At 37.0% G+C, this 140,108-nt stretch overlaps 3 protein-coding genes, 1 long non-coding RNA gene and 2 other non-coding genes across 6 annotated transcripts in view; 1 reads left to right on the top strand and 5 right to left on the bottom strand.

The window, feature by feature from the left end:
• Nucleotides 1–15,301: 15,301 nt before the first annotated feature.
• Nucleotides 15,302–69,972, bottom strand: myo1g (myosin IG). Its single transcript, XM_048201117.1, has 22 exons — nt 69,708–69,972; nt 67,291–67,499; nt 66,466–66,559; nt 66,007–66,172; nt 63,030–63,083; nt 62,704–62,802; nt 62,391–62,507; nt 61,994–62,200; nt 61,409–61,554; nt 58,773–58,887; nt 58,517–58,687; nt 58,165–58,235; nt 50,384–50,458; nt 49,872–50,004; nt 47,836–48,002; nt 45,565–45,772; nt 44,435–44,658; nt 44,199–44,343; nt 39,855–39,959; nt 37,777–37,890; nt 31,910–32,067; nt 15,302–16,866 (listed from the first exon to the last, which is right to left on the bottom strand). Exons 1-22 carry the CDS (start codon nt 69,800–69,802, stop codon nt 16,704–16,706), a joined length of 3,036 nt encoding a protein of 1,011 aa, XP_048057074.1. The 5' UTR covers nt 69,803–69,972; the 3' UTR covers nt 15,302–16,703.
• Nucleotides 69,973–71,895: 1,923 nt separating this feature from the next.
• Nucleotides 71,896–76,664, bottom strand: si:dkey-154b15.1 (RNA-binding protein 43). Its single transcript, XM_048201118.1, has 4 exons — nt 76,549–76,664; nt 74,213–74,403; nt 74,018–74,103; nt 71,896–73,822 (listed from the first exon to the last, which is right to left on the bottom strand). Exons 2-4 carry the CDS (start codon nt 74,394–74,396, stop codon nt 72,497–72,499), a joined length of 1,596 nt encoding a protein of 531 aa, XP_048057075.1. The 5' UTR covers nt 74,397–74,403; nt 76,549–76,664; the 3' UTR covers nt 71,896–72,496.
• Nucleotides 76,665–78,598: 1,934 nt separating this feature from the next.
• On the bottom strand, nt 78,599–80,344 carry LOC125274705. The gene is made up of 4 exons (XR_007186315.1): nt 80,330–80,344; nt 80,084–80,231; nt 79,349–79,450; nt 78,599–79,053 (listed from the first exon to the last, which is right to left on the bottom strand). It is a non-coding gene; the product is annotated as an uncharacterized LOC125274705 (long non-coding RNA).
• Nucleotides 79,127–79,258, bottom strand: LOC125276330. Its single transcript, XR_007186649.1, has one exon. It is a non-coding gene; the product is annotated as a small nucleolar RNA SNORA9 (small nucleolar RNA).
• On the bottom strand, nt 79,538–79,669 carry LOC125276329. The gene has a single exon (XR_007186648.1). It is a non-coding gene; the product is annotated as a small nucleolar RNA SNORA9 (small nucleolar RNA).
• Nucleotides 80,345–137,612: 57,268 nt separating the features above from the next.
• The window catches only part of si:ch211-195b13.1 (STKc_SGK domain-containing protein), a 15,084-nt gene continuing 12,588 nt past the window's right edge, over nt 137,613–140,108 (top strand). Inside the window, exon 1 of the mRNA XM_048201119.1 lies at nt 137,613–137,938. Within this exon, the coding sequence (XP_048057076.1) occupies nt 137,905–137,938 (34 nt within the window). The 5' untranslated portion in view covers nt 137,613–137,904. The remainder of the gene's footprint in view (nt 137,939–140,108) is intronic.

Below are 140,108 nucleotides of genomic sequence, written 5' to 3' on the forward strand. Positions count from 1 at the left end.
ACCTAAACATTAGAGATATTGAATTTCGCTCACACATAAACACAAGACAACAACCCAAGGAAAGCCATGACTCAAAAAAGGATTGATTATAGAGACAGAAACTTTAATTTACTCAGGCTAGAATAATCATATCTCATGAGCCATTTTCCACTCCATCAATGCTACTGTTTGGCAGAATCATTTCTTCTGTTGCCAGTCAATCAAATGTACCTGAAAAGCGTGCAAACAACCTTTGAAGGACGTGCTTGCACAAACGTCCTCGTTACACCTCAATCTGCTGTACTTGGAGATTTCTAATGTGACAAAGCTCACAGAGACCTCAAATCTCTATGGATTTTCCAATGAAGAAACTTTTGTCATTAGACAGAAACTTATGGATGGGATGAGTGACGTGATTTTCAAGTTTAAGACTACTGAATTAAGACACTACAACTTTATTTGGACACTCAGGATTTGGATGTTAAGTAGGTTTCGCCATTACTCTATGAGTTATGGCTACTTTATCAATGTTTTCTATGCTGCTAAATGTATGTAGAATACAAAAGGAACGCCATGTAGAGTCTCTCACCGCAGAGACAGAAGCAGTGTGGTGTAAATATGTTGCTTGTATCAATGTGAAATTACTGAAAAAAACTGCATGTATATCATTCAGGAATTGCTGCTGTGGTGGTGTACATGTCAACTTGACTTTTTTTTTTAATTAATTGTCCTTTTTCAGTTTGTATTTCAATTTAAGGTTAAAAGGAAATTCCAGAAAGTTCTGTTTGTTTTTTTTTTTATTATAATGATAATTATTATTTTTACTGAAAAAGATCCTATCAGCTCATCCCAGGTTTGGGAAATCTTATGTCAACAGTATTAGAATGTTAATTTCAGTCGTTTTTTGATGTGGTTGTTTCAGTGACAGCTTGTTCTGTGCACTTTGGCAATTATACTGGGTACCTTTGAATCTGAATACTTATATTTATAAAAAAAAATCAGCTTTGATAGTGCTAAGGCATCATACACTTTACAGCCTGTGCTGTTGAAATGTGAGGCTCAGGGTGAAGAGAGTAAGACAAGTATAGCCAAACAGGAAGTAACAAACATTTTGCTGTTGTCATTTCCTCTGTGGCTATCATGATATAGAGGCTAACACACAGTCACTAACACATGTTTTACTCTGTGTAATTTCTGCACCATTCTCCACCAATGGAATTGCAAAAATATCTGCCATTGGTAAGACAAGCATTTAGTCCCACACCTAACCACTGGTTTAGTCAATGTTAAGCTCATACAAAGAGCAACAATGTTTGCACTCTTTAGCTGAATCAGCTTGCACATTAAACTGAATACACACGTCAACTTTAACTAATTCATCAGAAAGATGGTGACTCAGTCTCAATAATCATCTCTTCACCCATGTCTTCACCTCTATTTCAGCACAAATGGTATTCTGGTCTTGCTAGACATCAATTTATTTTACTATCTATCGGCTTTCTTTGACATCTTCAAACAGACAAACAATAAGCTGTGCCACAAAGGCCTCTGGTGGAGGCTTTTCAAAGAGCAAGCCAATCTGGATTATTTTGAACTGAGCTCATTAATTGGGCACAAAACATCTCTGGACTGTAGTTATGTAGCTCCTGAACTCTCCTTCTTAAAACACCATCAGCCTTGGTGTAGCTTCTGAAACCTACTGTGCTCTTTTTGGCACAGCACAGTCCAGGGAGTTTTGAGCTTTTTCCTCTGGAAGTAGTACACATGCATATATTGTAGCTCACAGAGTGATGCTGTTGTTGTTTCGAAAACTAAAAAAAAAAAAAAAAATGTAAAAAATGTGACTTCTGATGGTGGATTTTTTTTTTTTTTTTCAGTTTGATTATAATTATTTAATAAAGTATTCAAATGATATTTTGTCTCTGTCTTGATACTGCATAAATCTCATGAAACCAGTCAAGATTATATTTCATCCCAAAATCAAAAGAAATAAGAAAATGTACGGAAGAGGATTAGGGCCAAGCAATAATATAAAAAAATAAAACCATCTCGAGATTAAAGTTGTTAAATTTTGAGAAAAAACTCGTTATATTTCAAGAAAAAAGTTGAAATAAAATGTTGAGAATAAACTTGTTAAATTCCGAGAAAAAACTCTTTAAATTTCAAGAAAAAAGTCAAGATAAAATGTTGAGAATAAACTCAGTAAATTATGAGAAAAAATTCGTTAGATTACGAGAACAAATTCGTTAAATTACGAATTTGTTCTTATAATTTAATGACTTTTTTCTCATAATTTAATGACTTTATTCTCAACATTTTATCTCGACTTTTTTTCTCGAAATGTAACGACTTTTTTTCTCATAATTTAACAAATTTGTTCTCATAATCTAACGACTTTTTTCTCGTAATTTAATGACTTTATTCTCAACATTTTATCTTGACTTTTTCTAGAAATTTAATGACTTTTTTTTCTCATAATTTAATGAATTTGTTCTCATAATCTAATGACTTTTTTCTCGTAATTTAACGAGTTTATTCTCAACATTTTATTTCCACTTTTTTCTCGAAATTTAACAACTTTAATCTCAAGATGGTTATTTTTTTTATTATTGCTTGGCCCTAATCCTCTTCCGTAAAAATGTATTTTGCATAAAGAAAATTAAGTCTGTTTTTATACAACTTTTTTCATCATGACATTTTCATGACAATAAAGCTAATTTTCTCTAACCTGAAAAATAATAATATTAAATATTACAATAAAATATTTATTTTAGTGCTGATGTCAAATCGATTAATCACGATTAATCACATATAACATAAATGTTTGCAAATATAAAATATGTGTGTGTATGTGTGTGTTTGTGTGTGTGTATATATATATATATATATATTTAAAAAATCAATCAGGCACATTATGACCACCTTTTTAATATTGTGTTGGTCCGCCTTTTGCTGCCAAAACAGCCCTGATCCGTCAAGGCATGGACTCCACTAGACCAAGATGCACCAAGATGTTAGCAGCAGATCCTTTAAGTCCAGTAAGTTGCAAGGTGGGGCCTCCATGGATCAGACTTGTATGTTCAGCACATCCCACAGATGCTCAGTTGGATTGAGATCTGGGGAATTTGGAGGCCAAGTCAACACCTCAAACACATTGTTGTGTCCCTCAAACCATTCCTGAACCATTTTTGTTTTGTGGCAGGGCACATTATCCTGCTAAAAAAAGAGGCCACAGGTACCATTTCCATGAAAGGGTGTTCATGGTCTGCAACAATCTTAGGTAGGTGGTATGTGTCAAAGTAACATCCACATGGATGGTTTCTGATAGAACATTGCCCAAAGCATCACACTGCCTCCGCCGGCTTGCCTTCTTCCCATAGTGCATCCTGGTGCCATGTGTTCCCCAGATAAGTGACCCACATGCACCCAGCCATACATGTGATGTAAAAGAAAACGTGATTCATTGGACCAGGCCCCTTTTTTACATTGCTCCGTGGTCCAGTTCTGATTCTCACATGCCCACTGTTGGCGTGGTACCATAGGCACCCTGATTGGTCTGTGGCTATGCAGCCCCATACGCAACAAACTGGGATGCACTGTGTATTCTGACACCTTTCTATCAGAACCAGCATTAACTTCTTGAGCAATTTGAGCTACAGTAGCTCGTCTGTTGGATTGGACCACACAAACTTTTATGTTAGATGCGATTAATAATGATTAAACGATTTGACAGCACTAATTTATTTACACTGTAAATACATCATTGTAGCATATATTTATTAATTTATGCTTATTTAAATGAGTGTATAGGCATAAATTGAATAACAAAAATATTTTAAATCGAAATCAAGTCAAATGAGAATCCTGTAATGAGAATCTATGGGTTAAATGTGCTAAATAGTAATGAAAAAGTTAGAATAGAAAAAAAAGCCGGTTTTCTTTATGCAAGACGTAATTTCCTATTATTTTTAATTACTTTTAACTTTGAGGTTGTTTTGAAATGGGTTAAACACTATACTTGCTGATGACATTGTTAATGATAACAGTGTTTGGTCGAGCATGAGCATTTTTCTTTCTTTTTTTCTTTTTTTTTTTTTTTTAAAAGCAAATTTATTACTGGTATTCACAGACAGGCCCGTATATTCTACACAGTAACAATTCTGTGCACCTGTTGGGTTTGTTTATTGTTCATATTTGAAAGCTTTAACTTTGACTCTTCATGGCATGTGCAAGATACACAGCACTATTGTGTCCCTGCTACATGATATACACAGCCCAGCCCAGCAGTCTGTGTGGTGAGCGTGTGCTGCCGTAAATCTCATCTGAGAATGAAACCCCCTCGATTCACAGGGCCGCAGATGGCTATATGTGTAGGGAGCTGCTCTGAATCAAAGCACGTCCCTCAGCAATCAGCTACTTCTTCACATATTCACTCCTGTGACAGCTGCAGTAGCCCACTGCCTTCTGATGTGGCTGAAAGTGCACTCCGATGGGACTGGTCAGGCAAGTTGGTTGCTAAGGCAATCACAATGATTATTGCTCATACTGAATTATGGATTTGAACAAACCCTTGATCCTGAGTATTAAACTGTTTTTGATACACACATGAAGGATATCTCAAATCACGAGTTATACAACATCCTAGAAACCATCCAGAACACCAAAACAACCACCAAGAACACTCTACCAAACCAACACCCTAGCAACCACTCAGAACATCCTAGCAACCATCTTATAATGTCCTAACAACTACTGAGAACACCCTAGCAACCATTCAGAACATCCTAGCAATCACCAAGAACACTTAGCAAACAAACACCCTAGCAACCAATTAATAATACCCTAGCAACCATCCAGAATACCCAGGCAATCATTCAGCAATGCCCTAGCAACTATCCACAACACCCTAGCAACCAATTAACAATGCCCTATCAACCATCCAGAACACCCTGGCAACCAGCAAGAACACACTAGCAAACCAACACACTAGCAATTAATCAGCAATGCCTTAGCAGCCACTCAGAACACCCTTGAAACCATTCAGAAACCCATAGCAATCACTAAGAGCAATTAACAAACACCCTAGCAACCAATTAATAATGCCATAGCAACCATCCAGAACACCCAGGAAACCATTTAGCAATGCCCTAGCAACAACTCAGAACACTCTAGAAACCATTCAGAACATCCTAGCAACCACAGAGAAAACCATAGCAATCACCAAGAACACTTAGCAAACAAACACCCTAGCAACCAATGCCATAGCAACCATCCAGAACACCCAGGCAACCATTTAGCAAAGCCCTAGCAACAACTCAGAACACTCTAGAAACCATTCAGAACATCCTAGCAACCACAGAGAAAACCATAGCAATCACCAAGAACACTTAGCAAACAAACACCCTAGCAACCAATTAATAATGCCATAGCAACCATCCAGAACACCCATGCAACCATTTAGCAAAGCCCTAGCAACAACTCAGAACACTCTAGAAACCATTCAGAACATCCTAGCAACCACCAAAACACCCTAGCAACCAATTAACAATGCCCTAGCAACCATTCAGAATATCCTAGCAACCACCCACAACAGTCTAGCAACCAATTAACAATGCCCTAGCAACCATCCAGAACACCCTGGCAACCACCAAGAACACTCTAGCAAACCAACACCCTAACAACCAATTATCAATACCCTAGCAACCACCCAGAACACCCTAGCAATTATTTAGGAATGCCCTAGCAACCTCCCAGCACACACTGGAAACATGCTGCAACCATGTAGCAAAACAAGGAGCACTTGGCAAACACCTTGGCAAATGCATAGTGACATCCTAACAAACATTTTAAAAACATTAGAAACCATTCAGTACACCTAAAAACACACAGAGCACCCTAGCAACCACCTAGCAATGTCCTAGCAACATCCTAACAACCACCCAGAACATCCTAGCAACCAACTAGCAATGCCATAGCAGCCCAGCACATACTGGAAACATGCATGTAGCAAAATATGGAGCACTCACTCTTTGCAACAGCATAGCAACACCCTGACAGTGTTGCAGTTTCAGCACTTTTGGAGCAAACGTCAAACACTACTTATGTTTTCTTAAGAAAATGTAATATATGTAATAATATATGGCCTCAAGAGGCATCCTAGAGACTGCAGTCTTTAGCGTCCTTGTCAGCGCGACCACCTCCATGCCGGAAAAGCCGGTTTGAATCCCGCTCGGAGCAGGTCGAGTAGGACCAGTTACAGTCTACTTAGGATTTTGTAGGTTTTGTCACATTCATCATGTTTCTAAATTGCCCTAATTCCTCTGGTCAGTCACATGCAGGATGAGAGATTAAGAGACGAGTTTATACTGTAGCTCTCACAGAGGTCAGAAATTCTGACTGAGTTCATAAAGGAGAGAGAGGAGGAGGGCAATGATGTGAACAGGATTGAGGTGGAATTGAAACAGAGAATGAGGATTTTGTGCAGATGGTTGTTCTTTCGCTTCTACCGTCACAAATATCCCTGTCGTCCTGTGTCAGTGTCATCTTTTGTGTGATGGTGTATAGATGCTCTGACACTAGGTCTTTCTTTTTATCCACCCACAGATAAATCTCACAGATTTTTACAGCCCTTGAGGCTCCTAAACAGACGTGTAGACAATACTCTCCTGCTAGACATCTGTTAACCTGTCTTCGTTTTTCTCGTTTTTGATTTAGGTTTTGTTCTAGTGGTTGATATTGTGAAAGACAAATGATGAATCTCTGTATTTTCACAGAAAGTTGAAGGTGAGAGACTAGAGAAATATTTTTTTATTATTCAATTCAAAACCCAAAGACCTTCAAAAACACACATTATCATGCTGAAGTCAATGTGAAACCAAAATAAACTCTATTAGCTTTCTGAAAAGACATTCCTGATCTTATTGTGAATTATATATCAGTACATCTATCAGATTTTTCTGTTTTCAAAGTAATTCAAAGTAGCAAAATAAAACTTTGCCATCAAAATGGCAATTTTCAGGTAAGCAGTTGTTTTCTTGCTTAACATCCTGTTTTACACAGAAATACATCACATTTGGATGTAAGTGTGTGTACAGCTCATAATCAAAACTAAATTGTTGTACTAAAATACATACATGTCTGAAAACAATTATAAGGCCTGCCAAACATAGACAACGCAGGATGCCTCTTCTCCATTTCTCACATTAGGAGCACATGGAATGTGAATTGCTGTGCTGTCAAGCTTTAAACTATTCAGCACTGGATCATATCCAAAGGGATTTCAGGTGAAATAAGCAGTGATGTTCTATAAGTGAACAAACAACATTTAACTGGACACGTAGTTCCTCTGTCTATCCAACCCAATATCACAAGGAAATGCAACTATTTTATGAGGTGACAATTTAGTATGAATTTATGATGTGAACTGTTCAAAAACGTATGATTTTTAGAAAAAAGTAAGCATGAAGATCCTCCCCTAACCCCACCCCTAAACCTGACCACCTCTGGGGTGTAAGCAGATTGTACGAAAAATTGCGAACAAGATTCTACAAATTCATTAGCCTGACGTGGTCATACTCAATTGTAGTTCGAATATGAGTCTGATACTGCTCCATTGGGCTTTGATTATGGGGGCGTATTTCAACCGATCCAGGAAAGACCTCAATTGGATAGACCTACAACCAATCAGAGCTACAGAGTAAGTGACGTATGTTGAGCGACGCATAGTTGTCAACAGAACTCTTCTTAGCGACCATCGGGGCCAGCTGATAAATCAAACTTTTGCCGAGTCCCGTAGGAAGGACGGCAAAGACATCTTTCCCATCGACAAATGCCTTGATCGCGGTCCTCTGTTCCTTTTTTAAAATTAATGCGCTGTCGATATCTTCTATAACGGACGCGATGGCGGAATCTACACATCTCAGTTCTTCAACAGCCATCATTGTTGTAAACTAATTGACCTTTCGCAAAGACTCGCCCCCCCTTAGTTACTGTTGCTTTGTCCGACAAGTCGTGGCGCTGTCACGCCACACAGAGTGGAAAATACATCGCGGAGCAAAGAGGAAACTGACAACACATCGACAGACGAGACAGAGCATGTTACTTATGATATTAAACAAAGTCCCAGCTTTCAAACTGTGTAGTTATTTAAAAAATTCAAACAATAAAAACCGTTTTGTGGCTCTTTAATGGGTTGTGACCATGATCGTGACAGATTGCTGTAGCGCCTCAGCTCAAGAGGCTCGTGAACCGATCATCTCTTCCTACTAGTCCATGTATAGCATCAAATAAACATGAATGAACATGAGAATGAATGTTGTTTCAAACGCGGAAAGACGTCAATATGCACAATTTTTCAAGTTTAACTCCACCGAGGTTAATCTTCTAACTCCTGACTGCTTTGTCGGACAAAATGGCGGATGCGGCGTTCTGATTGGTTAGATCGCTTGTCAATCAAACTCCCCAAGCGCTCTTTGATGACGTGGCTGATTACGTTTCTGGTGATAATCTGTCAATCATCGCCCTGACAATGTGATTGGTCCGAACAGTTTCTGTTCGGGCATAATTACTCCTCTACGGATCGAGTCCAGACCGAACTCCCCGACCTCAAAATGTTGTGGGCGGGGCTAAGTTCGGCTGGCATCCAGGCTACAAATTCATACAAAATAGCTACAAATTAATGAAAACATAAAATAGTTACTGTACGTAGTTCCATTAGATTGTGTTGGTCTACCTCATATTTATTCACAACCATATCTGATAAATGTAGATGTAACGGAAGCAAGCTAGTATGCGTGTAAACCTCACTCCCCTGGCCTCAAGCGGCGCACTAGCGACTGAAGCTAGAGACTGCTAGCGGGATTTGAACCAGGTTAGTGTGCCAGCCTTCCATACCAGAGACCCTGATTCGAATCCCGCTTTGAGTAAGTTGAGGAGGACTGGTTACATTTGGTGCCGTGACCTAGAGATGGGCATCCGAGTTATGGACATGGTGTTTTAGAGGTAAAAATGATATAAATACTGTTTGGTTTCTCGCACAACCCGATCGTTTTGTGTCTTAGGACATCAATGTGTCGTCACGAGCTGCAGGGTTTAATTTGGATTTGTCTATGCAAGTTTTTTCGACTCTTATTGATCAAGTTCCCATTCACTCCCATTATTTGACTGACAGACGGCAGCGGTTGGAGTTAAAAATCATCATTTGTGTTCTACTGAAGAAACAAAGTCACCTACATCTTGGATGCGCTGGGGGTAAGCAGATAAACATCAAATTTTCATTTTTGGGTGAACTATCCCTTTAAGACTTGACTCGGACTCCAGATAAAAGACTCGTGAACATGCTTGCCTTCCTGATCGGAGTTGGTTGAGTAGGACCGGTTACATTTGGCGCCATAACCTGGATGGGAGAGAGGTTTGTGAGCTAGTAAGACTAGTAAACCTCACTCCTCTGGTCTCAAGAGGCGTATTAGAGACTGCAGTCTTTAGCGTCCTTGTCAGCCCATGCCGGATACATTGGTTTGAATCCTGCTCAAAGTGGTTGAGTAGGATCCAGTTATATGGAGAAGGATCTGATTATGGACACTTGTTGACTGCTCTGCTTCACTATCACCTCCAATTCATCAATTCAAAAGAATAATATGTTTATAATAAGTTCAGTTTAGTTAAAGACTTTCAAGATTTTACGTAATAGGTGATATAGTTTTTGAGTAACATAAATTCAGTCAAGTGTGCCCAAACTTTTGACTGATAGTATATAGTATATATAGTATATATACAAAAGTGCAATGTACACTGCTGTTCAAAAGTTTAGAGTTTTATTGTTTTCAAAAATAATCATCTATGCTCACCAAAGCTGAATTTATTTGATCTAAAAAACAGTAAAACCATACTTTTTGAAATATATTACAGTTTTAAACTGTTTTCTATTGCAATAAATTATAAAATGTAATTTATTCCTGCGAGAAAAGCTGAATATTCAGCAGTCATTACTCCAGTCTTCAGTGTCACATAATCATCCCAAAAAAAAATAAAAAATTTTTAAACGTGATTTTCTGCTCAAGAAATATTTCTTATTATTATCAATGTTGAAAACAGTTGCCCTACTTGATATTTTAGTGGAGACCATGATTTTTTTTTTTTCTAGTATTGCTTGAATGCTCAAAAGAACAGCATTTATTTGAAATAGAAATCTTTTGTAACATTATATTTTATTAACTTATTTTTTTTTTTCTTCTGACTTCAAACTTTTCAACAGTAGTACAGTACTTCCGTTCTCTGTCTCTATTGGAACCAGTAAATTACACACATTAGCTGAGGTCACATTAAAAGAAATGTTCTCAAGTGCTCTCTTCATGGTTTGAAAGTACAGTGAAGTGTTTCCCTGTTCCCATGCACCTCCTGATTAGCCGACATTTGTCCTAATGGCTTGTTCAGTCAAAGTGAACATGCATGCAACTCCCTCACATTACAGTAATCTGCAACATGTGACCTGTGCTCAGCACATGAAGCATGGGTTGAGAGCAAAGTCAAATTAAAATGAACGATTTGGAGTGGCTTGTGCCAGCTTGTTTATATTTTATTATATTATTACATTATAAAAATACTACATTACTACTTATTTTATTAAGTGTCTGAATAGATATTATTCAATTTGGGTGCAGTTTCCATTTAAAAAAGAAGACAAGGATCATGTATAACAAGACTTCTTGCCATAAGCAATGCTGAGTCCCACAGCTGGGTTTAAATCTCCATGTCAGTCCACCAGAAGAACAAGGGCTCTTTTATCGATTAGAACGGAGCCCTGTCACTCAGCGAGCCATATGATTGGACGAGCTGTCACAGATACAAATGGTAGAGTGGAGGAGGGGTCACTGTGGAAAATGGACGATTGTTGGAAGTTTTGATCAAGAGCGAGTGATCACAGAGTTCATCTCCACAGCTGCACAATGATTGGATGAGCCTTAATCCAATCGGCCGTGTGACATGGGCAAAAGAAATGAAATGGGAAGAAGAGTAGAAATCCTACCCGAGAGCCTTGCTTCATTTTTGAAGAATATCCATAAATACTAAGAATGTAAATTAAGCTGTGTCAGAAAAGGTATATTAAAGAGAATCTATTGTGCTTTTATGTATGTGTAATGTCGTTATTTGAGCGTGAAAAAGGTCTGCAAAGTTACAAAGCACAAAGTCCGCTCTAAAATTAGTTATTCTCTATATTAATAAGCACTGTTTCTGAAATGCCTCGATTGTAGTCTTGAGTTTTCTTCCAGGAATGTACACGTCACAATATTCCTCATTTAAATAATCCCTGCTCAAGTCACACATTGTAAAAAATGACCGTGATTTTAACAGTAAAAGACTGTAAAAATGCTGCGGTGAAAAACTGTCAATTGGTTTACAGAAAGTTTCCGTACTATATACGGTGAATAACTGTAATAGATCTAACGGTACATTTAATGTAATTTTACGGTAAAATACCGTTAAATTCACAGTTTTTGGAAGTGAAAAATAACAATTCATTGTAAAATTTACAGTGAAAAACCGTAAATTGACATTCCCACAATTCCCTGCGTGACACTTCACATTTGATATATTTTCGTTGAAATAACTCTGTTTCTTCTTAGTTTTTCTCATTTTTTTCTAATCAGTTATGTACATTAGGGTTTTATGTTACATCTAATGTTGTTAAATTAATGTTTATTGCATTTTTAAAATTTCATGCATGTTACCATGATGGTGTTTAGTGTGTGTGTGAATGACACTGTGTGCACCTACTATATATTAGTATTGTGCTTCTCAGCTTGTGGAAAATCTGCTTGTGATGAACTTTGATTCATCATGTGACTTTCATCACCACTGTGATTGGTGACTGTTAGTGTATTATAAAGGTACAAAACAGATATTAGTACTTCATTAGGTTGGTAAATTAACATTATATTAGTTAATGAAATACGTTATTTTACCGTAAATTTTACTGGGATTTTTTTTACAGTGTGTAACAATGATGTTAATATTACTGAAATCCAATGTTAAATATACATATTTAAAATGTAAAATTCACATGTAACTCCGTAAGTATGTTTACGGTTTGATGTCATTTTTACAGTATTGTTCTGGTAACCACAGCTGCCGGTATTTTTCCGTAGAAACAACGGGATTTTTTTTTTACAGTGCATGCAAAAAAAAAAAAAAAAAAAAAAAAAAAAAAAAAAAAAAAGGGGGGCGAGGCCTGGTTGAGTTGCGTTAGTAGCATGTTGAACCTCTCGGTTATGGTAAGGGGTATCACACTTCTGAAACACACTCAAAACGGTTGACCAATCACAACATGCTGATCCAGACGACCAATCAGAGCACAATGCGCTTTTTAGAAGGAGGGGCTTCATAGAGACAGGAACTAAACAGAGCGTTACTGACAGACTGAAAAGAGAGGTGCTGCAATAATGTGAAATATTTTTTTTAAACATTCAAGCTTGAAAACCTATTCTAGACCACCTAAACAAAATCAAGACTTTGTAAAAGGGCATAATATGATAACATTTCACCTTAAAAAAAAAAAAAAAAAAAAGTTAATTTAGGAGGGACAGGCCTACAGCATATAAAAGAAATAAACTCTATCTACAAAGGATGGGGTATTTTTCCATGAAATTCTGTTGTTTACGTTCACATTTGTGAATGAAAAGCATGCATTAGGTCATGATGACAAACTTCAAAACAAGCCCCCTCGTGCCAGATGAATACGGTGACCCAGTCAGCTTCAAACCTGATTCACAGTTATATTAGCTATCAGAGAAACTCAGTTTGCTGCCATGTGGTGGGGTTGTTGTTGTCAGGGGAATAGTTATTTTTGCCTGTGACTCGATTTGCTCTAGAAACATGACTAATGAGATTGAGGAAAACAAACTTGGTCACAGAATGGCTTTGGTGCAGAGCTTACTGACCTAAAAAGCTTCCAAGACCCTTCGCTTTACACTTTAGACTTCGTTTTAGACTTTTTCAGACTTCCTGATTGACACTAGTCTTGAGTTCTTTTCTACACTCTTAAGGTTTTTCAGTGGCTCTTTGGAGCGGCATAACCACATACTTTAATCAAGGACTTTACATTAGTGTATTGATCATTGGATTCTTTAAAGCACTACAGTTCCTTGTCGAAGTTCTTTGACATCAGGCTTTTGTTTCCAATAGGAACATTCACTTTTTTTTTTGGAGTGTATTTAAAGGTGCTAAAGAGGATCTTTTCGTCGACTGAGAAACCAAAGACTGTTACTGAGTTTTTGAATTGAGCGCATGCGTAAGAACAACCCCCCTCTTCACAGCTTCACAGCATTTCGAGGGAACGCCTCCCAAAACTCGTGCACGAGTATTGGAACACGAGTGTTTACCACCGGCATTCGCTGTGTCGTGTTAGTGTCGGACTCACCGAAGGTAACTCATAATCTGCAGTTGTTACTCCTGTCTCCTGACAAAAAAATTGCATGCGGCGCCTGTAGAGTGTGGAAAGTTACTGGAGTGCGCAGCCGCGCACGTCTCGCACGTCTTTCACAAGGAACGTAATGTTTCAAGTAATATTGCAAAAATGTATAAAACAAAACATCCTCTTTAGCACCTTTAAAGGGTTAGTTCACCCAAAAATGAAAACACGGTCATTTATTACTCACCCTCATGTCGTTCTACACCCGTAAGACCTTCGTTCATCTTCGGAACACAAATTAAGATATTGTTGATGAAATCCAATGGCTCAGTTGAGGCCTCCATGGACAGCAATGCCATTCAAACTCTTGAGGTCCATAAAGGTACTAAAAACATATTTGAAACAGTTGTGGGTTCAGTGGTTCTATCTTAATATTATAAAGCGATGAGAATACTTTTTATTTGCCAAAAAAACAAAATAATGACTTTTCAACAATATTTAGTGATGGCCGATTTCAAAACAGTGCTTCATGAAGCATCTGAGCCTTATGAATCTTTTGTTTTGAATTAGATATTCGGATCTCCTATCAAACGGCTAAACTGCTGAAATCACGTGACTTTGAAATCGGCCTATATAGATATTGTTGAAAAGTCTTTATTTTGTTTTTTTTTTGGCGCACAAAAAGTATTCTTGTCGCTTTATAATATTAAGATAGAACCACTGAACTCACATCAACTGTTTCAAATATGTTTTTAGTACCTTTATGGACCTTGAGAGTTTGAATGGCTTTGCTCTCAATAGAGGCCTCACTGAGCCATCGAATCATCAACAATATCTTAATTTGTGTTCAGAAGATGAACAAAGGTCTTACGGGTGTAAAACGACATGAGGATGAGTAATAAATTACATTATTTTCATTTTTGGGTGAACTAACCCTTTAAGAGCAGATGAGCTACTTACTGAAAACATACTAGAGCAGTATAGAAACCAGCTAAAAGTCATGCACAAATACTGTAAATAAAATGTCCATGAACTTCATAGGTTAAAATACACTCTATATTTATGTGCTGTAATTACTGTCACCATTTCTTTTCACAATTTTTACTTTAATTATTCTTACTTTAAATTATTTTTTAAAAGTACAAATATTCCAGGCAATTTCTAAATTAAAATGAAGGCAAAACTGTCATTTCAACCCATTTTAGAACAGAACGCCATTGCTTGACGTTTGATGTCAAATACCCAAAAAGTAAACTGACAACTAGAGTAAAGAGTGTGAAAAATACATTTTTAGACATTCAATAACCAATGATGCTCATGATACATTGAGAAAGAAACAGAGTTCAGTGTCAAATGACAGACAGGTGCATGGAAAGTAGCATAAAAAAATAAAAAAAAATAAAAAAATCACAGACAAAAAAAAAAGTGAAATCACAAAAACAAAACATGAAAACACAGGGTTGTCAGAATAGATGAAAGATGCGCACAGCAGGGGAGTGGAAAGCAGGAAATAGAAAACAGAGTGACAGTAAGGCAACCTGTCACTATTGAGAATCTTCAGTGCCGAGATACAAGCAAACACACACACATACACACACACACACACCCGCTGGGTTTTCATGTTTTATGCATGGGGTCTTTCCATAGACATAAGGATTTTTATAATGTACAAACTGTACATTCTATCCACTAACCCTGAACCTACTTATCATACACAACTCTGCATTTTTACATTTTCAAAAAACATTACTTAGTATGATAAGCTGTTTTCCTCATAGGTACGAAGAAATGTCCTCACAAGGACAAGGATTTTAGATATTGCCATCTTTGAGAGGACATTTCGTCCCCATAACATAGGGTTTACCAACATTTAACAAACAAAAAACAATGCCAGCAAATCCAAAAACCACACAATCATTGCATGTAGCATTTAATGTAACAATATCATAAGGCCCTCGAATTATTTGATTACAGTGTAGATTTGACAAATTTTAACAAATTTGAAAAAGCATTAAAAACACTCCTCTGTGTATACATTACTACTACAGCGCAGTAGCAATTGTATGGTTTGAACTGAGGTGTTGACCTTGGTTAAATACGTCTGTGTACCACGAAACTCAAGGCACTAACATATAACAATACTCTTGGTTACATCTCCACAGCTAAAATGTACACCCTGTCCTGGAGAAAAAAATAAAATCATAGTAAATGTAAAAATATACTCTGTTATGAAAAGTGCAAAGACCATATCAATAGAACGTTCCCTCTGAAATGTACATAAATAATAAAATAGCATTATTACATGAATCCCCACAATTCAAAAAAACATAACACTTTATGACTAATTCATGTGCAAAAATAAAAATAGAGGAGGGACGGCAGAATAACATGAGATCAGCGCAGTCATTTATGCTGCGTATTGTCTTTTCAACCACATGATATACACACTAACACTAACTAGATTAGACGTTTCTTCTGTTTAACACAGAGGACTATAGAGTGCCGCAGGGATGGGATAATGTATTTTTTGAGGCCAAAACCCGTAAACAAGTTGCATTTTAGCACTTCAGATTCTATCGTTCTGAAGTTTTTGATTAAATGCCAGAAAAAAGGTCTGTGGTGAACACAAGCTCAAGATATCACGTATTAAAATAGATCACACTAACCCCCCCTTGTGATTTTTTTAAAGCTGTTACTTGTCTTGAAACAGGCAGTTGCTCACAAGTGTCTTAATGGGACTACAGAGGTTGTCTGGAACATTAAACCTCAATACACCAAACATATATACTTATCTACTCACTAGTCCGCTTTCACTTCCTCGTTGTGTTTATAATCGTGTTCTTGCTATTTAAACTCAACCTTTCAGGGAAAATGAAAATGAAGACTAAAAGAGTTGACTGAAGCTTAATGGTGGTGATGTTGAAGTCATGCGGCCGCAATGTAGTTCGTTTATACAATACATTTAGCTGCATTCAGGCTTTGAAATTCATAAAGCTTGTTGAAGATTATCATGATGAACTAAACGAGCAAGAATGAAAAACTTTTGTTGGTCACTGAGCTTATTTTCTGCAATAATCCAAAAGCCAATGTAAAAATCCTATTGGGTGTTTGTCGAGGGAACAAGGGTGATATTTGTCACTTTATCAGTCTATTAAAACAACAAAGTGCATTGCTTATTAGAAATTAGAAATTCTCTTCCACTTATATACAGAAATATCCAATCCTGTTTGATATGATGGGAAATCTCTGGAAGTTATGGCTCCATCCCTGACTGAACGGGTAAATACTTTTTTATGTCATGTCCTGTGAAGCTTTGGCATTACTGATGGGGCAGCAGTAAGGTGAATCCTGCTCGACTCTTCTTGAAGTCTGCGATGGTCTGGCCGGGTTTGGTCTCTACGGTGATACTCTTAGGTTTGCCACTCATGTGTACCTGGACTCCCGTGGAGCACACTTTCACTGGCAGAGGAGTGTTCTTCACTCTGAAATAAACAGATGACATGACATAATTACTCTTGATTCCAGACAATGCGGCTGAATACATCCCAAAAATAGCTTGTGACAGCTCGCACAGCTCCCTGTGGCCTATAAAAAAGCAGTCAAAGCTTTGCACTCAGTTGTGTTTCTGCTTTGTTTTTAGTGGTTCATAAAGAGAATTCATTGTAGTAGCTTTATTATGGGGTCAGCGTTATGTTACAGCTTAAAATAACAGCAAAAATAACGGTTACAATTTAAAATAACAGCATTTATTTGAAATTGAAATATTTTGTAACACTTTAAATGTCTTTACAATCACTTTTGATCAGTTTAACATGTTAACGCTGAATAAAAGTATTTCAAACAACTCTCAGAGTGTTTGGCATGGTAATGCATATGACAATGTTGTATGTTTGGTCTTGGCGTAATAGATCTACTACGCTGCTACTGCTGCAGAGCAAGTACAGGACTTACTACTGCCAATACAAACAAGACACGCTGCTGTGAGCAAGTAAGAAATGCTGCTGCTGTACAATATAGCATACACGAATTACCCATAGCAGATCTATACAGGTGGAGCTGGGGAAGGTGGAGGGTTTCTGAAAGTGTGCTGCACTGCTACAGCAAATGCTGACCAAGTATTTGAAGGTTAAGCTCATTGGCTACTGATATAGCAGGAACCAATATATAGCACCCTATAGAGAATGTGATTGCAAGCAGATTGAGTTAACTTATTATGCTCTATGACAAAATTACTTGTGTATGCAATCCAAAAACAAAAAGGTTTCACTTCATTTTGATGGTCCGTTTAACACAACACCAAAAAAAAGAAAAGAAAGAAAGAAAGAAAGAAAGAAAGAAAGACAAAGAAAATAAAAAAAAGCTAAAGTATTTTTAAAGTAAACTTTGTTTTAAGTACAGCCTATTATATAAGTGGTTCAGTGGCAGTAAAGTGGGGCTCAAAAAGTCCCATTTGATGGAGTCAAAAATAATGTCCTATGTAGGACAGAAAAGATGAGAAGGGACACCTCTGCTGTCTGATCTTGTCCCTGTTCCCTAAATGCACAGTCCTCTCACTTCCTCAGAGTATTTAAACATTATCACCAACTCTCATAGTGAAAAGACAACTATGGCACACAAAGTCTCTTTTATTCAAATGTCTATGAAACACATAGTGACACAAAACACATACATTACCGTTCAGAATTTTGGGGATGGTAAGATGTTTCAATGTTTTAAAAGAAGTCTCTTATGCTTACCAAGGCTGCATTTATTTGATCAAAAATACAGTAAAACTGAAATATTGTGCAAAAGCTGAATTTTCAGCAGCCATGACTTGAGTCTTCAGTGTCACAAGATCCTTATTTTTATATTCCTGGTTGGCACCTACTATAAAATAGAGCAAAATCAGATGGTCTCTTTCCTTCTGTCAGGTTTTCTCTTTCCTTCCCACTGCAAACCATGCAGTGAACCACTCAAACTTTCCTTATTAAGCCCTCCAACAGGTGGAGGGCAGTCCGCCATGAAAAAAAGTCGGTTGTGGGTCACGCAACTTCTCACTTCTCTTGTTCCCTTTCCACTCAGCTGTTCCCATCAGGGCTCAAAGCCATGGTTTGCACCCACCCATCAACCCGCTGACCTGCTTATTCACCAACTCACCGAAAGAAGGTCAGTGAAACATGGAGGCATGGAGGGCATTAAACGCTATGATCTCTGTTAAGATTTAAGGTTAAAGGAAGAGTTTAAAGTAAAAAACTCGTCATTTTCTGAGAGCTACGACTTGTACCATGTGTCCACTGAAGATTTATGGTGTGTTCGACTTGAAGTGGTGTTGTGCAGGCCGATAGGTGTATGGCATTAAAGTACTGCGAGAGCAATTCAAAAGCATACAGAGCTTGATTTACGGTAATTACGACATGGCATGCAGCATTTTATGGGATTGCGGCATCATGCTAATTTGCCCTGTTCAGTAAATCTGGTCCTTAAAGGTATAGTTTAGATAAAAATGAAAATCCTGTCAGCATTTACTCACCTTCATGTCATTCCCAACCCACAAGACTTTGTTTAATCTTCGAACACACAAATTAAGATACTTTTAATGAAACCTGAGATGTTTAGTTCATCCAAAAATGAAAATTCTGTCATTAATTACTCACCCTCATGTCGTTCTACACCCGTAAGACCTTTGTTAATCTTCGGAACACAAATTAAGATTTTTTCATAAAATCCAATGGCTCAGTGAGGCCTGCATTGCCAGCAAGATAATGAACACTTTCAAACGCCCAGAAAGCTACTAAAGACGTATTTAAAACAGTTCATGTGACTACAGTGGTTCAACCTTAAATGTTATAAAGCGACGAGAATACTTTTTGCGCCAAAAAAACAACAACAAAATAATGACTTCATTCAACAATATCTAGTGATGGGCAATTTCAAAACACTGCTTCATGAAGCTTCGAAGCTTTATGAATCTTTTGTTTCGAATCAGTGGTTCGAAGCGTGTATCAAACTGCCAAAGTCACGTGATTTCAGTAAATGAGGCTTCATTAAGTCATAAGTGTTTCGAAATTTCAATGATTCACCACTGGGGCGCTCCGAACTACTGATTCGAAACAAAAGATTCATAAAGCATCAAAGCTTCATGAATCAGTGTTTTGAAATCGCCCATCACTAGATATTGTTAAATAAAGTCGTTATTTAGTTTTTTAGTTTTCTTGTCGCTTTATAACATTAAGGTTGAACCAATTTTTGTTTTAAATATGTCTTTAGTAGCTTTCTGGGCATTGAAAGTGTTTATTGTCTTGCTGGCAATGCAGGCCTCACTGAGCCATCGGATTTTATGAAGAATATCTTAATTTGTGTTTCGAAGATGAACAAAGTTCTTACGGGTGTGAAACGACTTGAGGGTGAGTAATTAAAGACAGAATTTTCATTTTTTGGGTGAACTAACCTTTTAAAATGTCTACTTTTATGTTCTATAAACAAAAAACAACACACTGGGTTAGAATGTGGCAGTTAATGATGACAGAATAAAATTTTTTAGGTGAACTATTCTTGAACGAGACGGTTATTATTGTCTTAGACTAGTTGCGTACATGACACAGTACTTTTTTGCAATTCCTCGAAAAACTTCGGGAGGTGTAGGTTTCCGAAATGGTGCAAGTTTGTGGTTGAGTTGACCTGTTTTTCCAGGGACATGGCGTCCCAACCAATGAGAAGATGATGCATTTGGGCTGCATTATTTATTTCCATGGAAACCATACGACAGAACTGGGACGCAGCAGCAACTCCGTATGGTTCTTGTGTGCCCCGCCTTCCTTCCCCCATGAGAACTTTCTTCTTTTATTCAGCGTTTGTGTCACATATGACCGTACATCTCCATGTCCATTATAGTGAATCATTGACAACTATGTTTTGGGCCACGCCTGAAAAACCCACTTCATTACACATTCTAGTCCCTTACAGATACGTTATTCCAACAAGCCTGTCCCTAAGAGTGGAAACCAACTCAAGAATACACACACAACCGGCAGTCTGCGTCCCCGGGGCTCGGCTGTCACTGCGCATAATTTTTGTTTACCATCACACCATGAGTTTGGGCCCCGTGGGCTCAGACTGTGTGCGTTTGTTTGCAGTCTCCTCCTAATGGCCTGTTGAGTACATCACCAGCAAACGCAATTTAGCAAAGTTCCCATGAAGATACGATGTTTATTAAAAATAATTATGTTTTTGTCCTTACACTCTTAAAAATAAAGGTTCCAAAAGGAGTTTTTTTGCAGCTACGCTATAAAAAAACCCCATCTTTGATTCCGTAAAGAACCTTTCAATGAACAGTTCTTAAAAGATCCATTTTCTTCTTAGTGTGAAGAAGATTTTTCCATTAACCATTTGTGCGATGGAAAAAGTTCCATGGATGTTAAATGTTCTTCATGGAACCACAGATGCCAAAAAAGAACCACAAAAATATTAGGCAGCACAACTGTTTTCAACATTTATCATTTTAAAAAATGTTTCTTGAGCAGCAAATCAGCATTTTAGAATGATTTCTGAAGGATCATGTGACACTGAAGACTGGAGTAATGATGCTGAAAATTCAGCTATGCAATCATAGGAATAAATTACATTTTAAAAATATTAAAATAGAAAAACATTATTTAAAACCACAATAATATTTTACAGTACTACAGTTTTTACTGCATTTATGATCAAATGAATGCAGCCATGGTAAGAATAAGAGACTTCTTTCAAAAACATTGAAAAATCTTACCAATGCCAAACTTTTGAACTGTAGTATAAATATAATAAAAACCTTCAAAAATGTTTGCTGGTGAAGGCTCACCATGACGCTGCACTTGTGTTTTAAGGTTTCTATTACTATCACTTTTATGGTTTATTAATAACACTATGGCATCTGAGGTCAGTGGAAACTCTCTTCCACCTTTCACTCTGCCACTTTCTCTCAGTTTCATCCTGAACTAAACAAACTTCTGCATCTTCGTTGCTTTTAAAATCATTCTCACCTCAGGCATTCATCCATAACACAACATCACTTCTTTCTCCCTCTCTCAAACTGTCAGCCATTTTCCCAAAGGCAAAGGCTCTCAGGACAGGAGCTGAGAATGCACATCTGTCAACAACGAGACAGAAGTGACAAACTCTCTCAGAGAGACAAAAGGTGGAAGATAGATAGATACAAAAAGACTACAGGGGCAGACAATAGACTGATAGAGAGAAAGAGAATGAAAGGACAGGAAATTATTGCAGGTTTTCAAGAACTGAAACGAAGGAAAATATCAGGCTAGTTTGAGCCCAAATCTTAGATTAGAGCAAAATAAAATAAAAAGAAATCTTAAGTGTACCCAAATATTTGAATAGTAGTCTATGCTAATAGGTAATGACAGAATATTCACTTTTTGGTAAACTATCCAAGTCAATTATAAACTTGAAATCTACAGTACAGTGAATTCAATATACAGTATGTAATTGTGAAAATACATAGCAACAAATCTACTGCATCCAATTCTACTTATTGTGCCAACATTGAGTGCAATAACCTACTCTATAATCGTAATTATTGTAGGGATAGAATAAGAAAAGATTCACAAAAAAAAAAAAAAAAAAAAAAACTTATGTGTGTTTTTTCTGTAATGCAGCTTTTTGTATGCACAAACTAAAAGCCTTCTGGGCCCTATAACAAACCACAGCAGTCATAAGACACCAGGAGGGACCATTAAGAGTCCACAGATTGAAGCCCATTTAAAACACACTCAGCCACATACACAATTACTCATGCTCACATATACACACACTCCTCCATCTCCACTACTCCCCATCATCTCTCCTGCAATCCTAATTAGCACTTCCTCAGCTGCTTGGCAACTATCGTCGGGGCAACAGCAGCATCTGCGTCCCACAGAGGTGTGGAGGAACAGGCTGTTTTACTGAGTGTGAGTGGGGGGAAATCGGGCTAAAATGCTGGGCTAAAAACGCATGCTGATCCTCTATGTGATGTGACAAAAACCATCATCAACGAAAAAGAATTCACGGTAAAAAAAACCCAAAAAACAACTCAATTAATTGATTTTATGCAAGGAACAGACTGAAATTTTGGCTCACAAATTTCATATTATGAAACATTCATTTGGTGTCATTGACGTCAAACCTGGAGGAAAACATCTTGAGATTGTGATATGCATAAATGAGAATGAAATCGAGTTCTGGAAAGAGGAAGGTTTTCAGTAGGGCTGCAGGACTAATCAAAATAAAAAGGAAATTGCAATATAGCTTAATGTGATTATCAAAATGCAAAAGCTGCAATTTTACTAAAATATATGCGCTGTGTGTTTCAGAGTGAAGTGCGGAACTGTGTTCATTTAAACACGTACAGCTCATTATCCTCTGGTGTTTACAGTGTCTCGGAGCGGTTCGGTTCACAGTAAATGCTGGTTTGGGTCGCTTTAACATGTACAAATAATCTTCCCAAACTTGTAATGAGAAGCACTTATCAACAAAAAACAAGCTCACTGCAGTTTTTACAATAGTGATATTTATTACAATAGTAATATTTATTATTTTTATATTTTTATTTATTATTAATAATTATTTCAGCCAAATTGTGCAGCCCTACAAACAAGCATATAGAATAAAGTCATTATTTTTGGTTTATTTTTGTGCATAAAAAGTATTCTCGTCACTTCATAAAATTAAGGTTGAATCACTGCAGTCACGTCGACGGTTTTAAAGGTGCCATCGAAAGTTTTTTTACAAGATGTAATATAAGTCTAAGGTGTCCCCTGAATGTGTTTGTGAAGTTTCAGCTCAAAATACCCCATAGATTTTTTTTTATTAATTTTTTTAACTGCCTATTTTGGGGCATCATTAAATATGAGCCGATTTATGCTGTGCGGCCCCTTTAAATCTCTTGCTCTCCGCCCATGGAGCTCGCGCTTGCCTTAAACAGTGCCTAAACAAAGTTTACACAGCTAATATAACCCTCAAAATGGAACTTTACAAAGTGTTCATCATGAATGCGGCATGTATGCGTCAGATTATGTGAGTATTGTATACTGTTATATTGTTTACATTTGATTCTGAATGAATTTGAGGCTGTGCTCCATGGCTAACGGCTAATGCTACACTGTTGGAGAGATTTATAAAGAATGAAGTTGTTTATGCATTATACAGACTGCAAGTGTTTAAAAAATGAAAATAGCAACGGCTCTTGTCTCCGTGAATACAGTAAGAAACGCTGGTAACTTTAACCACATTTAACTGTACATTAGAAACATGCTAACGAAAAATTTAGAAAGACAATTTACAAATATCACTACAAATATCATGATATCATGGATCATGTCAGTTATTATTGCTCCATCTGCCATTTTTCGCTATTGTTCTTGCTTGCTTACCTAGTCTGATGATTCAGCTGTGCACATCCAGACGTTAATACTGGCTGCCCTTGTCTAATGCCTTTCATAATGTTGGGAACATGGGCTGGCATATGCAAATATTGGGGGCGTACACCCCGACTGTTACGTAACAGTCGGTGTTACGTTGAGATTCGCCTGTTCTTCGGAGGTCTTTTAAACAAATGAGATTTATATAAGAAGGAGGAAACAATGGAGTTTGAGACTCACTGTATGTCATTTCCATGTACTGAACTCTTGTTATTCAACTATGCCAAGATAAACTCAATTTTTCATTCGAGGGCACCTTTAACAATGTCTTTAGTACCTTTCTGGACCTTGACAGTGGTGGTTAAATTTCTGTCTATTCAGGAGTCATAGAGCTCTCGGATTTCATCTAAAATATCTTCATTTGTGTTTCAAAGATGAAAAAAGGACTTACGCTTGAACGACATGAGGGTGAGTAATTAATTACAGATATTTCATTTTTGGGTGAACTAATCTTTTACATTTCAGTCTGTTCCTTAAATAAAATGTATCATATGGCTTAGATACAGTAGTGTCATATGCAAGTCATATGGACTTCTCTGTTTTTAGTACTTTTGACAACTCCTCACTTTAAGTTTCATTGTATGGAAAAAAGCAGCTTTAAAATTTTAAATGGAGGTCGGTCAAACGATCGGTCATTTCCGAAAAAAAAAAAAAAAAAAATACAACTGTATATGCTTTATAAACACAAATGATCGGCTTACACGTGCTTCCGCGCTTACGCTGTATGTCCTACGCCTTCCCTATTCTATTTACGGAAAAAAACAGAACTGCATTCGAAAATGACTAATCGTTTCACTAGATAAGACCCTTATTCCTCGTCTGGTATCGTTTAAAGCCCTTTGAAGCTGCACTGAAACTGTAATTTTGACCTTAAACTGTTTGGAGACCACTGAAGTCCACTATAAGGAGAATAATCCTGGAATGTTTTCATCAAAAACCTTAATTTCTTTTCGAAGAAAGACAGACATGAACATCTTGGATGACATGGGGTGAGTAAATTATCAGGAAAATTTTATTTGAAAGTGGACTAATCCTTTAATAATGACCATTTTCATTTTTAGATGAATTAATTAGTGTACTACACTGATCGATTTTAAAAATCTATTAGCTAAACCTGAAAATTAGAATTATTGAGAATTATTCAATAAATTGAAACTTGGCTGCAATAACACCTTGTGTAATATAAGATAATATAAGTTATATAATCATATAGTTAATCACGTAGATTACTTCTAGCCTGATTAAGTCTCTGTGACACTTAATGCACATCTTTGGAAGGAAGGACGAGATAAGCTGCTCATCAACTCAGCCTGAGAAGATAGTTCCCTTATTGATACACAGAATCACACCAGTGGAGAATTACACAACAGGTTCTTCCTTCCTATGGGAGGGAAACCAACCAACCAACCAACACACACACACGCACACACACACAACAGGGATGATGTCACGTATGGCAACAATAGAGCTGATTATTCTGGTCAAAATGTCTGCAGATGACACAAACACAAACAATCTCAGTTAACCCTGCAGAGTGGCACAAACACACACTTCCATACACAGTACTGCTTATCATACTCAAGCACACACAACACATAGAACAAATGGTGTTTAGAAGACAGCTCATCTACACCACCATTCAAAAGTTTGGTATCAGCAACATTTATTTTTTTAAATGAATACTTTTATTCAGCAAGGATGTAAAATTGATCAAAAGCAAAAGTAAAGACATTTACAATGTTACAAAACATTTGCATTTCAAATAAATGCTGTTCTTTTTAACTTATTTATCAAAGAATCCTAAAAATGTATCACAGATTCAAGTTCATAGTCATTTCTTTGTTATATAAATGTATCTAATGAAAGTCACATTGACCTACCAATGGAAAAGCATTATTATTTTCCTATAATTTGCAGTTAGACTGAATTGATTAAACCTGGGATAAGCTTTTAAGCCTTAGCACTGCCCACAGACAGCTCTGTTAATTGTTACGACAGGCAGAGTGAAGAATTAGTGAACAGATCAACAAAGACATTTGCAATATTATAATGCTCATATGTTCTTGGTTATACCTTATTATAGTACACTCTATATCAGTGGTTCCCAATCCAGGTCCTGGAGTACCCTCAATGGTGCACATTTATGTCTCTCTTATATAACACACACATATTTGAGGTCGGGCAGTCTACTAACAACTGATGAGTTGAATCCGGTGTGTTTGCTTAGGGAGACATCTAAACTGCAGTGCTGGGGGTTCTCCAGGACCAGGATTGGAAACCACTGCTCTATAATATTTAAAGAAATAATTAGGTCATTATTATAATGTTACTTATTACATAAATAAAATGATTCATTTGAATGTGCAGTTGATTTTAATGTGTATTCAAAGTATTTGTCAAGCTGAATAATAATAATGACCCCTGCATATAGCCTCGGAAATTATTTTCATTGCGATGTTATGTATGTCACACTTGCCTGCTTTAAATTGTATTACTGTATGAATAATATTCATACATAATGAATATATGCCATGAATTTAATGGTCGGGACAACCTGTCAATCACTGCAATAGCAAACCACAACAATCCAAAGATCCAATCAATTCCTGATGGACAAAATCAAGTCCTGCCCTACATTTTTTCTTTGATTTGATTTATGATGTTCCTCTAGATGAGACTATACCGCTGATGAAATCATCATCTAATCTAATACTTCAATTTCTGGTCTCCATTCCTGTAAACCTGCTATACTGCTTGGTAAAGTTGATCTATTTAGGTGCAAGAAAATTCACAACTGGTAATTTTTGGAGGATAATTAAGAAGACAAACAATCTCTGCTAACCCCTTTGGCTCCAGAATCTCTCACAGTCTCACACACCAGAGCTACAAAAAGCTACTTAGGCCAACACTGCCTTTGGCCAAAACGTCACCAAGACGCACACACACACACACACACACGCACACGCACACACACACACACACACACACACACACACACACACACACACACACACACACACACACACACACACACACACACACACACAGCTGTCTTAGCAGATGGCCAAAGAGGGGTTTAAACTACCCAACAACACACACACACATTCATACAGTCTTTCCACAAACAAACACACATGGCACAGTCATAATGTTGACTGCTTAATGCTTAAGTCAGGTGAGGGTTAGGTGACCCAGAGTAGAGGTCACAGGGTTTAAAGACAGGCATCATAACAGAAATGAATCCCTGTTTGAATTGAGATAAAGACAAGAGCTCTCAACATGCATGCAAAGCAGAATATGGAATCTATATGGAATATATATATATCTATATTATAATATTTACAAACTTTATCCCAGATCATGAGAGCTTTGATCAGATTTTTTTTTAAAAATGAGAAGAATGCTGTTACGTGCCTGAATAATATAGCACAAGCACACTTTGAGCAAAATTTCTTAAAAGGATTTTTTTTTTTTAAATGACACATGAAAGAAAATATTAAAATCATTGACGCTTCGTGGCTGTCAAGCTTTAGTGGATGAGGTTCATATTTAATGTGATTCTCTACACCTGTGGTTACTCTGATAGGACACTTGTGTGAACTTGACTTTATACATCCACTAAAAATCACCTTGAGAACAGCTGGGAAAAAGTTTTGGTTAAATACTTTTTGGAGCTTTTCTACAGTTCATACATATTTTATGCACCAATTTGCATATATTACTCTTCCAGGTCATATTTGTCTGTTCTCTTAAAATTGACTTGTAGATAAAAGCTCAAGGGGAGCATGTTCATCTAATCCTGTCAATCACAAAGCAAGTTTATTATCACTCTTGTGACAAATCATCTGTGATGTCTCCAACACCCCAACTCACCATTTCCCCAACACCTCCATTTTTATTCATTTCAATTCATATTTAATATATTAAATATTGTATAATCGTTATTAAGTAGTCTGAGGGAAGATGTGAAGCATACTCTCTAGTCTCTATCAATAATGTTTACCTTCATCTCACCGAATGATAATATGAATTAGGATGTTAACTGTGAGATGTCTGTTTCATTGTTACGAAAATGATATTTTATACCGTATTCTCTAATACTAATCAAAGCCTTTATGTTATTTGTCAGTTTCACAAATGTTTCAAATGTTTTTACTACTTTTCTGGACACTGAATGTGCTAATTTCGTTGCTTTCAATGGAGGATAAAAAAAACCCTCTTGGATTTCATCAAAATATCTTTATTTGTGTTCCGAAGATGAACAAAGGTCGGGTTTGGAATGACATGAGGGTGAGTAATTAATGACAGAAATTTCATTTTTGGGTGAACTAACCCTTTAAGGTGCAAATTTGGTAGTTCAGGTAGATTGGTGTATAATATTATATCACTTAAAAAAAAATATACAGTTACAAGCTATAAAATATACAGGCCAATATACCAATATGCCATTCTGTAATACTTGAAACACTGTCTCAGTATTTTTAGCAGAGAATTTCTAGCAACCAAGCTGCCAGTTTGTTTGTTTGTTTGTTTGTTTGTTTTTCCCATAAAATGAACAGGATATTTTTACAGTGAAGACACAATGTCAATGTTTTTATCTGGTAATATATTGGATTAGGACTATGCTACTTTGGAGGAATATTGTTCCAGGTCCAACAAGACATGTCAATCCAGGCACATGCCCTACTTGGCAAAATTATGGTCACCTTCTGTTTAGAGCTGGCAAAAGGTTATTTTTACATCTATTCAACTGAAACCTCACACATACTTTAAAATGGTCCATCTTGTCTTCATTTTTGTGCTTAACATTCCCCTTAAGATCTTTTTAAAATGGAAAAATCCGACATAATTTTTAAAGCAATGAAAGCCGTAGTTGGTGCATCAAATGCACGTGTGTGCATTGTCATCTGCTTTCCCGCCCACCCCCACGCGCACATGCTCACACACTATTTGCCTTCCTCCACACTTCCACAGGCCCCTCTGACGTCTCCTTTTGATGATGTCGTAAAGGGGGCATGACCCCATGGATTGACTCGCAGATGGCAGCACAATGGGTTTAAAGCAGACGTGCAGAACAGTGATTGCAGACACCCACTGAATTACACACACCGCACACCTGCCACACACACACACACACACACACACACACACACACACACACACACACTGTATACACAACCAGGCTGTTGTCTGCCCCATGCCCTAATATTGCCTCCCTTGGAGCAGGTTATGTGTCAAACCTGAAAATGCCATTGTATGAACCAGCATCTCACAACATGGATGCATACAGTACAGTCCAAAAGTTTGGAACCACTAAGATTTTTAATGTTTTTAAAAGAAGTTTCGTCTGCTCACCAAGGCTACATTTATTTAATTAAAACTACAGTAAAAAACAGTAATATTGTGAAATATTATTACAATTTAAAATAACTGTGTACTATTTAAATATATTTGACAAAGTAATTTATTCCTGTGATGCAAAGCTGAATTGTCAGCATCGTTACTCCAGTCTTCAGTGTCACATGATCCTTCAGAAATCATTCTAATATGCTGATTTGCTGCTCAAGAAACATTTATGATTATTTTTAATGTTGAAAACAGTTGTGTACTTTTTTTTTCAGGATTCCTTGATGAATAGAAAGTTCAAAAGAACAGCATTTATCTGAAATACAAAGCTTCTGTAGCATTATACACTACCGTTCAAAAGTTTGGGGTCAGTAAGAATTTTTTTTTTAATTTTTTTTTAAAGAAATTAAAGAAATGAATACTTTTATTCAGCAAGGATGCAGTAAATCAATCAAAAGTGGCAGTAAAGACATTTATAATGTTACAAAAGATTAGATTTCAGATAAACACTGTTCTTTTGAACTTTCTATTCATCAAATAATCCTGAAAAAAATATTGTACACAAATATTTTGTACAATTGTACACATTAAATGTTTCTTGAGCAGCAGATCAGCATATTAGAATGATTTCTGAAGGATCATGTGACACTGAAGACTGGAGTAATGATGCTGAAAATTCAGCTTTGCCATCACAGGAATAAATTACTTTGTGAAATATATTCAAATAGAAAACAGTTATTTTAAATTGTAATAATATTTCACAATATTATTGTTTTTTACTGTATTTTTAATTAAATAAATGTAGCCTTGGTGAGCAGACGAAACTTCTTTTAAAAACATTAAAAATCTTAGTGGTTCCAAACTTTTGGACTGTACTGTATGTGTGTATGCATTTACAAAACAATCTTCCACACTACTATATACAAAAAATGTTATGATGGAAGAAATGGGTATCTTTAAAATCAACTCATGAAGTAAATAATTGTAAATGTACACAACTGTTCAAAAGTTTGGCGTCACCAAAGCTGCATTTATTTGATCAAAAGTAAATTAAAAATCAATAATATTTTGAAATTGTATTACAACTTAGAATAACTGTTTTCTATTTCAATATATTAAAATGTAATTTATGTGTATTATTTCGTACCCTAGCCTGTGATCGCCCTGCTGAGTGATTATGAACACTTCTGTTTAGCCTCCTCCTCCCCAGCACCACCTGTAGAGATCTGCTACAAGGGTTTTAATACATTTTTGCAGCAGCGTTTCCTTTTTGTATGTTATTTTAACTAAGCTGAACAAATCTTTGTATTTGCTCAGCAGCAGCATAGCAGATCTCGTCCGCCAGAATCTATGTCAATAAACGCTGGTTAAATAATTCACTCCAAGAGTTGTCATGATTTAAATATTTTCAGGATTTGATGCATAGAACTTGTAAAATTTATGTGCAATAGAAATCAATTTATTGCATCCTTGCTGAACAAAAGTAACAATTTCTTAAAAAAATAAAATAAATAAATAAATCATAGTGACCCAAACTTTTGGATGGTATTATACCTCATCAGCATGTGCATTTACCATAAAGCAACACACACGGACAATAAACTTTTGAACTGAATCAATTTAGAAGCTATTTAATTAAAGGGATAGTTCCAAAAAGAAAATTCTGTCATCATTTACTCCCCCTCAAGTTGTTCCAAACCTGTAAAAATGTCTTTGTTCTGATGAACACGAAGGAAGATATTTGGAAGAATGTTTGTAACCAAGCAGATCTTGCCATAGTAGGGGGGAAAAAATACTATGGTAGTCAATGGGAGGGCGAGATCTGCTTGGTTACAAACATTCTTCCAAATATATTCCTTTGTGTACAGCAGAACAAAAAAAAATGTATACAGGTTTAGAACAACTTGAGGGTGAGTAAATGATGACAGAATTTTCATTTTTGGGTGAACTATCCCTTTAATCTAAATGACATTTTTTATTGTCCAGCAGGCAAAAACCATAGGTCTGATAACTTATATTTGTAATAGCAACAAACCAAACAATATGAGGTATGATTCATCCCTTTAGCACAAATGGTGAGATGAACCAAATAGAAAACATATGTGCCAATTTCTCTATGTAATCGTGTTGATTTTCTATGGTTTTGAAACACTTTTATGCCATTTTCAGCAAATTTTGAATGCAAATGTCTAAAAATGTCATGTGGTTTAACCATCAAGTAAAATATAGTTTTTACAGCTTGAATATGTGTACCGGTATGCATACCTTAATCATTTTTTATATCATTACAATTACAATAAACAACCAGAGGTAAAAACAACAACATAAATTATACTACTTTATAAGGTTTCTTTTAAAATAAAAGTCATACTTTTAATGATGCCTTTTCTTTATTATGAAAATGGAGAGTTTTAGCACCACCATTTTTGACTTTATGTCCTCCAAAATAAATAAATAAATAATAATAATTTTTAATTCAGAAATTAAAAATATGTTCATCATAGAAATCGTATATTCAATAAACTGTCTGTATGAAATGCATTGTTAATGTAGTTTTAAATACAGAAAATTTAGAGATTTGGACAAAAATTTAGCATCATGTGATTTGGCCATAATTCTAAGGGCTGTTTAAATCCCGAACACTAAGAATAAGCAATAGTAATAGTGATGATCGCATTAGTAGCAGAAAGACTTGCACATCAATTGCAAAATGTGCAAGGTGAAGATTATTGGCATGGACTCTTACCGTGTAAAGTGGTCCGTAAGGGCGCCCACCAATTCCCCTACACGGTCTTGATTTGGGTTCAGTTGACCCCTCTGCAAGTGCACTAGAACGTCATCCTGAGAAGCAGTATGTAGCGCCACCATCTGGTCACTGCCACTTGTTACGCTTAAACCAACCACCTGTGGGTTTCAAGAGAGTGTAAAACAGCAATACAAACACATGAAAACATGTTAACACGTTGCATAGCAAGTGTTGGTGCACAATGAAGTCAAAGCATTTGTGTCCAATAAATTCATCTTTCCTGAGTCCAGCAGATCCATTTGTCCACCAACAACTGGCATTCAGTCAACCTTTGCCTTTGCAATCCCAGATTAAAAAGCTCATTCAAAACACAATCACTTCCTGTGCTTCAGCACATGATTGACTCAGTAACCTTGAGAATGAGTAATATGCTGGAAATAATCGTGAATGAATGACTTGATTGTTGCAATTACTCAAATAGTGTGACCAATCGAAGTTGTGCGTCAGAAAACTGTGTGTGTGCCTGGCTGGTACGCTTGACTCTGAGAATAGAAACGGTCCTGGGGATTCTGTTCGCATGTTTGTGCACATGAATGCCCATGTGCATTTATGTTCTTTAATATGTGTGTATTTGTGTATGTATGCTTTAAAAACGATGAAATCATTCCCTAAATGTATCAGATATTTAAATTCGCAGTTTCTTATGAAAAAAAAATAAATATTGGTGACTGTACTGCACACATTTTTGTCCAATCAAATGCTCCCTACAAAAGAGGATGTCTTTCACATTATACCACCAGCAGCTCATATGATTATTGGCTAATATGTTTATGTCATTTTAGTATTATTTATATTCTATTATAGTATTTATGAATATTTTGAATGAGCTTTCATTTTTATATTTTCCGTTTTCATTTTACTTTAATTTTCATTTTCATTTTAGTATTTCAAGTTTTATAGTATAGTGCACAGTACAGGTACTATACTGCAACAATAGCAACAATAATATTCTTTTTTCTAAACACAGCCTTTATTATTATTATTTCATTGTTTGTGAGGTAATTTTGTAAATTAACTAAATTAACTTATTTAAAAAGCCCTTCAATATTTCCCACCCAAACAGATTTAAAGGGGTCTTTGAGTGCATAGGGTTCATTAAAGTCTAGTGTGTGTTTCTAAGTGTGCATGAACGTGAAGGGTTATGAACAGCAGTAGGTGCGTCACCACTGTGCCTGAAAGGAAGAGAGTGATCAGGCAGCGTTAAGCCTCTTTACTGCCACTCGGATGGACACACACTATAACACACAAACATGCGCGCGCGCACACACGTTAAATCACTTTGTGCCCTGCCGTATATGCATCTGACCTTGCTGTCTGAGATTGTGAGAAATGAGGGTGTGCAAGGAAACACTGCACTGTGCTCCAATCAATCAGACACGCACGCACGCACGCACGCACACACACACACACACACACACACACACACACACACACACACACACACACACACACAGGTTTGTTTAGCTATCAAAGTTAGGACATTCCATAATGGTTTTTTTATACTGTACAAACTGTATATCCTCCTACACTACCCCTAAACCTACCCATCACAGAAAACATTCTGCATTTTTACATTTTTAATAAAACATTGTTTGGTATGTTTTTAAAGCTATTTTAAATATGAGGACTCATGAAATGTTCTCATATTTCATGTTTACATCGTAATACCAGTGTAATTTGCCTGGCAAGGCCAGACTGACATATCTTCTACAAGATTATATCATTCAGGGGTGCGTTTCCCAAAGCGAACTATGGTCGCAAGTTCCGTCGTTACCAATAGAGTTCAATGGGACTTGCGACCATGGTTCACTAACGATGCTTTCGAGAAACTCACCCCTGGTCAGTCCCGGTCCCAGTGCCCAAGGAAGTCGACCGGAAGTTGAAGTCGGCCGCGTGCCGCCATCTTGTAGCAGAACTTCACTTGCGTTAGCATCCCATTGACTCCCATTCATTTTGGCGTCACTTTGACAGCGAATAACTTTACATCTGAGGCGTTTAAAGACTCCATTTGTCCATTATTTATTTCTAAAGATACACGACAATGTATAAAGGGCTCCATTACCTTCTATGTTACATTATGGCCCCGTAGAAACAGTTTTTGTAAAAATAGGCTAACGATTGCGTCATAACCACTCGACTCTCTGTCGCACAGTAGAGAAATTACCGTACAGACAGGAGGAGAAACTCGAAGGCAATAGTATGCATTAACTTAATATGGCGTACTGGCGTTACATTTTAAAATACTATACAAAATAATTAATCAGAATACTTAAGTTAGTCCTGATCACTCACGCCAAAGAACTCCCCGCTCAAGCTCGCCGTCTCTGCAAGATTAACGATGGCCGTACCGTGCAATCAGATTCGTTTATTTCAGTGACGCAAACAGCGTCACTCTAGTGCGGCGAAAGTCCCTTCAATATCAACAAAGATTGCGCACGCGAGACCCGAGAGTTTGTTCTATTCAGCCGTGAATTCAGTTTTAAATGACCAAAAACACATTAATTGTTTACTTTTCGCTGTTGACTCTCTTGTCGCTTTGCTAAACTTGAGTTTGTTGCACAGGCCTGTTTGTTTGAAACGCGAGAGGCGTCTAACGCTGCATTCACACGGGGCGCCGGCGTTAACGCTTCTCATTTACTTTGAACGGGTGACGTCATGCGTTGCCGAACTGAATTGTGGGTTCCGTCGCGTCGCTTCACTTGCGTTGCAAGCGGCAGAAGTTTTTTTTTTATTTTTATTAAATCTGTACGATACAAAGAATAAGAACACAACAAATAGAGTCATTAATACAGAAATATCAGATAAGACAAGAGCAGAGCCAGGGGGAATTTCAAATAAATACATTAAAGATAGAGCATAACTGAATGGTTTTAGCAGCCTTCTTATTTTTTGAATCATAAATGGAATTTATGTACTGTTCCGTCTCCTTACCAAAAGCTATAAAAGAAGGTTTAGAATTGCTAAATTTGGCTTTGTGAATGTGATATTTCCCTAAAATTATCAATAAATTAATTAGGTATATTTCTTGGTGTTTTTTATTCTTGTTATCATGGAAACCAAACAGTACATTTTTCCAAAACAAAGAAAAATCAGCAAGTTTAACAGTAATGTATCGGGATAGATCTTTCCAGAAAGTGATGGCATAGGGACATTGCCAGAACAGATGTACCATTGTTTCTGGACATATTCCACAAAAGGAACAGTTAACACATATGCAAGCGGCAGAAGTTGAAGATTTCTCAACTTTTCAAGCGCCATCGCAGGCGTCATCCAATCAGATCGCCCTATGCAAATACCCTAGAGCAGTTGCTAGCCAATTGCATTTGTGCAACACCGGAAAGTAATGTGATTGGCTGTTATCACTATAACGGTCGCGTCAACACAAGCTTCAGACACGCCCTCCGTCAAGCGTTGACGCTGACGCCCCGTGTGAATGCAGCGTAAGCTTACGCTACTCCAACATCCTGTGTCATACATCGCTTCAGAGAATTACTCATTTGGCGCAAGTCGACTTGCGCATTCTGCGTACGGTAGACCACCGGAAGCTAGTTATTTGTGTTTGTAAAGTTGTAAATATGGATAGGTTTCTTACAAAAATGCATTGCTTCGCTTCAGAAGGCCTTTTTTAACCCCCTGGAGTCGTATGGATTACCTTTTTTTTATGGATGGATGCATTATTTTTGTCTTCAAAATGCGCCCCCCCCATTCACAACCATTATAAACCTTGGAGGACTAAGGATATTTTTAAATATATCTCCGATTGTGTTCGTCTGAAAGAAGATAGTCATATATACATAGGATGGCTTGAGGGTGAGTAAATCATGGGATAATTTTCATTTTTGGGTGAACTATCCCTTTAATAAAAGGAGTCCACACTGACATAGAGAAACGATATTGCTGGAATCACTTTAAGGATGTTTTTTTCCAGCTGATGAAAAACATTGACAGCCAATCAGAATCCACCCAACTTTAAGCGCTGAAGCATTTAAAGTGACAGATAGGCTTATAAAAAACAGATAATTATTGTTCATTGGTGTAGATGCTAATACAGTTATCGATATAGTTATTACTATAAGTGTGAACAGGCCATAAGGTTGCCCTGTCCGTGTCTGCTGCTCTAGAATATCAACTACCACAATCAGCCCCTGTGCTGCACAGAGTCCTTGTGCGTCACTCTATGGCGAAATGAGATTAAAACCACAATGTACTGGGCTGTCACAAAACAATATCCTTGTCTGGGACTGCCTGAACCCATCCAGTGTGGTCTGGCCTGACCGGAGAGGGTTGGGAAAGTTCATAATATGTATTTGGATGGTTACCCATTAGGTGCAGGGCTGCCAGCAAGGCTGTGAGATTATAATAGAGTAAATCTCACAAAGCCTGTCATGTCCATCATATTGCAGTCCAAAATCAAAAGAAAGAAATATATTTTGTTTAACAAAACTGAAGCCTATTTTAGGACCGCAAAGATTTCTTTTGAATTATTTTTTTTAATGAAAATTAAAGGGTTAGTTTACCCAAAAATGAAAACTCTGTCATTTATTACTTACCCTCATGCCGTTCCACCTTCATTAATCTTCGGAACACAAATTAAGATATTTTAGTTGAAATCCGATGGCTCCGTGAGGCCTCCATAGGGAGCAATGACACCTCCTCTCTCAAGATCCATAAAGGTACTAAAAACATATTTAAATATGTTTTTAGTACCTTTATGGATCTTGAGAGAGTGTCATTGCTCCCTATCGAGGTCTCACGGAGCCATCGGATTTCAACTAACATATCTTAATTTATGTTCCGAAGATTAAGGTCTTACGGGTGTGGAACGGCATGAGGGTAAGTAATAAATTACATTATTTTCATTTTTGGGTGAACTAACCCTTTAAGCACACTCTCCTCCACAGTCTCATTATTTAAATTTAATTTAAATTATTTAAATGTAATTACTTATTAAAGCATTTATACATCATGGTAGTTATTATTGTTAACTGAAAATACTCATATGCCTAAAACTTTTGCACAGTACCGTATATATTTTTTTCTGGTGTTATTCTGGTATCTGTGATATTCAAATCTGTAAATATCCCAATAACAGCTGTGACATGAAAATTATGTGTTAAAGAGTATGTGAGCATAATCGGCATGATTCAGTATTATACTGCAGTTTGTTCTGCAGCTCTTGCTGAACCACCCAATCGCTTCTCTCTATCTCTCCCTCTCCCTGAGACGTCTGGCCCTGCTTCCGCTAGAGACGTGTAAAACATACAGATATGGATAAAATTGCAGGTTTAATGTGTGTGTGTCTGAATCTATGCAATTGTGAAGGGGAGCTCAGACTGCAGTGCTGCAGTGTGTGACCAAATCCCTCTCTCACTGTATCGCATCTGAGAACATAGACAGAATGTAGGTCAGACACCACACACACAGACTGTTCTGGTCACTGAATTCACTCAGACACAGCCAGAAGTTTGCGAATGACCCTGTTAAGCCATCTGACATCATGGCCAGTCATATGAAGTATTAGTGTTGTCAAAAGCATAAAAGATACCAGTTGGTAGTTGTAAACAAAAATCCGTAATCTACAGACGGCAAGTCAAAAAAACAAAACAAAGAGAAAGCATGACTGCAGCAGACAGATGCATTGACCCACATTGCACGGTTGCATAAAAATCAAGCGAACCCAGACAATTACAGATACCAAGACGTGTCTGCTTTCTTTTGGTTGGCTTCACTTCAGTCGGTGCTGTTATATTTTACATGTTTCAGCATGCATGTACAAGTGTGGGTGACCATGTGCGTGAGATACTTACTGAATCAAGACATATTCGTTTTTGCACTTTAAAGTGTTTTTTGGGCTCCAGTCTGTAAATATGCTTGTCAGTGATGAGTAGAGCTCTGTCCTTTGTGTTGTTGAACCAGTTGAGCTGAAGAAAAGAGAGATAAGGAGAGAGAAAAAGCAGAAATGAGGTAAACTAGCTGCCTCTGTCTGAGCTAGACCACAATAATACATAACAACAATATTCAGAGCTTACTGAAATTCATGTGCAACCTTTGCATCAGCATTGTTGGTAGGTTTATGTACTGCTCTACTATTGAACTGCATGTTCCTGCCTTTAAAAATAGTCTGTGAAACTGGGTTGGTGGTGTGGTTGAGTCTCGCTGGGAAGGAAAGATAAACTGGACCAATGGCAGCAAGATCCATGGCTGCAGTGCTATTATAGAGTGTATTTTACAGTCTTTGCTCAAGGCAGTCAAACATTGAGAACTCTGCTGTGCTTGTGATCTCTACATTGGCTGTGGTCAAAGAAGCTCATGTGTGAGAAAATGAGACTTGGTGACTTTGGAGTTTGGTGAAAGAGAGATAGAGAGAGAAAGAATATAGTTTTGCCATGTTTACCCTATATAATAACTTGTTTAATAACTTACTTCTCATTTGTATTATTGTTTTTCTTTTTAATAGTACTTATTTACTCCATTCATACTCTTATTTTACTTTTTTAGTTTAGTTTTTTACTCCTTTTGCACAATTCTTATTGTATTGCTTGTATTCTGTTGTTATTTTACTTGATTTTCTAATATATCTTGTATACCCCATTCACACTTTATTTTATTTGATAATGTCCAGTTGGAATTTTACTTTCTTTTTTTTTTTTAAATATATGTTTACTCCATTCACGCTATTTTTATTTTATTTTATTTGCTTGTTTAATCTATTCACACTATTATTTTATTTGCTAATATTGTTTATTTTATTTTATTTGCTTGTTTAATCTATTTCACACTATTATTTTATTTGCTAATATTGATTATTTTATTTTATTTGCTTGTTTAATCTATTCACACTATTATTTTATTTGCTAATATTGTTTGTTTACTCCTGTTCTATTATTTTATGTTATATTACTTTAAAAATTATATTATGTTATATTACTCATCTTTGATCACTTTGAAATATATAAAAATTTTATCCTGTGAAAAAAAAAAAAATCATGTCTTAAAATAGCTTAAATGTAATACGCACATCTATGAATATGCTAATTAGCCCCGCCTCCACTCACTCACACGAGCTTAGAGATCCACTCGGTCAACTTACTGATGTAAACACTGCACAACTGTCTCGCTTTTTACAACGTAGGACACATAATGGTAAATAATATAATTAGCCCTTTGTTTCACTACATTATCAAACAGATGCTAATAATGTGTCGCTAATGTTACACAAACTCAGAACGTCAGTGTAGAAAGGCATATAGTTCATCATAACATCGTAATATGCATCATACACCCGCCATATTCCTAAATCTACATGATTTTTCTTATCAACAGAAAAATATACCAGGATAACCTGGCTTCTCTTGAAACTCCCCTGCTAGTTCGCTGTTAATGATATGCTAAAGCCCGCCGGCACGTTGTCATGATTGGTTACAAGGTAACATCAGAACCACAAGTGATTTCAAACTGTGTTTTTGAAACTGCCTTTAGATCACTGCAGTTTTAAAAGAGAAAATACTCAGCAATGGTGTTGACTTAAAGCATATTAAAAACACCACATAGACATATAAACATTAAAAATTGATTTCCACTACAGTACTTCTTAATATCATTGTTTAAACCTTTTGCTCTATTGTTATTTAGCATTCTTTCTTAATTTAGCCATTTTTTTCATTTGCACTTAAGTTATTTTATTGTATTTTTTAATATTGTTTTTTCACTCTATTATTTTATTAGTTAATATTGCTTGTTTAGGCCTACTTCTTTTGCACTGTTGTTATTTTACGTGATCAAAACACATATTATTTTACGCACAATTTTCTACAAATGCTTTGGCAATACAAATGCACAGTTTTTGTCATTTGATAACATTGAAATTGAAATTTAAAAAGCCTACCATTCTGACAGAGCTTGAAAAGACGACCTGGGTGTACTGGTCTTTGTTCTTCAGCTCTTTAGTGATACGCACAAAGTTGGTGCTTGTCAAAGGAGAGTCCTTTGCCTGCAGTGGAGAGACACATCACTGGATTTATGACACAAAATTCTGAGAAGCTTAGTCACACAAGCAACACAAACAACATCCACACTTATGCTTCCATGATTTCCTTGATGGCAATTCAAATCAGTCCATGACGGATTTAAAAACACTGTCATCGTCACCAGCCCACTCGACTAATGCGTCAAACAGACGTGACACCTTATCTGCAACAACAGATTCTCAACTGTGCTTCATGATTAAGCTTTTGACTCATTTAGATGATCTGAAAACTTCAAACGTCTTTGAAAGCTAATCTGTCATAGCCGATATACACTGTGACGACAGGAGCGCACATTCAGCATGCATCTTCTGAGCTTTAAAAACATGTTATGAAATACAGAAATCACAATGAATCTCATGCTGCGGAGAAAAAATTCTAAGAATTCTTATAAAGAAAAGAATACACTCCTTAAAATATTGTATATGACACATGCTCAAGGACTCACTCTTCATTTCACACCACTGGAGTGAGAATTAGTTGAACCCCCAGGGCTCTTGACTTTCATTCAAGAGAGATTTTTTGCTTGTCCTTGAGCAAAGAAAAAAAACCATCAACGGATTTGGAAAAAAAAAAAAAAAAAAAAAATGGTAACGCTTTAAAATAAGGTCTCATTTGTTAACATTAGTTAATGCATTAACTAAGAACTAACAATGAACAATATATTTTTACAGCATTTATTAACCTTTGTCAATGTTAGTTAATCAAAATGTTCAAGTTCATTTTAGTTCAGTTCATTCCAGGTGAAAAAAGTACATTTCTATAACGTACTTAAAGTGCTCTATTTTCGTGCACTAATTTTGCACTTAATATACTAAAAATTCTTCTTTAGTACTTCTTAAGATAATTTTAAGAACATCTATGTGTGCTCAACTGTGCTATTTTGAGACACCATGAAATATGAACTAAAATGTGCTTTTAATACACCATCTCTGTATTTAAAAAATGTATTTAGATGCCACTTATAGTACACCTGAACCCATAGTGTACTACAAGTGTTAACTAAATATATTTTTTAAATATAGAGATAGTATATTAAAAGCACATTTTAGTTCATATTTCATGGTGTCTCAAAATAGCACAGTTGAGTACACTTAGATGTTCTTAAAATTATCTTAAGAAGTATTAAAGAAGATTTTTTAGTATATTAAGTATGAAATTAGTGTGCAAAAATAGAGCACTTAAAGTACATTATAGAAGTGTACTTTTTTTCACCTGAAGTTGTTAACATTATCTTAAATATGTATCAATAAATACTGATATTAACAATAAATGTTGTAGAAGTATTATTCATTGTTAGTTCATAATGTAAAGTGCAGAATTCAGTGAGCTTGTGCTTTAGACATTGACAGCCTTAGTGATTATAAAGGGAGGGCTCTTCTCTTCTCGCTTTTTGTTACCCATTTACAGTCTGAACACAAGTTTAGTTTTTCATGCTGCTAAGTACACTGCATAAGTTTCTGGATTGGCAACTGTATTTAAATGCACGATCGAATCAGAACCTGTGAAGATTGACAGTGATAACCACAGATGAGTCAAAGCAGGAAATTTTTTTTTAAAGTTCGTAATTCAACAGAACTGTAAAATTTTACTGGTATTGGTACAGACTGATACCGGGGACAACCCTAGTATAGTGTTACTAAAATAAATAAATAATAAACCCCAAGGAACGCAAAGAACCTAAACATCAAATAAATCAAAAAGACGGTGAAAAAAACATTGAAGCATTCCTCAGATCGTTACAGCTGCATGCCAGAGAAATTAAGTTGTGGAGAAAGCAGCTAACTGAATAAACCGCATGTATACAGTAAATTGTACGGCAAACACGGCATGTATCAATTATTAAAACATGGACGGCTTTCTTTTTTTGTGTGTAAATTAACTATAATAAATATGAAATTGCGATCTCGAATCAATAAATTAACAGAAGTTAATACTCCACTACCTGCATGTGACATTGTTGAACGAATGCAATCATCAAACGATGGAGGTGCGACCAAGTTACTATGATTCGGGAAACAGTCGTGACTAGCTAGTTAGTTTCTACAATGATGCATTGTACTTTGGTGGTGAAGCAGCTACGTTGTTATATGAGAAACGCACCCCGGTTTGGTTGGTGAAGCAGTTAGACCAGCATTATCAGCATAAATATGCAAGAACTAGTATATGAAGCTGGCTTTTTCAGCCATGAAATCAGGGCATGAAGATGGTCTCGTGGATGGCTGTTACCTCCTCAGCTATAACAGGAGACGTCTCTCACCCAAATTTAACACCATCAGACCATGTGCTAAAGACACATATGGAACTGCATCAGTCTAACAGATTGATCTGTGTAATGGACAGTAATTTAAAAGCATGAGGCTGGAGACAAACACACAAGTGGTCTTTGCGGGTCACAATAGGCTAATGTTTAATTAACCCACTAACAGTAGATCAAATCTCTTGACCTGCTGTTTTTGTTTCACCAACAGTCATGTGCATGGTGTCAATAGTTCAACGCTGTTTGTTTACACACAACAAAATGAGACTGTAAAGAATATGGGTAACCAAACAGTTGATGGACCCCATTTATTTCCATAGTATGGAAAAAAATACTATGGAAGTCAAATGGGCCAATCAACTAGACGTAACGTGAAAGTAAAAAGTAGCGTTATTTCCGCAAAAATAAATTGACAATGTACATGAATTACCATGTTTCGTTCAAAGGGAGCAAACAGAGTTTCTTCATGTTTCAATATACATGAACATGAATGAAATTTGAAGATTTTTAGCAAATAACGACATCAGTCTGGTACTCACAGAAAGCTGTCATAAGTCTTCAGAAGATTTAGAATATAGCACAGTTGAGACAATTTTATAGTCTGGCTATCACCAGACCAAGCTCAATTTAAAATTGAACATTGGTCTGGGGAGTTTGCTATGTATTTCCTTTTGCACAAGAGGCGTGATCAACGAGCATTAGTCACGCAATTTGATAGTCCTTCAACCAATCAGATCAACGATCCGGGTGACGTACTTTGCAGAGTGATGCGAAAACTCCAGACAGGTTTACCTTGTGTCTCAATCAGCTCCCTAGTTCAGTAGTCAGGGCACTGATCAGGGAATCAGCCACATTCACTTGCATGATATACTGATTCACGACCTAGGAGAACTAGGGAGCTGATTGAGACGCAGGGTTAGTTTGTATTGGTTTGTAGCATTGATCCGCGGTTTGCAGAAGCAGCAATGGCATCGAGCGATTTTTGCAGGTTGTGCAAAAAAACATGAAAGTGATCGGTATTTACACCCACTCGAGCAATTTGTTGCTAACTAAAGAAGTCATTCAGCATCGTCGAGAGTTTAAAAGGTGACTCTGATACTGTTCTGGTTCAGTGTAAATGAACGCGGAATATAGCCGCCCTAAACTACGTCATTGTCATGACAACCAAAAAGAATTCCAGTCAGCTCAGGCGGCGCGAGATTCAAGAAGCAGGGAGACGAAACATATAGAGCAAATAATAAAAATATTGTCTACCATCAAGGGGCATTGAAGTAAAAGAGTCCTGTACTCACATCGTGTCAACGCTCTGCTACATTTCTCTCAGATAAGGTAAATGCTTAACACAATCGGCGTCACTGTGATTGTGCATTGTTATTTTGAAGTGACGGTTGTGCGAGAGACGGGTAGATCAGATAGAGTTTGAAAGCTGCTTGCCGTCGCTTCTCTATCGTCATCGTGTTATACCCGCCAATAGCGAGCAAGGTGGATAAGCCAGTCTGTGATTGGTTCCCGCAAAAGTGTAACAGCACAGCAGAAATGAATGCACAGGTTTCCAGACTGAGTTGCCGAGCGAAATCAAATCGCCGGCAGATCAGGCTGGGTTTACCCAGACTAACAATTTTATGGAATCTGTATTGTTCTTTTCCTCATTTTTTCAGGTCACTTTTCTTATATGGAAAAGAGTGGCATGAACATGCTTCTAAGCGTCTTTTGTGTTCCACGGAAGGAAGATAGTCATACAGGTTTGATAAGAGGGTAAATATATAATTTACATTTAAGGGTGAACTATGCCTTTAAGACCACCAAAGATTCGTGGAGTCAAATGATAAATCACAGGGCTTAAGGCTTAATTCAAATGAAAACTTTAATAAGCTTAATCAATGTAAAAATCCTGAATACTTTGCAAAGTGAAGGTTCTAAATGAGTAACCTAATGAAAAACTCACATTGGCCAAGTAGTCTCTCTCCCAGGCACGACTGTAGCCCCAGTCCACTCTCTCCCCACTCAGGGCTGACAGAGCAGCTACTTTAGCCCTCACCTCTGCCATGTCAGATGGGGGTATGTTTTTGATCAGCTGCCTTGCCCACCATCTAAGAGAGAGGCAGTGAAAGCATAAGAGGAAGGCCAAACAATAAATAAAAAAACATGAAAACATCATGAATATGTAAGTCATGGTAATACCGGCGGTAGAGGTGTTGTGTGATTCTGTGGAACTGCACCAGGGCCGCAGGTGGTGTCGGCCACTCTACACTCTTCCCGTAGTCGGCCATGTTTCGAACGTTGGCAAAACGTCTATCCACTTCCCAGAAGTGAGCCTTCACCTTATAGCATTTATAATGTGCCATTATGGTATAGATCGCCCGTATTTTCCTACAACGCATACGTGCTAATGCACCTCTCCATACCTGCAGAAAGACACACATACAGGTTGAATGTGAGGGAAACCCTCTGATGACACCAAACACAAAAATTATCTGCTTATTCATTAATTTCTTCATTCAGGTAATTGCCTCATTCTACATAGGCACTAGAATGAATGTAGTGACAGGTGGATAGAAACATGGCAGCTACTGAGTTTTGACTAAGTTTTCCTCTAGTTTAAGTCAGGCAGCATTAAGTGGGACAGAAGTGAAATCAGGGCAACTCGCACTGCAGATAAATAATTGAATGCAACAAGAATAATCCACCAATCACAAACATTATCATAATTACTGTTATCAGGGCCACGTACAGCCTACACACTGGATGAATGAGTGGGAAAACCTAGAAATAATGAGCAGACCTATATTTACATCCATATCCTGATGTATTAGCCGATTCTAATCATTCAAAGCAGGTTTAAAACAATATGAATATTGCATACATATACATATTAGTTAAGATGTTTAGATAAACATTGCTTTACATACATACAGATATATTTTTATTTACATCTGCTATAAAAATGAGAATGGATTCCTATAAACAATAAAACGTTGACGAGAATGTAAATATAGACTTATGCTCTGCAAGTTCAAAACAGGTTATAAAGACCGACTGAAGTGGAGTTGCAGAGGGATCTAAAGTCTAGGTGTTATGATCCCACAATGCTTTCTTGTCACCTCTGAACACACATGAAAAAGTAAGGAAGTCAAGAATGATTAAGTGAGACAGCTACAAAAGAAAACAAAGAAATGAAAGAGGAGAAAGACAGGAAGCAGAAGAGGTACAGTCTCAGGAACAGCAATAAACAACGCTGATAGACAGAGACCTAAAGTGCCCTAGGAAATTGACAGATAGAGAGAGAAAAGTGAAAAGAGAGTGCCTGTCACCTTCTGTAAGAACAGCACTAATATGGGGATGAGTGCAGCTCTCTCTTGCTCCAGCGTGAAGAGCGTGCGAGGCGTTCTCACGAATAGCTTGGTGTGGCCGTACGCTACATCATCCTCAAAGCCGTGTTGGTTCACAATGGCCTCCACAGCCTCCTGATCGGTGCTCATCAGGTGATTGGGCCACGTGTATTCACAAGTCATCTTGTACCTGAGCATAAAGATGGCAAAATTTACTAAGAAAGAATTACTGATATCATTTATTTGCACCTTAAGCATTTTGGAAATCAGGGTAACACTTTATTTTAGGGTCTTTTAACTAGTTGGTTATTAGCATGCATATTACTAGAGTATTGGTTGTTTATTAGTACACATATTACTACCCAATACCTGAAGTTAACAACTACCTTAGTAACTATTGATAAACATTAAATTAGTAGTTTATTGAGGGAAAAGTTGTAGTTAATAGTTTATATGTGTTCCTAATAATTGTTCCTATACTAAATATGTGTTCCTATACTAAAGTGTTACCAAAATCAGTGATATTCTAGTATCACACAACATAATGTTGTCACTTTTTTTTTTAAATGTCTAAATAGTTTTTATAGATTTTAGCTTTATTATTTTAGTACATCAAGTTATACTAAATTAAAAATCACAGATTTGGCAACTAACTCAAATTAAAATAATAGTTTATTTTATTTTTATTTTATTTCAGTTAAAATTTAGTATTTGTGGAGCCCTGCACATGACATGCGGGAAAAAAAAATTATATATCGTGGCCATGAATTAACAATTCATTCACACAACTTACTAATACCTGTATGTCAGCACGTTTTACCAATTCGTTCCCTCGTTTTAAGTAAATTGTGCACACATATGATGATTCGTTCTCTCGATTTACTAAATCATGGCCAGGTTCTATTAATTCGCTTCCTTGTTTTAGTGAAATCAAAATGAGGGAACAAATTAATTCAATGTGCCAATGATTTTCTAAAACAAGGGAACAAATTATTAAATCGTGGGAGCGAATTTTCAAAACGAGTGAATGAATTAGTAAATCATGGCCACGATTTACTAAAACAAGAGGACTAATTCTTAATTTATGGGAACAAATTCTTAATTTTCTAATTCAATTAATTTGGCTAAGTTTTATATATATATATATATATATATATATATATATATATATATATATATATATATACACTGCCCTCCAAAACTTTGGAAACACCCCTGGCAAAGTGTGGTTTTGGACAATATCAGCATAAATCCTTATCATTTTTGGTGCAAATACATTGCAGTAACTTGACATTATCATTGAAAACCAGCAATAATAATTTTCATTTTGATTACATAATAATGGCAATATATACATGTCAAAGTCAGGCATGCCCCTTTGCCAGCTGTGATGCCTGGTTACTGGTTTAAACTTGGCCCAGGTTTGTAAAAGATTTTTGGGTCAGCAAATCTTAATAGCTTCAACAATTGATTGCGAATTAAGTTTAGAATTCAATTAGAACCCAGTTTAGGTCAGATAGCTGCTAATGGTGGATATTTTGAGGAATCGAAAATTTCATTTTTTTTCTATGTATAAACTGTTTATGTAATAAAATATGTTATTGTAGTTTGTGTTGTCTCTTATCAGTGCAAAATTATCACAAATTAAAAAGGATTCATGTCAATATTGTCCAAAACCCAACTTTTCTAGGGCATTTCCAAACTTTTGGAGGGCAGTGTATGTACACACATATATATATGTGTGTGTGTGTGTGTGTGTGTGTGTGTGTGTGTGAAAAAGTATATATATATATATATATATATATATATATATATATATATATATATATTATACACACACATTTTTGGTCACGTGCAGGGTTCAGTAAGTGTTTTATTTCAAATAACAAAAATGTTTATTGATGGTTTTAGTTTTAGTTAACTATAATTACCCTGGTATAAATTGCTGAGAAAGTTTTATTTGCGAGTAAAAAATATTAAAAATCCCATACAAACTGAAAATTCAGTTCTAGAAACTTCTGAAATTTCAGAATTGAATTATTATATCAATTATTTTATTTAATTTTATTACCACTCAGTAAAATAAAAGTTTGAAAACAAGCAGCTTTGTCATTAATGCAGAAGTACCAGAAATATCTTATCCTACATGGGGGCCTTTGAATATCATCTTGGACAATGGGGGACCTTGGAATCAAAAAGGTTGAGGTTTTCAGCACTAGAGAATTTAAGTTCATAGATCAGGTGACTTCTCACCTCTGCAGAAAGCGTGCATAAGGCTGTCTGTAGGCAAATCCAGCCCGGCGCACACGGACATTCTCCAGAAGTCCCAGGTATGCGACTTGGTGCTGGCAGCGTCCGTCATCAAGCAGCAAGGGGGACTTCACCTCATTTGGCTTTATACAGCGCACATAGTAGGGCTCCTGTAAGACCAATTTCATTTAATTTCTTTTGCAGAAATTGATAAATTAAAGCATTTACCAAAAGCCTCAGGTACGCTACTGAACTGCCGCTGACTAATAAGTTAGCTTAGTGACCAATGAAGGCAATCTGAAAGCTTATGATTATGGTTTGAAGTTGATAGCTGTACTAATAATAACAGAAAGCCAAATGCAGCAATAATATAAAGTATCATTATGTAAAGCACCACAATTTGCCGTGTGAAGAGACAAGAATGAATCAAAGCACTTTTCTCCCTGACCTTTCCTGGAAGCATAAAGCTCGCTTCATGAAGATCGTAACGTGTTACAGTGATTACGTCAATTCCTAGAACTGTGAATTTTCCACGTGAATTGAGAGCAAAATCGCTCCCTTTCTCTTTCCAATGAGCTTTCACATAACACATGACTCCTCATGTCATTCTCTCTGTCTATCTATATCTGTCTCTGCCATCCATCCATCCATCTCTCTATCTATTCATTCATTCATTCATTCATTCATTCATTCATTCATTCATTCATTCATTCATCCACCCAGTCTTTGTCAGGCAGTTTTCTCTTCCAGAATTGAATCTGATTGTCTGTTATGATAGTTTTTCGAGTGTTTCAGAGAGATTATTAGAGTATGTAACCTAAAACTTCTTTCATGGGATAACAGGTAAATGACTAAATCAAGCACAAAAGTAATTTTAAGGTTCACATCAGGCAGGAACAGCTCTTTGAGGTAACAACCTCACATATTCTTTTTTTTTTTTTTTTTACAGTGTAGAGAGCATAGACAGGATGGATGGGGTGAACGGTCAGATGAGGTACAGGTGTCCCCACAGGACCAGAGGGAGGGCAGCCAGTCCTTTAATGTGACCTAAAAAAACAGAAGCTGCACCGAATGCAGTCCCACTTTACCACACCAACACACGTGTACATGCATACACGTGCAGCCTGACAGACACAGAAACTTTCATGGATTCATTGGGTCTTCACAAAATGAGAGGAGAGGAGAGGAGAGGAGAGGAGAGGAGAGGAGAGGAGAGGAGAGGAGAGGAGAGGAGAGGAGAGGAGAGAGGAGAGCCATTCAAACTAAAGCAGGATTTAGCAGGTGCTCCTTTGCTGTTAACTGTTTTATCAAATACAGACAGTCTCCATTAGAGAGATTGCATTTTTCAACATGTCTACATAAGAGATTACCTGAGCTATTCTGGGAGACCCCTATTTCATCTTTTCACAGCAAAGAGTATTAAACGGTAGTTGTGTAGATTAAGCCTAGATTAAATTCATGCTTATTTCTACAGAAACATATGCTCTTGCAGACATAATGTACCACAATGGGCCCCATCTACACCAATTTGTGATTAGATTTTAAAACTACAATCACAATGGGCTCAGCTGACTTAGAATTTCTGTAGAAATTAACTTAAATCCTAAGATAAGGATGTGCATGAAAAATAATTGCAATGGATTATGATAAAAAAGATGAATGAAAAGGGTTAAGTGGAATCTAAATACAGTGACCCCAAAAAGTTTTTCTTTTTACTTATAAAAAAAAAAAAAAAAAACATGAATGCTTTTGGATTATATGATAATTATCAGACCAACAGGCATTTATATAAAAGAAACACAGCTTTCTGAACTTCATACATCCACTAAAAATACTCTGATTTTAGTTGCTTAAAAGCAGTAATGGCACAGAAGGTGAAATTAGTTTGGAGAAAAGCTTCAGCAGCATGTGTGTACAGATGGCACCTGGTTTGACTTTTTATTTAATGCAATGACATTTATACATATTTAAGTGTGGCTTAAGTGTCTGAATGTTTTTTTTGGGGTCATTGTATGACATTTACAGAAGTCATTTCTTACCTTACAGGCCAGTTTGTCCACTAGAGCAATAATAGAGTTTTTGAAGAGTGTAGCTGCAGTTAGAGGTCGTTTGGTCACCTCTGTAATACTCATTTTTCCATCAGGCCACATTTCTTTGAGGACAGGGTCAGAACTACAAGAAAAGGTTTAGAAAAGAGGGTGATAAACACTGTAATAAAGTGGAAACAAGAACATGCTAGTGAAAAAGAAATTAGAACAAAACAGAACAGGAATATACAGTAAAGAAGTATTAACAAAAACAAGTGCCCTACTTTAACTAGTCCTTGAACACACAAAGTCTTAAAGCATTACTTTAATAGTTCAAACCATCATTATGAGTGATGAAGGACTCATACACTCTCAGATCATTCCAAACATAAAGTTATCATATGGCTTCAGAAGACTTATATACTGCAAGAATCATAATATGAACAATTGTTCTTTTGATCCACACAAAAAATATTGACATTATTGGGTATATTGATTATTTAATTGAAAGAAATTCCCCAAACCTGTTGTACATCAGTCGCTTGAAATCTTGGAAAAGCGGGTCCTTGTTCTTGTCAAGAAAACCCTCAACTGAGTACCTGAGAGGAAAGTGCAAGATAAATCAGTACAAGGCTTGACATAGAAAGGGAAATTACTTTAATTGACTGACTGAGTGGTTGAAGCACTCATTGAACAGTCCTTCATTCATGACTCATTTCACCCAGGTACAGATGACTCACACAGAACGCAGATAAACCTAAACTTGGACCATTATCTTAACAGCATGGCATGAACAACATGTTTCAGAAGGCTTATACGATACTTAAAAGATAAAAACATACATTCTGGTTTAGCTTTTTTGCAATTATTACACAGGACAGGAAATGGTGTGGAGGGGAAGGTTGAGCAGGACATGGCGCGATTACACTTTTATGCCAAATGCAAAAATACTGAAGCAATCTCAACTAAAATGGGGGGTGGGTCAAAATTACACTTTTCTCATAAGATTTAGAGCCAAATTACAGGGGTGTAAAAATGACTTTAGAAAGATGGCAGCATCATTATTTTATTTTTTCACAGAGATAGATCTATTAGTAAAATCTGTTGACTTTGGCAATCATTGTTTCATTATATGCCAACAGTAACCGTTCAAAAATGTCCAAAAGCACTTTGTGTTTTTGTTTTTTTTTGCCTCAAATTTGCATACCTGCAACTCAAGAAGTATTAAAGATATCTTAATATTCTTTTAGATTCAGCTCCATGTTTAAATTGTTTAATTTTAACCATTTTCAGTAATCAAAAACCAAAATTGTCAAGTCAAGTCACCTTTATTTATATAGCGCTTTTTACAATGCAGATTGTGTCAAAGCAGCTTTACAGTGATAACTGGTATATAATTTTGGCTGCACAGCAGCTCTTAAAGAATAGTGTCAATGCAGGCAGATCAAAGCACTGTTGAATAAATGTCAAGAATACTGTTGAATATCAAATGTCAAGTCAAATGTCAAGTGTCCCCAACTAAGCAAGCCAAAGGCGACAGCGGCAAGGAACCCAAACTCCAACAGGTGACATCAGGTGGCAAACAGGTGGCAAATAGGTGTTAAAATGGAGAAAAAAAACCTTGGGAGAAACCAGGCTTAGTCGGGGGGCCAGTTCTCCTCTGGCGAACAGTGCTTTGTTACGATTCAGGTTGCTATCATAAGTCTGATAGGATCGCAACATTCAAAGTATTTATTTCAGTTCCATCCAGTTGAGGATCGTATTCATCACGCCGGTATGGATGATTGGAATTGTCATTTTGACCCCCCTCTACAAAATAGTGGATTACTCAGTAAATATACATCTGTGGCATTTAATATTTTGGATTTCATCACTATTTATGTTTGTCTTGCTACAGAAAAAAAAAAAAAATTAACAAAATCAAAAATTTGAGCCGGGGGCCTGTGGTTGAGTTGACACAGAATGACCCAAATGGCAATGCGCTAACCACTGGGCACATGCTAACCACCTGGCATATGTGCTAACCAGCTACATGACCAATTAAAAAGAAGTACCATGGTACAATGGCATCAGATGCTGATATAATGGTACTTAGGTATACATGATGCTGAATGATAACCTTATTTGCATAACTTGCTACACTACCCTTCAAAAGTTTGGGGTCTGTAAGATGTTCTAATGTTTTTAAAAGAAGTGTCTTATGCTCATTAAGGCTATATTTATTTGATCAAAAATAAATTAAAACAATAATATTGTGAAATAACTTATCAAAATTCTTTTCTATTTGAATATAAACTACCCGGCCAAAAAACAGAGTAGACTTTATAAATAGATTTCCATCAAGAGGTGTGTAACGAGGTTAGTAGATATGGGAAGAAGGAGGCGGGAACCGGCGAACATTGAACAAAACTTTAATCTCAAAATAAACAAACAAAACGAAAGTAATGCCGGCAGACCCTCGCGGACGTCTGCCGGCTACACAAACATAATAAAACATAACGTAAAGTCCAGGCCTGGTCCTCTCTCGTCCTTCACTGTAGTCGCTCCTCCTTTTATGCTCCCGGAGCTCCTCCGTGAGGGACTCAAGGCCGGTGCGCCTCCCAGGTGAAGCTCATTAACACTCGCGCCACCGGCCTCGCGCCGTTCCCTCACGGCTCTCGCCCGCCCTGGTCGCCACATACCCCCATCGCCCCTCGCAGGCCGGGGGGTACTCCCGAGACTGCGCTCTACTCCCCCCGGGGCCTGTCTCGGCGGCCGCAGCACCTGGGGGTAAGGACAGACGAGACGAGAGAAAGGAGACGGAAGCAAGGGGAGCGACAGGACGAGAGAGGGGAGAGAGGAAAAAAGAGAAAAAAAAAATTCTTGGTCCGGTTCCCCGACACACTGCCGTTCGGTCCTCAGCCAGCCGGGAGGCTCTTCCTCGCGGTGCCATGCGGTGGCACTGGACGCTCGGTGGACGGCCCGATCCTCGACCGCCTCCTGGCGGCCGGCGATGGCTCCTCCGGACTGAGGGCAGCCGGCAGCGAGTCCCCCGTTCCCTGCTCCTCCCCTTTATGGCGGACGGCAGCAGGCTCCGGCCCACGGCAAACGGCGGCGACTCCTCCGCTCCCTCTTGGACGGCAGCCACCCCACCTCGTCCCAGGGGCACAGCCTCGAGCTCTCCGTCCCACCTGTCACTAGGCTCCAGCACCACCGCCTCGGGCAGCCTCTCGCGGTCTACACACACTCCCGCGCTGCCCGAACTCCGCAGCACCGCGATCCCCCTCAGCAGCGAGGGCTCTTCGACAGCATGTCCCTCCTTCCTCCCGGGTTTCGGCACCAATGTAACGAGGTTAGTAGATATGGGAAGAAGGAGGCGGGAACCGGCGAACATTGAACAAAACTTTAATCTCAAAATAAACAAACAAAACGAAAGTAATGCCGGCAGACCCTCGCGGACGTCTGCCGGCTACACAAACATAATAAAACATAACGTAAAGTCCAGGCCTGGTCCTCTCTCGTCCTTCACTGTAGTCGCTCCTCCTTTTATGCTCCCGGAGCTCCTCCGTGAGGGACTCAAGGCCGGTGCGCCTCCCAGGTGAAGCTCATTAACACTCGCGCCACCGGCCTCGCGCCGTTCCCTCACGGCTCTCGCCCGCCCTGGTCGCCACAAGGTGTTTCCATTTTTGGTCAAGATCTTGTATTGATAATGCAAGAGTCAAGCACTCTGTAAAGTCTACTCCAGCACATCCCAAAGACTTTCAATGAATTTAAGGTCTGGACTCAGAGGTGCCAATTCATGTGTGAAAATGAATGCTCCCAACCATTCTTTCACAATATGAGCCTGATGACTCTTGACATTGTCACCCTGGAATATGGCCATGATGTGTCTTCCTTCATGGTTGTTTAAGAAATGAAAGGCTACACTCCATCAATTAGAGTTAGAAGAACTTAAAATCCAAAAAGCGACTTTTTTTCCGGCTGGGCAGTGTATATTAAAATGTAATTTATTCCTGTGATGGCAAAGTTGATTTTCAGCAGACATTACACCAGTCTTCAGTGTCAAATGATCCTTCAAAAATCATTCTAATATGCTGATTTGTTGCTGAAGAAATTTTTCTTATCATTATCAAAGTTTTCTTTTCTGAAAAGAAATTGTGGAAACAATCATACATTTTTTTTTTTCATGATTCTTTGATGAATAGAACGTTTAAACAAACGCAATTTATATGAAATAGAAATCATGTGCAACATTATAAATGTCTTCACTGTAACTTTTGATCAATTTAATGCATCCTTGCTGAATAAAAGTGCGCATAGTACTCCAAGAAACTTGGACCATGAATACCAAGAATACCATACCAAAAATCCTAAATATGCATGAAAGTGCCAAGAAAACAAACAACAAACAAAAGAATTAGCTATTTAGTGCGATTTGTTGGTTATGTAAGGTGTGAATTGCATGATGGAAAGTATTGCGTGTGCTGGCCCGGTACAAAAGCAGTCCTGAGTCCATACAGATCTGTGGACTGGATTAGCAAGCGCAGATGTGCTACACCAACAGTTAGACCCACGCACATAGACACGTGTTAATTCACTTAAGAAACAACACTGCATAATACATGCAAGTGCACATTATTTGCTGCTTACACATTTCCAAACACATGCACATGTATTCACACACACACAGTCAAACATGTGCATGGCCACATGGCTGTGGAATTGCAATATCACTGGGGTAAAAGCAGTTCTGGGAGGACAGATGCTGCCCTATGGCCCTTCTGCAGTAGCCCGGGTGAATTCCAGAAAACAGGGCGAGGGTGAGGGTAAAACAGCACGCCTGAGGGTTTCTGAGGGAGCAATCTGTGCTTAAAACATACAAACCAAGTCAAGACTGAGAATTCTCAAAGTCACAGTGTTACAGAGCAAGTTATTTTGAGCTAATAATACTGGCTTTAAAAAATGCATCTGCTTCTTTATCAGTGCCTGTGTGATGAGGTATGATGCTGCTTATTATAAAGTGTGAAATGATCATATGGTAAATGTGAGATGAGTTTGTGGAACGAAACATAGGAGAGAAAGAGGAAGTAAGTACATGGAATTATTCGCTCACTACATGCTGAAAAATAATTCAACACTAATTTAAGAGTAATGTTGGCATGAAATGAAAAGAAACATTTTTTAAATGCATGTTAAAGATCTTGTTGTGAACAATTCATCCGTGTATGTTTCATTTTTAAAAATTTTGATCTTGTAATGTTTAATTATTGTCATAACTGTTAAATTTTGTTTAAGAAATTCTGAAATAAGCAATAATAGAGATAAACATCATAAACATTATTGAATAGTCTCTGTACTATATATTTTTTGTCCATACAATTAAAGTCATTTGGGTCCAATATTGTTTTGGACTCCACTGACATTCACTGTAAAAGGTTGAAATATTCTTCAAAATATCTTCTTTTGTGCTACATACATAACAGGGTTAGTAAATAATGACAAAAACTTTGCTTTTGGGTGAACTAGGCCTTTTCCTTTAAGTTTCCAACTGCACTGTACTTCTAAATATTCTGAACAAAGCCAAAATGGAGACTACATAAAATGAGAGATTTAACGGAAGTGGGAAAAAAGGAAATAAATAAATAAAAAGACAGACAGGGATGAGAAGAGAGAGACAGAAGCTGAGGGAAATAGGTCATGGTTTGAGGGGGTCTGATAAGGGGTTGGTCAGGGTGTATATTTAGCGAGACCTCCCTCCATCACTGACACAACTGAGCCTAAGGGATCTCACAGATTTTATTTTGTAAGTGTGACTGAGGAGTTGACATCCCAGTTCTGACAGTCTTCATCCTAAGGGAACTTCCTAGTGTGGTGTGTCTGCATGAGAGAGCGAGAGAGAGAGAGACAGGCAACCATCTAGGAGATCTGTGTTGCCAATGCATTCTCAGACAGATTCAAAGTGATTGTCACAAAAATGTGAGCGTGCTCGGAGGTTTAACTGCAGGGTTGTCATAATAGTGCCATTCAGTACTGAGGACTGAGTCCTCTGCACTCTTGACCCAATTATCAAGCATGTGACACGTGGCTGCCGACACAGTTCATCCCATTTCTCAGACTGGTCGCCAAAGAAACGCTGAATTTACAATTCGCTCCTTGGCTTCTCTTACTGGCTTTCACGATTCACCCCCTCAGATTCACGAGAAACAGATCATGGGATAGTTTTAACATGAAAGTAAATTGAAGAAATGCACTACGAAACTTCACTTCAAGACAATTTAGCTTTAATCAGTTACTTCCGCAGTTACATTTGAGCACATCCTCATTAAGGAACGAAAAGGAAACCAAAGTGAAAAATGTGTCATCTATTTTCAGAGCTAAGCCCTCCAGTAGCTTCTCTCTGCTCCTCATTCCTCAATGAGAAAAAGGTCTTGCTATTTTCTAAATGAGGACACAGCCTTTGCTGAGGTACAGCAAACTGCAGGCATCTGCACAAACAGCAATTTCGTATATTTATAAAATTGCATCCTACAACCTTTAAAGGAACTTCACCTTCAGATGCACACCTAAAGTCAACATAAATCAAACCTCACCCTGTTCACTTTTTAAGGGAAAAAAAAAAGTCCTAGCTCTCTGTTCTGTTATGTTGAAGGTCTTATGTCCCAGGCGATATTATGTTGAAATTAACATAACTACAAGATGGCAACTCAGAGGTTTTGCTGAAATGGCCACATCCTGAAAAATGAAATCATTCCAAAATATACCAAAATAGGCTCTTTTAAGTTTTTTTTTTTTTTTTTTTTTGCATGATCACGAATGCTATACTTTGATATTTAAAATGTTTTATGGGGATAAAAAGTGCAAAAAAAAAATAGGACAAAATAGGAAACTGGGGCCACATTTATAAAGACGTGTATGTAATTATCCTAAATGTGAACATAGGAAACATTCATGTGAACGATTTATAAAACACCCGTATGCACAAAACATAAAAAATAAAAATGTTCCTGAACACATCCCTCTTAAAACATCACAGTTCCTCTTATACCAAGTGCAATGTGTACAAAGTGCAAATCACATCAACTCTACCAACAGAATGCTCAAAAAATACCTTTACGGTTCAGAGGAAGTATGACACTCATCATCAGTGGGCAAGGAAATCGAAACACGCTCTTGGATAAATGTGCGGTAGGCATGGCCCAGTTTCTGTACAATGTGTGTTTGTGTGTTGTGTGTGTGTGCGAATAATTATTATTTTTAGGAAATTAGTTTCAGTTCTGTAATTATCACAAAGCAGTTAAAATGATGCTCATTTGCGCATTTAATTATATTAATGCACATTATGATCGCCTGTTTATCTATACATTTGCATAAACAATGTTGAATTCGTATATGAGCACCAAAAAGTTTGTAGTCCTACAAATCTTCAGATGGCATACATTTCCATGTCAGTTCCTGTCTTTATAAATCATCCCCAAAATTTGTTCCTCACTTTTAATGGAGTATAAATGGAATTTATTTTTCCTTCCTTATTTACAGCTGAATATCATTTTTGTTTCTGTCACATTATGAAAATTAAATGTGTTGTGAATTCTCATTTTGTCTTTTAAGGGTTAGCTCACCCTAAAATAAAAATTCCATCTCGCTTCACACGCATGCGTCGTGTTGCTCACATGAACAGTGTCGGCCAATACTGAGCCGGCGTTTTGACGTAGAACCTGGAAGCGCTGAACATAAACAGCGTAGGAGAATGATACAGAAGAGAAGAAACTGTTGAATAAAGTCATTATTTTTGTTACGTTTTTTGTGCACAAAAAGTATTCTCTTCTCTTCATAAAATTAAGGTTGAACCACTGCAGACACGTGGACTGTTTTAAAGATGTCTTTAGTACCTTTCTGGACTTTGAAAGTGGTGGATAACTTGCTGTCTATGGAGGAGTCAGACAACTCTCGGATTTTATCAAAAATATCTTAATTTGTGTTCCAAATATGAACAAAGGTCTTACGGATGTGGAACGACATGAGGGTAATTAACGACAGAATTTTCATTTTTGGGTGAACTAACCTTAAGGACTGAATGGCAGATCATGGTGGCAATGAGACTGTAGCTTGTATTTGTTCTTCACAATACACAAAGGTTTTAGATTCAGCTACATTTGTTTCAGAAGGAGTGCTGAAAATTGTTGTTGTTGTTTTTTTCGCTGTACAATTGCTTGAGAAAGCTGTTGTCACAGCTGCTGAAGTGAAATACTAGTAATATTTAAAGTTCTCCACATCAGCATGTTCACATCACCTGCACTTGTCGTATGAAGGACTTTATAACACTTACGTAACATCTCCTGCGTAGTGTCGGATACGGAAGTCTCGATTGAACTCCATGGTCTTGTCTGCAGGACAGAGCTGTGAAAAAAAAAAGACTTGTCTGAGTTTTATGGCATCAACAGGTATAAGACTCCATTTGTTTTTGTTTCCATGTGCGTGTATTGTGAAAGCGCACTGCCCCCTTTTGACCGTGCTGCCAAACTGCAACAGTGCAGTTCAAGTCAGGTAACAACCAGTCTGGTTAAATGAGGTTGCAGTTTTGTTCCATAATTCATGACAGGCCTAAAACTTTATGCTTATGTGATATGATTGAGGATTGCTGAGACAAGAAGGAATGGATGACTGTTCTGAGTGCTTACTTTCCGGGACGTGTAGTGAGGATGCTGGCCCAGCTTTTTGTTCATGCTGTCTAGGCAGACGGTATCTGTGACTTTCCCTGCAGTGAGACAGGCTTCATCCAGGACCGAGATGATCCCCTTATGAGGCTGCTCCACTAAGTCCACTATGATCTGATTGTTAAAGTATTCAATCTGAGAGAAAGAAAAGTCCAATTTAGAGAAAAGGTGCATGGATTATATTTTAGGATTGATATATCTTGTAGTGTATTATACTCACATGTTGCCATGTGATACCCTCTCTCTGGTACTCGTCCTGCTCCTGTCGTAGAATAAGCTCAATGAAAAGCTGCTGTAGCTTCTCGTTGCAGTAGTTAATGCAAAACTGCTCAAAGCTGGGGCCATGAAATGGATAAGAAAAAAAATCAACCATTAAAACCACTCAAAGTACAATTTTAATGTAAAGCAATATTAACCATGTAAAGCCTGACTTAAATAATAGTCAGGTAATTAAAAAATAAATCTATTTTTTTTAACTAAACGGTTTATTGAACCATTAGACTAAATACAGGTGCTGGTCATATAATTAGAATATCATCAAAAAGTTGATTTATTTCACTAATTCCATTCAAAAAGTCAAACTTGTATATTATATTCATTCATTACACACAGACTGATATATTTCAAATGTTTTTTTATTTTAATTTTGATGATTATAACTGACAACTATCAGTATCTCAGAAAATTAGAATATTGTGAAAAGGTTCAATATTAAAGACACCTCGTGCCACACTCTAATCAGCTAATTAACTCAAAACACCTGCAAAGGCCTTTAAATGGTCTCTCAGTCTAGTTCTGTAGGCTACACAATCATGGGGAAGACTGCTGACTTGACAGTTGTCCAAAAGACGACCATTGACACCTTGCACAAGGAGGGCAAGACACAAAAGGTCATTGCACAAGAGGCTGGCTGTTCACAAAGCTCTGTGTCCAAGCACATTAATAGAGAGGCGAAGGGAAGGAAAATATGTGGTAGAAAAAAGTCTACTAGCAATAGGGATAACCGCACCCTGGGGAGGATTGTGAAACAAAACCCATTCAAAAATGTGGGGGAGATTCACAAAGAGTGGACTGCAGCTGGAGTCAGTGCTTCAAGAACCACTACACACAGACGTATGCAAGACATGGGTTTCAGCTGTCGCATTCCTCGTGTCAAGCCACTCTTGAACAACAGACAGCATCAGAAGCGTCTCGCCTGGGCTAAAGACAAAAAGGACTGGACTGCTGCTGAGTGGTCCAAAGTTATGTTCTCTGATGAAAGTAAATTTTGCATTTCCTTTGGAAATCAGAGTCCCAGAGTCTGGAGGAAGAGAGGAGAGGCATGCAATCCATGTTGCATGAGGTCCAGTGTAAAGTTTCCACAGTCAGTGATGGTTTGGGGTGCCATGTCATCTGCTGGTGTTGGTCCACTGTGTTTTCTGAGGTCCAAGGTCAACGCAGCCATATATATTTTAGAGCACTTCATGCTTCCTGCTGCTGACCAACTTTATGGAGATGCAGATTTCATTTTCCAACAGGATTGGCACCTGCACACAGTGCCAAAGCTACCAGTACCTGGTTTAAGGACCATGGTATCCCTCTTCTTAATTGGCCAGCAAACTCGCCTGACCTTAACCCCATAGAAAATCTATGGGGTATTGTGAAGAGGAAGATGCGATATGCCAGACCCAACAATGCAGAAGAGCTGAAGGCCACTATCAGAGCAATCTGGGCTCTCATAACACATAAGCAGTGCCATAGACTGATCAACTCCATGCCACGCTGCATTGCTGCAGTAATTCAGGCAAAAGGAGCCCCAACTAAGTATTGAGTGCTGTACATGCTCATACTTTTCATGTTCATACTTTTCAGTTGGCCAAGATTTCTAAAAATCCTTTCTTTGTATTGGTCTTAAGTAATATTCTAATTTTCTGAGATACTGAATTTGGGATTTTCCTTAGTTGTCAGTTATAATCATCAAAATTAAAAGAAATAAACATTTGAAATATATCAGTCTGTGTGTAATGAATGAATATAATATACAAGTTTCACTTTTTGAATGGAATTAGTGAAATAAATCAACTTTTTGATGATATTCTAATTATATCACCAGCACCTGTATTTAAGTTTGCATATGTGTTTTTTTTGTTTTGTTTTTTTTTGTTTTTTGAGTATCATATTTGATACATCAAGCTTTTATGGCTCATATAGAATGACATATTGAGAATATGGAGCTCATACTCGAGGAAGAAAAACATTAATATTTAAAGACCTAAACTGAGCAAAAATATGTAATTTGGTGAAGTTCCTGACATGGTGAAAAAGAAAGATTCTGAGTGCTTGTCATGTAAATCAATGAGATCTTTTTAACAGCATAGCAGATTACTTACTTAAAACACATAAATATAAGTTGTCCCTATATCCCTATAACATATAATGCAATTCAATACAATGATAATTGAGAGATGAACAAATAAACACTCCTCAAAAGCCTGATGTATCATATTTGATACTGACATGATTTGTCTAAATAATTATGTATGGATAATAAAGTAAACCTAAGTTGCTTTATTCCAGTTAGTATTCATCTCAAAACATATTACTAACAATATAAAAGGTATTCATTGTTTGATTTATAAAAATCAGTTAAGATTTCACAGCAAAAAGATACTTGTACCAGAATCTAAAGGATTTTTAGATGATACTAAAATGCCTTTTACTTGCTTAAAAAGTATAAACAATCAATCAGACGACAGAAGCAGAATTTTCAAGAAAGTTCTGATGATGCTGATAATTTAGAGGCCTTAGAAATTTGTGTATCATTATACAGTAGGCTTTATAGGGTTAATAGCTACACAATACATAAATGATACTGACCTGTTGTTGTCAAATATCTCAAAGCCATAGATGTCCAGCACACCTATAACAGTGTTTTTGCCATGCAGGGCAGGATTGTAGTCCTTCACTTCAATAACAGCATTGATACGACCCACTATCCATGCAAACAATCTCTCATATAAAGCCTAAAAATGGAAACCATGCCAGAATGACAACATATTATATGAACATATAATACAGCAAGGTCGTACCAACATTTATTATTTTATTTTCCCCCAAGGACCACTTCAAGTGGAAACAGTTTTGCATTTTCCACCCTCCCCCTGACCCTGACATTGAACACATATTGTTGATTTAATGTGGGAGTTCATGCGTGAATATATTCATCCTTTTGATGTCACAAAGTTTTGTAATGAGCTGTTTCTGCTGCAATATGGTCTTTTAAATGGAGAGGGACTTTTGAGTTCTGAAAGTTAGAGCATGTTTACTACCACAATAAACTAAAGGATGAAAGAAAATTAGATTTTAATATATTTTTGTATGTATATTTTAATAGATTTTAAAATAATTAGATGATGGATGATTCACAAACAAGGAAACATTTTGCAGGACAGGGTACAATACCTTGGCAAAAGCGTCTCTTCCATAGGTAGCTTCCTGCTCGTTGTGTCCCTTTTCGATGACCTCACCACCCCCAGTTGCCACTGTGCGGTAGAGAAGTGCTTTTATGACATTCTCAGACTCTGTGGACGTCAACTCGGAAATGTGTTTCAATTTGTCTTCTCCGACAATTACGACATGTTCACCATCAGTAGTAAACTGAAGGTTACCCTGAAACAATAACATTGCAAGGCCTTTAAACAAGGGGGCCGGGGCCACTTCCAATGCTTAAAATTATTAAAAATAAAACAAAACAAAGTTTAAACTAAGACAAAAAAGCTAAATATCAAGATGTAATCTAAACTAAAATCTGAAAAACAATAGAAAACAATCTTCCACAGCAGGCAGTAGTGGGACTGACCAGGTGCAGGATGGTACTGAGGATCTTGTAGATGGAGCTGATCTCTTCGGCAGTGAAGCCAATCACTTTTAGTGCTGCCATCACAGCTTTGTGACATAAGGAGTCGTTATTGGACGCCTGTGAAGATGATATGGCAAAACAAAGAGACAGAAAAAGAGAGGAACTTAAATACATAAAAATAGTGCATGGTACATTTCGTAATTCATAAGTATACAGAAACACTGCTAAAAACTCTATAGAAGAGCAAAATGCTAATGGTTAGCTTGTGAAGTGGTTATGTGTTTCTAATTAGTATACTCATTTAAGTACGTACAAGTGTGACAGAGGCTCCTTGACTGGTGTAGGTATATCCTGCGGGATCTCTCTGCAGATATAAGGACTTCAGCAAATCTTCAGACCCTCCCCGTAACACCTGTATGAACACATCACATAAATGTTTAGTTCAGTTCAGTTTTATTCATCCATTAGGAAAACTTGGTCACATTAAAACACATATATTAATACTCCATAAACATTTAAGATAAAGACATTATCTTGACCTATACGTCTGTTAAACATTTACACACAGTTCTTGCAGCAGTTAGCACTACCAGTGTAAAATCGTAATTTCATTTACCATATCCTGGCAGAAGACCTCACCTGATAAAATGAGTGGAAGTTTCTCTCTCCTTCATGCTGTTGAACAACTCTTGACTGTAAATACAGCACAGTATTTGTGTTAATAGTCTTTTTTGTATTACACGGTATTGATATGACCCACAATCTTGAAATGTACATTTCTGAAATGGACACACAGTCACCTCTAAATAACAGATCACTCTAAATTGTAAAGTAGACACATGCATTTTCTGTAAAGCTGCTTTGAAACGATATGTATTGTCAAAAGTGCTATTCAAATAAATGCAAATTGAATTGAATAGAACAATCTACACTAATAATGTCTAAAAATACAAAGACTTCCAGAGTGACATCAGCTGAACACTTTGTTTTCATTTTGAAATATTCTTTTTGTAAATGCAGCATTATATTTGTGTTACAACCCTCAACAGACCAAAAAGAATACATTTTAAATATAAATAGCACATAAACTAAGCAGTTTCATTTTGATAGATTATTTTAGGAATGCTTCAAATGCTTAGACAGGTTTTTCAGTGAAAGTAAAAGTTTTTTCATGTATTTTCTGAAAGTAGGCAAGGTAACCATGACAAGGTAACCACAGCAACTTTGAGCGCTTTCCGTTGTTATATCAGTTGGACAGGATGTTGACAAAACATAACTAAGAAAGAACTGTCATTATTTATCACTTTATTATAGATTTATAAATAACAGGCATATCACAAAACTATTCTGTTTTTTAAAGTCAGCATGAAATAAAAATTGACGATACTTATATTTTATGGAATATTGCAGTAATGGCCTATAACCAAGTGCAAATTTGTTTTCAAAATCTTGTTGGCAGAGGCTATTTACATTAACTCCGCCCACCATTATCTGGTTGGACCAGACAAAATTACAAAAGAAATCCTGCTGACAACATGGGCTGCATCCGAAATCGCATACTTCCCTACTACATAGTAGGTGAAAAATAGCATGTGACAAAAGATGTGTGTCCGAGTTCACAGTACTCTTAAAAGAGTAGGCAAAAAGTAACCGGATGACCCACTACTTTGGGAGAGATTCTGAAGTGTGTATATGATGGACACTTTACTATCCCATAAGGCCATTGGGAAATGATTTGTAAATGGCAGTGAAGCGACACAACTGACACGAGTAGGTCACATGACAATGACAACATGCCGAAAATAGTACTTCCATATTACATTAATACTACACACACTGTCATAATATATAGAATGTTCTTTTTTAGAGGTTGTGAAGTAATTGCTTATTTAAAATAAGTATCCACTCAAGAGAATATGTGATTTCGAACGCAGCCCTAGTCAGTGCATTTAGCAGTGTTCCAACCAGTGTTCGAATTTGCTTTTTACCAAATTCATTCTTCTCCCTTTTCTCTTCGCATATCAGCTCAGAGTAGCATTTATTTTAAATAAAAATTAAGAAAATATTCGAAAAGTGGAAATAAAGTTCCTAACAGGTATTTAAAGCTGCAGTACGTAAGTTTTGCCTCTTTGTCGCCATCTCTGTTTGAAACCTACAATTGCAGTTATTTGCGGAATTATTGTCTTTCCGTGGGTTGTGCATCGGCATGGTTTTATTTAGTTTGTATTAGCGTTACCTGTAGATTTCAATTTCTGTAGCCACTCTGCATCCAAAGTCTTTTGCTTTTGACTACGGGTGAATCTCCAGTTGTCACTGGTGATTGTAATTTTGACCTTTCTGGATTACAATCCGCTATCAAAATGATAAGTTTAATTATTCCAGCTGCTGAGAGAAAAGGCTATAAATGATCCGCTACCAGCAGCATCCTCACATGCCATATAGCCCACTAGTTGGGACTCCTTCTTTATGTAAACAGATGTGACGGTCATGACGCAAAGACGAACAGCTGCATGCTAGAATTTCCAGCAGAAACCCACCAGTATCGATTTTATTATAAAACATTATTACAAGCTTACCGTTGTGAATCAGGCTAAGGTAAGGAGATTTGAACACTGGCTGGTTATGTACTTGCTCAAAAATTGATTTTTAACCCAAAAAAAAAAAAAAAAAAAAAAAAAATTACAGACTGAAGCTTTAATAGTGGAAATAAAATGTTTAATGGGTAGGGTTAGGACTAGTTGTAAGGGAGGCAATGTCAAGTACAAGTAATGTCCCAATAAAACAGCATCCATGTATGATATACACTGAATATGTTATAATTGCATACTCTTTTATAATATACTACAATACAGTGAGATGCAAATAGTATCTCAAATAGTATATAAATAATATAAATAGTTAAAAATGTAGCGCTCTTAGCACTTATAAAGAATATACGTTTTGTTGCCATTCATACTTCTGTATTACTATAACTATATTTATATAAATAGAACTATATTTATACATATAACTATATAATATAACTATATATTACTATATATTACATATAACTATATATTTATACGTATAACTATATTTATACATAGCCGCTGCCTTATTATAAATTATTTATCTGTGCACATCATTATTTTTTTTAAATTAATGTGCCATCATAATTTTTAATTAAAATAACTTCTCCCTCTTGCACTGACACCTCTTCTCTTCTCTGATGATGTGTTTACTGGCATGAGGGCAGGACAACCTGTCACTCACATGAGATCACAGCAATAGCAAACCATAACCATCCAATGATCCAATCAATTCTCGATGTAAAATATCAAGTCCCACCCTACATTTTTTCTTGTTCTAGAAGCCGTTTCACTCAGAAATGCATCACAATAGGGATGAAAAGACTATGGCAACTTTCGTTTCATACCTTTGAATTAATTGTGTTGGCACATGGGGCGAACTTTAATGGGATGAATAAACCAGGCAAAGGTAAACAATAATCATTATCAATGCACATCACCACATTCAAAACTAACAATTTATTTTTGCCAATGTCAAGTTCCATATTTAGATGTCATGTTCATGATGCGCTTTACTTTGTACTGATACGATACTGATGTGTTCTTACCTTCTCCAGCAAGTAGTTGTTAATGTGTCCTCCTGTGGGGTCTCCATTAAAGTTGAAGTTGATGTCCATGTATTTCCCAAAGCGGCTAGAGTTGTCATTGCGGTTGGTTTTTGCATTTCCAAAGGCCTCTAACACACAGTTGGATTTCAGGAGTACGTTCTTCACACTGTAGCAGGATGCAAATACAGTAATACGCAAAAATCATTTATAAACATTATAATATGTATTAAAAAAAACTCTGTTTGTCGGTGCACATAGAGCACAATAATAAGTAATTATCTTCAAAATAGTCTGTAAACATGAACATTTGATATTCTTCAAATAATCTGTTATACAAATCTGACTATAATATATTATAGGGCAATAAAAGCAATAAAATTATTTTGTTATTAAATGCAAAACATATTCAGAGCATTAACCCTGAAATTCCAGCACTGTTAACGTCACCAGGAAACTGACCTCTCGACCTCTGCCCTCTGGTTAGGGTTGGTAATAGCTGCAATGTACTGCATAATGTACTTGCTTGCCTCAGTCTTGCCTGCTCCACTCTCACCTGAAACACATTGAGATTTGAATGAAACTGTCTAATCCATACAGTAAAGTCTTTGTTTATCAGTTTTGGTCTTCCCCATCAGAGGCACACAGGGCAAACTCTCTGTACGTGGTTTATCACACAGTACACAGCAAAATCTCCAGAGTTAAATCAACTCTGCTCAGAGTACATATGGTCCCTCTCTAAATAGTGTTAAAGTAACACTGAAGCAGAGTTAAAGTTAATGAGATAATTGAGCAATTAATAAGGCTGTGACTGAAGTCAGTTGTAGTTCTTGTGTTTCTCTTTTCTTCAGTGATTTAGCTTGTTAACAGCAGGTGTTCATCACTAATGCGCAATCATTACTCAATTAATTGCTTAATTATCTAATTAACTTTAACTCTGCTTTAGTGTTACTTTAACACTATTTAGAGAGGGACCATATGTACTATGAGCAGAGCTAATTTAACTCCTCTGGAGATTTTGCTGTGTATAACTGCAGGTCATAGCAGTGCTATGCTTAAGCAGCATGGAAGTAGTATAAAAGACTATAGAATAATAGGCCGGTAAACCGGGTTAAATATGAGATATTTTCACCATGCATTTTGTTGAGCTTGACTAGGTCTATTTTCTCCTGTTTTTTTTTTATTTCATTTTGATCATTGTGACATGAATGACCTCTGAACAATCCACCTCTGAACCAGTGTCTTCTGTTTTATTCAGCAGTGGGTGTGTTTTAGTAGTTGTTGTACCTGAAATGACGATGCATGTGTCTTTGGCTCGTCTCTTCATGGCTTTATAAGCAGCATCTGCGACTGCATACAGGTGAGGAGGATTCTCATACAGTTCTCTGCCCCTGTAGTCCTCAATGACCTCCTTCCCATAGATATCTAACTGTCTGTACGGATTGACTGACACCACTACTTCTCCAATGAAAGTGTAGATACGGCCCTTCTCAAACCTGAAAACAACAAACAATACTGTGAAAAATATGCATGTGTCAAGTAGAGCAGTTAGAAATAGCTTTCATAGAAATAGACTCATTGTTTCCGTCATATGCTAGTTTGCTTTAGTTCCTGGTGTCCGAACAGACAAATTAAAGAACAAATGATGAATGTGTTGAGTGTTACTATAAGGTGAGTTGGGATTCAATTAATCATAAATCGTAGAGGTTTAAGAGAAACATAAATAGAGGAATGTCTGTTTTGTTCATGTCCTTAGAGTATAAGCCTAATACATTATTTTTCACTTGGAATCATAGAAAATATAATAATAAAAATTATTGTAAATAAAATAAAATATACTAAAAATGTACTAAAATACTAAAATGATAAACTTTAATGCTGTGAAAATTAATAATATAATATAATATAATATAATATAATATAATATAATATAATATATATATAATATAATATAATATAATATAATATAATATAATATAATATAATATAATATAATATAAAGCTGGTGGTGGCCTAAGACTTTTGCACAGTACTATATATATTATATATACAGAAAATACAGAAAAATGTAAAAAAAAAAAAAAAAAAAAAAAAAAAAAAAAAGAAACTTCTGAGAAACTGAGAAACTTCTCATCATATTTTGAAAGTTTTCTTGGCCTTCCAGTCCTTTTCCATTCCATTTAGGTTTAAGAGAGCCAGGTTCCTGCTTTTGCTCAAGTGTCAAGGAGAGGTCACTACATACTTGCCACTTTAGCCTATAGAAGGTTTTCTGTTTTTTTTTTTTTTGTTTTGTCTTTTTTTTTGTCTTTTTACTGCATACAAATTTCCTGTATTTTCCTGTATATCTAATAAAGACACTGAGAAATAATATATGGTCATTATACCACTGCTTAAACAACATCTAATGGTGGCCTAAGACTTTTGCACAGTAGGGCTGATATCAAATACTGTAATACTATTTCCCCAGTGATAAATTTAAATTTTAACAAGGGGAAACAAGTGTCATAACTTGATGTTAATTATGTGACACAGTATGTTTCTCAATGTCATGCACGCCCATATTCAGCAGGAAGTGATACAGGGCTGGGAAGTGAGAACAGGAAGTGCAATGGGGCTCAAGATGACTCACTTTCTGTATTTCAAACAATGAAAAAATATAGTGTAATGTTGGTTAATCTTTGCTGGCTTACAGGTAAACTACATATATTCTTGGCGTATAGCTAAAATACATATCTGTCGATAGTTAAAATGCATTATAGGTTATAAATACTTTATACAAAACAAGCATATTCAACACATAATTCAAATACTTAAAACATAATAGTAGTAATATCTAAGGATTCAGTTTGTAGGATGCCTTTTCTCCACACATTATGAATGTATTAGTATTTTCATGTGTGATTGTGTGGTAGTCACATGAGGTCTGGTCATACAGCTGATTAAAAGCACAAAAGGACAAGAAACGAAAAAGTTGTTTCCCCCCCATATTGTTTCAGAGGCATAAGAATCTGTAACAGACAAAAGAAGTTCGTAGCAACACTTGCCAGCAAACAGATTTTAACACCACACTCACAAAGAGTCTTGTGAAAAGGTCATCTGATTCAACTCAGTTTAACCAATGACATCACAGATATGGGACATGGAAGCAAATGCTGCATGTTAAAGTAAAGGAGAACTAGAAACTTTTGATTTCATCATCAGAACTGCTAAGATTCGACTGGCTGGTCATTATCATCTGTCATAAGACATGATCAGATATGTTTTTGTCTCTTAAGCTTTTGATGTCAGCAACAGCAAATGATATCTCTATGAGCGGGAAATCAAAATTAATATGACACATTCTTTCCCCTCCACTTTTTTCTTCTAAAAATCTGTCATTTTCTTGTCACTCCTTTTTTTCTACCAAGAAGGGAGTGGTTAAAATCAAAAAGACACTAAAACCATAAAACAAGACTTTAAATACTCACTTTTGACAGTGAAACAGACGTAATGGACAAGTTCTACATACAAAAATGACTTTATCTTAGCTTCAAAGCTCCCAAAATGAGCTGCTTCAAACGCTCAAGTCAACACCACCTCATGTCAACACCAAGTAACCTTTTTGAAGGCCTTGTTTACTGTTGTCTTGTCAGGTTCTTTGTAATATATAATGTCCATCGAGTCTTTTTACACACCACCACTTAGTGTAAACTGTTCACTCTTACCTTAACTTCAAATTCTCCATAAACTGCTCCATAGTGACCTCGTCTAGAAGCACAAAGTCTGACTTTCCGAACTCCAAGCCCTCCAGCTCCGCCATCTCTGCAGGAGTCTATTTGAAGGACAAATGAATGGAGAGAAAAGTGGAAGGTGATGAGAAAGGCACAGGAACCAAGCATTGACTGCCGTATTCTCAAAGCCGGTAGAGGAGATGAACGTGGAGTGGGTGTGGCCTAGGTTTTGGTCTTGCGTGATCTGAGAATGTGCTAAGTGAAGTCAGTGACTGCGGTCTGCAGGCTTCAGCATGTCATCCTGTTCAAGACAACATCTGCATATGTATGTGTGTATTTTTGTTCATATGGGGGAAGGAACTAAACTTAAGTCTTTGTCGCATCTTCATGAACTACCACAGGCCCTGACAGTATCCACAGTGAAACCTTAACTAAACTTAACTCCTTTTTAATTACCTTCACCATGTTTTTTAAGTCATTGCGAAGTACAAAGAATGTGTATTCATTAAAATAAGCTGTAAGACATTATAGATCATTATCTTATCTTATAAAAGGATGAATGGCATTTCCGAAAGACCACCCTCTTCCTCTAGTCTTGCAATCACGGGGGAGTGTGGATCTACTGTCAAGAACTAGATCTTTAGTGCTTATGCTGCCCACACACACTAATCTCGGATCTGTTCCCTTCTTGCAAAACCTACAACTATAAACAACAGGACCAAACAAGATACAGACAGACAGGAAAGGATAAACAGCATGCCATTTATGGAGAAATAAAGGGGTGCAGTTGTGATACCTATCAGCATTGAAACAATCCAAATGAACATGTTCTTCACAGTATTACAAATTACATGCTATTAAAGCCATGTAATACTAAAAATTCTGTTCACTTAATGTGGTAGGGTATAATTGACAACCAAAGAACTGAAGAACCTACAGTAAATACAAAGTTCTGTCATGAAACTCAAGATGGCACAGGGTAAAAGGTCCTTTAACTCAACCTGCTTGTAATCACTTTGTTGATTGGTGATTGGTTCCTGCTGTATCAGTAGCCAATGAGCTTGAGTGCTCAAACTTCAAATACTTTGGTAGCATTTGCCTTAGAAACCCTCCACCTTCCCCAGCTCCACCTGTATCTGCTACGGGTAATTCATGTACGCTGCATGTCTTACTTGCTCACAGCAGCGTGTCCTGTATGTACTGGCAGTTGCAAGTACTGTATTTGCTCTGCAGCAGCAATAGTGTAGCAGATCTATTCCACCAAGACCAAACATATCAACATTGTCATACCCATTACCATGCCAAACACTCAGAGAGTTGTCATAAGGAAATTCATTTAATTTTAATGGTAGGACATTTGAGAGCTGAAAGTTCAAACCTATGACAAAACCTTGTTTTATTGCTCCGAAGCCAAAATGTTATGTCATTATGTCGGTTCATTCCACTTTTATACAATTATAGACAATAAAAAATAGAATATTTTAGGTGATGTTGAGTAATTACATTTATTGTAAGGCATTTTAATTCAATTAAAATAGTTTGAGAACAGTGCAAATCAGAGAATGAGCTGAGATGAGTCAGTAGTCACAGTATATATATAGAACTGTATAACTATTACAAACTTTACAGATAATTTAGATCCATATTTGCCCTTATACGGTAATGCTTTAAAATAATAATAATAATAATACCTAAAAAGAATATTGACAACCAATGAATCATAATGACTAATGAATTTCTTAAATAGCAGACCACAGGTAAAGAAAAAACATAAAGGGGATTTTGGGGATTTTTGTATGACAGAAAACTACATCTGATAGAAATACCTGAAAATATACATTCTCAATTAATACAATAAAAAAAAAATCAGTGCTTTATAAATCATAAGGAAAAACAAAGGAACTCTGCACATTAGTGTATTTCTTAAATTCGAACTTTTTTGACACGAGAGCTGAGTTTGTTTCTCTTTTCTTTTTTCCCTGTCGGGGAGGTGTTCAGCCCCTAAGTCAACCACAGGGCCTGCCTCATTTCCTGTAGAATGCTGAAAAAGACACTTCCTCATTGAGTCTCCATGGTAATAAAAGAGACAACTAAATAACTGAATGTAGAATGCAAATACTGCAAATATATCAGACATGTATAAATATATACATCTAATGTAAGACAAAAAATACGGGAAGTTACATGTATATGCCCATTTTCTTTATTAGATGTAAGGCAATAATTACAAAGAAACCCGTGTGATTTTGAGATTTGACAAGTTAGAGCAATATTTCAAGGGTTCAATACAAGTTAAGCTCAATCAACATTTGTGGCATAATGTTGATTACAACCAAAAAAAAAAAAAAAAAAAAAACGATTCATCCCTAGTTTTCTTAAAAAAAAAAAGAAAAAAAAAAAAAGAAGATATTGTGAGGCACTTACAATGAAGGTGGATGGGCCCCATTTTTTGGAGGGTTTAAAAGCAAAAAAGTAAAACTAATAATTGTTTTTATTGCTGAAATTAATTATTCCTTTAAAACTTATGTGTATTATTTGAGTCGTTCTCATCATCACATAAATTAGTAAGCAATGATTGTCTCACAGTAACCTTTTTTTTTTTAAATTGCAAAATTGCTGTCAAACTTGGTACTGAACCCAGAACATTCATGTGAATGAACATGTGATTAGAAATAGAACCATCAGTAATACAAAGCAGTCATATCACTCTTTTAAAACAATTTCATTCTAAAAAGTCTTAAAGTGTATTTTTCAGCCACGGCTTCAAATGTAGAATTATTGAATTATGGTTTCAGTCGTTTTAGAAATTTTTTACTTTTATCAGTAAACAGAGAACCTTTTAATTTAGGTAGTGGCCCTTGTTTAGATGTCTGAACTCCACTAGAGGGTGTCAAATCCTGCTGAACATAAGTTGATGGTTCTTGCTTTACACTCTTTTGATTTCTGTGTTGTAATCGAGAGCCGCTCTGTGACCTGCGATCTGCAGTGGATTTAGAAGGCTGGCGACCTCTTTCCTTTTGAACTTCTTGCTGCGATTGAGAGTCTGTTTGGGAATGTGAGGCAGAGGAGCAACTAACAGTAGCTGCAATTTGATCTATGTCTAGGTTCTCCATTCTGGCCCTTGTTTTTTGTCTTGGCAAAGAGCTGCTGCGTCGTGAACTGTTCCTCTCCATGCGTTTAGGCGGTGCAATGTCAACGTCCCGGCCAAGAAGCTTTTGCTTTGCTTCATAACTGTCTTTTGATGACCCCAGCACTTTAATAATGTTACCTTCCCGTCTAATTAAAACACTGTAGATATGTTGAAATGAGTAAGCTTTCTGGATAATGTCTCTCTTCTGACTTTCATCACATGCATTCATGTCTATTTCTTGTGTGCGTACAGAATCAGTGATTTCCTGGATCAATTCAGACAGTTCTTTAGCTGCTTCCCCAAAGTTTCCTCCTGAGATTTTAACCATAACCACCCCTAATTCAACTTCATGATTAATATGAGTGTGGTGATCTGATTTTATTTTATTTATAAAATCTTTCTTAAAGTGCATTATGTATTTCCACACATCTGGATCCACAGGGATGGACTCCTCAGTTTGCCTGGGAGATGAGGGATTCCGCTGCTGAACGCTTGTGCGGGAATCCTCATAGATCCTGGAGGGACTGCTAAAGGGACTTTCTGTGCTAGAGCTTCTATCCAGTAGAGATGCATTCTGCAAGGATGCCTGTCGGTATTGGGACTCTGTGGATCTTGAGGTTATTCCTGAAGATGTGCTTCTGCCCTCAGCATACACTGAGTTGCCATTGTTGTGTCTGCGCCTCGATGTGAAATTAGATCTGGATTCATAGTCACTGGAGTCACTTTTTTCAGCTCTGGAGACAGAGGAGTAGCCATTAGTATAATGCGAAGGTGTTCCTCTTTGAGGGTGAGTTTCTTGAACCAGAAACTGCACAAGTTTGGGATAGATGAGTTTTAGCTTAAGAAAGGAACCCTGCAAATGCAGCTGTCCTGGGCTGGTCTCTGACACATGAAAGCCATGGCTATGAAGAAGTTCTTGGATTTTTCTGTGATTGGAGAACATGTTCATATCGATGAATGCTTCGGCTGGCATGTCCAGCTGAGAAAATATGAACATAAGCATGTTAAGGAAATATCTTTGCCATGTCACACTATTGGGCTGTTATTTATTTAGTTTGTGCATAAATATCCAAATGAAACAAGATGTTATGAGAATGGCGATGATAAGTCGCATTGTACTGTAAGTCGCATAATTCTGTATGATTCAGCGAGGTTCACCAATGAAGTGTCTTACCTGAGGTTGATGCACCTTTTTAATGTCCAGTGGGTAAAACTGACTCTCCACTATCAAAACATGTGTGTGTTGCAAGACCCCTGGGACTAAGACATTGAATGAAAACAAACAAGCAAACAAGAAATGTTAGTCATGAAATATGATGTTAAACTTAGATAAACTTGGAGAACAAAATGGCAAGGCAAAGTATTATACCTTCAGGTGATTCAAAGACAACATAAGCCTGGCCTTTGTTGGAGGTGGGATAAATCACTGTTAAAACATCTCCTCCTTTGTTACTGCGCCTCAGAAAGTGCATGGTTAATTTGTCAATCATCATATTTTCGGGGTAGTTGTCCGGGAGCCCGTTTACTTCAATAACCATTTCCTTCATGGCCATCTTAAAACTAAAACAATAAATATTGGGGGAGGAAATTATAAATGATCGGTTATTACAACACAAAAGGAAGCAATATGTTTCTTTCTAAGTGCGAATGTGCGTAAAATGTAGATTTGTTTTCGGAAAAAAACTTCTTGTTGTTACTGCAGCTTACATAGATATCTCACAAGATAAAATGTTTAGGTGAATCACACCCTGTATATATGGAAGCTTCTTTCTGCCATGGAATAAAACAATTTAAAAGATAATTGTGCCTTTTTATCTGACAATTTTGACTGTTTTTTCTTCAATTGTGAGTTATAAAGTCAAAAGTGCTAGATATAACTTTCAATTGCAAGAAATAAAGTCAGGATTGCGAGATATAAACTCGCAATTATGAGTAATTAAGTCCGATAAGAAACTTTGCATTCGCTCGCAAAAACTTTTGAGCTCTTTTTGAGGAATGCAAAGTTTCTCATCAGAACGCAAAGTTTCTGATGGGAATGCAAAGATTTTGCGAGTGAACGCAAAGTTTCTCGGGGAAACGCAAAACATTTGTGAGAGAGCGCAATGCATTGACTTATTATTTTTCCTCCCATCTCATATTTTGTTTCCACCACTACGTTCCTTTAGGGGCTCTGTAAACTCGCAATTGCAAAAGTCCAATTCTGAGGGGAAAAAAAGAATTTATGAATTTACCCCCGGTTTCACAGACAAAGGCTTAAGCCTAGTCCCGAACTAAAATGCATGTTTGAGCTGTTTTAACTGAAAGCAACTTGTATTGACAGATCTTAAAGGGTTAGTTCACCCAAAAATGAAAATAATGTATCAGCGTATTGAATCATGATTCGGATCACGTGTCAAACCGCCAAACTGCTGAAATCACATGACTTTGGCGCTCCGAACAGCTGATTCGACACGCTGATTCATTATGCTTCGATGCTTCTTGAAGCAGTGTTTTGAAATCGGCCAATGACAGCCATCACTATATAAGTCGTTATTTTGTTTTTTTGGCGCGCCAAAAATATTCTTGTCGTTTTATAATATTAATATTGAACCACTGTACTCACATGAACTGATTTAAATATGTTTTTAGTACATTAATGGATCTTGAGAGAGGAAATGTCACTGCTGGCTACGCAGGCCTCACTGAGCCATCGGATTTCAACTAAAATATCTTAATTTGTGTTCCAAAGATTAACGAAGGCCTTACGGGTGTGGAACGGCATGAGGGTGAGTAATAAATGACAGAATTTCCATTTTTGGGTGAACTAACCCTTTAAAATATGGCACTGCCAGTAATTTTTTCTAAGGCATGTTTTAAAAAAGCTACTTAAATGTTCTAAATTAACTAAGGCATAATTCCGACTTAATCTAAGCCCTGTTTGTGAAACCGGGCCTATATCTCACAATTCTGACTATATAACACGCAACTCCGACTTTATATCACGTAATTCTGACTTTATAATGTGCAATTGCATATTTTTATCACACAATTCTGAGAAAAAACTCATAATTGCCAGATGTAAACTGAGTCCCAATTACCCTTTTTTTTTTTTTTTTTTTTTTTTTTTTTGGTGGTGGTATATACAGCCTATATACTGTATATATATATATATATATATATATATATATATATATATATATATATATATATATATATATATATATATATATATATATATATATATACATGATATAAAGAACAACCACGAAATAAAAATATGAATAGGAAAATACATGTAAGAAAAAAATAAATTAATACTTTCGTACAGTAATTTACAGAAGTAAATGAATAATAATAACATGATTGTATGGATAATGCAACCTTTACCCCATAAGGTCATTCGTTCACTAGTGTAGACGGCTTGCTAAAAGAGAGCGAGTTTGTTTGCATTTCAGAATTTTGTTGTAAGTTACTACTGGCAACTGAATCTATCAAGCGCTCGTTGTTTCTCAGATTATTCGTAATTCACAAAATACAACCCCCATGATAAGTGAAACAGAAAGTTGTTGGATACCTTTGTAGCTTTTTAAGTGGAGCACCAAACATAGAAAACTTGTTTTACAACTGGCGTTCCGACATAACATTAGGAACAGGAAATGCAATGTAATTTAACAATAAATGTACAGCGATTATTTATTTTATACTTAGAAATGTACAAACCCGTACCTGTGGCTGATTTTTTAGCTAAATACGTTCGCCAGGGTGAGATAGCAAAGAAAGGCTCAGCCGTCCTCGTTCTTAAGTGAAAGTGAAACTGTCTCCACGGAAAAAAGGGGGCGCGCCAGCTCGCACTTAGGCTATAAAAAAGATTTAAGATTAACTCCTTAAATGATCTCTGGTAATTATTTATAATCTATAAACGAGGCAATCTTGCCTCGGATTGAATGACAAAGAACAAGTTGAACATTTGATTCTGCTTTACAATAGGATACATAAAAAGGGAAAATCACAAAAATGTATAAACTCTACTATTTATAAATTACTCAAAAATACAATCTACCAGCATAACCATTTAGGGAAAAAAACTACTTACAAATGAGCAAAATTTGTGAGTGTATATGACTTTCTTCTTTCAGCCAAACACTGATAAAGGCCTTCTGAAGTGAAGCGATTTGATTGTGTAAGAAAAATATCCATATTTTAAAACGTTATAAACTAAAGTAAAAATTCAAAAAACTTAAATGTTTGCTTGATCTCAGAAATGTAGATTAATGTTTTAAATGAATAACAGCATTCATTGTTATATTTGTTTGTTTTACCTAACCACCACTAGAGGGCACTGTGTACAAGAGGCCACCAGTGTAGTAGTACCCTGTTTAAAAGTATTCTGGTCAGATTTAAGATATAGGATTGGATCAAATCTTGAAAATGGATTGTCACAAAAAAACAAAAAAGGCTTCTGAAATCAGATTAGATCACAATTCTTGGTTTTGATCTGGATCATATCATCAGCTTGTGTTCAAAAAAAAAAAAAAAAGGATTACCCAGATCCCAGCAGTAGGGTGGATTTCAGGAACAATAATTTAATAAAACTGGTCAAAAACACATTTGTATCATTTAATATGGGCACATTCATATTTTGCTCTTTAATAGTTTAACTGTTAAATAAATTGGAAGTAGACATACATAGGCTACCTATTAAGCCATTCAGTTCAGTAAAGTTGAGATTTTGGTGCCATTAAAATAATCCTCCAAACAGCTGTCAATAACAAAAATAAAGTGTGTTTTTTTTTGTTTTCTTTAAATCACTGTATATACTATAATGGCATAATAGTCATTGTCAATATGAACCAGTCAAAAAGTAGGCTGTGTCCAAAATCGCACTTCCCTACTATATAGTAGGCGAACGAATGTCTGAATCCTCGGTATTGATAAGAGAGTAGGCGAGAAATACCTGGGGCCTGTACCATGAAGCTGGATTAGCTGGCTAGCCAGGTAAATTTCAGATAAGTTTGCACCAATCCTGGGTTTTAGGTACCATGAAAGTGACTTGGCTTTTAGCTGTGTTCATCACCACAGTAACTTACGCTTCACGGCTAACCTGCTCTGGGGCAGGTTATGTTCTGGTTCAGAGATTTCAAACTGAAATTGGGCCAATCAGATGTGAGCAAAGTGACACTGACACACCCAAATCAATAAAGTCACTCCCCCAGTTTCTCTTCCTCCAAATTAAAGGTCATTATATAGTAAAAACAAATATTTAACAATGAAATTGTCTGGTTTTAATGATAATTACTTAGAATTATTTTATGATTTATATATGATTTGTATAATTATATGATCTATATTTTTATTAATCCATTACACACATGCATGTTTAGTATAACAGTTGTTATTAAGCATTTAGTTTCAATTAATATATATAATATATATATATATATATATAAAATATAAATATGCCTACTATATAGTAGAAAACAATACGTGAAAAGAACAGTATGTCCAAAACCTCAGTATTCATAAAACATTAGCCGAGAAGTCACTGTTCCACCCTGATTCTGAAATGCTCATCGATGGATATCTTTCCATCCCAGCCTTCCCATGAGACCACAGGAGAGAATACCTCATAATCAAACATGAAGGAGAACAGCAGCACAAACTGAGTCTTTAAGAAACCAAAAACAGTTCCTTGTGTTAAAATTGTATTTGTTGAACTACTAGAGTAAACCGTTGAATTGAATGTGTAAAGACACTGGATAGAAATAACCACAAGTCATTTGCTATGAACCACTTTAATTTGCAGAAGCTTTGAGTTGAATACAAGAGTTAAAAAGCTAACCAATATTTCCAATTATTTACTTGTATGGCAAATCACCACATAATAAGCAGGATAATATACACAATAAACCAGTTGTACATGTCACTATCTCTCTGACTATTCTTTATCATACCAAACACAAATACACAGAACCAACAATGGTGCTTTAAATAAAATGTTTAAAAAAATAATAATAATAAATTAGTTGAATTTTTCATTCAAAAACAGTTTTAATCTAATAAAAATCCTCTTGAATATAACGTTCCTCAATATGTCAACCAATAACACATTCAACAATAAATAAAAATGTTAAATGGCAATCAAATATGTAATATTCACTACGGTTATTAGATCTGGCCTTGCACAAAATTAACATTTTGTGATCGACACCTCAGCAAAGTAGGAGCTTCTCCCTGTAAAAGAAGAATATTTACATGAAGCAAGATTATTTCTTACCATAGAATTATACAACTAGGCAACTAGTTTAAATGTTTGAAGATTATATAACCATGCTGGGAAGGGCACCCCAGAAGGCCTCAAACCACCTCAAATCTCTCTAGCAGACATCACAGGAAAGGCAAGAGTCACAATGACTCAACCTCGCTGAACAGCCTGCAATTACTTCTCTTTTACAGAGAATATACGGAGTTAAAACATTAGAAACTGTTGCTTTGAAATATGTCTGAATTGTGTGTGAAACAGACTTACTTCATTCGTGCAGCAGCTTTGACAAATGCATCTCTTGCATTCATACATATTTAAGGCGGCAAAAGGAACGTTCTATGAAGACTTCAAGGAAATGCCATTATGCTGCAAGAGAAAGATCATTTCAGTACATTTCACAAGAAAATGTGACATTAAGCTGAGACTGAGACCCCTGAGCACATGTTGGAAACATCTTGTCTGGGGTTTCTATAACCATGCTGTAAGGGACAAACAGCACGGCCTCAAACCACCCCATGTCCATCTAGCAGACATACAGGAGAGGACAGAGTCACGTCAGACTCAACCTTGCTGAACAGCCTGCACGACATTTCCATCTTAGTGCTTTATACTGTACATTAATTACCAACTTAAATTGCATAAACTTTATTTATGCGTTTAAAAAGTGAATACCTATGTTTAAAGAGATTTAACTAATAAACGCATCTGAACTTCTCCACACGTGGACCCTCGTGACCACGTGTTTTAACAGTCAAAATGTATTTAAAACCAGTTACAGTAACTAAATAAAACAACTAGTACTGCAACATAAAATGTTAAATGTTACAGTTACTAGCAGACAAGAATAGTTACTTAATTACATACATTCAAGCACATATTAAACCAGTTTTTACAATAATGCACAACTACTGAATTATATTTTACATATTAAAAAAAATATTGAGATGAACAATAAATAATCCGATGTTATATATTTATGTTCTGATACACAAACCTCACCTTAAAAGAGACGAGAGAGAAGCAACTGCTCGCACGATGGTCCTCCAACTAAAGAAAGAATAATCCGGAAACACGTCATTTGATCGTTCTTCTTCTGAGGTTTAATGGCCCACAGGTTTTTGGTCCGTTACTGCCATCAACTGGAGCACTGAAGAGCATCGAAGAAAGGTTAAAATATTAGTAATGTATTTAAATTATGTTGTATATACCTGTTACTCTGGGATAATTTAAAAATATGCCATATACTTTTCATTGTCCTGGTCCATTGTTAAAATGACTTTTCACTGTAAGTTTGACATCTTCATTTTGGTATGATGGAAAATCTTGCAGTTTCCAGCTCTTACACTAGAGGTCAGCACAATACTGTTAATCATGCTGACGTCTCAGTACAGTAAACCAACCATTACTTGTTAAATAAGACCAGAATTTCAGTCACTTCATGGTAGTTCTTTGTAATTTAGCTTTTACAGTGTTTTATACAAAAGCTTATTACTATACACTAACCAGAATGGCAATGCTGTGGACCCTCCTGGAGATACTTGATGTTTAGTGTCTTGCTCAAGAGCCTAAAGGCAGGAGTCTTACATAGCTGGCTAAGATGACTAAGTCACATTTCACCCTAAATTCCAAAGGAAAAAGAATTCATATTTTGCATAATGAAAAGGAAGGCGATAAGGTTTTTTGGAATGTTCCTGTGTTTATCATAAATGAATTATCTATGCATATTTTTTTCTCCAATTCATGTGTATCTTATCTTTAATCAACATAACTTCCCCTCCCTCTTGCTCTTGCAATGATATCTCTTCTCTGATGACATGTTTACTGGCGTGAGGACTGGACAACCTGTCAGACTTGAGATCACAGCAATAGCAAACTACAACCTTCCAAAGATCCAATCAATTCCCTATGGACAAGATCAAGTCCAGCTCTACACCTTTTCTTGTTATAGAAGCCGTTTCACTTAGATATATGTCATAATAGGGAATAAAAGTTTATCGCAACTTCCGTTTCATGCTGAATTTAAGATTTTAATACAATGATGTAAATAATAAAGACATGAAACCTATAAGCTGTTGGGCCAATATTCCTGCTGGTCAACCCACTGCCAATAGAAGAGGTGGCCAGGAGAAATCTGTGCCTTCTGTCTGTGCACACACTGACTGTCGCTGTTTGTCCAGTCATTCTAATGCATGCAAATGTACCCTTCATTTGCTTGTGTTAATGACAGCAGCACAATGGTCCAGTGTTTTTGAATCTGAAACATGAGGAAGAGTTTCAGTTTGACACATGGGGCTTTAATCAGACGACACAGAGAGCCACATAGCAATATGAGAGCACACAGCACTGTGCCAACACAGCTAAAATGGGACGACACACTGAGCCAAGTAACAGACATCAGTGTTGTGTCATGAATGAGGCTCTTAACTCTGTGCTGCTTACAGGCTTTCCCTTTTCAGTCCTTATTTAATCTCTTTTCTTTTAGCAAATGCCAGGTCTGCTTGCCATTATTTAGGAGAATAAAAGCAAAATCTAATTCTAAATTAATGTTTGGGCAAATCTGATTTGTGCCAGTTGATTTTCTCACAACATTGTGGTCCAAAGTTATTGTGATGGTCTATGATATATGACGTTAGGTCTTTGTCCTTCTCTAAAAATCTGTTTAGTTTTCAACTGATTTTGCTTCAGGATCCAGATATTACACTGAGCATCAATTGGCGACCCAAACTAAATAAACAAACGTCTTTAATATCAAAACTGATTCATTTTTGTATACTGTAGGCCCAACAATATGCAAACTGTACATACAAACATAATATAAAGTAAGTTGAATATGAAAAATGCATAATATAAAAGTTGTAATTTACCAGCCTATTAGCCAGCAAGTGAACCTGTATTTAATATCATGTTTGTTTTTGTGAATTGTGGGGACATTCCATAGGCGTAATGGTTTTTATACTGTACAAACCGTATTTTCTATCACCCTGCACCAACCCTACACCTAAACCTACCCATCACAGAAAACTGTGCACATTTTTACTTTCTCACAAAAACTCATTCTCTATGATTTATAAGCCTTTTGAAAAATGGGGACATGGGGTAATGTCCTCATAAGTCACCCTCTCCTTGTAATACCTATGTCATGCCCATGTCATTATACAAATTTGTGTCCTGATATGTCACAAAAACGCGCACGCCTGTCCCGGACTCCATTTCCCATGTTCCTCCCTGTTCCACACCTGAACTCACTTCCCTCATCAGATTTCCCGCTCTCCCTGGATTCCCTGCACCTGTCCATCGTTATCAGCGCACCCTTTATGTTGGACTCACTCCTTGCACCCCCTGTCCATTCTTGTTGTTATGCTTAGTGTTGTTTGGTTAAACGTGTTTGCTGTTCTGTTCCCTTGTTGAATAAAGTTCCTGTTTGCGTAGAAGTGCGTTTATGACTTCAGCAACACATATATTTACAGCAAACCAAAATTTATTCAGACATCTTTAACATTTCATTCATTATTACAGTTTATTCACTATATTTAAAAAAATGGTAATAAAATATGACAAGATCTCAGAGTCAAACTGTTTCAGAAATTAATCTTAATTATGTCAGATAACACTTAAGCAAAACATGGTCAGGTCAAAGTGTCTGAATAATTTTTGGTTCCAAATTTCTATGAATTTTACTGGTAGTCCACTGTATGAAGAATTTTTGGGTATAATATGTCACAGTTTACTTTATTTTTCTATCCTCACAGACATAAATGAACTATAGGGAACTAAAAAATGTCTGAATAATTTTTGGTTTGACTGTATATATATATATATATATATATATATATATATATATAAGTGTGTGTGTGTGTGTGTATTAATATATATATATATATATATATATATATATATATATATATATGTATTAAAACTTTTAAAAATATTAAACTCAATTTTTTTTTTTCAAATTGTATTCATATTTCAGACAATAAATTTTGATTTAATGTTAATCAAAAACGGACCAAAAACATTCATATAAGGTAAAAGGATTATTATAAAGATTGTGTACTTAATATATATTTTCTTTAAACATAAGCCAAAATGTTACTTAATGTAGGTCAATATAATCATCTATTTGTTTTTTTTATTTTCACTTATTTTCACCATAAACAAGAGCTAAATTAACTATAATAAGAAAGTAGAATTTTCACTTAAGATAAAACTAAAAACATGTTGTTAGTAAATGTTGAGTTTACTTACTATAAATAAAGGCAACTGCGAAAGACATTAATTTATTGTTTTTAAAATTAAAAAAAAAATAAAGAAAAATAAATTATATATATAGTTATGAAAAAAAAAAAAAAAATCACCAATAATTTTGTCAGTCAGTAAAGTTAGCCAGTATGTTTTGCCAGCAGTAGTATAGTTATTAATAGTTATATAGTCATTTAATTTTTTTTTTTTTTTTGGTTGCATTTAGCCTTGTTTGTCCCCCTGCTGTCCTTGACCTCACTTGACCTTATCAAAACAGATGTGGGATGCCTTTTTATGTCACAACCCACCAGTTGAGAAGCACTGCTCTAACAGACCTCCACAAATTTCTGTAATAAGCCCTTTTGTAGAAAAAAAAAGTACACTCAAATAGTTCTTGACCAGTCTGGCCAGATGAAAGCTGCCTCCCTCTGCCAGCCATTAAGAGCAGTAATCTCCCTAAAGGAATTCTGGGTAAAGTGCACTGTTTAACAATGCTGTAATGCAGCACACTGACGCACATCACAAACATGAGATGCTGACGGCAGCACTGGCCCAGAGGTCAGACGTCAGTTTCTTAGAACCAAATGGTTTAATTCTGCAGGTTATATGATGCACAGCCGGTACTCTGGTTCAGAATGAGACTGTTTACATTGACATTCATAACCTCAGAGAATGTCGTGTTTACCTCTGAAAATAAATGCAGTTTGCTTTAGCGTGGATTTACGTAAGCAGGGCAGTGAATGATGCCTTTGTGTGAGTGTTGCAACCTCTCATCAGCTGAAGATGGGGGAGGAACACAGTGTTAAGCAGCACGAAGGGCAAGAGGGCACATACAATATACACACTGATTTAGGGGAAGGTGAGTCATAGTAGGAACTTTCACTGAATTAGAGTACATTGTGTACAAAAATACTGCTATATCACACAGTGAAATGAAACAAGACAGTACAGAACATTCAGGGAAATAGCATTAAATACATATTGATACATCTATAGTAGTTGAGCATTTGTGGTCCAACTAGTACACAACTTTGTTTGAAAAAGATGGTTTTTGCAGTGTTTCAGTATAACACCTGGGACACATTGACCTCAATGTAAATTTTCCACTGAATACACCGACTCCAGCACAGGGAGGGATGATCAAGTGATAGTCGTGTACACAGCTGCCTGTGTAACAGGAGAACATTGGGAAGATTTTGAAACACTCAGATCAACGGTTTAAGGTCTTATTGACGTATAATCAGGGTTAAAAAAATTCCAGTCAGCTGACCTTATCAGTATATTAGATTAAATGAGGCAAAAACAACAACACAGTTCTCATGGCATGGTGTAGTTTGTTTTACACAGTCTTTCACAGCTTTAGTTTGTTTGTTGTTGTTGTTGTTGTTGTTGTTTTTTGTGGCACTGTGTTCTGTGTGCCTTGTTTACTTAAAATGAACATTATGTCTTCATTTACTCAACCTCATGTCATTCCAAAGCTGTATGACTTATAACACAACAGAATATATTTTTAATACAGTGGACAAAAACATCACAGACTTTCTCATGAAATGATGACAAAACTTCTCTTTTTGAGTGTAGCCTACTACACATGTAGAAAAAAAAGGTTCACTTTAACATTTGAAAAGTACTTACTGAAGAAATAATATACTTTAAAAGAATATTCTTTAGTGGGAACTGAATGTTATGTAATGGCCACTTCATTGCATGTAAACTACAATTAAATAAAAATATTACTGTTTAAATTTATGTTAAATACAATTAGTTGAACCTTAGAGAGTTTTATGACCCACTTTAACGATGACTTTAAGTACATCTTTATATGTAATTTAAAAATTATTTGTATTGAAGTTGCACTTCATTACTTATTACATTCAATATATATATATTAACTGTAAATATTGACATAACATGCAGTTAAAATTATAAGTACATGTACTTCAGTATTAGTCAACACATCAAAATAAGTGCACATTTTTGGAATGTTTTGAACAATGATTTAAATAATTTTATTTCATAAATATATTATATTATCTGCCAGTACAGTTTTTGGCAAAATTTTATTTAAATTTTGGTAAAATATGTTTATTTTCACTACAAATGCCAATTCGTATACGTATTTTATGAGGTGGCTAATTCATACGAATTCGTACGACCTTACTCTTCGTGCGATTTGTCTAAACCCCAGTGACGGGTAGGTTTAGGGGTTTAGAGATAGGTCATTCGTATGAATTCATACGAATTTGGCAACTCGTAAAATACGTACAAATTGGTGTGAGATCGGGCTGACAAATGCACGTTCAATACAATTAAGTGCACTTCAATTATGTAAGCTCTCAAGCTTCACAGATTTGTATCCTGAAAAAAGAGACCAGTAATCCTACATCTCCTATACAGACTTAAAAATGTCTCAGATTATACACAGATTTACCAAGATAGAAAAGTCTGCAATTCATTCAACATTTCTCACTGAATTCCTCTGATGCCATGTTATGAGCTCTTTTAAAGCTCTACTTTCTTACTCTATAGGTCAATGAATGTCCTTTTATTTCTTCTAAGGAATTTTAGAAGGAAAATTTGAAGTTGTACTTCAATGAAATATAACAGAGAACTTTATTTAGTCTCCTGAACCGTGAAAGCACAACTTCTGAGCAATATTTTCTTCTAGGCTGTGGTGATTTGTCCTGCATTTAATGCATGAACAGTGTTTGGTTTGCCTGTGTTAATATTTTATACCAGAGGTGATCACTGGATGGAATAAATGGCGTCATGGAGGAGTTGCATTTGCAGTGTCATCTCCGCGGCTTGTTAGTCACACAGTAATGCCAACTCCAGTCCTCCTGCTAGTGGCCTGATGACTCAGGTCTTATGTACCGCTGTCGGCTGCTGGATGTTCTGCTGAAGTGTGACAGTATCAGTGGCCTAATCCTTCCTTCCTTCCATCTTTTTCAAGCCAGGATATTCCACCCCTTAGCGTCATCGCTCAATTCATCCATCCGTATCTTTCTCAGGCTCCTTGTCTTCCCTCCAGCCTCCTCCCCATCTGTAGGTCAGCTGACTGGATAAATCCAAGTTATTTGTGGTGGCCCGATCCCTGTATAATGCAATTATCACATGACACAGTGTACCATGACAAAGCATGTGCTTGTTCGCCCGGGTGAACTGACCGTCTGGGGTTCTCAGACATGACATGGAGGTTAAGTGAACAGTGCTAGGTCATTCTTTGATCATTCAAGAACATTATATCCTTAGTACCATATTAGTTCTGCATGTTATAAGGCAGATTTTATCAACAGAGCTTATTTAATGTTAAAGTATGTAACTTTTTTAAACTTTTTGCCATCTTCCATTTGTCAGTAAAAACAGATTGTCCTGCTGCAAACTCATGCCATTGGTTGAAGCAATATCTCTGTATCAGGTTGGTCAGATTTACACAAGGAATCAACCTTTAAATAGCTCGATTAGACCTATATTTGTCTTATTCTCTGCACATTTAACTGGAATTCTAGAAAATGTTTTAACAGCAAAAGAACACATTGTAGAGATTATACTCAAACACGCACGAATTAGCTAATCATGATGGTCTGGGCTGCTTGATAATTATAGACAGGTGTGTTGGAGCAGGGTTGGAACTGAAATCTGCAGGACGGTAGCCTTCCAGGACCAGGGTTGGACACCCCTGCTCTACAAACTGATTGTAATGTTTTTGGGACACTTTTGGACACTGCAATTAAATGAAAATGTGCTATATTTTAAATGTAGCTCTATATATTAAATGAAATAAAGATGAACTTTAGATTGCTTTTTTTGGACCCACTTAAATAGGACTAAATACTTTATATGTAACTTCGTAATTATGTCTATTGTCTTTGAAATAAGGTTAACATATATTTAACATATATTAGCTCTTAATGTAATATCAAAATACAAACAACAGTTACAATTATAATCAAGTGCTTTAGTCTGTTAGTCAACATATCAAAATAAGTGTACTTCAACAAAAGATTATTAAAACAATGATTAAAAATGCAGTTTAATGTGAAACGTTTATTTTGACATTATAACAAAGTACATTTTTTAAAATGTACTTAAGTGTGTTAAGAAATTTTTTCTCTTTAAGTAAATTAAGTGGCTTTTCATTATTGTTTACAAGTACAGGCTACACTACAAGTGTACATCCAGTACAATTAAGCACACTTCTTTTTCACATGGAAGTGTCTGGGTTTCTTCAGTGTGGACTACAGATCAGAATGTTCTGTCCATTGGCGCTTTAAAGGAAGGGGTTGTTGCAATCCCCACTGACTGCAGAACATCCTGCCATTGCAGTATTTCTCCTCACAACAGAATGTTGTGTAAGTTAATGAAGGATGACTCTATTTGCTGTCACCATGTTATCATTGATGAACATTGGCTCAGAACAAGAAACCGTTTTTTTTTTTTTTTTTTACTCTTGCTCTTAATAGTCACCCGAGGATACTTATGATTCATTGTATAATCCAAAATCTCTTTCTAGACAAACATAGTAGGGTGTGCTTTTAAAGTGATATGTTCGCTAGTTTAGTTACTTTACAGCCCTTTATCAATATGTAAAAGAGAGATTAGATTTAAAAAAAGGCCTACACTTAAATAATGTGTTTTATGTAATCTCCTATACACCGATCAAGCATAACATTATGACCATTGACAGGTGAAGTGAATAACAATGATTATCTTTTCATCACGGCACCTGTTAGTGGGTGGGATATATTAGGCAGCAAGTGAAGATTTTGTCCTCAGTTGATGTGTTAGAAGCAGGAAAAATGGGCAATCGTAAGGATTTGAGCTAGTTTGACAAGGGCCAGATTGTGATGGCTAGATGACTGGGTTAGTGCATCTCCAAAACTGCAGCTTTTGTGGGATGTTCCCGGTCTGCAGTGGTCAGTATCTATAAAAAGTGGTCCAAGGAAGGAACAGTAGAAGGAACCTTGGGTCCTGCCATCCATGTGGATGTTACTTTGACACGTACCACCTACCTAAGCATTGTTGCAGACCATGTACACCCTTTCATGTAAACGGTATTCCTCGGGGGTTGTGGCCTCTTTCAGCAGGATAATGCGCCCTGCCACAAAGGAAAAATGGTTCGGGAATGGTTTGAGGAGCACAACAACGAGTTTGAGATCAAACTCAATCCAATCCAATCGAACATCTGTGGGATGTGCTGAACAAACAAGTCCGATCCATGGAGGCCCCACCTTGCAACTTACAGGACTTAAAGGATCTGCTGCTAACATCTTGGTGCCAGATACCACAGCACACCTTCAGGGGTCTAGTGGAGCCCATGCCTCGATGGATCAGGGCTGTTTTGGCAGAAAAAGGGTTACCAACACAATATTAGGAAGGTGGTCATAATGTTATGCCTGATCACAGTAAATCAGTGTTAATTTTATTAAGAAAATGTGAGTGGTGTTTGGTTGTGATGCATTTTCTGATGATTTTCCACATACAGTTTATTCTTTTTCAGTGTTTTCTGTCTATTTGGAGCTCTGCCACTTTTATTTCCAGTCGGATGGTCATTTTAAGTATGCAGACTTCTCTTCTGTTGGCTGTCTGGAAGTATCTGTTCAGTACAACCTGTATCAGGCCTCTGTGAAGTCCCCTGCCAGTCTGTCTCCTCACATCTGCATCACAATTAATGCACAGTGGAAGAAGTTATAATTAAGCATAGCAATCAAAGCACAGCTCTACCTGCTGCAATTGCTTTCTGTCAGGCAGCATGTGCGCAGACAAACACCAGGAGTGCATCATGTGAACTTGTCGTTGTCCTAATTGTGATTCCAGCAGAGGGACTTTTCCCCACAAGTTTTGCAGGCACCATGCTATTGAGGTCTGTTTCCCACAAACTGACTGGAAAAATTTCAGTGTATGACTTTTTAACACCAGCTACACGACCTGTTGCTTGTTTTCTGATTCAAATGCATAACGTCTCAGGTCACGCATGTAACTATGGTTTTCTGAGAAGGGGAATGAGACGCTGCAACCCCTAGATGGTCCTATGGAGAATACCTCCGGCATGACCAGTGTCTGAAGCATGAGTCTAAACACGACAATGAACTTAACATTGGCCGGTGACAGCCGATGACGTCACTACAGGTGTGGCCATGCATATAAAGAGGCACCTATGAAATATGTCATCCACTTCTTGTCTGAAGGAGACGTGTACAGGAATACCTGGAGCATGGCAAAGGGACACAGTGTCTCATTCCCCTTCTCAGGGAACCATGGTTACATGTGTAACCTAAGACATTCCCTTTTGAATGGGAACACGGGCTGAGTCCCCTAGAAGTCGCTATGAGAAACGGAATACCCACGCCATCATGCTGAAGGGATGAGTTCCTTAATGGCTGACATAAGTCAAAGACTCAAAGCCCCCATCTCAAGAGCTTGGTTTTCATAGGAACACCTTTAAGGGAACATCATCATAGACTGGAGCTTCTCCTGAAAGGGGGGCCTCAACAGGACAACTAGAGGAGGCCTAACTACGTTCTGTGCCCAGGCCATTTTCCAAGGAGGCTTACAGAGAGCCTAACCTCTCGGAACTACTGTTCAGACAGAGACTGTAAGGGCGGAGGCCTCAAACACTGATTCTCAAAGCGAGAGGAGGCCTAACTATGCTCTATAATGAATAGCTATCAAGGATGCCCTGAAGAGCCTAGCAACTTGTTCTAGCTGGCCACTTGGCGCGTCCCCCTACCATATACATGGATTTTGGAAAAGGCACGAAGCAGAAGCGCTCAGTGCATGCTCTTACCATAAACATGGATTTTCAAAAGGGAATGAAGTCCTAGGTGCGAACAATTTGGCACCACTGGTCAGCCCTCTTCGGAGAGGGGAGGGGCATATGTCCTGACACCGGTCATGCCGGAGGCATTCCCCATAGCGCCCTGCAGCGTGAGTTCCCATTCAAAAGGGAAGTAGTATTTTTAAGTTACCATGAAATCTAAATGAACAATTCTTATTTTTTGGACAAAATCAAGCTCCAGCCTACATTTTTTTCTTTTTCCGAGAAGCTATTGTGGTCCCCCTCGGTTGAAATCGTGTTCTGGGGGTGGGGCAGTCAGAGTACCGGCAACATGTGAGAAGTGCCAGTATACGTGAAAAAGTGAGGATACACTACAGATTAAAATATAGAAGTGCAAGTGCTTTCTGGCCCACCTCGAGCAGCACTGTGCTGATAACTGATCTGTTTTTGAAATTGTTTTTTAAGGAATACTTCACCCAGCAATGAAAATTCTGTCATGATTTACTCTCCCTTTTGTCATTCCAAACCTGTATTAGTTTTTCTTTAATGGAGTATAAAATATGTTTTGAGAATTATTCCACTATAGAGTGGAAGTCAATAGTAACCAAAACTGTCTGTTTACCAATTTCTTCAAATTATCTTTTATGTTCCACAGAAGAAAGAAAGTCATAAAGTTTGGACAAAGGGTGAGTAAATGATGACAGAATTTTCATTTTTGGATGAACAAACCCTTTAATTGTTTTTCTGTGCAAACATGAGGACAACATCTTTGACCATTACAACACATTTTGATGTTTTTTGTTGTTGTTGCTGTTGTTGTTTTACATCTCACGGCATACGTGATGCCAGATTATATTAAAAATTGCTTAACTTTAAAAAATGCATCTCAAGACTCACTGTTTTTGAATGAAAGAATACATACTGTGTAAATGGCTTCTAAGTTGTCAGTATGAAGTCCAGAGACACAGTTGACTTTCAACCTTTTGCGCAAGAGCACAAAGGAGATTCAGGTTAAGTGGGGATCGAGTCGCAGGAGCTAAATCCATTTGCTGGAACCTTCCACATCAGACAGAAGGTGAGCCACCGGTAACCATGGTAACCAGAATTGGGGACTTTCCATTTGTCTGCTAGTTCCAGTATCCCAAGCCCAGACACATCTACAGCAAGTACAGCAGGGGTTGTTGTCTGGACCAGACGGATTATGATTACTAACCAACCTGCTGTACAGATGGACATTTTTGAACAAAACAAAGCTTGTCAGTAGGGGGGGACACATAATCAGGACCTGCTTGAAAATTGCAATATAAGAAACAATTCAGATATTTTAATTTTTCTGGTCAGAAATGATTTATTTTAACATTTACTTACATCATTTAGCAGGAGTGACAAGTGCTTGTGGCAATTTTTTCATTCTAAGGAAGCAATAAGATATGTATGTAGATGTTTCTTGAAAGGAACTCATGGTTGAAAATATCACTTCATCAGTCAGGGACTGTAAAAGGCATTTTTGGCAATCTTTGCCTGGATGTACACTATAACACTATATAGTAATTTATATTGCATTTAATAAATAGTATCAAGTGAAATTCTCTCTCTCACACACATGACATCAATTTCTGTGCTCTTATTGTTTCTTCATTAGTTAGCTGTCATAGGAGCAGTCACGCTGCAGGACTGCGACCACAAATTTATGACACTGTCAGAATTTCTGAGGCAGAGATTCATCACAAAGGCAAATAATTGGTAATCAGTAAGCATGTCACATTAAGTGAATAATTCTTCCTCCATAATATCAACCTAGAACCTTGCAAACACAACTCTGTTTGAAGGTGGACTGATAAAAATAACATAGGCTCTTTGGGAATATGTATCACTTTTCTGACATAGTAAACTTGCTCAGTAGCTCACCTAGTACAATATTGCTATTGTCATGTGTAGTGCTCAAGTATGAGTCCTGTAAAGAAGCAAGCTAAAATGGTTTGGCAAATGCATTTTTATCTCATATTTGCTTAAACTATCGGTTAGGTTTAGTGTATGAGTTGTTATTATTATTTTTTTTTAAATGTGATAGAGTACTACTTAGCACCACCCATTGGACATTTCATTTCTAAACTGCTGTAATACATTCAACAACCAATGTAATGCACATTGCCATGATTCACATACATCTGTTTAGAATAAAAATGAATGCACTTTTAGTGCCACTCACTGGACATTTCACTTTGAAAGTGTCGCAAAACATACAAGAAGCAGCATAATATCATTTTGTAGAATATCGCCACAGGCATGCTTTTACAAAGCACCTGTGTTGGGTAAAAACCTTTGTAACTAAGTTGTATAACTGTCATGAAGTGTGATTGTAGCCTTCAGTTTTCAGTTTGCAAAAGGTATTTCCTGTTTCTAGGCCCATTGGCTTGATGTTTGAAGCTGGGAGTCTTTCACTTTCTTCCTCTCTGGACAGTTCTTAACATTAAACTACAACATAGACTAAACTTAATAGTCTTATTCTGGCTCTGTAAGACTATCTGATCTCACTGAATGAACCTAAGATCACTGAATGAACCTACGATGGCAGAGATGACAAGAGATTGTAGCAGACTCTGAACATCTGTGAACCTCATTCTTCCACCTCATGACAGCACTGATTTCAGGTTTCAACAGGATTGAACAAGGGCTCTCCAACTGACAGGTTCTCACAGAAACATCTTTGAACCACCAAGGGAAAAGACTGACCTGTTGTGTCAAGAATGAACTTTGGAAACAACACATGCCATTAAAAACAAGCAGCGAGGAGCATTCACAACACCAGCTGTCTAAAGACCACTCCACGGGTGACGAAGCTATTATTAGTATTAAAATTGGAAGAGAATGAAAATGGATCAACTGGTCAGTTGTCCTTATGCACGTCCGCAAATTGCTCCCCTAGTGAGACATCTATTTTAGCAGAATAAATACAAACACTGAGGGCCAGATTTACTAAACAGGGCAAATTACAGTGAGAGCGCAATTTAAAAAAAGTGTGTGGAGTGGAAAGCTCTGCACGTGATCTACTGCACAGATGCAGCCGGATCATTTCCATATTGACCAACGCAATCTACCAAGAGCAGCTCAAATTAGCAAGTACGAGACTTGCTACTGCCAATACATACACAACACGCTGCAGTGAGCAAGTAAGACATGCTGCTGCTGTACAATATAGCATACATGAATTACCCATAGCAGATCTACACGGGTGGAGCTGGGGAAGGTGGAGGGTTTCTGAAGCGTGCTGCACTGCTAAGGCAATGCTACCAAAGTATTTTGAAGGTTGAGCAGCAAGCTCATTGGCTACTGATACAGCAGGAACCAATCAACTGTGCCCTACAGATAATGATGTGATTACGAGCAGGTTGAGTTAAAGGACCTATTAGCCTGTGCCATCTAGAGTTTCATGACAGAACTTTGTATTCTGGTTTAAGACATGCTTTTTTGGGGCGGTAAATAATGCCGCAAATACCAGTAAATTGACTAGCGCAAACCTTAGTAAATCACCTTGCATGATTCATTTAAATACTCTCCTTCCATAAATTTTGCATCTGAAATGGAAACTCCTACAAATGCATATGCAATAAGGTCAACTGCAAAAATAAATCCTGACAGTAGTTTTTTTTTAATGCCAAAATAGGGTTTGTGCTGGCGCGAGCTGTTAGTAAATCTGGCCCTGAATGTCATAATTGTATAGTATTATTCATTGCTAATTGACATTATTATTTATTTATTTATTTTTTGCCTTTTTGCACTAAAATTAGTTTTTATTCATGAAATATACAGTAGCCTACTTTTAATGAAATATAAGAGCAATTATAATAATATAGTGAATTTAGGAAGCTATCATAAAAAGGATGAATGGGACTTGAAAGATACTAAAATGTATTTCAGTTCTGTAAACTATAAGACATATTCATGGTTGACCCAAAATGTCAAGTAAAGAAAAATACAGAACAAGTCCTCAAGGCCTTAAAATTAGTTCTTCTTGTGGAGAGGAACTCTCATGAGAAATTTAAATGTCTAGCTCAAATGGGGTGGCAGGGCTGATTTTTTGAATATTGCAAATTTAACCTCTAGTTGCTAGGCAACCATATATTCCATTAATCCTAACATTACGTAAAGTGCAATTAATAACATATCTTTCATTCATGCAAGGTTTTCACCATAAGGATAAAAAAGCTATAACTAAGTGTTATAGAGAATTTAATTTAAATAATAATAGGACAAAGTAAGAATCCGGCATATGTTGGATCTCTAAAAGGTTGTAATCTGATTAAAATAAGATGAACAATGATAGACAAAATGTATGATTTATGTACAATACTGATAACGTTTCCTAAAACGTGTCAGAGATTTAATCTTCTTTATACGTCATCATGTGGTGTCCAGATGTTGGTTGTGTGTGTTAGGTCGATCTGTTTTATCGGACACATTCCTATCTATATCCCTCCCTACCTGAAGCAGTCTGCTCATTCAGGAAAAAAACAACTATCATGTGATCTCCTGTCTGTCGTTCATTCATACCTTTCTGTCATTTCATTCTTTCTCTGGAAGGGTCATGCGTGAAAGTGTATTCACAATGTGATAATGTCTGCTTAACACTAAAAGCAATGTCAATCTAATCTATTTGTTTATTTTTTTTATTTTTTATTTTTTTTATTGTAATTTCTGTTTTTCTGAATGAAGGTTTCGTGTCACGATTAATCTCATGGGTTCTCAATGAGGAGGGAATAAGCTTGTGTAATCCCATTTACGGAGAATCTGTAATTCCGAAGCCACTCCACCCATCTGTTTTACTGTCCAGATGGAGGTCTAAAAGCATATAGAGCCTATATATGAGTATAGAGGACATTTGTGTGCATAAATGTGAATGTACAACAACCCAAAATACATTTGGACACTTAAACTACTCTTAAAAATGATCGTCTTTGGTAATTTTTTTCTAAATTTCTTTACATTTTAATGTAATTTAAATGTTATAGTTTAAAGATGTTATTAAAATCCTAACAAGCTACTTTATGTGACATAATGCAATTACTTTTATAAAGAGGCCATATTAGCCAGTCAGTCAGTAATGCTCTGTTTAGTTCCTTTCTCTACCAAGCTGCTCCTTTTGAAATGCGTGATTGGTCAACCACTTCAAGTGTTTCAGAAATGTCACACCCCTTACCATAACGTACTCGGTTCCCTAAGATACGGAACGAGTACTACGTATGGGGAAAAGTCTCCCTTTTTCCCCGTTACTGAAGCCTTTTTCAATAACACAGTGTAACTGGACCGTCATTGGTTCACTCATAGACAAGTTGTTGAACCAATGACGGCGCGGCATAGCTGCGCGGCCTATGGCGACAAAGCACGTGAACTTTCCTGCTGAAAGGGGCGGGGTAAAGGGCTATATAAGCAGGCGTTTCACCATAGGATTTCAGGCCATATCGACTGAAGCGACGACACTGAAGCCGCAGCCTCGTGGCACGGCAAGTAACGCAGTACTCGTTCCGTATCTCAGGGAACCGAGGTTACGTTAGTAACAGGGCAGAGACAGGGCAGAGCAACTCCAGCTCCTGTTCATCTGCAGAAGGAGGAAGAGCAGAGAGCGAGATGACCTGTGCTCTCAACGGAGTTGAGAGCACCTTGGGAACGTAGCCATGCCTGGGTTTCAGTACGACCTTAGAGTCATTAGGCCCAAATTCGAGGCATGCAGGGCTTACAGAAAGGGCCTGCAAGTTGCCAACACGCTTGACCGATGCTAGTGCGAGTAGCAGAGCGGTTTTTAGCGTCAGAGGCCTGAGGTCAGCTGAACGCAGCGGCTCAAAGGAGTTTCCCTTAAGAGCCCTGAGGACCAGTGAAAGGTCCCAAGAGGGAACAGTGAGGGGACGAGGTGGATTTAATCACCTAGAACCCCTTAAGAAACGCACCACAAGGCTGTTTCGACCCACTGACTGGCCAGCGATAGGAGCATTAAACGCCGCAATGGCTGCTATGTATACTTTAAGCATTGAAGGGGCGCGCCCCAAATCTAAACGCTCGTGGAGGAAAGACAGTATCGGAGATACGTCACACTCCACGGGGTCTATGTTGCGTGAAGAGCACCAATCAACAAAGACCGACCATTTCTGGGCGTAGAGGCATCTCGTGGATGGGGCTCTCACCTGAGAGATGGTATTTAGTACGTCCCCGGGGAGGTCTGCCGGCTCCCATCGAGGGACCAGAGGTGTAGAGCCCAGATCTCTGGCTGTGGGTGCCAGATCATTCTGTTCGCCTGAGAGAGGAGGTCCCGTCTCAGGGGGATGGGCCACGGGGCTTTCGTGGAAAGCCTGAACAGCTCTGAGGACCAAACATGGCTCCTCCAGAGCGGGGCCACTAGAAGGACTCTGTGTCTGTCTTCCCTGACTCGCCTGATGACCTGCGGGATCAGCGCGATCGGGGGACCTATTTCTCCTTCGAGAAATAGGTTGGGCAATGAGAGTTGTCTTCTGAAGCGAAGAGGTCCACCTCTGCCTCCCCGAAGAACTCCTAAATTCTGAGAACCGTCTGGGGATGGAGCATCCACTCGTCTGAGGGGACGTTGCTCCGAGATAGCATGTCTGCACCCAGATTGGTCTTTCCAGGTATGTGAGTCACCCTGAGCGACTGAAGCCTTGGCAGTGCCCATTCCAGAAGACATTTCGCCAGAGCGAAAATGCTGTATGCATCTTTCAGATCCAGCGAGCAGAACCAGTCCTTGTGACAAATCTGTGCGAGGATCTGCTTCAGTGTCAGCATTTTGAACTTCCGTCTCATGAGGGAGCGATTCAAAAGTCTGAGATCTAGGATGGGTCTGAGACCGCCATCCTTTTTGGGGACCAGAAAGTAACGGCTGTAAAAGCCTGATTCGCTCTCTGAAGGGGGAACAATTTCTATAGCCCCTTTCTTCAGTAAAGCCATGACCTTGGTCCGGAGGACGTGAGCGTCGTCCGAGTTCACTAAGGTTTGAAGCACCCCGCCGAAGCGAGGGGGCCTTCGTGCAAACTGGAGTGAGTAGCCCTGCGTTATGATCCCTAGGATCCAACTTGACACGCCGGGGATGGCCTGCCAGGCCTCGGCCCGAGTGACAAGGGGTTGAATAATGTCGGATGACAGGCCGCCAGGTAGGGGGCCGTACACCGAGGGGGGTGGAAGAGGAAATTTGCTCTCTTTTTGAGGAAATAAAATAGTATTCGCCGTGAAAACAGCGTTTTGTGTGGGCGCAACATGTGTGGGCCCAGCTGCAACACAGAGCATTTCTCCCACGCCCGGAATTAAACGAGGCGGAGGGGAGACTGCACGAGGGAGCTTTTGGGGTGGTCCGGTCGCAACGAGGCATTCCCCAACCCTCTTCCTTCCTGCTAGATCAGGACGTCTTAGGAGTCACCGGGTCCAGCACAATCTTGGGCCGGGGTCCCTGGCGTCTCGGGAAGGAAGGGTGCTTTGCAGGGCGGCATTTTTGTAACTTCGTTTTGTAACTTTGCAGACCTTTTTTCATGTTCAATCAGCAACATTACAAACTACAGAAAGCGTAAAAATAAAAAAAGAACATGTAAGAAAGCATAAAAGGTCCTCTTTAAAAGTAGAGTAGGCAATTTAGGAAAGAGATCCCACCCTCCCTTCAAAACACTCTCCAAAGCCACGCCTCCTTCAAAACACATGATTGCACGCAGCTAGCCCTTACGGAACAAAAACATATGGGAATATACTGCAAAATATAATGTGATATATTACATAATACATTTCCATATATGGGAAACTTATGCTTATATTTTTCAATATATTGCAATATATGCATTGCCCATGTGTGGCTATATACTGATACATATAAAATATATATAAATGAAGACAAAAAAAGCATTACCTTTATAAAGTTTTATCCTTTATTGTGTACATATATTGCACAGACATGTTCCCATATAAATGTGAATGTATTGTACACACATATATACACACATTCATGAAATGAGTTACAATCAGTGGTTACAACAGACTTCTAGTTCCCAGCATGCTTTGCTTCTGGCTGTTAAAGGAGAGTAAATGTTAAAATTAAGTGCTATTTCATGTGTTTTGCTCAATATTGATATAAGGGGAGATCTTTTATTGTTTAAAGTTGTATTATTTTGGAATTTAAAAGGTTTTCTGGTATGTGTGAGTTTTTGGGGTTACCATTGTGCTGAAGGGTTAGAGTCTATGGTTAGGCTGATGATTGGCTGAATACCATTAAGACTTTTATAATTTTATTTAAGTGACTAACACAGTGCTAGTATCTTTGGTCAAATCTTTAGTACATGCAGATGTGCTTTTGTTAACTAACTTGAAAATAGGAAACATTTAAAATGTAAATAATTATAAAATATAAGGAATGTGTTACATAATATATTTTAACATTTATACTGCATGAGTAAATATATCTGCAATATATAATGCATGCAGTACCATATCTGATCACATATAAATCTATATATTATGAAGTATATTACTGAATATAAACTTACATACATTATGATATATTAGTAAATATATTATCACATTTTTTTTTAAAAATTAAAAGCAGCCATTCCTTATGTATTAATCAATATATTTTTCTGAATATTTTCAAATATACTGTTAAATCATGTAATACAATGATCATTCATATATAGGGAAATATATTTTCTTTCCATAAGGGAGAGCAGAATCTGCAAAGCATTATAAGAGCATCATATCTCAAGGCACATAACATTATAATAAAGAACGTAAACAACTTAACATAACATTATAATAAAGAACGTAAACAACTTACAGAGCTCTTATTTGTATCACCTGACTACTGCAGATTCATATTGACGTTGATAGTGTTGACATAAAAACGCTTAAATCCGAGTCTTAGGAAGTGAACAGTTCCGAGTAGAACGTCACGGGTTGACATCTCGTAATTACAGTTATGACATGGTGTGAATGCAGCATAAGCTCATCGTTTTGGTTCAGAAGGAACTGTGAAATGTGGCTGCTGTTGTTTGCGGCCCTCTGTGACTGTCTGTCTACAACTCTGCATAGCCTCACGATGACATGTGATGTCTGCGCAAGCAGGGTGTTCGGAGGTATGGAAGTACATATGCTGCCAGGCAGGTATGACATGATATCATTGCATTCAGATATATGTACATTTTTTAATATTTAGGCCACTTCTTTTATTGATTGCTATCAGGATGTGAAGAGAGATTCAACCAGTATAACAAAAAGTCCTATCCTACCTTTAAGTGTGGCTTAGAGTCCAAAATACATTTCGGAGTCACTGTTGGTGTTAATTAGGTAACACTTTACTTGAAGGGGTGTGCATAAGACTGACATGACACCTTCATAATCTTGACATGACACGTGTCATGAATATGAAGGAGGTTTTATGCATGTTTATGACAACTGTCATTAAATGTCATTCGCTCAATTATGTCATTTTTAATGCAAAGATGACATTGTTTGAGATGTCTTTGTCATGACAACTTGACATTAGCAAAACATCATAACCTGTCATAAACATGACATAGCAGATTAATTATCAAACTTAAAAAAAAACTAATTAGCTTTATGGGTTAACATTACATGACATTATTTTGGTAACATTTCAGTATAGGGAACACATATATAAACGATTAACTATGACTTTTCCCTCAATAAACTCTTAATTTACTGCTTATTATAGTTAATTGTTAGGTTTAGGTATTGGGTAGGATTAAGAATGTAGAATAAGATCATGCAGAATAAGGCATTAATATGTGCTTTATAAGTACTAATAAACAGACAATATTTTAGCCATATGAATGCTAATAGTAATAAGCAACTAGTTAAAAGACCCTAAAATAAAGTGTTACCATTATTTTATAACAGTGTCATCTTTTTTACGAAATTTGAAATTGTCTATTATCTGACCTTCTGTTGGAGGAAACTTAAAAAAAAAAAAAAAAAAAAAAAATGAAATGAAAAATAGTCATGACTGTTATAAAATTATTTGTCAGAGTATTGTCACTTAATGACATTTTAATGACAGGTTCAATTTGTACCACTGTACTTGAGCTCAAGATACATATTCATGACACTATTATAATGGCCTCATGACAGCCAATGTCAAAACCAACGACATGACAGTTTAATGTAATGTTAACCCATAAAGCTAAATGATGTCAAGTTGTCATGACAAAGACACTGACAGGTTATGATGTATTGGTTTATGTCAAGTTGTCATAACTCGGACATCTCAAACAATGTCATATTTGCATTAAAAATGACATAACTGAGCGAATGACACTTAATGACAGTTGTCATAAACATTCATAAAACCTCCTTCATATTCATGACATGTGTCATGTCATGATTATGAAGGTGTCATGTCAGTCTTATGCACACCCCTTCAAGTAAAGTGTTACCGTTAATTATTCTTTAAACCAGACTGTATTTCTATGCTGTGTGTATGTATTCTGAAGCATCTGACAAAATGTGTGTGTGAGAGTGCTCCGAAGTCCGATGGAAAATCTCCTGCTGCTGTAGAGGAATGCAGTCACGGCCAACTGCCTGCAGCGCTGCATCTCACTTACTGTAGCCTGGTTTAAATATCACACAGACACCACTGACTGACACAGCAAATGCCAGCCCTCTGTAATATAAACCTGTAAAATACATGTTGGTAAACGTTATTGCGCATTAAAGGTTTAACAAACACTGCCAAAACAGGCCAAAAAACAAGCCATTTAGAGATTGAAAACTGTAATCCATTGCATGCAGTTCATTAATTGGTCTTGATGCAGAAACGAACCATTTATGTTTCACTGTTTTTAGGTAACTAATCAAATAAGAAAATGTGTGACATTGAGCATGTAAACTCCTTTGACCAGATGGTCAAATGTTCTTACTTCCATTGAAGCACAAGATACTTCATTCTCTATTCATGCATCAACATGATCATCAGTTTGGTTCATGCAACTCGAGTGAAAGTTGGCAAATGCTTAAGAGTCTATGATTGGGTCATTATACAGGTGCTGGTCATATAATTAGAATATCATCAAAAAGTTGATTTATTTCACTAATTCCATTCAAAAAGTGAAACTTGTATATTATATTCATTCGTTACACACAGACTGATATATTTCAAATGTTTATTTCTTTTAATTTTGATGATTATAACTGACGAATAAGGAAAATCCCAAATTCAGTATCTCAGAAAATTAGAATATTACTTAAGACCAATACAAAGAAAGGATTTTTAGAAATCTTGGCCAACTGAAAAGTATGAACATGAAAAGTATGAGCATGTACAGCACTCAATACTTAGTTGGGGCTCCTTTTGCCTGAATTACTGCAGCAATGTGGCGTGGCATGGAGTCGATCAGTCTGTGGCACTGCTTATGTGTTATGAGAGCCCAGATTGCTCTGATAGTGGCCTTCAGCTCTTCTGCATTGTTGGGTCTGGCATATCGCATCTTCCTCTTCACGTTAAGGTCAGGCGAGTTTGCTGGCCAATTAAGAACAGAGATACCATGGTCCTTAAACCAGGTACTGGTAGCTTTGGCACTGTGTGCAGGTGCCAAGTCCTGTTGGAAAATGAAATCTGCATCTCCATAAAGTTGGTCAGCAGCAGGAACCATGAAGTGCTCTAAAACTTCCTGGTATATGGCTGCGTTGACCTTGGACATCAGAAAACACAGTGGACCAACACCAGCAGATGACATGGCACCCCAAACCATCACTGACTGTGGAAACTTTACACTGGACCTCAAGCAACGTGGATTGTGTGCCTCTCCTCTCTTCCTCCAGACTCTGGGACCCTGATTTCCAAAGGAAATGCAAAATTTACTTTCATCAGAGAACATAACTTTGGACCACTCAGCAGCAGTCCAGTCCTTTTTGTCTTTAGCCCAGACGAGACGCTTCTGACGCTGTCTGTTGTTCAAGAGTGGCTTGACACAAGGAATGTAACAGCTGAAACCCATGTCTTGCATACGTCTGTGCGTAGTGGTTCTTGAAGCACTGACTCCAGCTGCAGTCCACTCTTTGTGAATCTCCCCCACATTTTTGAATGGGTTTTGTTTCACAATTCTCTCCAGGGTGCGGTTATCCCTATTGCTTGTACACATTTTTTCTACCACATCTTTTCTTTCCCTTCGCCTCTCTATTAATGTGCTTGGACACAGAGCTCTGTGAACAGCCAGCCTCTTTTGCAATGACCTTTTGCGTCTTGCCCTCCTTGTGCAAGGTGTCAATGGTCATCTTTTGGACAACTGTCAAGTCAGCAGTCTTCCCCATGATTGTGTAACCTACAGAACTAGACTGAGAGACCATTTAATGGCCTTTGCAGGTGTTTTGAGTTAATTAGCTGATTAGAGTGTGGCACCAGGTGTCTTCAATATTGAACCTTTTCACAATATTCTAATTTTCTGAGATACTGAATTTGGGATTTTCCTTAGTTGTCAGTTATAATCATCAAAATGAAAAGAAATAAACATTTGAAATATATCAGTCTTTGTGTAATGAATGAATATAATATACAAGTTTCACTTTTTGAATGGAATTAGTGAAATAAATCAACTTTTTGATGATATTCTAATTATATGACCAGCACCTGTATATGTTATATGCTTGGCAACAGTTCTTCTAATCCTAATTGATGGAGTGTGTAGCTTTTAATTTCTTAAACAACCATGTAGAAAGACACATTATGGCCATATGACAATGTTAAGATTCATCAGGCTCAAATTGTGAAAGAATTGTTGGGAGGGAGCATGAAACATTTTCACACATGAATTGGCACCAGACCTTAAATTCATTGAAAGTCTTTAAAAAAATGTTCTCATGTTAAAGGTTTACATTTTTTTTTTACCAGTTTTTTCCCCATTTTTTCGTTTGTTTTCCATAGTGTGAACACATGAAAGAAGCATATATTCTCAGCAGATGAATACATCAATCCCCATTACTGAATGTGTTTGGCTATGATCACGTGGCGACCAGGGCGGGCGAGAGCCGTGAGGGAACGGCGCGAGGCCGGTGGCGCGAGAGTTAACGAGCTCCACCTGGGAGGCGCACCGGCCTTGAGTCTCTCACGGCGGCGCTCCGGGAGCATAAAAGGAGGAGCGACGACAGTGAAGGACGAGAGAGAACCAGGCCTGGATATTATTTTATGTTTTATTATGTTTGTGTGGCCGGCAGACGTCCGCGAGGGTCTGCCGGCATTACTTTCGTTTTGTATTTGTTTATTTTGGAATTAAAGTTTTGTTTAACGTTCGCCGGTTCCCGCCTCCTTCTTCCCGTATCTACGAACTGTAACAGATCACTACTGCTATAGTAAAAGTCAATGTAAGAGTTTCTCACAAGGATGAGTCTATATGTGCATTAACTTAAGGGGCTGCAGAAGAGATTACCATTCAGCTAATGAGCTTTGTTCTCTTATAACAGGATTTACTTACAGTTTCAAACATTCCTGTGGCACATGACTGTGTCTGGGGGCTCAAAAAACTCCAATCTGAAGTACACTTAAGAGTTTTGTACTATTCTGCATGATTATGTAAGGCCCTTCCTGTGAATATTAGGATAGGAGAGCTCATGTGACTCTTTACAGTCTGTATAGTTAACCACAAGGAATGCGAAGAGAAGAATCTCACATGACCTTGAGTTGTGCTCATAAAACGTGTAGGGTAACAGGATATTCTAAAAGATGCATCTGTACATTTAATAAGAAGATGATGGTGTTTGAGTATAGGTATACCCTAAATGTGTAAATAAATAATCAAAATTTTTATTACAGATGCATATAGAGGCTTGTAGATGCTTGTAATTTTCCTTTCCGATTTTGACAGTAAACTAAAGTGGGTTGAGTTAAGTGTTTCAGTGCAGATTCTAAAAATGTGAATGTGAAAGGTGATAGTGTTTGCAGGATGCAGGAAGGGGGACCCGTGGATATAGGGCAGGATTTCATCCAATCATCAATTGGACAACTTTATGGTGACTGTTCCAGAGGTGTAACAGAGATAACTTTGAGAGAAAGGATAAACCTGTATGTATTGAAGAATTGTAGGGATTCTGCATATTGTGTAACAGTCTTGATGTTTAAAACGGCTACGTGAGTGTTATAAAAGAATGGGGTAAACTGATATTAAAGTTGTCTGACTCACCCAAACTACAAATCTGTGTGACTTTCTTTCTTCTGTGGAGCACCAAAAAAAAAAAAAAAAAAAATTGAAGAATGTTGCTAACAGTTTTGGGTCCTATTGACTTCCATCGTATAGACAAAAATACAATTAAAATGTCAATGGTAACTGAAACGAATTGGTTACCATCATTTTTCAAAACGCTTCAAAGTGTGTGTGTGCGTGCGTGCGTGTGTGTGTGTGCGTGTGTTCCACATGAGAGAGAAATGCATAAAGGTTTGGAACTAGAAAATAATAATTAAAAAAAAACATTGAAATCGAAAATGTTCTTATTGTGTATGATTCATTAAAGCGGAACTCAGTAAGATTTGCGAAGCTCCGCCTACAGGTTCCTTCAGTGAATCACACTGTCGTAAATACTCCAAGCGCAGCTCTGGACTACAACGACTACAACGCTCATCAGCGCAGTAGTTTTGCAAATACAGTACAAGAAATCTCGATGGAGGTGGGTAATTTTCGAAATTGTCTTATAAAGTGAGGTCGCTATGTGTATATTGAATTACCGTAAAGCATTTTGTCACTCTTGCGTGAACGTGAACATGATTGTGTCGGGTCGGCACAGCTCAACTTGCAAGTGCTGTTTTATGGCGTAGACGTGCCAGAGGGGGTTAGTGCACGCCTCAAACACACCACTACAAGTCAATTAACCATCGTAAGGACTTAGAAAACTATTAATGAAGGTAAAAAAGTTCTGCTTTAATACATATCTATATACTATACTCCATACATGTCTATTCAACATTTCATTAAGGAATTCAATGGCACATTAGTGACATTTATTTAACCTTGAGTTTTTATTTTAAAGATATAAATTGGGTTGCAAGTAAACCAGAACACTAAGCTGACTTACTCCCCATAACATGACAAGCAGCAGGGGTTGGGTAGGGCTCACTGCTCAAATCTGAGAGCTAGGTTATCTATAAATGTCTAAATATACCTTGGCTCATCAAAGGCAGAGAGTGAGCGAGTGAGAGAGAGAGAGAGAGAGATTCATGCTGACTGTGGCACTTCATAAAAAACAGTCACACATTCTTCAAACGGTCTGACATTTTCCGACAGAGGCCTGGCTGGCCATATCAGCTGTGTCTGAACAGCATGCTGCTACACAAATACTTTGTTCAACATGCTTGTGAACATGGTCAAACCTCTTTTTCCTTCTGTCATGTGAGACTGTTGGAAACAGGAGGGGGTCACTCTGCGGTTGCAGTGTCTGAGCTTGTTTCTGATTCGACTTGGCTTGGAGAGCAGATTAAGTTTCAACAACAACGAGGAGGGTTTTATTGTGCTTTGCACCACAGGCAGACTTATTGTTGAAGGCCTGGGAAAAAGGGACATTACATTTAGCAAGACTGCTCCAAAACAATGTCTCGATCTTTATATGCACTTAAGAGATTGTATCTGTGCTAACAACTTTGTATTTATGTAACATAGAGCTTTCAAGATGAGATGCTGTATCCTGCAGCATGAAAACAAACACTGCCTTTACAAATGTCCTCTTTTGTAAGCCCCGGTATTAATGACAGCTGGGCAGGAGAGTGAAAGTTGTCTGTTACGTCAGTTGAACGTCAACGGGCTATTTTTAAGGAGAGTTTGAATGTGGGAAGTAAAAATAAGTGGTATTTTAAACATCCTCACAGTATTTTTTTCTTTATGCAGGCCATGAAAATTCTATTGTGTGAAACTCATTTTCCCCGCCTTTAAAAAGCATTAAAGCAACATTGCCTGCCTGGGGCCTTTTTGTGCACAGACATGCACAATGCCTGCGAGGAGAGAACAGTGACGCATCAATAGCATGCTTTAAAATGTCATGAAGCGTCAATCACCAACAATTTTACTTCTGGAATGTGGCACAGTTTCTATGTAAAAGAGAATATATAACAAGAAAAAAAATGTTGAGCTGAATTTCACTAGTTCCACCTCTAATAGACTCATGCAAAGTGGTCTCCAAAGGGGTCAAAGTTTTGCTGGTTAGGATTGACAGTATGCTGCAAAAAATCTCAAACATTTCATTTTTTTAGAGTATATAAAAAAAGCTAAGAGTTTTTACTTTTCAACAGGATGCATTTAAGTGCTGATGGAATGAAATGGGTTTTCAGCTGTTTCTTGAATATTGTCGCAGATTCAGCATTACGAATAGGGTTTTGAAGATAATTCCACCAGAACAGTGAACAAAAACGTTCTGGAAATTGATTTTGTGCCTCTCAGTGAAGGTACCATGAGGCGTCACTCACTTACCGACCTCAGGCTTCTAGAGGGCATGTAGACTCATAAGAGTGGGTGGAGGTAGGAGGGTGCAGAGCCCTATATGCAAGCATCAGTGTCTTGAGCTAGTGCAGAGAGACAAACAGAGGTGTGACTTAGGCTCATTGAAGACTAGTCATGCTGCTGCTTTCTGGATAATTTGTAGAGGTTTGATAGAGAAGAGCATTGCAATAGTGCAGCCTAAAAATGGCAAGGTTCTAGACGTGAAGGGCCTGATTTTCCTGATGTTGTGCAAACCTGCATGATCATGCTGTCCTTGCAATTTGGTCATTAAAGGTCATCTGTTCATCAAAGATTACCCCAAGATTTCTGACCAAGCTTAATAGGATTATTGTTGATGAACCTAGCTGGATCGTGGAAATTGTGATGTACAGACAAAGTGGAGAGAAGATGAAAAGCTCTGTCTTTGCTAGGTTGAGCTGTAGGTGATGTTCTTTCATCCATACCGAGATATCTGCCAGGCAGTCTGAGATCTGTGCAGCAACCGTTGGATCATCTGGTTGAAATGAAAAGTAGAGTTGTGTGTCATCAGCATAGAAATGGAAGGACAAACTATGTGCCATAATGAGTCTCAGTGATGTAGTGTACAATATATGGAGAAGAGGAGAGGTCCAAGAACTGATCCCTGAGGAATCCCATTGACCAGTTGATGGACTTTGGATACCTTTGGATAAGGATCTGATGATTAACATTGTCAAAGGCAGCAGATAGATCTAGCAGAATGAGAACTGATGATTTGGAATCAGTTTTTGCAATCCACAGAGCTTCAGTGAGTGGGCCACTTTTAAATCCTGATATTATATTAAATTTAAAGTTAACATTACAAATATGTAATTATATATTTAAATGGAAGACATACAAGTTTCAGTATAAATGATATTAAACTATATTTTTAGTTGACCGTAAATGCTGGTCAGTACATTCGACAGTACACTTTATTCAAAGACAATACAAGTAATTATGAAATTACATTAAAAAATGTACTTAAATCCTAAATAAGTGGGTAAAAAAGCACTCTGAAGTTCATTTAATTGCAATTAACATGCATTTGCCTGTTTATTAATTGCAAGTAACAGGCAATTCATGCATTGGAAAACATTAGGCCTACATACAGTTTGCACTTAAGTATGTTCTCTTAAAGATATTATTTCTGTAATAGGTTTTCTTTTTAAAAGTATGCTAAAGTGTACTTCTTTTTCACAAGGGAAGTTGTTAAATTTTGATGAAAAAATGGAATGACATGCTCCAATGACCTGTGCATAATAATAAATAGGGTCAAATTGATTTCATGTTTACTTTATGCTACATCACAGTTTGTATAATGAGCGTGGCCCAATTCGGCAGCTGCTAATCAATAAAAACAGATAAGAAAAACTAATTTTCTCTATGAGGAAAATACCTCCTCCTGTCCTCACATGAACAACCAGGGTCAGGACATGCTGTACAAACTCTGTATTGTTCCTTTATCTGAGGAATCCTTGGGCGGTGGCAAAGGAGTAGGTGTCCGGCGGGGGGGAAAAAATCAGCTCTGCAAATGAACATGGACATTCCAGAATCTGAGGGCAGGAAAGATAAATGAGGTTAGATAGAAAACAGACAAAAGGAGAACAACGATGACCATGCAAGAAATCACAGAGCAAATACAAGAACAAAAACAGAAGTGTCAATAACACCCATTTCATAATCATTAACGTTATTTAACCTGCTGTTATCACTTTTACCCATTTTAAACAAGTTAATAATCTCGACAAAAAAAAAAAAGTGAAAAGTGCACTTTTTAAATGTGTACTCTTTATGCATTTTGGTCGTTCATTTACATGACAACATCATTTTGGGGGCCTGAAAAAAAAAAAAAAACGTTTTTGACAGTATCATGAGCTTAACTTGTTTTACTTTAAGAAATATGGACAAAAATCACTCAATTCTCTCAGGCAAACAACCTCAAGCCTCAGATATGTCATTGCAGCATAGTCATGATATCATATTTTGGCCTGCCCAAGGGAAGCTCTATGACAAGTAAACAGGAAGATACATCTGTTATTGGTCTTCATAGGATAATGTGATTACTGACATGGGCATCCAGTGTTATATAACTCAAACCAACAGATATTCTGGTGAACCCAACGTGAACTTGTCTCTATGCTGTTATTAGAACTGATGGGCAGAGTGAAGGGTTTGCAGCCTGCTGTAGCTCCTTGTAAACTGCCAAGTAAATAACAACCTCTACTGAGAGGCTTCAAAATCCAAAATCAAATACTTTCCTACTATAAAGTATGCAAAAAACAGTATGCCAAAAGAGTAGTATGTCATATTGCAGTATATTAGAAAAACAATAGTGAAAAAATCAATTAAGGCGTGGTACTGTGATAGGATGCCACCTTTGCAATAAGTCAGTTCATGAAATTTGTATCCCTCCTAGATATTCCATGGTCAACTGGAAGTGGTATTATTAGAAAGTGGACGTGTTTAGGAAAAGCACCAACTCAGCCACGATGTGAAAGACCATGTAAAGTCACAGAGCGGGGTCACCGAGTGCTGAGGCGCATGGTGTATAAAAGTCATCAAAGTTCTGCTGATTCCATAACTGAAGAGTTTCAAACGTCCACTGGGATTTATATCAGCACAGAAACTGTTGCTGTTGGTGGATGTTACCTGCCTGACTGCATTGTGCCTACTGTAAAGATTGGTGGAGGAGGGATAATGGTATGGGGCTGTTTTTTTTCAGGAGTTGGGTTAGGCCCTTTACCTCCAGTGTAGGGAAGAGTTGATGCTTCAGCATTCCAAGACATTTTGGATAATGCTATGTTTCTAACTTTGTGGGAACACTTTGGGGAAGGCCCCTTTCTATTCCAGCATGACTGTGCCCTAGTGCACAAAACAAGGCTCATAAAGACATGGTTGAATGAGTTTGGTGTGGAAGAACTTGACTGACCCACACAGAGCCCTGACCTCAACACCATCGAACATGTTGGTATGAATTGGAATAGAGATTGTGAGCCAGGCCTTCTCATCCAACATCAGTGCCTTATCTCACAAATGCTCTACTGGATGAAAGAGAAACTTTCCCACAGAAACACTCCAAAATCTTGTGGAAAACCATCCCAAAAGAGTGGAAGCTGTTATAGCTGCAAAGAGAGGGCCAACTCCATATTAATGTCTGTATTTAGAATGCAATGTCATTACAGTCCCTGTTGTCTTAATGGTCAGGTGTCCCAATGCTTTTGTCCGTGTAGTTATTCAACTCTGTGCAAGCAACATTAAACTGTATTATTTGTCATCTGTTTATAGATTATTCTTGTATTTTAAGACATTTACAATAAGGAATGATAGGAATTTACAGAAATATTACAAAGTTTCTGCTTAACTACAATTACTGCTAAAGCAGCTGCCATTTTGAGTGTTTTTCGTATGACATTGCAGTGGTCAGGTTGTAGGCTACAAGTCAGAGCTCTCCAAAAATGTTACGTATACAAGTTGTAATTATGTACAAGATCTAAGAATGTGAATGCTTTTTACAAGTCAAGTCTCATAATTACTGTAATTTCGATATGGCGTGCACACACCTGACTACAGGTTACTTGTGGACTTTAAGGTTTTTTGTTTATACTTTTTGTTATACTGGTGTAAACTTGGTCCAAATGCAATGATATGGTGTCCTACCTGCCTGTCAACATGTATTTCCATACCTCTGGCACCCTGTTCGTACAGACATCACACATCATCAGCACGTTCCATTAGGCTATGCAGAGTTGTAGACAGACAGTCGCAGAGTGCCACAAACAAACAGCAGCCGCCTTTTGCAATTCCTCCTGAACCAAAACAACAAGCTTATGCTGCTTTCACACCATGTTGTAATTTCGAGATGGCATCCCCACAGCCGCAGAGTGCCACAAACAAACAGCAGCCACCTTTTACAGTTCCTCCTGAACCAAAACAAAGAGCTTATGCTGCTTTCACACCATGTTGTAACTGTAATTACAAGATGGCAACCCATTCTACCCGGAGCTGTTCACATCCTTAGACTCGGTTTTATGCTTTTCTCTGGCAACACTATCAATGCCAAAATTAATCTGCCGCAGTCAGGTGGTATAAGTAAAAGCTCTGCATGGTGTTTACAATCAATATTCTTCTAATTTTATGTACTTTGAGACATGAGATAATTTAACGCCGTCTCTCGTCTCGTGACGCTTTGCAGACTCTGCTGTGTCTGTGTGCGTTCAGGTGTTTTGAAGGAGGGGTGGCTTTGGAGAACGCTCTGAAGAGAGGGTGGGATCTCATGCTTTCAAAGCTACACTGTAAAAAATGACCGTGATTTTAACAGTAAAAGACTGTAAAAATGCTGCGGTGAAAAACTGTCAATTGGTTTACAGAAAGTTTCCCTACTATATATGGTGAATAACTGTAATAGATCTAACGGTACATTTAATGTAATTTTACGGTAAAATACCGTTAAATTCACAGTTTTTGGAAGTGAAAAATAACAATTCATTGTAAAATTTACAGTGAAAAAACGTAAATTGACATTCCCACAATTCCCTGCGTGACACTTCACATTTGATATATTTTTGTTGAAATAACTCTGTTTCTTCTTAGTTTTTCTCATTTTTTTCTAATCAGTTATGTACATTAGGGTTTTATGTTACATTTAATGTTGTTAAATTAATGTTTATTGCATTTTTAAAATTTCATGCATGTTACCATGATGGTGTTTAGTGTGTGTGTGAATGACACTGTGTGTATCTTCTATATTAGTATCGTCCTCCTCAGCTTGTGGAAAATCTGCTTGTGATGAACTTTGATTCATCATGTGACTCTTATCACCACTGTGTTTGGTGATTGTCAGTGTATTATAAAGGTAGAAAACAGATATTAGTACTTCATTAGGTTGGTAAATTAACATTATATCAGTTAATGAAATACGTTATTTTACCGTAAATTTAACCGTTTTTTTTTTTTACATTGCTACTGTATTTTTTACGGTAAAGTTCTGGCAACCACAGCTGCTGGTTTTTACCGTAAATTTTACTGGGATTTTTTTTTACAGTGTAGTTTGCTATTGCTAACCTCTCCGAAATTGCCTACCCTACCTTTAAATGTAAATTTTGGAGTTTGACAACGTCAGTCCCCATTCACTTTTTGTATGGACAAGCACAGCCAGAACATTCTACAAATCTCATTTTGTGTTCCTCAGAAGAAAGATATCATATGAGGTTGGAACAACATACTGAAAGAGTGGGGTTTTTTAATGCTATTTTGACCATTAAAAAAGTTTAAAATAAAATCCGTTAACATACATGGTAGGAAATAAAGCACATTTTTAAGTTCCCTGACAAACAGTGTTGATCAATGTTAATGAGATGAGAATTGTCCCTCACACACCAGTGAATGTTCTAGCAGCTCTGAGAGCGAGTTGAGGCCATAGGGTGTGGAGGAGTGATGTGACAGATGATTCAGGGAGAGGTGTGATGAACAGATGATGAGGTGGATGAGTGGAGGGCGATATGGAGGAGGACGGGGTCTGTGTTGTGGAGGTGGAACAGTGGTGTTGGCCTCTCAACCAGCCTACTCGAAAACTGAGCCATATTCACCCTACCTCCTGTTTAGTCCTCTCTTGTCTATCTTCTAAACTTCAAAACCAAATGTATTTTTATTTCACTTTTTATTGTTGGTGACCGTGATTTTGCCAAGGGTTCACTTTTTTTCACCTAATTTGTGGTAATAGCATTTTTTGTATTCATTTTATTCACCAACTTATACAACAAACATTTCTTTTCATTCAGGACAGAGTTTTAACAGATCTCACAAAACTTAACGTGATGTAATGTTTAGCAATCATAGCATTTAGAACAGCAACAACAGATAGCACATAATGCCAACAACACTTTGGCACAACACATTAATCTCACAGTCTCAAGGGGAGCTGAAACACACCTGCACATGCTGGCCGAGCCGGATGGGAAAAAGATCATGTCCAAGCAAAGGGATCAGAAGTCTGCAAATACTCCCTGCTTGCTTACACAGAGGAGACATTTCACACATGCCTGTAATGTTCCCACTGGCTGGAGACAGAGTTCACTGCTCGTCTGAAAACTTGTTTGTGCTTCTAAAAAGAGGGGTGTGTGGGTAAGGAGGATTATAATGCCGGTCTTTCTGTAGTTACTGTAGGAAATGCGTAAACTTCAATTCCACCTCATTCTGATATGTAAACACATGGGTTAGTTGCAGGTTTAATCTCAAGTAGGGCTCACCCAGGAACTGTGAAGTTTCCCTGATCATATTTCTTCTCTGATCATATTTCTTCTATAAGCACTTCACTACAAAATTATACATTACAAAAAAAATTAAATGACTACTATCTTGCACTTAATAATTTCTTCTGGGAAAAACAAAAGGAGAAGTTTAACAGAATGTTGATGCAGCTCTTTTCTGTACAATGAAAGTGAATAATACAAATACAACTGTAAAAATGAGAAGATACATCATCATTTCTTATATAATCATGAAGTTGCAATTTAATACATTTAAATAACTCAGTGCTTGAGAGTGATGCCAGGATACTTGACAGCATGTGCTATAAATTTTGTGCATCACTGTAATGTGAAACTGTATTAAAGCTGAACTTGTGTAGGGATAATCTTGCATGAAAGCCCAGTGAACTGGACAGAATTGGGACAGACTGTTCTAGCTGTAGTGTCTGCCTCTCCATGCACACAGCTAAGCTCTAATGAAGGACTTATGAGACAGACAGTTTAACATGCGTAAAACAGACATGAACTCTCTCACACACAGACACACACACACAAACACACACACAAACAAACAAACAAACAAAAGTGAGTACGGTGCGATAACTTCCATAAAAGCATGAAATACAAATGCAAAATCCTTGCAAGCATTTTTTTTTTTATTAACAGTGTGAACTGTGCTTGATTGGACAACAAATTGTTGCATTTGCATTGATGAAATTAACTGAATCTGCTGTAACTTCCTTCAAAAAAACAGAAGTCACTGCACTGCAATTGGCAATATAGATGAAATACAGAAATTGAATCCCACATGGAAAGAACCTATATGTGGATATATGCGCATATATGAAACCTATATGCAGTGTATATGCACGTATATGCTGCATATATGCACATATATGATAATATATATATGCGTATATATACTGCATATATGCTGCATATATGCGTATATATGCCACATATAGGCAAAATTGAGGTGCATATATGTGCATATACAGGAAATATAGGTCTCCTGTATTGCTTCTTCATATCCACATATAAGCCCTATACATACAAGATATGTCTTCTATCTAATGGCAGGATCTGGTCATTTTGTAGCTCATATCTCATTTTTGACTGTCATACATGATGCCTAGCTCATATTTTCTATTATCAAGGCAAAAACTAAGAATTAACGAAAAAAATTATGCAAGAACTTATGTATGTGCGAATGTAGTAGTTATATATTTAGACAATTATTTTGTGATTCCACTTGCCATGACCATATTTGGGGTTTCCTGCCGCCATGCTGACTTGGGGTGTTGACGCACTTTGCTGCTTCCCAGTCTGCATGAGACATCACAGCGGTAGGTCGCACAAAGTTTTTGCGGTGATTCAATTAAGGCCATGTTTCATGTAACAGCTGAATTCACATGATATATTTGTATGATTGTAATCCAAAACCCCTCTGTGATGTACGTTCAGATGTTTCGTTGATTATTTTTCTTTACTTAAGTTACTTTTAATATCTCTCTTTCTCAGCGTTGTGCGTTGCTGCCGCATGCTGTTTGTATGCTGCACAAGTCCTCATATATTGCCATTTGTGTTATACAGAATAAAGTGAGGACCTGATGGCAAGATTTTTCGCAGTCTGTCTTTGATTACGACACAACGCAGAAAACACACCGCTACACGAACACGTGAAATTGGTCCCACATGGAAAAAACCTATATAAACATATATGTTTCAATATAGGTTTGATATAGGTTTTTAATATATGTGACATATATAAAATTGGCCGTTTTCCTATATTATGTGTACATATATGTACATATATGTGTATATATATATATATATATATATATATATATATATATATATATATATATATATATATATATATATATATATGTGTGTACATATATGTGTGTAACTTGAACGGCCTGCACAGTCCTGACCTCAACCTGATAGAACACCTTTGGGATTAATTAGAGCGCCTGGCCTTCTCGTCCAACATCACTGGCTGACCTCACAAATGCGCTTCTAGAAGAATGGTCAAAATTCCCATAAACACACTCCTAAACATTGTGGAAAGCCTTCCCAGAAGAGTTGAAGCTGTAATAGCTGCAAAGGGTGGGCCAACTCCATATTAAACTTTACAGATTTAGAATGGGATGTCATTAAAGTTCCTGTGCTCGTAAAGGCAGGCGTCCCAAAACTTTTGGCAATATAGTGTATATATGAGTTTGGTTCCAAAACGCAATAAGTCCATTTTGATTAATTTGAGTAAAAAGGCATTTTCTTTACCAAGAAAGTGGCAAGATGAAAACCACTATTTTCTGTTTCAGACTTTCACATAGCATCATTTGGTTATAAAAACATTAAAAATTCAAATCTACATTTTGATTTTAAAAAGTTTATTATAAAAACGTAACTTTTTTCCCCCCAAAATGCAATAAATCCATGACAATTTTTTTTTTTCAAAATGCAAGTAATCCATCAATATAAAAGTTATTTTTCAAATTGAAAATACACAAAGTAAGTTGATTCACATAATCAACATAATCTCGCGCCACTGCACGGTTAAATAAACACATTTGCTGAGTACATTGGTATTAAAAACAGCTTTTTAAAAAGCCTTCAATGTTTACAGTGCGTGGAATTGTGTGCTGTGATTGGTTGAGAGCAGATATATCGCGTTCTGTAGAAAAAGGAGACTGGCGTTTGTCGCGTTTTGGAAAGAAAGGGAGAAAACATGACAGAATAACACGACGGATATCGCATATTGCGCAAAATTAATAAATGACTTTTAAATACCGACCAGATACAATACTGATTTTGGCAGAAACTCAGTTTTTTTGAAAATTTCTCACGTTTTGGAATATATATATATATATATATATATATATATATATATATATATATATATATATATATATATATATATATATACATCTTTCCTTTAACTTTTGAGATCTATTTTTGAGTTAAAATTTTGCTTCTTTATCTTGTATATATTTTTTACCTTATTTTATTTTTATTTTTTTACAGATTTAATTTAGGCTTTTACTCACATATAAACATTGATCAGCGAACATAAGCAGAAGCTCAACCAAACCTGAATGACGCGTGAGAAAAAACTCTTCCGGAAGCAACCAATGAGGTTCACGCAGCACGTTTATCATTATCGTCACCATTGAACATTCTGACTGTACTATTTCTTACCTGTATTGTCTTCTTGCTGAATGTTTAATAAATACCTGTTTGGATTCACTCATCTCTGCCTCTCAGTCTGGTTATATTCTGACAGTGTAACTGCATAGAAGTTTTTTCAGATCTCTAACACTTAGTAAGAGCTAAAGAAATATAAAAACATTAATTAATTAAATAATAATGACATTTTTTGTGAAGACTTAAAGGGATAGTTCACCCAAAAATGAAAATTTGATGTTTATCTGCTTACCCTCACTCGATTCGTGAGGTCTGATCGCGCTCGGACAACGGTAGTGATGTCTAGCACTCATTGAAGTATATATGCGAGACATCACTGCCATTGTCCGAGCGTGATCAGACCTCACGAATCGAGTGATGAATGCAGTTGGACATAGTGGTGTATTAGAGGTAAAAAATTATATAAATACTGTTCGGTTTCTCACACAAACCGATCGTTTCATGTCTTAAGACATCAATGTGTCATCACGAGCCGCAGGGTTTAATTTGGATTTGTCTGTCGTGTTTTATTTACTCTTATAGTCTAAGTTCCCGCTGACTTGCATTATACCACTGACAGACGGCAGCGGTTGGAGTTAAAAATCATCATTTGTGTTCTACTGAAGAAACAAAGTCACCTACATCTTGGATGCTCTGGGGGTAAGCAGATAAACATCAAATTTTCATTTTTGGGTGAACTATCACTTTAACTTATGCTTTTATTCACCTTTTCTTTAATAATCTTATAAAATGATGAAAAGACTGTTGTCATCATTCTATTCAAAAACAAATCTGCACATTGACAGCTAAATGATGAGATAATCTTAGCTGCAAATTTAATTACAAAACCACTGATGCATCATACTAATGATCTTGTGAGGGCAAGAATATGAATTACAAGGAAGAAAAATTTATTACACTAATCTGTCTCTTTCCATTTAGAGGAAATTTTTCTAGGATAAATGGCACAGTAAAAAGAAAAATCCTTCAATTTGCTGAATAAGAGCTGTTGGTGATATAACATGTAAGCTTGAAGATTGAGCCCAGAGGAGAAATCACTCATTTAAGCTCTTGATTGAAGAGATTTACTGTGGCCTCTTTTCAGGGTTGTTGGCCACGTGTGGAGTTGGGGCGTTGGTGTGAAAACTTGTGAGATCTTTTTCTAATACCAATGCTATTACTACAAAAACATTACTGGTGCTTGTTAAGCCAAACATTACTAAAACATTTACTTATACATGGGGATTTACACAAACCCTTAATACATGAATTATACCTCAAATTGTACAGGCTGTTCTGAGCCATATCATATCATAGCTCACATCTAATTTTTGAAGAAGTCTCTTATGCTTACCAACACTGCATTTTATTTGATCAAAAATACAGTAAAACAGTAATATTCGAAAACTTTTTGCAAGGTTTTACTTTTTTTTTTTTTTTTTTAATATAGTGCATCCTTGCCAAGTTAAAGTATTTCTTTCAAAAAACAAACAAACAAACAAACAAACAAACAAACAAAAACCATACTGACCTTTTAAATGGAAGTGTATAAAAAAACAGAAATAAAATGGAAATTCTTCACTATTTTCCAGTGTTTTCTTTGGACACAATGTTTGCAAGGGCTAAAGGAAATAAAAAGAAAACATATATCCAGCTAATGTAGTTGTTGTTATTGAATCATCACTTTTCACTATAATAAAATAAAGGCGGGTGGTGCTCCAGGAACATTGTCTGCATTGGCAAATAATATTCAGCCCCAGCTGGGCACCCTCATAAACCCAGCTGCGCCTTTTACCATCTGGGTTACCTCTGTTATTTCTTTTTAAGCTCTGTTATCTTGATCCTCTCTCTTTTTTCTCAGTGGGATTCTGTGTAATTCAGCTGTGATTTTCCATGATTCAAGGTCATGTGCTGCTTTCTCCATGGCAATGAGATCAGATGCTCATAGCCACATCACCCCCATGAGAATGGTCCCGTGTGGCGGGGCTGCTGGAGCGCTGTGATGCCATCTCCGTAGCCACGACATCACCCCAATCTGGAGGCCTATAAATAAAAGCTCTATTCATGGTGAATGAGAGTGTGCGCGTGTGTGTGTGTGGTTGGACGGCACATTTGCACACAATTCCCCATTGATTGCTGGTGTATGTGAACATCATGTCGAGTGGGAAGACTAACTGAGTGACTAACAGCAATCAATAAACATCTTCCAATTTGCCATGACGAAAATCACCAAAGATTCACGTCAGCAACCCTATTCAGAACAACTGAACTGTCAGTAAGCGTACCATTCTGATAAATTAAAGACAGCTTTGGGCATGAGGTTAAAGTCGGTCTGGTCGAAGAGTTATTTATATTCTGGGATTATTGATGTACTGCAATCAATCAGAAAACTTGCAATGCTAAAAATCTGTTTTAAAATGGACAGTCCTATTCATCCAACCCCTTCTCTCTTTTCTTCCTAAAGGCACAAAATGCAACATTGTTCAAGCAGAAAATAGTGTCATGTTAGTTATTAGATAACATCTACCAAACGATGAAGTGACCTCATGAGTTCCTACATTAGAACTTTTTGTGTTACACGAATCTTCTTACATCACAAGTACTTCCATCATCTCAGTTAATGTACAAAATAGGTCAAATTCTCTTCTAAACTCCTACAGGACCAATTCAATTCACTCTAAAATGGAAACAGGATTTGACTAGCAAAATCAAGCATTTGCATAACCACAAACAAAAAGACAATGCATGCACCAGTTAGGAAATATTGTGTGGAAAAATCAATGTGTGTCAAAGCGTGAAGTTCCTCACCCCTATCTGCTAATCTTTAATATTATAATCATCCCAGATTATCACAGATAATATTACAAAAATATATTAAATCCTCTGATATAATGAATTTTTATGTGTTTGATTGGATTGAATCTTCACCCTCTTTGGCCAGGAGTACATAATAAAAGTAAATTTAATAACAAAAATAAATAAATAACGAAAACATTTTTGGCACAAAACTCTAATCTCAGAGCTAAACACATAAAATCATAGACTATTTGATTTTTATATTCAAAGGCCTTTTAAACTGTTCAATATATCAGGATGTTTTATTGAAATTGATTGTTCAGATTTCACAACAGCTCAGCTGGACCTGATGTTCTAGTGTCTCCATCATACAGCCAAAAAATAGCCCAGGGCAAACTAACATAAATGTCTCTCATGTCCAGCTTACGCAACCACTGAATTTAACTCATCTTAACCTGAAGCCCCAGAGTTACAGCGAATATGGGAAGAGACAGAAGGACATAAAGAGAATGGGAATGAAAAAGAAAAACTAGAGAACAACAACGTCACTGAGCTGTGCTGGTGAGACCCCAAGGCAACATAGCTGATTTTGAGGCAAATGCACCGCAAAAGCAGTGGATAAAATGTCTTGTAGTCCCAAGCTGCATATTTATGTAACAGCAAAATCTGACGTCAATGGCACTGGGAAATAAGAAGTTTTTGCAGAAAATTACAAGGTAACTGTAATCAAAGGCTTAGGCGACAAATTAAAACAGATTTGAAACTGGATTATACAATAAACAGCCTTAGACAACAGTGTAGCAATAAATAGGGAAATCGAGGGTCTCTTGAGGGTCAGAGAGACCCAATTTCTATAGCGCCAGTGCACAAATATATCCCAAAGATTTGGGAGATCTCATTTAAATTTAATTGATCCACTGACGGCTCATAATCAGGGCACTCACATCTTTATGTAAAGTGCAAAGACTTTTGATTTTTGATGATTGCTGAATGACATTTCGTATTCATACTCTAGTCTGCAAGGCTGTAATCCCTCACATATGATGACATCATGCCATAACGTAATGAAATACAGTTGGGAGCATGTGCTTTGCTTCCAGGAAAAGCAGCAGGCTGGACAATCTGTTCAAATAAAAACTTACTGCAAGGGATAATCAGGCCTAAGAATTTACATAAGCTTTCATTTAGAGCTGTGCTTCTGTCAGTGGTAACCGAATGATATGATGGGTCAGCCGAATTATATGATGGGTCTGAGAGTGAAACAATAATCCATAGTCATACCGTAATGCAGCTGGACAGATGTGGGTTTTATTTCATCAAGTCCTTAGCAACCTAACAACCACCCTGATTACCTTAGCAAAACCATTGCCACCATCCCTCAACAACCTAATGCTCACTCAGAACACCTTAGCAACCAGATAGAAATGGCATAGTAACCAACGAGGTCCTAGCAACCACCTTAAACACATTAGCAACCACATAGCAGTGACCTGACAACAACCAAGAACACCTTAGCAACTGCATGGCAATGCCCAGCAACCATCTAATAACACCCTAATGGACAACTGCATAGGAATGGAATAGAAACCAAGAAGGCCCTTGGAACCATCTCAAACATATCAACCACATAGCAGTGCAGCAACAAAGAAAAGCTTAGCATCTGCCTAGCAACCAATCAGAGCACCCTACCCACCACCTATCAATGCCTGATTAATCTGAATATTTTAGCAATCACATAGCAAAGCCCTAGAAACAACCCAAAATACCTTAGCAATCATTCATGACACTTTAGCAACTGTGATTCCCTATAGCAACTACCTAAGAAGAACCTATGAACCATCCTGAACACCCTATCCACCACATATCAGCACCCTGGCAAGCATCTATCAACACTCAAATAGTTTCCGATAGAGCTGCATTATTAATTGTTAAAAGATCGCAATCTCGATTCAAACAGCCATGCAATCTTATTCCTAAATGACAATGATTCGCCTGTGTCTATTAAACCTTTGACAAGAACAATCACAACGAACATTCAGATCTGCGTTGGTGCTGCCGCTGATCCAGAAAGAGTAGATGTCATGTCTGAAACACACAGTATTGTTATTTCTGTTTTACCAATATTCATATTATCACAGAAGTACTGGATAAAAGTTTATAGTTCAGATATAAACACTGATGTCTATGGAAGCGATCAAAATAGAGTAAATCACCTTTTGAGAGTAACTTGGTGCTTCAAATAAAGATTGCATCAATCGTTATGCCACTAGGTGATGACAAGTGACTTTTAAAAATGTATTTGTCTTTGAATCATTCATTCAAGAGATTTGTACAAAAGTGCTGATTCATCCAATAATGAAGCATGTGAAGTATTTATGAGTGAGTCATTGAATCATTCATTCAGTATGATTTTTATAAAAATTCATTTAAATTAATCATTTTTAAATAGAATGCAGCAATTAACATTTTGTCAGAACCTCTAGTACAAACCCGATTCCAAAAAAGTTGGGACATTGTACAAATTGTGAATAAAAAAAAGGAATGCAATAATTTACAAATCTCATAAACTTATATTTTATTCACAATAGAATATAGATAACATATCAAATGTTGAAAGTGAGACATTTTGAAATGTCATGCCAAATATTGGCTCATTTTGGATTTCATGAGAGCTACACATTCCAAAAAAGTTGGGACAGGTAGCAATAAGAGGCCGGAAAAGTTAAATGTACATATAAGGAACAGCTGGAGGGCCAATTTGCAACTTATTAGGTCAATTGGCAACACGATTGGGTATAAAAAGAGCCTCTCAGAGTGGCATTGTCTCTCAAAAGTCAAGATGGGCAGAGGATCACCAATTCCCCCAATGCTGCTGCGAAAAATAGTGGAGCAATATCAGAAAGGAGTTTCTCAGAGAAAAATTGCAAAGAGTTTGAAGTTATCATCATCTACAGTGCATAATATCATCCAAAGATTCAGAGAATCTGGAACAATCTCTGTGTGTAAGGGTCAAGGCCGGAAAACCATACTGGATGCCCGTGATCTTCGGGCCCTTAGACGGCACTGCATCACATACAGGAATGCTACTGTAATGGAAATCATAACATGGGCTCAGGAATACTTCCAGAAAACATTGTCGGTGAACACAATCCACCGTGCCATTCGCCGTTGCCGGCTAAAACTCTATAGGTCAAAAAACAAGCCATATCTAAACATGATCCAGAAGCGCAGGCATTTTCTCTGGGCCAAGGCTCTTAAAATGGACTTTGGCAAAGTAGAAAACTGTTCTGTGGTCAGACGAATCAAAATTTGAAGCTCTTTTTGGAAAACTGGGATGCCATGTCATCCGGACTAAAGAGGACAAGGACAACCCAAGTTGTTATCAGCGCTCAGTTCAGAAGCCTGCATCTCTGATGGTATGGGGTTGCATGAGTGCGTGTGGCATGGGTAGCTTACACATCTGGAAAGGCACCATCAATGCTGAAAGGTATATCAAAGTTCTAGAACAACATATGCTCCCATCCAGACGTCGTCTCTTTCAGGGAAGACCTTGCATTTTCCAACATGACAATGCCAGACCACATACTGTATCAATTACAACATCATGGCTGCGTAGAAGGAGGATCCGGGTACTGAAATGGCCAGCCTGCAGTCCAGATCTTTCACCCATAGAAAACATTTGGCGCATCATAAAGAGGAAGATGTGACAAAGAAGACCTAAGACAGTTGAGCAACTAGAAGCCTGTATTAGACATTCCTATTCCTAAACTTGAGCAACTTGTCTCCTCAGTCCCCAGACGTTTGCAGACTGTTATAAAAAGAAGAGGGGATGCCACACAGTGGTAAATATTGTCCCAACTTTTTTGAGATGTGTTGATGCCATGAAATTTAAAATCAACTTATTTTTCCCTTAAGATTTTCTCAGTTTAAACACTTGATATGTCATCTATGTTGTATTCTGAATAAAATATTGAAATTTGAAACTTCCACATCATTGCATTCTGTTTTTTTTTCACAATTTGTACAGTGTCCCAACTTTTTTGGAATTGGGTTTGTAAATTACGTTATTTTGTTTAGTTGTCTGTTCAAAATTGAGGGAGAATCATGATCTCTATATTTGAAACTAAAAAAATGTGATTCTCAATTTATCGCGCAGCTCTAGTTTCCAAACACATCAGAAACGGCATGGAAATGGCAAAGCTGTACTAGAAAGCACACGTGTCAAAAGAAGAGTTTGACAAATGTGCCCTAGGGATTACTCAGAACACTTTAGAGACCACATAGCAACAACCGAACCCAAACACCTCAGTAAAAAGGCCTAACAACTGTCTAGCATCTTGAATATTATAGCAAACTTATTTATCAGAACAACTCCAACATTCAAGTGGTGAGTTTTGCACAGACAAACATCACTGACATTTTCTTCAGCAAATCTAGATGGTATTTGTCAGTGGTGTATTTTGAAAATTTGAGAGAAAAGACAAAACAATGTCACGTCACAGACCAGATTTTCTTGTTCATGCAACACTACAACATAATTTCACAGCATGCTACAGCGATACTCAGATACAGCTGGATAGGTCTCATATTTATCACACTATTCAATAACATTTTTATCATTTTTTTTTTTTTTTGCCAGCCAACATTGCGTGGAGTGAGGAATGTGACTGATGCTTTGCCAGGCCTGCATGCCTCTATAGTGAAATAGGCTGTTTTGCTACTCTGCCTTTGGTATTTAAATGTTGGAGATGGTCATACATTCTGTTAATGTGCTTTATGATTGATGTTAATATGAGTTTTACTAATTTATTTTCTATCTTTCTATCACATAGTATGCACCATGAAGAACTTTGGACATGGGTCTCTATGGTCACATTTACACTGCAGGTCTTGATGCCCATTTATTGACTATATCAATTTTTTTTAAATGACCAGCTTACATCTTTTTTTTGAAAGTGACCCATATCCGATATCTGCATTTACACTATACGTCTTGGCGAAACAACCCAAGGTAGATGTACTGACCCGAAAAAGCTTAGGCCAAAAAGGAAGTAAAAATGTCACAATTTGCAGTGGACCATCTTTAAAGGTCAGAAAACTTTGGGTTGAGACTTCTTCCTCCAATGCACCATTGAGAAGAGTCATGTGATCAAGGTTGGCGTCCACCTGAGTTGACGTTATTAGCCACCGTCACTTTTTTTAAGGTGCTATCGAACGTTTTTTTACAAGATGTAATATAAGTCTAAGGTGTCCCCTGAATGTGTCTGTGAAGTTTCAGCTCAAAATACCCCATAGATTTTTTTTAATTAATTTTTTTAACTGCCTATTTTGGGGCATAATTAGAAATGCACCAATTCAGGCTGCGGCCCCTTTAATTGCTTGCGCTCTCCGCCCCCTCCCGAGCTCTCGACTCTATCATTGCATAAACAAAGTTCACACAGCTAATATAACCCTCAAAATGGATCTTTACAAAGTGTTCGTCATGCATGCTGCATGCATACATCGGATTATGTGAGTATTGTATTTATTTGGATGTTTACATTTGATTCTGAATGAGTTTGAGGCTGTGATCCGTGGCTAACGGCTAATGCTACACTGTTGGAGAGATTTATAAAGAATGAAGTTGTGTTTATGAATTATACAGACTGCAAGTGTTTAATAATGAAAATAACGACGGCTCTTGTCTCTGTGAATACAGTAAGAAACGATGGTAACTTTAACCACATTTAACAGTACATTAGCAACATGCTAACGAAACATTTAGAAAGACAGTTTACAAATATCACTAAAAATATCATGTTATCATGGATCATGTCAGTTATTATTGCTCCATCTGCCATTTTTCGCTATTGTCCTTGCTTGCTTACCTAGTCTGATGATTCAGCTGTGCACATCCAGACGTCCTGCCCTTGTCTAATGCTTGAACATGAGCTGGTATATGCAAATATTGGGGGCGTACATATTAATGAGCCCAACTATTACGTAACAGTTGGTGTTATGTTGAGATTCGCCTGTTCTTCGGAGGTCTTGAGATTTATATAAGAAGGAGGAAACAATGGAGTTTGAGACTCACTGTATGTCATTTCCATGTACTGAACTCTTGTTATTTAACTATGCCAAGATAAACTCAATTTTTAATTCTTAGGGCACCTTTAATGACATACGACTCGCATTGACAGGAATATCCGATCTGTCCTCTTGCATGGACACAGCCTATCTACTTAACAGTGTAGAAAACAAGTCTCCTAAAGAGTTCCTCTGAGTGTCCTGAAAGTCTCAAATGGAGTATTTCCATTCATTGAAGTCTCCATTTAGTGTTCAGATGGAACGTAACGAGATTGTAAGCACATGAGAGTTAAAGACCACTGCGTGATGAAGTGACTCCATACTGCTTTCTTCAGTTAATTCATTCACAGCACCTCAGGCGCTGTGATGTCAAGTTCTAAAGTTTAAACGGAGGATGTTTTCATAAAAGCATAAAAGGCCCATTTCAGTTGGTGCGCAATGTGACTGTATGTGTGTTTTCTTTTAAACCCCTGGGGTTGTTGCCACGTGATGTTTATATAAAGTTATACTGTGACGTCAGATTGTGGTGTGTACAGTACATTCTTTTTCTGTTGGGACACTACAACTGCATATTTCACATGAACGTGGAACTTGACCTCACTATGGTAGCAATTATTTGTGAGAAGACAAGAGGAGGCTGAGGGAGGTACAGAAACAGTGATATCCATGGAGATATCTTTCTATCGGCTCAGGTATCGGAATGCAGCGCTCCCTTCGTAAATAATGAAGAGGTGCTCTCCACTTTTCTTTGTCAGAAAGTTCCAGAACATCCCCTTTCTTTTTGTCCCTTTCATTTTCTGAAGTATGTTTTGATGTTTTATTCAGGAGCATAAATCATACATCAAGATGTTGACAAAATTGTGTCAGGTTAACTATCCCTTGTAACATGTAACAAGGACACTGCAGTGTTAGCTACCTAGTTTTTTTTTTTTTTTAAATACACTTTTAAGATTTGAAATACACTACAAGTGCATATTCAATACAAATAAGTGGACTTCTTTTTCACAAGGGATCTCTTTAATCTGAACTTTTTCTTGTCTCCAACTATGAGTTAGACTATGAAATGAGCCTTGTGCAACTCATCTCATTTCTTAGTATTACTATATATCATCACATATTCAGTTTGGGAATGCATAACAGCATGCGATGTTTGCACATGACTAGCTTCAGTGGGTTAGAATCAGACCCTAGCCTGTCAAAACCAGATCCCCTGAACTATCTGAGTGAGATTATGCTGGTTCACATTCTCTCTCTCTTTGTCAGATTCCACATGTTCACAGTTGTTTTGAGGGGTGAGGTGCATGAAGGGTCAGCGTACACTCTCCAAAATAGAGCCCTCCCTGTCGACACAGCACCTGCAAGGGTCACAACCTTTTTCTTTCTTTAGTTCATTCATCTTTGTTGGAAGCTTATTCAAGAGTAGAAGGGAAAGTCAAAACAGGCAGAGGATGTGTGCCTTGTGTTCTCAACATAATTCACTGACCTGCTGTTTGCCAAGTAAGAGAGATGGTTCATTTCCCCAGAGTGCATTGAGGCAGACTTTAGAGCCACAGATTGTAATTGGAATCATTAAATGTCGCCTCCCTCAATGATACGCTTGATTTAGTAAGTCCTCTTGCTCCTGCTCAATGGAGCATTTGTGTTGTTGCCAAAGAAAGCAAGCTGGTGAAGAGGAGAACCATGTTAAAAAAAGTCATCAGAAAGGCAGATTTAATCATAAATATATAACATAAAAATATGTATTTTATTACTAATTGTATCATAATAACTAATAATATCTGTTTTTTATATGTTATAATAAAATGAACAATGGTCAAGTCTTCAAAATAATAGCCAACAGAATTATTACTACTGTTAGTATCAGTTACAGCATTTTAAGGATATCATATTTTTAAACTGTTTATTACTGTTGTAACTTGAATACGGAAGGTGTAGGACATAGTGTAAGTATTTTGAACTGCGAGAGTTTAGCAGTTGCTTAAATAAAGTTGCTTTTTTTTAATAACTTGTCAAAGTTTCATTTTGATTAGAGAAAAGGGGGAAATAGCCAATTCACCTCTGGTGCCTCCCCTTCAAAAGCCACACTTATACCCTGCTGGAATATTATGAAAGTTGTCATCTAAGCTCTATTCAAAATGACTAGGGTGTATATATATATGTATATATGGTATGTGGACAGAAAATCCCTCCAGACTAACTCACTTCTGTCATTACTATAAAAAAAGATTATTTATGCACATTATGCAACCATTTTCCCTTGTTGGTTTTATCCCCCGCTGAAACTAGCATCACAAACTTTAAAATCACAAATTTTATCAATTGAATTAACTGCAGAATGACTTGAGGATGTCCTTTACTTTGTTATATAACACAGAGCAAGTGACCTGTTTGCAATCTGACCTGCAGCCAACACACCCATTCCAGTGACTGCATGCAAATGTAATGAAGGCCGGCTGTGTTTCACCCCATATAGCATCAGTATGACACAGCTCTCTCCTTTGCTAAGCCATAATCCCATCCACTACATGAGCACATAGCTGAAGAACTGTTGTATAACCTATAGACCACAGTGTCATAACCATTACACTGCATAGTCCTTTACATTAGATCTTTTCTACCCACCCCAAAGCCATTCAGAATGGCATAATTGCATCTACTGACAGTGGCAGATCATATTTGACCAATGCCAAGATTACCAATACTAAGAAGATATCTGGGATTTTTCATGGGGGGTAAAGCAGAAGCAGACTTTGACAGACTTCTCTACAGACTTTGACAGACAACAATGATGCAATGATAATGTAGGCATTACATTTTATTAATCGGGCCAGTCTGAGAATTTATTGGATTTCTGAGAACTGCTGACGCATTAGTAACATGTGGGCATGGGCTATTTTAATGTCAGGTCATCCTTTACATTGTGCACATTGCTAAACCCAGTGCCCTTCTTCAGACACACAGTAAATTAAAGTATTAATCTGAATGACATAGTGCTAAGCTGTCACCGCTTCTCAGAGACATGCTGATCTCAAAAAATTTTTCCATTATGTCGGGATCACACAATACATCATCAGGATTTTTAAAGGTCAAATTTTAAGGTACCCAGAAAATGGTCTTGCAAACCTGCCTTCTAAATAAAAGCATGCTTTTATTGTAAATAATTGTTTTTAATGTTATAATACATTATAATACAAAGTAAAAAAATATATATATATTTTCTTGGTTTGTGCACAGTGGTTGCAGTGTCATTTTAGATACTATTATAGTATTTATTAATATTTTGAATATTTTGAAAACTTTTTTAATTTTATATTATCTGTTTTAATTTTAAAGTTTTAGTATTTTTGTTGTGTTTTTATTAGTGTTTTAATGTCTATATAGTTTTTGTTTTTATTTTAGTTTGAGTTATTTTAGTCCATCAAGTTAAAATAATGAAAATGAGAAATGTTGTCTTGTTAACTAGCTGAAATAAAAATAATTTTTCTATTTTTTTATTTCACTTAATGTTTATTTTATTTAATTTTTTTAGCTTTAGTTGACTGTCATAATCTTGGGTGGTTGAAGGTATTTCATGTATGTTATTTGTCTTATGAATTTTCATGTGATGAGCATTCATGTGATGTTGCTAATAGTAGACAAGCACTATGCTCTCCACGACGATGACGTACATTTCTCATATGAAATGAAGTTAATACATTAATATAAAATCCTGAACTCTTTTTAAGGTGACAAAAATTCTGAGATCAACTTAATCTAAATAGGTAATTGTTATAATGACAGCAGATTTCAGAAAAGTATTTCATATTAAAAATAAAAAAGGGTTACACTTTATTTCGATGGTCCACTTTAGACGCTCTACTAATTACAAGTAACTTTGCAACTATGTCAACTAACTCTCATTAGAGTTTTATTAGACTGTTTGGTTAGGGTTAGTGTCACATATATACTGTGTAGTTAAATCCAAAGAAGAGCAAAACGCAGGAATAACAGGATACTGGAGAAAAAAGCAACTACACATAAACACTGAACAGTGAGAATTAACAAAGCAACTACACATAAACTATGATTACGACGAACAAAGAACCGGGAAAACTAAGGTCTTAAATACACAGTGAATCACAATCTATGGAACCAGGAACAGGTGTTAAACTAATTATAAACCATGGAAACAAACAAGGAATGAGAACACAGGTAACAGGAACAAGGAAAACTAAATAGAACATGACTGTTTTAGTACATCCCCCACCCGGAAGGCGCATCCTTGCACCGTAACATATCCAGCAGAGGAGGGAGGGGGTTCTGGCAGTGGACAAGTGGTAGGTTAAGAACAGGAAACCGGAGGAGCCTGCAGAGGAGAGCACCACAGTGAAGACTATGGAGGGAGGAGCTAGAGAGCAACCCAGCGAAGAGCCATCCGGATGAGGGCCCACGGTGGAACCGATAGCGGGAGGAGCCAGAATGGAGTCCGGGGTCTGCTCAATAGAGGTGAAGCCAGGCGTGGTGTCGACTGAGAGTCTGAGGGATGGCAAGACCATGCCACACCAGGAGGACCAGAAGAACAAGGTGGAGCTGTGGCCACGAGAGGCCGAGGTGGAACCAGAGAACCGGAGGACTGAGGCAGAGCCGGTGTGAGTGAGGACTGAGGAGGAGCTGGAGAGAAGGAGGAGGCCGATGGAGCCGAAGGGGTGGAAGGATGAGGTGTAGCAGGAGGCCCGGAAGTCTGGGATACAGGTGGAGCGACGACTGACAAGGCGAAGCCAGAGGGATGAGGGAGCCCAGTGGAGCCAGAAAGATGATGGTTCCAGGTGGACTGAGGGAGTGGCCAAGGTGGAACTGACAGGTCAATGGGCCAAGGTGGAGCAATGGGCTTGGAGGCCCGAGGCGGAGCCAGGGGATCACCACACCAAGGCAGAGCTGGAAACCAGAACACCCAAAGCAGATCCAAGTAGCTGGGCAAAGTCAATGAAGGAGGAGCTGATGGGCAGAAAGGAGCCAGAGTAGACAGGGCTGAAGAACTGGATGGCATAGACAGAGGAGGAGGGAGCGGGAGGCTGGGTGGGAGCATCAGCAACGAAGCCTTGGAACTAGCTGAAGAAGGAGACTTGGAATTGTGTGGGACCAGTGGCGTCAACATACTCAGAGAACAGAACTTTTCCACCTCCTCAACTCTCACAACTGAAATCGAGCTTCGCTCACTCTTTTCAGCCTTGGGAGTATGGTCAGGGCTCCACTCAATTCCCCACTCCACTAAGATGCACTTTAGTACAGATGTTAGTGCCAGCTCACACACCTGGTCAGACTCGCAGGGTTCAGCTCTGAGTCTGCGGTGGGCTCTGGCTTCAAGTCCGTGGGTAGATGTGGTTGATGCAGACTGGGCTCTGGTTTCAGAGAGGGGTTGGCATTTTCCTCTGCTGTGATAAAGACAGTAAGAGGGGAACTGCATTGCTCCAACACCCACTCCACATATTCAATGAAAGACACAGACACTTTAGCCTTGGTCGAGATGTTGAAACCTACGCAACAAGACGTGCACAGGCAGTGCACAGGCAAACGTAATAAAAATTACAAAAACACAGAACAAAATTACAAAAATTTTAACAATATAAAAGTTAAAGAACAAAATATTACAAAAAAAAAACGAATTCAAACTTTTAATAAAAACTAGTATCTCAGTGACACTGACCTGATAACATTTTACAGTGTTTTAGAATTGGTTACATTTATTTATAAAATGAAATAAGGGATAGATTTTGAATGCTGAGAGAGAGAAAGTATAGACTTAACCTTTCTCATGTCATAAAGTTCAGCACATGCCTCTCACATGGATTTACAATAATCCTTTATTCCTAATCTGGAATGAATGGCGAGTCTTTCTTAGAACTCGACAATGTTCAGAGCAGAAAGATTCATGAGACCTGAAACACGTGCAGACAACTATGCTACGAATGCAGATTGTTCCATATATACTCAAGGGTGTGACTAGACCGTGGCTATTGGACTATATAGCCCTAAAAGTTTGTTTAATGGTCCCTGGAGCAATTTGAATTGCAGTGGAAACTGATTTAATATGGAAAATGCTATTTAACACCCAATTCACTGTATAGCTTTTAAGATTATACTGCTGCAATGCAAGTTCAAAATTGTTTTCCTTAATTACTAATTTAGTATGCATATGTAATCTAAAAGGCCTCTGGTGATTAAAATTAGTAAAAGCCATGTGTTCTATTTTATCCCAATATTGCAGCATAAATTTGACTTTGCACTTTATTAGTTCCAGAAAAGTATTCCTTATATACATTTTATACACCATAATCATTATGATCTCAGCCAATATTGCATTGCTTTATGTCAAGCAGCCATAGATTGTTTAATTAACATCTGCCTTCGGCTCGGGCCTCTAAGGACATCACATAATAGATCTCTTACTGTGTGTTAACTTAGATTATTCTCAAAGGGAACAGCTTATCTTAGTGAAAGGAAAAAGTGTGAGGCTATTTCTGGCACTGGTCTTTAGCTCTAGATCAGGTGAGATCTGGGTCAGTGTGAGGTCAAGACAGAGCTGTCAATTTTAGTTTCCTAACTCAATTATAAATCATCATCATAAAAAACACATTGAAATTTAATTGACTAATTAAAAGTGAATGAGTTGTTGGTGTTAGCTGTTCTATGCTGCTAAATGTGCTAAAAAGGGAAGCGTGATTCAAGTACCTGTCCATAAGTCCAATCAATCCTGTCTATAAGTCCCATCAGTACAAACTCAGAGACGGTCAAGGGCTATTTAAAGAGCGTCCTAGACAGTGTGCGGGTTTAAAATGTCATCTTTGTCTCTGCTCCCCACACTTCATCATGAATAAGGCATGAGTGAGCAATCCTCAAACAGCTCCTATAGCACTGAATGATTAGGACTAATTATCACATTGAATGGTTATGCTGTTTACTGAAGTGCAGTATTCACAGCATTTTACTTTTTAGTCATGAGTTCACAATTCACAATTCATGTAAGTGTTAAAACAACTCATGTAAATGTTGTTTTCTGAGAAAAACTTGAGTGGTGCTTATCAGTGCAAAACTCAACGGCATCATGCTAATCATAGATTGTGGGTATGGGTGGTTGGTGGTTATAAGGTCTTTATGGTAGTACCCTAGATATGGATTGGGACATTTATGACTGTGAAAAAGAAGTACACTTTTAGCATATGGACCTCTGTAATTATATGGAATGTTTGCAACTAGATGAAAAAAAAATTAGTTAAATTTATATTAAAGGATTAGTTCACTTTCAACTGAAAATTACATTTTACATTAGTTTTACTCACCCTCAAACCATCTGATGAACACAATCGGAGATATATTAATAAATATCATGATGCATCCGAGCTTTATAATGGCAGTGAATGGGATCAACGACTATGAGCTGAAGAAAATGCCTCCAACTACATCCATCCAACATAAACGTATTCCACATGGCTCTGGGGGTTAATAAAGGCGTTCTGAAGGGAAGTGATGCATTTGTGTACAAAAAAAATTATCCATATTTATTTAACAAGTTATGAAGTAAAATATCTAGCCCCCACCAGATCACCTTCTGTATTCAACTTACGGAGAAAAAAAAAAAAAACGGAACTGGAGTCGCGTCAGTTAAGCTTTTTCCGTACGTTGAATAGGGAAGGCGTAGGATGTAGCCTAAGCTTTTTGAACTGCAAGAGTTTTACGCTTTCTTTGTAAGTTGAATACGAAAGGCGGTCTGGCGGAAGTTAGATATTTTACTTCATAACTTGTTAAATATGGATTTTTTTTTTTTACATAAATGCATCGCTTCACTTCAGAAGGCCTTTATTAACCCCCCGGAGCCATGTGGAGTACGTTTATGATGGATGGATGTGGATGGAGGCACTTTCTTCAGCTTCATGCTCGTTGATCCTGTTCACTGCCATTATAAAGCTTGGATGCATCAGGATATTTATTAATATATCTCTGATCGTGTTCATCTGAAAGAAGAAAGTCATCTACACCTAGGATGGCTTGAGGGTGAGTAACGCTTTGGGTAATTTTCATTTGAAAGTGAACTAATCCGTTAAATGCAATTAGTTGAACTTTAGAGTGCTTTTTAACCCACTTTAGTAGGACTTAAATACATATTTACTGTATATGTAATTTCATAATTACTTATATTGTCTTTATGATAAAAATATACTTTAATATCATTTATATTGAAACTTGTACGTCATGTATTTAAAAATATTTGTAATTACACTTTTGTAATAATAATGAAACTGCAATTTAGTATGTTTCAAATATATTAACTTTAAATGTAATATCAAATAACACACCACAGTTAAAATTATAATCAAGTACTTTACATGTACTTTAGTATGTTAGTCAACACATCAAAATAAGCGTACTTCTTTAAAGCACGGCAAAATATTATTAAAACATAATTATTTATATTGGACTTTAAAGTAAAGCCTTTAGTTTGACATTATTATAAAGGGCATTTTTAAAAGTGTACACCTACGTGTGTTAAGAAACAGTCATGAAAGTGTACTCTCTTATACACTTATGTTGCCATTTATTTTTGAAAATATACTTTTAAGATTTGAAGTACACTTCAATGCACATTCAGTACAATTAAGTGCGTACATTTCTTTTTCACAAACAGTACGAAATGAGTTACACATCAAAGTTTCAAACTTAAGATGATTAATGAGTCAGAAGGACATTGTGAAACTACAATTTGTTTTGCAGATTGATAAAGTGTTTTTTTCATCTCTTTTTGCTTCCTTCCTCTTAGTACATATCACTAGGTCTCAGTACAGTATATGACTCAGAAGGAACTGAAAGTGGTTGCTCTTGTTTGAACTTTGATAACCAAAAAAAAAAAAAAAAAAACCCTGTACTGACTCTCTTTGGCTTAGAAGAAACTCCAGCTGGCTTATTATCAGCCCTAGTCACGGATTATTGTCAATGTTAACATTCCATAGCACACAACATTCCCCTGTTCTCTTCCGTAAATCATTTCATTTCACATGACAGCAGAATCTGAAAATATGAATAGAATTTCAATCAGTTAATAATTGCATTTTTAATTTTGTTTGCCAATGCTTCTGTTTTTATTTCTAGCTGTTTGCTCTTTGTAATATCATCATGTAACAAATGTCTTCACTGTCGGTTTCACAATCCCGGACAAGGCTGACCTCTTTATTTTCATTACTCAGGGATTTTGAACCAACTCCTACCTAAGTATTAAACTTAGTTGCGTAACTTCATGTATTGTGCTAAAAACATCTCAGTAATGCTGTGGCTTACTAAAGAGGTATGCCGCTCCTTTTCTAAGTGATCAGACTTATCTAAACTTATCTGGACAAGAATATCATAGAAACCTAAGTTAATTTTTAAAAAGAAATGTTAAATTTTCATCATGGTATAGTATCAATTACTGTAGATTATTAGCTTAAGGATCTATTTCTACCTGATCTAACTCTTAAATTTAGCTTTTATTTTTTTGTTTTTGGTGTAACCTATTGTATTTAGGTTGATTCAGTGAACACTTTACAATAAGGTTTCACAGTTAACACTTTATGATAAAGTAGCAACACTTTAAAATAAAGTTGCTCATTGTTTGTTCATAGTTCACAGTGCATTAAAGGTGCCCTAGAACCAGTTTTCACAAGATGTAATATAAGTCTAAGGTGTCTCCTGAATGTGTCTGTGAAGTTTCAGCTCAAAATACACCGTAGATTTTTTTTTAAATTAATTTTTTTAACTGCCTATTTTGTGGCATCATTAACTATGCACCAATTCAGGCTGTGGCCCCTTTAAATCGCGCAATCGGCTGCCCTTGTGTAATGCCTTGAACATGGGCTGGCATATGCAAATATTGGGGGCATACATATTAATGATCCCGACTGTTACGTAACAGTCGGTGTTATGTTGAGATTCACCTGTATTTCGGAAGTCTTTTAGGGTGTTTTCACACCTATGGATCGCTTGTTTTGTTCCGAAACAGGGACTAAATTTGTTACAATGTTGCATTTTCTTCTTGGTTCGGTTCGCTTTCACATGGCAACATTTCAAAGCGTACCAAAATGCGTTTAGGCAAGTCACATGCGAGTAAAACTGTCTCTTATTGGACAGAGTTTTCTTTGCGTCATCCATCAAAATAACGATTGACAAGTTCGCTCCATGAGATTATTGTGGCTTTATTTGTAACTGTCGAGACACACGCAAACACTTTATAAATGTAGCCGTCTTTCCCGCTGTTAAATTATATAACGTACTACATTCATATTAATACTGCGGCAAATTCAAACGCGCGCTCTTTCTCTCTCTCGGTCTGTCTCTGGTTTCCCAGCGCTGTGTAGTAGGCGACCTGTCAGCGTGTCGAGAGAGACTACATTTTATAATGAAGCAGAGCAGGAAAAAGGCTTTGTCGGGACAGCATTCTCACACGGAGAAGTGCAATTACACAACAGAGGCGCTCGTTGGTTTACATCTGTGGTAAATAATGTGCTCACTCACAGAATCAGACACTACCGCTTTTTATATCACATTTTCCGTTATGAATTATGATGTCATTTGGTTCGTTGGTCCGTTAACTGGGTCGGATTGCTTTCACATCTCAAGCGAACCGCTCCAGAGTTCGTTTGAAAGCGTACCGAGACCACCTCTTCAAGCAAGTCTCGGTACGCTTGTTTGGTCCGCTTTTAGTGCGCACCCGAGTGCGATTGCTGCTTTCACACCTGTGAAAGCACCCTTAAACAAATGAGATTTACATAAGAAGGAGGAAGCAATGGAGTTTGAAACTCAATGTATGTCTTTTCCATGTACTGAACTCTTGTTATTCAACTATACAAAGGTAAATTCAATTTTTGATTCTAGGGCACCTTTAATGTTAATCACAACTTGTGATTTTAAAAATGAAGTTGTAAATGTTGAAATAACATTTAATAAGATTATTAAATGCTGTATAAGTATTATTTATTGTTAGTTCATGGTATCTAATGTAGTTAATGAAATAGAATAACATTAAGCCTTAAATTAAACCTTATTGTAAAGTGTTAACATACAAGTTTTCACAAATAATATTATATTTTTGACTTCTAATATTCTAAAAATCTAATAATTTATTGTACCAAGCAGATTAGTTAGGTTAACATTTTTATTCACTGTAGCTTATTATAATAATAATAATTTTTTCAACAACAACAATTATTATTATTATTATTATTATTAAGTTAGTTAGTTAGTTAGTTAGTTAGTTATAGAGAGAGAGAAGTGTTTTCTAGCTTGGAAAGTGTCCAAAAAAAAAAAAGTTCCAATCACGCATAGAATTATCACACTGAGCTAAATTTAGTTAAACAGGAAGTTCTAAGTATAATGTAGCAATTGACTGCCATCGCTTGATGAAAACCACCAACACTTTCAGTTCCTTTACTAAAGCGTCATGGGACAATGTTCTAATTATCTACAGTGTGGCTGAAAAACACAATTTGACCTGAAGATGTGAAAATGTCAATAAATGGTGGAAAATCCACTCGGTTTGACAACCAGATCATAGTTCTGCACATCTGTTAGCAATTTAAAAGTAAGAATATAATGCCACAGGATTTTTGTAGTATATCTGGCGTTAATAACCATATCATAAGGAAGTCAATAAATACAGTGAGTGCACCCTGATAAACTTTACACCCTTTACAATCTTTCTGTCTATAAAAGCTGAATAACAACATTATGAACAATGAACAAATTCCTGATTTATAGTTGCATGTAGTCACTTGCAACAGTTAAGAAAGCTCTGCAGTGCTATTGCTGAAATTGCTTTTGTGTCCTTCCTTTGTTTCCAGACTAACTGAATTGGTCGGCAGAACGTATGGAGACATAAATATTGAGGTGTCCTATAGAAAGGGCTAGGCAATAATAAGGATATAATGGTTTCATTAAACTTCCTGTGTGTCATTAAGCCAGCCGTTTAGAAAGAACAGCCTAGCAGATGCCATTTACGGATGCTACGGAGGTGGTCTCTATTACCCAAAAGGCCATTAACATAAAACTATTCTACAGTGGGGATGAATGTGCACTGGGCAGGAAATCAGTAATAAAAATTCTGATTGTCTCTTTAAAAATCTCTGGATCGTCTTCATGATTTAATGAGGAAACCTTTAGGTAACCTTTACAAAAGGAAATGTGCTTCTTTTCATTGAGGCACTTCAGCATTTAGCTTTGTTGAATTTGCATGTGTTTGAAAGAAGCTGAATGTAATTGAAACCATTTGATGTTGTTAGGACATTAAAGGTCTTTGGCTATGTAATATATGTGTTATATTATATATGATTATGCATATATAAATAGCCAGTGTATGCACTGCACCTGGCCCATTTGCACAAATCATGCTGGCCAGGTGTAGCAGCACATTTGCCTGACTACGCAATTCCTAACAGCAAGAAACTAGAAAAACTCGCAAAGTCATTGTTTTTATCAGTTTTATTTATGTAAGATATTCCCAGAGCGTAGCAATGGACCTGGGAAGTCATTAGAAGCTTAAGGCACAATTAAACAAGTGTAGAAGATGGTGCAGGTATTGCCCTAGTGACTGCTGTAACCTGGAAACTGGTTTCCCTATAGGGCGGTACCAGGACACTCGTGAGACGAGCTGCTATCCGACACCTGTCGCTTTGTTTTGTTTGCAAGGCTCAAGAACAAGGGAGCTGGGAGGGCAAGTATACGTCACTAGTTTTTGGTTTCAGTTACCATCGAACTGTGAGAAAGACAAGGAAAGAGCAAAAAGAGAGGCAAAGTGATACAGAGCAAGGAGTGATGAGGCCAATAATTTGCTGATCCTTGAAATTGAAGCGATGAGACCGCCTCTAACAATACTGCAGGACTAGAGAGACAGCCACACACACATACATGTTCACATGCAAAATGTTTCAAAATGATGAACTGCTGAGGATACGACATTAAAATTAGCTTTTAAAAGGATTTCTGACAAAGCACAATAAAGAGGAAGGATCAACTTTGGACTGAGACATACGCTGTTAAATGACTATGAAGACCGGGAAGAAATCATTCATAGGTAGGTAGTTTTTTTCTACTAAAAACGAACCTAGATGTAACAAAGTTTGTACATTTTACAGGTAACACTTCACAATAAGATTCCGTTTGTTAACATTTGGTAACTACACATGAACTAACAAAGAAAAATACTTCTAAAGCATCTATTAATCTTAGTTCATGTTAATTTCAACATGTACAACATTGTTACAATCTGTAGGATGTCTGTTAATGTTATTTTATGGACCTAATCTAATATGAACTAACAATATACAGTTGTATTTTAGTTGTATGTCAATCTTAACAAATGTAGTTAATGCATTAACTAATGGAACCTTATTGTAAAGTGTTACCATTTTACATTACCTTTACAGAGTACTGCTCTGTCATGTTTAACTGTGTGAAATGTTACTTATAAATCTCCAATTTTGTGAAATTTATTAAGATGAAATTAAACTTTCATTGATTCTTTGAGAAAAAGAGATTGGTGTACTATAAATAGTAAATTTTTTTGGTTCAAAATTACAGAAATGGCATATATGTGTTATTCTGAACTCCATCTTTGTGACATCAATCATATGAATACATCAACATATCACACCCTTTTAGTAAACTGACTTATAGGTGTCCCACTTATAGGTGTCTAAATACTAGTACATTTAAATGAATCATTTTGTACAATGCACTTATTATAAAAACATGTTTTTACATTATATTTATATTATAAATTACCTGCATGTAATTACATCTATATAATTACACTGTAATTACACTGTTGTTACCCTTCCCTTACCTTTTAACTCACCCTTAAACCTACCCACACCACCAAATCTGTCCCTAACCTTACCCGTATCTCACCTCAATAGCAGCTAAAAAGTTTTGCTATACAACATTAACACAATAAGCACATTGTACTTTTTTTATGTAGGTACATAGTAGTTAAGGCACCTAATATAAAGTGTGACCGTAAACTTTACTTGCTGTAGCAGATGAAGGAATCGTGATGCCGTGCTCCTAGAGTCACCTATCACACAGCACCTATGTGATGCAAAACAAATACAGCTAACACCTTAATATTTAAAAAATTAGAAAATGGAATGAGAAAATGTAGGCCTACTTTTCTTCATGTTGTAGAACATATAAAAAATCGTTAGCTCTTAGGTGTAGCAATTTTGAAGAAAATCAGGTGGTAAGGCAGATGTAGGACACTGCAAAATATTGTGTATTTGGTCTTTAAAATTAGTTAATAATTAAAAATAGTGATGCATTATGATGCTGTATGATTTGAATTGTAGGATCCAGTTGAAAAGACAAAACCTCTCAGGTAAGATACACACAAAATCCCATTTTAAATGAACCGGAATGAATTGTGGAGTATTTCTGAGAAAAACTGAATATTAAATAGAATCAAACTGACGTCATTAGAGAACAAAAACCAATTCCAGAGGGGAAGCACATTTTTAGATTTGGACTAAAGATTATGAAGACATTTTTTTTTTTTCAGTGGATTAACCTGCACAGATTAATTGTTCACCACAGATGCTAATAAAGTATATTTTGATTTCATGCGGAGGCAGAAGTCATTGTATATACTTTTCATGGCAGGTTAAATAACAGTTTTTTAATTGTGACATTTGCACCACCTTTATAAAAAGGGTAAATATTTTTATTTATATTGTATGAGTTCCTTCTTTTGCCACACTTTTTATAAAAATTTAAAGTGCAAAAAGGAAGCCAATTTTGCAGATAAAATCATTATCATGGCACATATTGTGTTTGGTAGATCAGCTTTGGCAGTCCATCTATTTATTCATCCATCACAACAGACATAATCCACTTTAGTCTGATTTAGTTGTCTAGGCTTTGATCTCTTTGACTCTGTGTTTGTTTCATCTGTCACCTGAGTGAGCAGGATGCTCTGTTTCACTTTTACAATTAACCTGCTTTATATACTAAATACACATACATGGCCTAATTGTGCATGATTTATCAGTGCACATTATTCAAAAGGGAAAAAAAGAAGTTTGATTGTGCTCGATAAATCAAATTCCATTCTACTTTTTTTTTCTCATTAAATATCTTGTTTAATTTAGAAACAAGCATATATATCACTTTAGAAAACAAGGTCCCAATTTAGTTGACTTTAACTACTATGTACTACTATGTAACATTTAAATTAATCAGTTGATACA

This window comes from Megalobrama amblycephala, linkage group LG9, assembly GCF_018812025.1.
Source record: "Megalobrama amblycephala isolate DHTTF-2021 linkage group LG9, ASM1881202v1, whole genome shotgun sequence".
NCBI lineage: Eukaryota > Metazoa > Chordata > Actinopteri > Cypriniformes > Xenocyprididae > Megalobrama > Megalobrama amblycephala.

Coding starts and splice junctions, on each gene's coding strand:
- myo1g (XM_048201117.1), bottom strand. CDS start 69,802: ATGGCGGAGCTGGAGGGCTTGGAGTTCGGAAAGTCAGACTTTGTGCTT. Junction 67,500..69,707: donor ATGGAGAATTTGAAGTTAAG/GTAAGAGTGAAC, acceptor TGTTGTTTTCAG/GTTTGAGAAGGGCCGTATCT. Junction 58,688..58,772: donor AGGGTATCACATGGCAACAT/GTGAGTATAATA, acceptor TCTTTCTCTCAG/ATTGAATACTTTAACAATCA.
- si:dkey-154b15.1 (XM_048201118.1), bottom strand. CDS start 74,396: ATGGCCATGAAGGAAATGGTTATTGAAGTAAACGGGCTCCCGGACAAC. Junction 74,104..74,212: donor TGTCTTTGAATCACCTGAAG/GTATAATACTTT, acceptor TCAATGTCTTAG/TCCCAGGGGTCTTGCAACAC. Junction 73,823..74,017: donor AAAAGGTGCATCAACCTCAG/GTAAGACACTTC, acceptor ATATTTTCTCAG/CTGGACATGCCAGCCGAAGC.